Source organism: Prunus dulcis, chromosome 6 (genome assembly GCF_902201215.1).
Source record: "Prunus dulcis chromosome 6, ALMONDv2, whole genome shotgun sequence".
In the NCBI taxonomy this organism is placed as follows: Eukaryota; Viridiplantae; Streptophyta; class Magnoliopsida; order Rosales; family Rosaceae; genus Prunus; species Prunus dulcis.
This window is the reverse complement of record NC_047655.1, coordinates 4,953,502-5,058,221: the sequence shown is the minus strand read 5'-3', so window position 1 is coordinate 5,058,221 and position 104,720 is coordinate 4,953,502. Positions and strand designations below refer to the sequence as shown.

Below are 104,720 nucleotides of genomic sequence, written 5' to 3'. Positions count from 1 at the left end.
ACAAATTAACAAATAACAATAAAACTTGGATTTGGAGCATCTTTTCTTTAACTTGAAACTTCCAATTGTAAAGAACAAGAACATTTTCCAAGTTTTTTGTTGAATCAAATAATAAAGAAAAAAAGAAGTTAATAAAGATGTGTATAATGTATTATAAAATTTATACATCTATATCTATCTATAAAAAAGGAAGAACCTTGAAAGATCTGATAAATAAATAAAACCTTGAAAGAAAGGCATTGGTTTGGTCTTGTGGAGGATTTTTTTCCAACCCAGTGTTGGATGTTAGAGCAGAAATTCTTACAATAAAAATGTCTTCCACTGGTTCTTGGCTTTACTCCGCACACGAGACAAATAAATCTCCAAGCGACGCTTCTCCCAAATTAGATGAGAGAGGGATGGGTACCTGCAAAAGATACTTCGATGCTCAAGTCAATTTCTGTGTGTATTTGAGTGCACCAATTAATCTGAAATCGCGTCCCTTTCTCTGGTCGTGGAACTTAGCATTTATACCTGGTGACAGGCTTGGGATGCAAGCCTCACTTTGCACGTCTTATGTTCACTTCCACCACTTTCGGTTAATGTAAGTTGTGCGTTGTCGACTCTCAACCGTGTTCATGTTGTTTCTTGATTCATGCGGATTGGGGAGTGCGGACGTTTGAATATACCCACGAACCCATGTCGGGCCACTTGTACATGAGTCAACATAGGGTAATGCACCTGTGAACCCACGTTGAGTGGTGCATATCTGAACCCGTGTTGGGAGGTGCGCATCCGGAATCACTTTGGGTTTAAGTGCATGCGAACCTGTATTGGGCCAATGTCAATACGAACTCACGTTGGGCTTATGCGTATATCAACCCATATTGGATCGACCCCAATTTGAGCTCGTGTTAGGCTTTCCCGCAAGAGAACCTACATTGGGCCAACGCCCATATAAACCTATGTCGAGTTGTGCCTAAATCTGATCCCGTGATGTGGCGGATCAGTAGCGAATTATTTTGCTCCCACATTGGAGAAGAAGTGAATCACAAAAAATCAAAATCAAAATTTGCTTGCATTTGAGAGCCTTTTTGCTTTTTGATTAAAAAAGAAGAAGGCGGCATGTTGGTTTATCTTTGTTTAATTTCCCAATATTTTGTTTTTCTTTTATTATATTATATAATATATAATATATATTTGACTTTGTTTTCCAAGCAAGGAAGTTTCCTTGAGAATATCAAAAAATGTCTCCTTCTAGTTTTGAAGGTTTGGTTCCTTGTTTTTTTTTTTCTTTTAATATAACTGGAACAATGTGTAGCAGGAGAGCGTGTAATTTACTTAACCAAAAAAAAAAAAAAACTTTTACAACAAACGTGCATTTTAAGGTATTCTTACTCTTTTTTTTTTTCCTCTTAAGAAAATGGAGATTTCATTTATAAATTTAAGCCACAAAAGACAGTGGAAAAAAAAAACTTTATTGTAACGAGGATAGTACTTTGTTATCCTCGACTAATAACACAATGACACTTGAAAAAGTTATCTCACATTTCATTGTGTTATTTGAGTCATTTTTTCTGATTCCTCCCGATTTCTTCCTTGTGTTATTGGAGTCATTTTTCCCTATGCCACCCTGTTTCTTCCTTGTTTTTATGACACCTATCCACTCACTTACCATTAACCTAACTTATCATTGAATTAAAAAAATATTGAAACTAAAAAAGCGAAAACCCAGCAGCCGCCGAGAAACCACCCACCCAACTCCAACAGCCGACCACCACAACCATCCCACGTTCTCCACCCAAACTCAGTCCATTCATCTTCTTCGCTATGCAAAACGCAACCCCTGCATCTATTTCGCTCATTGGCTGCTGGTTCGTCAAGTAAGCCAGGCTCTGCTTCATAATTTTTTTTTTCCTTTTTAGTTGTTGGTGTTGGAGTCATCGCACAAGAAGCTTTTAAATGATTAATTTGTGACAATCATAATTCATTTGATTTCAATTTTTTTTTGGGGAAAAAGAGAAGGAAAAACGTTGATTTACTAGTATAATTTTAAGATTTGCGTCCCATTGCTGAGATGACAATCCCTGCCATGCGGTGATTTGCGTCTGGCATCTGACCACCAAGGCTCAGGTCTGGTTGGGTCAAATGTTGGCTGAAGCATACCTCCAACATTTTGGTTTATCAAAAGTTAATTTCCTTATATTTAATATCAGTAAAGAAAACCAAAACACGCAAATTATCTGAAAAATTGTTAAAAGAAAAATCAATAATTAGTTGTTACTGTAGATGAAAACAAAAAGGGAAAAAAATTGAAACGAAATGAATTTGATTCAAATGAATTGCATAGTGGGTATATGATTGTCACAAATGAATTGCAAATGTGTGTTATAATATATTATAATTCTATTAATTAAAAAAAGAGCTAACATAGTTAAATTCATGTGTGCCATATGTTACAAAACTAAGGATAAAACAAGGGGCACAAGGAAATTGGTAAAATGAAAATTGGACTATGTGTTATTGGCTGAATATAACACTTTTTGCTATCTTCGTTGCATGAGAGTTTCTCTCTCCTATCAATTTAGTTACTTTGTTTTAATTCATTAACAACTATGGTGTTTTCGTCTAATAGACTTTTTTTTTAGTCAAACATAAATTTCAACAATACAATCAAAGACATCAACATGACATCTAATAACTGTTAACGTGCTCCAAGGAACCTCAACATTTGCTACAAGGGCACATTAACACTCAATTAGATGAGAAAATCTAAATTATTAACAAATCAAAATACAATAACTAAATTGACCAAATAGAAAACCTACAATCAAAAAATGAAATCCGAACAAAATTCAAAAAACAAAAATGTCTAAATAATATTCCATTTTAGACCATATGGTAATGATATACATAGCAAAATGAACCAAAAGAAAAAGTTCTAAATAGCTCATAATTCATATGGCACACATTTTAAACACTCTAACATGCATTGGCACATAAAAAGTTTTAAAAGGATGATAAAGAGAACAACATCTCGTTATTCTCTCTTTCTTCACACTTATCCGTACATACATGGCAATTTACATGATTCTCATTCTCTCCCACTTGTTATTTTTCTATAAAATGCCCAAATAACACCGTTCACATAATCAGGCAGTTTGCCCATAAGACATGACTGAGGGACTACAGTTATATGGTAAAGATAAATAACCGGATTCTTTTTTCAAATGGTGGTGGCAAATTGGTTTTGGTAGGAGATCCTACACTTAAATTTCTAACTTATGAGACATGGGTGTCAAATGAAAAATAATATAAACACTTACGTGGAGCTGTCACATAGCGATGCTGAGTAATGGAATAATCCAGTTAAAAGATGACATGTATTTAAATTTGAATTTTATTTATTTATTTATTTTTTTTGGGTTGAGAAATTTTATGATTACATTCATAATTTAGCCAAAAAAACCACTAGCCACAAAGGGTAACTCAGGCATAGGCATTCAAACTATGATTGCAAATTCATAATAATAAAAAAGAGATAAAACTTGAAAAAATCAAGTCATAACAATACAAATAAAACTCTCACAAGAGAGAGACGAAAAGCTCTCACAAAGGAGGGATGAAAAGCTCTCACAAAGGAGAGGTGAAAACTCTCACAAAATGAGAGGTGAAAACTCTCACAAAATGAGAGGTGAAAACTACACAAAGAACCCAAAGAGTCTCTGTGACTTATTCCAAACATAAAGAAACTGCAAAAAAGATGGTGGTGGAGATCCGACGCCGAAACGCAAGTGGAGATCTGACGCCAAGGCGTAGCTGCCTGTGATGGTTGGAGGAAAATCATAACAAAACGAAGACAAATAGGGAACACCTTTTGTCTATGAAAATGAGAGGAGAAGAGAAGGAGGAAGAGAATAGAGGAAAGGGGAGGAAGAATAGTGAGGGGCTAGGGTTTAGAAATTTCTAGCTTAAAAACAATATTTCTCGTAAATGCTCTAGGTATGAATCGAATCTTATTAAGTACCTGAAAAACAAATGATATGACCAAAACCAAGACAAAAACAGTGAAAATATATATGTAATCTCCATATCCAAAGAGAAATAGGATTTCTCATTGCAGAAGCTACATCTTATTCTTTATAATGCTGTACTTGGTATATGCTTCAATGTGACATTGACATGCAAGCACATAGAGCAGTGCAGTGCCTTGCACAAGAATGATAATTGTTGGGTTTTTCGTACGGGAATATATTCCAGGTCTACAACTCTAGATAATCTTCTGTTCAACTTTCAATCATTATGGTTTTTATTTCTTAAACATATGACATCTTTTAACTAGATTGTTCTATCACTCAATACTGTCGCGTGACAAGAACATCCTCGCATAAGTTTTCTTGTGAGAAATGTCACATAACTGAGTAGTTTATAATTAATTAAACGGATTAAGTTAAGATTGATTCATCCTTAACACGAATTTGACACGGGCATAATATAGCCCGATCATTATCCCTACGTTTATCTCCTTTGGTTAATTTGCTCAACCAAGTTTGGCGCACAAAGGCAGCGTTGTTCAACATTATTTGAGCAAATGACCGTTATTCAAACTGTCGTTTAACGTAAATTTCGTTTTCTAACCATTCATCTCTATAACCGAAACCCTTATTTTTAGCCAAGAAGGAAAAAGTCATAATTAAGCACCATTTGCTATCTATATCCTTTGCTTCATTTGCAAACCCTTTTTAAATCTCCACATACAATAAGCCAAATCCTAAGTGTGTGTGTGTGTGTGAGAGAGACAGAGCTAAGACTTTTGTACGTGACTACTTTTTCATAGCATCAATCATTCAAATCAAACAATGGAGATTTGCAATACTTACAACAACGTCACAGGTAGAGGCGAAGGCAGAGGGAAGGCCCCGACGAGGCTACAACAGCATGCCCCGGCATGTCTTCAGCTTGATCAAACGGCAGGCACAGCCTCCACCAACCCTTTATTGGACGACGCTTCAATGGCAATCCCATTACTATCACCAGTCCTCATTCCAGAACCAATGCCAGAGTCGAGCGAAAAAGGCAGTGATCAGAACGTAAGAAGTATTACCCCGCCTTTTTCGGCTGCAGGCGGGTGGCAACACCCGGCTGTGGCACCTTTTACGGATCCCTCATCGCTGTTTGCCGTCTTTCAATCCCAGTGCATGATTGCGAACCAAGCGCAATGACATTTGAGATTCAGCTTCTCTTCTGTGCCGTATGAAATGGCTAGGCCTGGTTTTTTGATAAAGGGCTTTGCCTGCTGCTGCCTTATGTAGAACACATTTCAAATCAAACATTAACCTGCCACGGTTTCTGACGTCTATTTTTTCATTTCTGCTAAATCATTATCGTGGTAGAATTGTTGGTTACAATGGCAATGCCTTCAACAAATTAGAGGCCTTTTTCTCAGCCTCACGGCCACCTTCCAGATGAGAGGTTGTCTTCCATTTTTGTGTAACAGTGTCAGAATTATTATTTTTTCCAAGTTCTCTCTTCTTGGTCAAGATATTCTTACAACAAAATTACCTAAAACATGGGAAATAAAAGCATAAAAACTCCAAAGCAGGTTTCTTGTTCATAAACAAAAAGGGGCAGAAGGTGGAAAGGCGGGTTTGCTGATTGTTTTCTTCAAAAGATCTACATTATTTGATCTATGAAGAGCAAACCATGCCAAGAAAGTCACTATGGTGCACGGTTTAGAGAAGGAATAGATTTCAGTTCATATTAAGTTCACTTCATTGAAAAAAAAAAACATTACTAAAGAACCATCTGCTTTCAGTTGACAAAACCACTTTCATTGTACAAGGAAAATAAGTGATGTTTTAAAATGTACGGGATGTACCAAATGAAACAATTAACTGTCGGTAAATCTAACTTATTCAAAAACAGTGTTCCCCACATTTAACAGTCTAAAAAATATAAAGTATCATAACCGGGTAGAGTTTTTCCGAAAGGGACGGAATCAGGCGCCAAATTGGAAAGATAATAAACAATGCAATTCGTAAATTAACGAATAAATTCCAGTATACAGAGTTAATGGAATTGCATTCCATCACAGAAATAGTAAAACTTCGGAAACGCCTCAGTAGCCATCCCATTTTAAAGGCCAAAAAAGCTATCATCCTTTATGTACAAATAGGCCAACATCCATGATCCATCCCAATCTTTAAAAAGTATCTAGCATGGTCTTTCTCTTCCCTCAAGCTCTCTCTTAATAATAATTCATAAAGAAAAATTACGAAACACCCACTGATACCTCTGGACTTGCCCTGCTAAGGCAACTGCCGCTAATTGCCAAAATAGGCAGCTCTCAAGCAAAATCAGAAGTCAAATTCTCCAGTCGCCTGCATAAAATAGGCCGTATTCCAAAGAAAGCTCATGAGAGGACAAGAACAGACAGCACAAAAATATTAATTCTTCAAAGTAAACTTCACCTTATTGAAGAGAATATCCTTATTGTTTATGCGCATAATCCCATCCTTCAATGTGCACTTCCACCTGCTCTTGGTGCGTGTCACCTACGCAACCAAATACATGAGAAGACAATTGTTAATCCTATATATTTCAGAGAAAAATAAGTATATAAAGCCTAAAAAGTATAGCCATAACACTGCATGGTAGAGAGGGAGAGAGAGAGAGATATATATATATATACCTTGTCAAACTGAGCCAAAACCAAATGGTGTGTGTTTACCTCCTCCCCTTGGTCCACATCGTCCAAATCATCATCATCATTTTCATTCAATGGGGGCTCGTCGTCGTCGTCATCTCCAACATCATTTTGAACAACAGGAGCTGGAGTGCTGACTGGTAGATCTGGAGGATACAAAATTATGAGAGAAGGAAGCTTTGACAACACAGAGATGGATTTATGACATTAAATTTATCCATTCCTAAGGTAATCACAGTGTTCACAAGTTTATCACGAGATTACCATTGGGTGTAGGTGTATTGGCAACGTTGTAGTCTTCGTTGAAAGTTCCTTGATAATTATATATCTGTAGGGTAAGGGGAGGAAGAAGCAACAGTCAGCAAGTGAAAAAATATTAACAAGTGTGAGAGGGGAGGGACAGACAGAGAGGAAAGTTGAACATAATGGTTCATAAAGTTGAAAGCATGTAGGCATGGTAACACAACACATTCGATAAAGAAAAGATAAGTTTCCAAAATTTATAATTCAAAAGATTTTAGACCATCAAGTCAATGGTTAAAAGATACTTGCTACCAGGACCCATCCCCGACCACCCCCCCCCCCCACCCCCCCCCCCCCCCCCCAAAAAAAACCCCAAAAATAAGAATAATATATATATTTTTTTTTAAAGATACTGGCTACAGGCTAAACTGGCCAGAACTCAAAATCTGAACAACCCACTAGAATCCATTGACCTAATCCAAACAGGTGAAAAGAAAAAAAATCCAAGTTCCTAGTACGGTATCCAAAGAACACTGTCCATTGACCATTCATATCACAGTTGACACATTTCAGGCTACTGGATGAAATTTCTAAAACAAAACCATAAACCACACTTTATTGCTATACAATATTTGTAATTAGGGTGCGCCAGGTCCGTGCTAGAGTGCACAGCATGGGTGAAGCTTGCAAGCCCATCAGCAAGCTACTGTGTTGGGTCTTCCCCGAAAAGTTAATTTAATATGGTGTGGACCATTGGCCCGCATATCAGATATTAAACTGATAAGATGATACTACACTTATCTTATCCAAAAGGCCGAGAAAGGTATTCTTGCTATAAAATTGAAATGGCCTCCAACGAAAAATAAAGCTCTACAAAGATGAACATTCAACTTCTCAGTAACCCAACACAGCAATGACACGCAGATAAATGGTGACACTTATCCGTGTAACTTTCACATCATTAACAAGCACAGGGCTCACCGCCTGTCAGATCAAGGCAGTGCACAATTTCATGTGTATACAGTCTTAATACAATGCAAAACATAGCCATGAAGACACAAAGCAGTTAGTCAATCACACGTCCTAGGAAACAAATCATAAGAACCTAATATAGAGCAGGGAATATCAGAAAGCAAAAGTGACGATTATACCAACCCAACCGATGAGTTAATGAGTTAATGTGCATATCTATTATAAAAGGGCCATACACAATAAAAATAAAATTTCCAGCTACATGCAAAATTACATTAAAAGTACTTACATTGGGAGTAGAAAGCGCGTCATCATAGGGATCAGGAATTGGCCCATCAAGTTGAGGAATCTTGGGAGTTGACCTCATTGCACAAGTTACCATCTCGCTACATGCACGCCCACCAATAGAAGTGCTCCCTCCACTGACCTGAAAGGTTACCAACATTAAGGGTCTAAAGATTGCATAAACCCAAAAAAGATAATGTGTGTTACACATGAATCATGCTGGTTTAGAAATGTTCTTCCATGCTCTAAGTAAACTTGACTTCATAAAGATAAAGCTATAACCAATTATAGTGTAATGCTCCAAAGATAATCACATATGTTTTCACATTCCACTATGAAGTGTAGAAAACAGTTTGATCTGAAAATGTAGTAGGAACAAGATATAGGAACAAGATATGACGCCCTGCCTGGAATATTTGCAGCCTAATTGCTTGCTAAGTTGCAATTATCAACTCGAATTTTAATTAATTGATATACGGCCTAAGGCCTGCCCATGTTTCACCGCAGTACTTTACTATACTAGGCAAAGCCCAGAATAATAGGATAAACAAAAAATTACCCCAACCAAGTCACCCACATACATAAATAACTATATTTCATATGACTTTGAATGACACCTTAAACGTAGCTTCCTGAAAAACTATTAGACCCTAAAGAAGATATGACTTGCAAAAATAAATAAATAAAGCACTAGCAGTGATCTTCAGATAAGAGCCCCAAGCACAAGGTCCTCAGTTCCATGAAACCAACTGAGAGAGAGAGAGAGGTGATCAATGTTCACATACAACTGAACATGGTAGTTGTTCATCAGACTATGTCCCACCAAAAAGTACAACTCGCCTAATGGTTTGAGATAAGTTTCAACTTAACTTAATTTGTAATTCATTGAATAGATTATCTCAGGCCGTTTTTTCTTAATAATTTGGACATTAAAGGAAACTAGTCTTAGAATTTACCAAGGATAAATACCCATCCAGAGATTCAAATAAATAAAAAAATTTCACTGATACAATAGATGAATCCAAAAGAAAAAGTTAAAAAGAAGTTTGTGCAGCAAACTTGTCAGAAATTATTAAAAAATGAAACAGGAAGAAAAAAAACCTCAATCTCAAAAACCTCAGGTGCAGCATCTCCAGCTCCATCTTGTTGGGGTATAAATCCACCAGCTGGATACTGTGAAGCAAGATCTTCACGTTTTCGCTTTCCAGAATTCATCTGGAAAAAGTCCTGAAATTTTCTCCAATAGTGAGATAATGATTAACTATAATTGTAAAAGAATGATGCATCTTAAGATAGATTGTATATCCTTGACAAGAAGTGAAAAAATAAAAAGCAACGAAAAGGAGGCATACACACCAAAGCCATTCACAACTCTCTAATCATGAGTTTTCTTCATACCCAGAAACCCAGTCATTTTTCTGCAATTTGAATTTGTAATTAATAGCAGGCATTACCTGTGTCGGGGGTTGATGAGAGGTCCCTCTGTCCACCTCATCCCGCCCTTCCACGTAAGCTACACCAATAAAATGGAGATCACTACACAACTATCGAGAGTAAATATATATACAACCACACCATCCAACTTACCAATATTAACATCTAGAGGGGGTCGGTGGTTCATCCAAGGAGAAGGAGGTTGCTGCAAACAGAACAAAGAAGATTTAGGTTCTCTTACACTATTACCCGAAGGATTATCACCCCCAAATGTTAGTGTAGAAAGAAAAAGAGTAAAAATTAGAAGATTGTGGAAAGTTATGTAATTACATTACTATCCTTACCTTTTTAATTTATTATTAACAACCTTTTAACTAAACAAGGTATGTTTGATATTTCATATTTCTTAATTAACAAAGAGAGTTAATCGTATATATTAGACAAAGAAAGAGCTAAGTTCAATTAAAATCAAATTTAGCTACTTTATAATGACCAATGAGAGAGTTTCGTATTCCCACTATGCAATTTGAAACATAATAACTGGAAACACCTCATACGATCCAAATATTAAGTGTTTACCATGTAGGGGCTAGGTCTTCCAGCTTTCAGCTCTGTATTGCTGCCACCATTGCTGCTACCAGACTCGTTTGCAGATGCAGAAAAGTCACTACCTCCGGTAGGAATGTTATATAAGTTGTCCCCAGTTCCGGGTAGAGGCGTCTGAATTGGGGTTTGCAACGGGGTCTAACATTCCAAAGAACCCACATCAACCATGTGATGCAACACTCGGGCTCAATTCAACAAATAGCAAGCAGAGATTTTGATTACAAACACAGAAAAACACAGCAAAAACTCACTGGAGGGAAGAGTATCTCAGCAGTGGGTGTCTCGTACTCCTCGGTCCCTTCATAAGGTACATTGAGATCGTGAACTGGAGTAATAGCACTACCAGGCGTTGGCTTTGACGCCACAGCTCTCTCTATAGGAGTATTTACTACACCGGCTTGCATCATCTTCGCCTCCCAAGTCTGAAATTTGACCCAACTTTAAAAAATCAGCTATACCGTAGCTCACAGCGACTTTCCAAGAAAGCAATGAATCCCCTTAAACTCAAAACCCTAGAAATTGATTAGATCGAACTCTAGAACCAGTCCGCCAGAAAACCCTAAATCTACCAACCCAATTTAAAATTTCAATTATCAATAAAGATGGCGAACTTGAAAAATAAAAAAATGAAAATGAAAGCTGGAAGATTGAAATCGGAATTGAAATTACTCCTTGGAGCTCCTTGAGAACGTCTTCTCCGGGGCCGCTGTTCATGAACTCTTCGCGAACCTTGTTGATGACGTCCTCAATAACACTGACGTAGACACTGCTCGTGGAGGTCGCCATTTTTAAAATCTCAGCTCCGCCGACCTCCGATTCTCGTCCAGCAAAACACAAAATCGAATCGAAGATTGCCTAGGAGAATTGGGACAGAGCAAATTTCAGCGCAGATAATCGATGACAGTCAGATGACCAAACATGGAATTAGGGTTTGGGTTTGGGATGTATTGAGTGTGAGAGAAGAGAGAGAGAGAGACAACGGCGAAGGATAGAGAGCGAGAGAAAGAGAGAGAAGGGCGGACGAGAACTGGAGAATAAAGAGTGGAATATAAATAGGTTTGCATCCGATTACATTCGAGTATCCACGTGGCGAAATCTGCACGATCCTGATATTTTGGGCGTGAGAGACTAAGCGTGAAGCTTCTCTTCTCTATAGGCTATGTAACTGGATTGTGTACAAGGTTTAAGTTTTATGTATCTTCATTATTATTTGGACAAAGAGAGGACAACCGTTGCCTTATCTGATGGGTCCCAGCTTTGTTGACGGTTCAGATTGTTCCAACAAAATTTTATATTTAGAATAAAATGCACACGACCAAATAGTCTTGATTAGATTTTTGTGGTTATTATTCAACATTACTACATAAAAAACTTAAGTTATAATCAGCATAACTATTGTATCGGACAAAGTGTGACGGAATATATACAAAGTATTATCTTTCGAATATGATGTATTTTAATTAGGCATGTTTGAGCTTGATTGTTTTTATTTATCACGATACTAATCAATCTTACCAACTAAATTGTGAATTAGGTTAAACGTTTCGTGTTGGTTGGAATAAAACAATTAATAGGATAAAATTGTGCACACTACCACCCAAATATATATATATATATATATAGTGTGAATAGGAGTGGGCATCAATCTGACCGATTCGATTATACCGGTCGAACCGATTATATTGGTTCGGTTTAGTTTGATTTTGACAAAAGAAAAAGTCAACAGTTTGAAAAACTGATCCGAACAGAGTTGGTTTGGTTCAGCTGCAGTTTGAGCTTTTTTGAAACTGTCCTAAACCAAACCGAACCGATATAACTCTATCTAATATTAATTTTATTTAATGTACATGTGTCAAACAACAATTGGTTAGTAGAATGACATATTATGTACCCTTTTCACACTTAATTGGACCCCAAAACAAAACAAAACCAAAAAAACCCTCCACTACACTCACATTCGAGGCCTCTCTCTTATCTACAACTCAAACTCAAACCTCATCTGAAAAAAAAAAAGAAAAAAAAAAGAAAAAAAAAAAAAACCCCCAAGCGAAGCCTCTCTTTTCCTTCGTCGAAAACCCAGTTGTGCCTCTTGTATCTTCCTCTTTTTCGCAGCTGCAAAACCATGTCTGAGATACTTAGTGGGGCTTGGAGAAAATAGCTCATACCACTTCAATCCCACCCTCTTAGAACTAAGGTTTGTTTCAATTCTTGAATCATACCCAGTTTTTGTTTTGTTTTGTTGTCTTACTCTGCTTTGTAAGATGTCAATTAATCAATTGGGTTTTGAAATTTCTAATTTGATTTGTATTAATCAATTATTTGTATTTATGAAAATAGGGATTGGGTCTGTCAATGTGTGGGAAGAGCTGAGAGAATTGGGTTATGGAAGAATAAATGATTTGTCTTTTCATTGCACTAGTTTCCAAAAGCTTTTAATTTTTTATTAATACCTCACTTGCATGGTCCCTATGTTGTAGATTTTGTGTTCGATCAGATCATCAGAGAGATGATTTCTGGAACGAGGCCATTAAACTTGCTGATTTGCACCACCTCAATGTGGTAGCTTCTATGGTGTTGTACTTGATGGGCCGGGAGGTTATGTGTCAACAGTGACAGAGTATATGGTTAATGGCTCTCTTTGAAATGCCTTGTAGAAGAATAAGAAGTAATGTGTTTGTTTGGCTTTTTGTTCTTTGCATTAATTTGATAAAATCAGAATGAATGTCGTAGTTGATTAGTTGGTATGTAATTTCCAATTGTATTAATCAATTGGGTATTGAAATTTGTTTGTGTTTGTATGAAAATATGGGATTGTATGTTGAAGTTTGTTGCTAGAAGTTTGGATGAACTTTGATGAAAATGTTTATGTTTGTTAGGAGCAAGTTCAGTTTTAGGTTTATTTGATGGAATAAAGATGTTAACAAGTTTTGTGTTATTGTAAGCATATTTTCTTTTATGCCTAAACCGGTCGAATCAAACTGCACCAAATCGGATATGAATGGTTTGGTTTGGTTTGGTTTTCATTTTGATTTTAGTTCAAACCGAATCACATCGGACCGTAAAAATTTAATTGGTTCAGCTGTGGTTTGAGAGTAAAACCGGACCAAACTGGACCGTGCCTACCCCTAGGTGTGAAGCACCATTCATTTTGAAGAATGAGACTGTGTTTAGACAAAAAGAGCTAGTGTGTTAAAGCATAGAGTTTTTAATAAGAGACATCTCTGAATAAAAAGAGAGTATAGAGGATGCCAAATGTTTACCTTAATTAACCAATACTTGCCTTTCTTTTCTTTTTGGTAGTGTACAAAAGGTAAATTCACATTAAATATGAACAAATTCAGCGGTTCATGATAAACATAAAATCTATTGGGAAAATGTAAAATAGTTAGTCCAATGACTATACAAGTGTTTGTAATTCATTGCACATTCACATTGTATAAATTTCCCATATACTATTTGGATTTAAAACAAGGGACTTCGACAATATGCTAACTAATCGAAACCAAAGACCTTTGTTGTTTTACTGGTAATAAGCATTTACACCCACTTTGAACACCAAAGTTTTTAAAAAAAACATTTCCTATTGAAAGGAGCAATAATATGCTAAACTCACACAATACTACACGAATGCTAGAACTCGAACCCAACACTATTGCTAAACTACTATATTTCTAGGTCCTTTGTTGAACACCAAAGTTTAAATTAAAGCAATTCTCACTTGATGATAAATTCTTTGGTTCGGCAATTGGACCACGTAAGTTGTTTGTCCCACTCTCACAACCAAACATGCCATCCCTATATTGGTTTCCCACTTAGGTGAGATTACATGAGTAGGGTGGAAGCCCAATAGAGGAGGCCCCCTTTTCTTGTGAGGCATACAGACGACTAATGTAGTTCGGTAGTTGGATCAAATAATTTCTCCCTACCTTTCTCATTTACTTGTGTTTTTTTTTTTTAAAATCATAAAAATAAAAGATTTATTGCAGGCGTGCTCATATTGTATAAAGATGAAACTCATTGAATTAGATTCACCGTTGGGTAGGCAAAGGTCTTTGTTAGTATTTTCCTCGTAAAAAGAAGGGTGAAAGATTTTTGTTGTTCTCGTGTGCTTTACTTCGATTCCAAATTTGGCTTCTATGTATCATTGTGTTTTAATATTAACAATCACAACATTTTCATCTAATTGGGCATTAACATGTCAAACGAGTAAATTATATGAGTAACGCTACGGGCACCAACTTGTTTACCAACTTTTGGATACCAACACATGTGGCACATGACATGGCAACCTATGTCATCTGCAACCTCATTTATTTTAATTACATAATTTATTATATAAATAAAAGAATTTTTTTCTTTTTCTTTTTTCTTTTTTCTTTTTTCGGTGTGAAATTCTTTTATTTATATAACAAATTATGTAATTAAAATAAATGAGGTGGCAGATGACATGGGTTGCCATGTCATGTGCCACATGTGTTGGTATTCAAAAGTTGGTAAATAAGTTGGTGCCCGTAGCGTTATTGAAATTATATAGATACTCTGCATTGCCCACATTAATGCAGATTAAAAATAAAAGATCAAGATTATTAAGAGGTTTCAATTACAAAGACTATGACCAAATTAAGAACACAATCATCAAAATTGAAACTAGAACAACTAAACACACTAACATCTAACCAAAAATCAAAATTGTAATAACCCAAAACAAAATATCTAAAAAGAAATAAAATATCTAAAAAGTAAGGATTAATATCTTCTAGCGAAAAGACAAGTTTGCCCTCGCATTATTTAATGGGGGAAAATTTGACTTTTTAATTGAGAAAGTATTTGGGAATTCCGCTTGGGCCGTTGCGTAGAGCACGGTGAAAGGAGTCTGTAGACACGGAGTAGACCCGAATCGGAGTAGTAACGAAGAAGATACGATCAAAATACCGCGAATGGTAAAATGGTAATTTGGTCAAAAAGTCAGATTTTTATCCCTTCTCTCTCCTCTCCCCCGTCAGTTTCTCTCTCTCCCGTCGCACCCCAGCCGTGCGACTCTTCACCTTCTCGGCGACGGCTCGGCCACCACAGGCCGAGCTGATCTCCGCCGTGGGTACCGACGGCTCCACCTCCCTCTCGCCTTCAAGACCTGACCGACCTCCACCCTTGGGCCGCCCGGAGCTGGTCGGAAAACCATGATTTCCGACGGATGTTCACCCGAGTTTCACCGATCTTCCAGCTCGAATTTCTCCTTCGTTTCTCCACCAAATCAATCGAGTAAGGTATGGTTTCTCAGCTATGGTTTCTCAGCTATTTTTCGTGTTCTAGCTGATGGATGTATGGGTTTCGATCGATTTTAGCTCTAAAACGATCAATTTTCGACTTGAATTCTGGCCGAAACTTCGACCGTCGAAAACTACTGTTTCTGGTCACTTTTTGGGGTATGTCCAAGAACAAAAGTGACTCCAAATGGGGTGTTTTACCTAGGATAGGAGTTTGGAGTCTTGGTTCTGAGATTTTTCAGCCACCCGGTATCGCTTTAGACACCCAAATCTGCCCGCCCGTGCTGGGGTGCGTGGCCGATGGTGGTGAAGTAATTCTGTGCAGTTTTGTGATCCTCGTGTCGTCACGAGTGCGTAGGATTTCGTGGATCTCGATTCGGAGTCCGTTTGAGCCCTGAACGGATTTTCCATATCGCGCGATCCGTGGGTGCAGTGTTGTTAAATCGTCGGATCGCGCTGAATTTCGGATATGTCGGTCTACATGATTTCAGGATCGTGTAGGATTTGACGGATTGCAAATCGGAGTCCCGGATACTCCGAAATCGCGAACCCTGGGGCTAGGGTTTGGAGTTTAAGCGATAATGCGATTTTGGCCAATCCGACCGTCCGTTTCGGACCAAATTCGCGGAACATGGTTCCTTCTCTGTAAGGAACCTTCAGAGAAGCCCAGATTGGCCATCGGAGACCGTGGACCCACGGGGTCCCGGATCGGCCGATCTGGCATCTTATCGCTTAGTGAGGCTTCGGGCCTCTTAAGACCGTTCTAACTATCTAAAACGCTATTGTGAGCATAGGAGTAACTTAAAAATTGAGCGCACGTATTTCTAGGAGCCAGGGGTAGGGTGTTTAATTTAAATTCTTTTTATTCAGCAGTTTATTGATTTATTATTCATGGATAATCAGGCACCAGAGGTCCAGTCGACCCGCAGGAGGGACCTTCGAAGGGTCCAATTAGCTCGGACCATCAGTGAGTAGACTTTCTTTCATAAACGGTTTTATATGCATGAGTTATATAAATGATTTATATAAATAAGGCTTTGAAATGATTTTATAATGGTTTTCTACAAATAAGCTTTTATAAGTCAGTTCATATGAGTTAATTTCATTATTTGATCTTGAAAACGTTTTATGAACTATTTATTTCGAACGTGATTTGAGCAGTACAATGCCTTGATTTACGTGTTGTCTAGTTATTGAAGCTCAGCAATATAAAAAGCAAAGTTTGAGAACTCTATCAGAGGAGATAGCAGCAATATTTCAGTTTCACAGAAAGGCAGTGAGTTATTAGATTTTTCTAAAAATAGTTTATTTTAGAACCACCATGTACCCACCCTTTACTTGGTGATTACCCAGAGTTGGACCGATGTCTACGGACATCCAGTCCGATTTCAGTTTATGTCAGAGCACTTGACTTTGCCTCACGAGTTTCGGGGACGCTCGGACCGTGAGTGCCAGAATTTGCGGCTCGGCAGACTTGGTGTCCCGAGACCTGCCAGGATTTGCGGCTCGGCTGACTTTGTGTCCCCGAGACCTGCCAGGATTGCGGATCAGGCTGACTACGGTCCCCTGCATCCTGCCAGAGCGACTCGAGCTGACTTGGTGTCATCGAGGAATCTGCCGGCGGGACAAGCTGATCATAGTCCCCTGATTTTGCCAGTTTGCGGCTCGGGTAGACTGCGTGGCGCCCGAGACCTGCTAGGGAATTGACGGATATGACAGGGGTACAAATAGGTGGTATTTTCAAAGGATTTTGAGTTTTCTTTTATTTAATTATGACTTTCAGTTATTTTATATCAGTTTCTTGATATTCGCACAATTATATCTTTACATATTTGTTCAGTTATACGAGCACATTCATTAGTAGGTCTTTACATGCTCATTTGAATACCTTGCATTGAAATATAGACAAACCCTCGATTTAGATCCTTACTTAATCTTAAATGGGGGTTATTATGTTTATAAAATTGTTTTCAAGAACATTATTTTTGTCCACTCACATTTTCAACCTGTTTTTCGCCCCCAGATCGTAGAAGTGCGCAGGATCCACCACCGGGCCATTCCAAGCTTCCGCGCCACCAAGTAAGGTAGAGTTATGTAAAAAAATCCCTGAAACCCCATGAACTTTAGAAATTGCTTTGATATCTAGTTTTAGTGGAAAAATTGAAGCTGGCAAATATTTGTCTATCCTATTCTGGCAGTTGGTGTGAATTTATTGAGTGTTTAACAGGTGGAAAATTTTGGGATTGGTCAAAATACAGGGGAGACTCTGCCGAATTTTCGGCAGAAGTCTAAAGGAATTCTAAAAAGATTCGGAAACGAGTAGGGTAAAAAGGTCCTGATGGGTAAAATTGTAATGACAATGCTTTCTGAATTAGGGCAAGGGCCGTTGGCCCAATAAAAAGGCCTACAGAGGGCACCCCGAAAATTCACAGGCTTTGAGTTAGCAGGCAGATAAATCATCATCGTCACACAAGTTGGGTTTTTGGCTTCAAAAGACCACCATTGAACTACAGACCCTAATTCAATTCAAAGCCTTCATGACTTGAGAGAATAAGTTCCCCTAATGCCCACACACATGGCGTAAGCTGAAAGTACACCGCTCGCTCTGGCTCTGCTTCCATATCTCTCTTTCTCTCTCCTCAATCATCACAACACATAAGCCTTCTTATTCTACCGCCGAAAATCCCTTCAGCTTTCATCGCAAACCCTAGAAGATGTCGGGCGGGTTCTTCAGGGTGAGTTAATTGATTAGTTTGATAATTCTTGTTGTTAATTAGTTTTTTATATGTTGGATTTAAACTCAATTGCCTATCTTTTGTAACTCAGATCTTCTCGTTCTTAAACTCTTAATTACTGAATAAATTCCTTTGCAGACATTGATAGTTGCAATATGTCTGTGATTATGTTTATTCAGGGTACGTCCGCTGATCAGGACACAAGGTTTTCCAATAAGCAAGCTAAGCTGTTGAAATCTCAGAAGTTTGCACCTGAATTGGAGCATTTGGTTAGGCCCTTTTCCCTGGTTTTTTTTCTTCTAATTTAATTGATATTTTTATATCACATATATATATTTTATAATTGGCAAAAATTGGATGCGCCTGTATTATGTGTTGTAGGTGGATATATCGAAGGTGAATATGGAGGTTATGCACCCGTGGATTGCTAAACGGGTAACAGACCTTCTCGGTTTCGAAGACGAAGTTCTTATCAACTTTATTTATGGTCTTTTGGAAGGAAAGGTAATGTCATGCACTATATGATTTGTTCTTTAGTTCATGGAGTGAGAGTAGCTGCTAGTTCTTTAGTTCATGTTGTTAATAATGGTGGTGAACGGTATGACTTCCCATGAAATTAAATGTTGACATGGCCAAAATTCACCCAGACGTCAACTGATGGCTAAGGCGTGTTACTCTAGTTTGATGATTTGTTGTTAAGACTTGTTGGTACGAGAGCCCTAGGTTTGTGCATTTGTGGTTGATAGTAATGTTGTTTGAACTGCATATGTGTGCTACAATTTGCAGGTAGTGAATGGGAAGGAAGTTCAAATTTCGCTTACTGGATTTATGGAGAAAAACACTGTGAAGTTTATGAAAGAGCTTTGGACGCTTCTTATCAGTGCACAAAACAATGCTAGTGGTGTCCCTCAACAGTTCTTGGATGCCAAACAAGAAGAAGCACGGACAAAGAAGGTTAATATATATATATATATATGTATATATATATAGTGTCAAATCGTGTTCTGAATCGGTTGAGATGATACAGCTTTATTAACGAAGCTCTGGCATGGATTGTTACAGGATGAGGCAGACAGGTTTGCAAATGAAATTCAGAGAAAGAAAGATAAGGAGAGGATGGATCAACAAGAGATATTGAAGAAGATGGTAAGAATATTCATTCATGCTGGAGTTGCATTCTCTAGAGATGGGTTGTTTGGTTTTAACTTCCGTTCATGTTTTCATGCATTCAGCTAGCTTCTGCAATTATTTGGGTTCATACCTTTACCTCAAACTACTGTAGGAAGGAGGGGTTGATAAGAAATCAAGCAATATTGCGTTGGAGCCAAACTCAAAACATATGTCACCAAGGACTTCAAATGATCGTTCTGAGGATGAAAGAGGAAATGAAAAGCGCAATGGTGTGAAGGCAAGGAACAAGTAAGGGATTGGGATTCATTTTACCTTTAGTAGAGTTGTAAGATCTGTAGTCTACCTATGTTTACATTCATGAATATAAATTTTTTGTGTAGGATTTGCCATTCGTATATAAAAATCCAAGCATTTTTTTTACAGTTCTTCCAATTTTATTAACCATTTGATCTGAGTATGCTATGCGTTCTTACTCTTCCAATATATGGAATATTTTATCCATAAGGATTGATTCTGTACACCATTAGATGCAAAAGTTCCCTTACCTTTTTTTTTTTTCTTTCGTTAATTTTCCTGTGAAAAATAAAAATAAAATTGTTCTGAAAATTATTTGCGCAATCGCCTGCAGGGTTTCAAGATCTCCAAATTCAGGAAATTCATCTGTGTCTCCTAGGTAATTATCTTGACCATCATTTTCTGTCATTAATTTTAAATATACTGTTTGATTGCAATAGAGCACATCAATTTTCATTTCCATCATTTTAAACAAAGGTCTGCCTCCTAGGTCAATCAGCAGGTCATATTCTAATACCAAAAGTTATGCTGAGAATGTTTTGTTATTACAAAAGAACATATCATTCATTCTGTTTTGGTTCTAAGGTTTTCCTATTTCGGGTTCGATTTATTTAACTAAGGATTAAATTTTTTGAGATATTGCATTTATGAAGAATTTCTAATGTAACGTTGATAACTTGATATTGGATTTCCTGAAATTTTGGATCTCACTGTAATTATGACTGTCTAGTGAAAGACGTCGGTCAAAAAGTGTTTCCAAGTCACCAAAAGCACGGAGACGGTCCATTTCTTCGGAAAGAGGTTACCGCTCTCCACCAAGACGGCCTATTACAACTCTTCGGAGGCATTCACCCGAGGGATCACTCTCGCCGAGAGGAAGATCACCTTATTCGAGGCGAAGATCTAGATCATATTCCCCACAAAGATCACCCTCTCCTTATCGGCGTAGATTACGTTCTCCCTATCGGCATAGATCACCTTCTCCTGGTCGTCGTCGAACGCCTCCACCTATTAGACGTCGCAGATCACCCTCACCTGTCCGACGTCGCAGATCACCCTCACCTATCCGACGTCGCAGATCACCCTCACCTGTCCGACGTCGCAGATCACCCTCACCTGTCCGACGTCGCAGATCACCCTCACCTGTGCGGCGTCGCAGGTCACCCTCTCCTTTGCGACGTCGCATGTCACCTTCTCCTGTAAGACGTCGCAGATCCCGCTCACCTGTGCATCGCAGATCTCCCTCACCTGCACGGCGGTGGTATCGAAGATCTCCATTGACTTCACGCAACAGGTATGCATCTCCAGTGCAACGTAGGTCACCGGTTCGTGGTGGTAGGAGATCACCAACTCCTCGGAATAGGTCTCCTTCGCCTTATGTCCGAAGTTCTGCATCTCCTATTCAGAATGGTTCCCCTTCGCCAATCAGGGGGACAAAGTATCAGAGATCTCCATCACAATCTCCTCAAGAAAGAACCAGGTTTATACCCCTTGATTTTGTTACAATTCTGTTTGTTTTTCTGTCGCATATGCTTTAGTTTGTTGCATTGCATGCCAGGTTGTAGGACATTATGCAAGTGGTGTGTAGTTGTAGTTATTTTATGAAATTAATTTATGACAAGGTCTCCTCGTAGCGGCTTCTGTTGCATTTTCAGTTAGGTCTAGCAACCTATTTATATTATAAGTCATGTTGGGCAAATTTTGATCATTTTATAAATTACAAAATGTTACAGATCCCAATTTTCTCCTGTGCCACGTCAGTCCTCTAGCTCTCCCGGATCACTGCAGAGGGAGTCAAAGAAAGAGAAAGATTCTCGTAAAAGAGCACCAGATTTGTCGCCATCACCAGAGAAGTCTCGCATACTGCCAGAATCTCCACCAGGTGTAAGGAGTGCTAGTGAAGAAAGGAGGTATTCATCTTGGTTGCATAACCGATTCATATGATCTTATGATGTTAGTTTTGATTATCTGGTTATTTTTTGGTGCTTACTTTTTTTTGCTGCCTTCAAAGATCCTCTAGTCCTTATGAGAGTCCGGTGCGACGACCAAGGGAGCAAATGACTCGTAATGTTAGCTCAAGTCCTCCAAGGAAACCAAGAGAACAAAAGCTTCGTCGTGGAAGTCCAGAAATAAGCGAAGAGTAAGAAATCAACTATACTAGGTCACATTTGAAATTGAAAGTTTATTGGAATATTCTGGATACTCTTTGTTATCAATTATCATCACAGCGTTAGAAATTCTCATTTTTTCCAATTCTTCTGAGTGATTCTAGATTTTTGGTTGTAGGGAGGATGGTGATTATAGACCTAAGTCCACAGAGAGAAGATCAAAAAATACATCAGTGATCAGTAAGCCGATAGTTTCTCCTGCTAAGGTTCATAACAAGGAAGACTACTCTCCTGAAAGAGTAGCATCTGGTCATAGATATACTGAATCTCGGAGTCGTCTGGATAATATGGAATTCAGAAACAAAGAGCAGGAGATGAGGAGGTAAATATGGCCTCTGACACATCTTATAATGCATGTATGATTACTTGGATGTACTTAGTTTTCAGGCCTGATATTATTACATTCCTGACAGTGGGAAATCTTCTGGGAGGGGTGCCCCTGGAACTCCTGAGCAACAAAAAGCAGCAACCATGTCAAAGGACTCTCTGCCTGGTGAGACTCAACAAGCATCATATCCTAATGAAGGTAGAAGGACTGATGATAAGAACCGCTCTCATTCAAAGAATTCCAAGGACAGTGAGCGGCATCACAAACCTGGATCTGTACACTCTTCAGTTGAAAAGGTTGATCATATTAATCAAAGTGGCACTTTTGATTCTGGTTCTGAGGAAAGTGACAAATGCAGAGGTGGGGATAAGGAAAAAAGAAAGAATAAGAGATCAGAGAGGCAAGCAGTGACTTCAGATGATGATTACAGTAATGATTCTGAAATAGAAGACAGGAAGGGTTCTAAAAGGAGGAGGAAAGAGGAAAAGAGATTGCGGAAGGAGAAGAAGCGCCGAAGACGTGAGGAGCGACGCCGCAGAAAAGAAGAACGTCGTGCAGAGAAGCTGAAAGGAAAGAATTACAGTGATGCTTCTGCTTCAGGTGGTGAACATGTAGGCATGAGGGAGCTTCATTCAAGTGACAATGAAGAGGCAGAGGCTATTCAGAAGAAACTTGAGATTGAGTTACGCAAGAAGGCTCTCGAATCACTTAAAGCAAAGAAGGGCATCAATCACTAAATTTGTTACTATGTTCAGACATTGTGATGTTATTTAATCTTTTCAATCCTTTTAAGCAGTAACATTTCAGATTTGCTAGGAATTTGAATGAGAGTATTTCTATGTTTTGTTTACTGTTTAATGTAGTCTGTGTTTACTGCTGGCAGCTTAAGTGGATAAATGAGGATTTCCTGAGCTATTCTCTTGAGTTCAACTTTATGCAGACCTTGCTGCTAGATTTTCTGGTAATAATTGTCTTTGTGAATATGATTTCTTGTTTTATGGGATATCATCATCACATGGATGCGAAGCTCTGAGATTGCCTTTATATCTGTTGTCTGATTTTTTGATTCTTGAATTGGGTGTCAGTTTTTTTTTTTTTTTTCAACTTTTAATTTAATTTTTGTTTTTATTTGACATTGCTAGCTTGTTTGATGTGCAAATTTGGTTACAATTTCAGGTAGTTTTTGTTCTGGTCTGTATGATTGGCTGATCTTATTTCTTTCTTACGACAAAGAGAACCTGAAGGTCTTATCTGTTTCATTCATGAGGATTTACTAAAATTAGCTTTCTGGTTAATTGGTAGATGAAATTTATGTCAACTAGGTGTCACCTACTTGAGCAGATCATGCGGAGATCCACATTTTGACCATTGGTTCAGGTAAAGTTTTCTATTCCTTTACGGGCTCTTTTAGAGGAACAACTCAGTGTCTTTTGGTGAATCCTCTCTCTCTCTCTCTCTCTCTCTCTCTCTCTCTCTCTCTCTCTCTCTTAGCATGTATATCGTTGTTGCTTTCTTACTTTGATTTTGTTTAAATTTTAAGGATGGAAGCTTGAGAGTTGTTCCTGGGACTTAATTTTTGTAAAATTCTCCATGGTGCTGTGGTCTTGGATTTGTCTGGTCCTCGTGTTGATACCGACTGTAAGGTTGATATAGATGGTATACCATTTATGTATATGAAATGATTAATATTATATGAGAACGGAGGTGTTAATATTCACCTTAATGTTCTTTTCTAACTGTGTTTCACATCTGGGGTAAAGCATTTAATTTTGATAGGAAAAGTTTGTTGATTGGATAATTTATGACCCTAATATACGTTTCCGTCCTCTGGCAGTACTGATGAATGTCGCAATTTCGATATGAATCTTTGGATGCAGTTTTTACTTTCTGTTTTTTTTTTCAAAACCCTTTTAATGGTTGGTTATGAAGTATTTGCTGCAACTAGCTTGGCATGGATTTATGTTAATTTTCTAACTAAATGGCACATCTTGAGGTACCGCCATTTGTAAAAGGATCTTTTAGGCTATATCATTAGCTCTTTAAGGTTAGTAGATGGTGTTTTGTGTTACTATTCTTGATAATTTGTTACTCTAAATGGTAGTGGCGTATGCTTAAAGCATTTGCATGTTGGAAATGCGAAGCATGGATGAGTATACTTAATATGTTGTCTAACTTAAGCACAAGTATGGAATGAGGCTTACTGACATTGGTGCTGGTACCTTGGTTGGCTCAACGAAGGAGAAGTGGGGTTAGAAATAGGAGTACAATAAGCATCATCTTCATATTTTGGTTTGTATGAGAACTGATCTATTGCGTAGTTAAGATCTCGGCGAGCATTGAGAAATCAACACTGATGTTAATTCTTGATAGTATACTAGTATTATCTTGCTTGCCATATTTGTGGGGCTTAGATTGGTGTCCTTTTAGATTTCCCACCCCCGCCTTTACCGGCCTTCGTCTTCCTTGGATGTTTCCTAGCAAAACTTTCCATTCAATGGGTTGTAAAATGTGGCATTTCAGGTCATTCCATGTTCCCCATCTGATTTAGTTAATAGTTATCTGTTTGAACGCTAATGCTGCCAATTTGAATCTGTGTCTTGTTAATAGTTATTGCCAATATGGTAATGGTAATAGCTTGGTTATTCTTGTTAGCTTGGAATGTTTGTTTAACTTTCTTGATTTGACCATAGTTGTGCTCTTTGAGGCTTGCCGGTGAATATTGAGTTCACTATTTACTTTTGAGTTTGAGGTTGTTTTAACTTTTACCATTACACATCAACATACTTCCCGTGGTACTTCAATGAAAATGACAAAATTATTGACATGGACGTTAGATAATTTGGACGATATTATATGTCGGTGGGCCCATGCCTATCGCATTATTTCTGTGGTGGCATCAAGCATTGAGTGGATAAAATCCTTTCCTGGTGTCCAAATTTCCTTCAGTAGATAGAGCATGCCACGTGGCATCATTTTATTTGCCTGCTCCCATACACTCCCCATCCAGATAATATTTCGGACCAAATGCAATTCAGCTGCCACAGGCTTGTGGTGTGCTGGGGACCAGTCAAGACAAGAAATTAGCCATGGGTGTGCAAAAAAACTGAATTGTGAGGGAAGAGGAGCCACTCTTTGCATCAATGGCTGCGACTCTCACTTCCAATTCATTTCTTCTAACCTCCACACCCAATTCAAGAGCAACCACCACCCTCAAGAACCCAAGGCTCTCTGTCTTGGCCAAGAGGGCTGGCCCCTTATCTGCATTTCGGTTTGGCAAGTCCGGGGGCGATGGTTCGTCTTCGGATGAAGGCCAAGCTGATGATTCCACCAATTCCAGCTCTTTCCGGTTTGATTTCGGCAAAATTCCGGATGTGAAATCTTTGATCCCTGTTGTGAGTCGGCCTTCTTTAGGCCTGTCATTTGGGAACCCCAGAACTAAGGACCCTAGAACTGTGTTTGTTGCTGGCGCAACGGGTCAGGCTGGGGTTCGCATTGCACAGACTCTTTTGCGTGAAGGTTTCAGTGTGAGGGCTGGCGTGCCTGAACTTGGTGCTGCCCAAGAATTGGCTCGTGTTGCTTCTAAATACAAGGTTAGCTTTCTCAAACCAATCGAATGAACAATGTGAATTACACAATTTCCTACTAAACTTTAGAATGGCCCCTTTGGCTATGGAACTAATAGACAAGCAAAAGATATGCTATCTTCTGTTTGTAACTTTAGTGGTAGAATACTTATTATCGAAGAAGTTAAAAGAGAGTTTAAATGATTATACAGAGTTGCGTTTTGATCAATTTTTATTTTGTTGTCAATATTTTGTCAATAACAAAATGTATCGACATGTTATCGATACATCATTATTAACACATATTATCAACATTATCAATGCAAAAATCTATCATTTAACAAAGGACGGACGCCTTGTTGAATTTCTGTTGCAAAAAATTGTTATGTAAAATGGATAAACTATGCCCTGAGCATTTGATAGCATTGGTCCTAACATTTTTGCTCCAACTTTCATCAACATCGTAGATCATATCAAACGAAGAATCAAAACGCCTCAACGCGGTTGAATCCGTCTTCCAAGATGCCGAGGCCATTGCCAAAGCCATCGGAAACGCCAGCAAAGTTGTCGTCACAATCGGCCCCGCCGAGAACGGTCCAACGGCCGAAGTTACCCCATTTGACGCCTTACTAGTAATACAAGCTGCCCAGCTGGCCGGCGTTGGCCATGTGGCAATAATCTACGACAGGAACACATCGGGTGTATCAACTTACAATGTACTAGATGGCCTCTCTTCATTCTTTAACAACCTCTTCTCGGGATCTCAGCCGTTGACTGTAGCTGAATTTTTGCAAAAAGTCATCGAAACGGGTGTCAGCTACACGTTTATAAAAACAAGTTTGACTGAAGATTTTTCGCCTGAGAGCTCATACAACGTTGTCGTTTCAGCTGAAGGAAGCGGAGGTGCAAACGACTACAAAGTAATGTAATGTATGCAATAATAGTGAATGCTTTCATTTGATTTTTTATTTTATTTTGTGTTGACATTACCTTTCCTGATAATATTGAACATTGCACACACTAGGTAGCCAAGGCTCAGATTGCAAACCTGGTGGCCGATGTTTTCTTAAACACTTCTGTGGCGGAAAATAAGGTACCTTGTCTACTTGAAAGTAAATTTGGTTCGGTACTTTTGTACCACATTTTCGAATCACATTGTTGATTACATCTCTCGTAGAGACGAAATTCAATTGAAATTCATCTATTTCAGCAGGTTTCAGCCTTACGAGAGATGTGATCAAAGAACATTAATCTTTGTGGTTTTCTATATTATATTTTATGGGTATGTAACAACTCGTATAAATACATTAATTGGTTACTTATCTAATTGATTAAATATTTATTTCTGATGCTGGGAAAGGTTGTGGAAGTATATACTGATCCATCAGCACCCTCCAAGCCTGTGGATCAGCTTTTCAGGTACCATGGAGCACAAGTTTTTGCCGTTATCTAATGCAAAGAGAAATATCCAAGTCTTTATTGTACAATGCAATTTGATTTACACAAATGTTCTGTTTTCATTAACTTTCAATCCGGTTAATTTGCTATTTTCTCCATTAGTCTCTATATATTTCTCATGTTTCTTGAAGACTAATGCTGAATTTCATCAAGTTGTGATGGTAACTAAATCAAATTCATAAGTTGCGCAAGAATGATCTGCTTTTGATGGAAAATTGTCTGACTTTGTGTGTGTTTTTATTGCCTCTAGTACCATCCCTGAGGATGGAAGAAGGAAAGCTTATGCAGAATCAATTGCAAAGGCAAAAGCAGAGGAAGCGGCAATAACAGCTGCTGAGAGAGCTCGCGAAGCAGCTGAAGCGACGAAGAAACTTGAAGAAGAGGTAAAAAAGCTGACTGAGCAAGAAGCTCGAGCAACTACTTTAGCTGAAGATGCTCAAGTGAAGGCTGAGGCTGCAGGGGGCACAATAGACAGCCTCTTCAACAAGGCAAAAGATATTGGCTCAGGGCTGTCCTGGGACAAGTTTAGCTCACAACTTGCAGACACAGTTCAAAAGTCTATAGAGACACCAAAAGTGCAGATTGCCACTGTCCGAGGACAGGCAAAGGCTCGGACTTTACCTCGGCAGAAAGCGGTTGCCAAGCAAGTTCCAACTCCAAAACTGGCTTCTTTGAAACCGAAGGAGCAGCCAAAGCCTAAGGCCAAGCAAACGGATGCGAACAAGGAAGTGAGGAAGGTGTTTGGTGGCTTGTTTACGCAAGAAACTGTGTATGTCGACGATGACTGAGGCGAAAACTGGCCATGTACCAGGGTTTAGTAGTATTTATATGTCTTTGTTGTTATTGAAATTTGAAAGATGGTTTTATATATGAGTTCCAGCAAGTAATACCTGTACTCGTTAAGTCTTTTCTCAACGAATAAGGAATTAATCTCTTTCATATTCTTGTTAATACTCAAATCAACCCCTGCTTAATGCATTCAAAAACACAGTACGAATAAACTAATTGCAGAATAAACTAAATTTACGTCGCGGTGACGTATTATGATCACAGTTTCCGGTCTTCTGTTGCTGGGTGCCAAATGAACTCGATAAAAAAGGTTTTACTAGTCAAGATTTGCAAAAATGTTATGTCACGATCGAAATGGTGCTTGTTTTATATGTTGTCTTCATCACCATGTATTTAGGTAACTTTCTAGGAATAATGTTGTAGTTGCCTAGCACTGTCTTCAAAAAGAGTTATTTTAGTATTCTATTGTCCCTTCCTTATGCGAACAAGAAGTGTAGCTTGCTGAACAAGCTTTTAATTTGTACTAATTAATTCGACACTAGTATTTTAAAGTTTTTCCTGGGTCAACTTGAAAGAGAAAGATAACAACAGCAACGATGAGGACAACTATGAGAGACAATTAGCAAACGACAAATTGCCCTGGTTGTGAAAATTTGGCAAATTAATCATTGATTTGCTAATTGTGTCTTAAGTTGGTTGACACACACACGCCCACCGACATATGCAGTCTTTGGCAATATTTCTTGCGTACATATTGTTCAACGCGGCAATGACATATATAGAGAGATTCTATTGGCTAAAGCACACCCAGTTATTAATCCTTAATTATCTTTGATCGCTACATCAATCAAGAAATAATAATACTAGAGTCACCAAATAAAGTTTTAAAGTGAACCAAATAGAAACAAATGAAACACGACCACATCAGTTAGAATATTATGTTAGTGCCTCTAGTATCGCACATCTCTAATAAAATTTCAAAAGATAAGTCATGACATTGAAGCTTAGGTTCCAAGGGATTTTTGTTTTTTTGCTATGAATTCGTAGAGATATTACCAAAAAAAGTGACCTCATTGGTTAATTTGATTGTCAAGTGGGTTATCGCATTCATCTGACTTCATCTCTCCAAAATTTGGATCCTTACCAAGTTACCATTAAAATGATTTGTTTTTATTGTTGTCGTTTTTACTTCTTCTTACTCTTGGAACTCTTCTAAAGACTGAACTGAACATTTTTAAAACTAATTATTTAGTTATAATTAATTATATATCTTGAGCATTTGTCTATATTTCTCAACCATTACCTCATCATGTTTTAACTCTGGAATATATAATAGGATGCCCTTTGCCTTGGATTGAAAATTTTCTTTCTTAATCTCGATAACCGTGCACTTTTTCTCTCTCAGGCTCACAGAGGTGAAGTTTAGGGCTTGCATGAAATTTGAAAACAGTGCATGGTGTAATCGTAATGAAGATAAGTATTTTTGTTTTGTTCAAATTAGGGCTAATATTTGGCAAGTGCTCTGCTATCTAGTATGAGATGCATAGAAAATTATCCAATAAGTATTTTATGTTAAGAGTTGGTTATATATTTCTAATCTCGACCGTTGGATTGCATGTATGTTACATATATTAAATCTACCAACACATCTAATGAATGCAATTCAATAGCCGATGAGATTAGAAATATGTAAAAAAATCCTTAACTTAAATACTTATTAGAGAATTCCCCAATGTTTGAATATTCGTTTTTGATAGATTTTCCTAAATATTACCTTCTCCATGTGTCAATATATCTAATTTGTCACTTGTAGACAAAATCAAAATTTTGTTGTTGATATTATCTCTAAGTTAGATTACTTTTGCTATATGCTGGCATTGCTGCATAGTTTTTGACTCTTGCCTTCTATTATCAGCTCATAACCTTAGACTCATAATCTTAGACATTAACGGAATTATTAGTTGAGGTGACACACCAAGCTGTCACACACACATAATACTAAGGGGGTATCAAAGATCGCAAAGATTTTTCTTCCTTAAGTTGTTCGGGGAAAGATCAAAGAAATATAAAAACCTTGTGGTGCATGCATCGCAGAAAAAAAGAAGAGTAATGCTAGAGATATCCAAAATAAATATTAACGTTTAGATATAATTGTTCATATTTGATTTCCCTTATTTAAATATTTTAGATACGAACCATGTACATGTACATTTTTGGGAATAAATGTTATCATATATACATTTAAGTCCTATTAAAATAATAGTTAACTAGCTAAGACCAGGAGTGATAACTGTTTTATTTTTCTTTTAGGATCTTTCCTCATAGAGAGGGGCGATAACATACTAAACTCACACACATGAATTGGGGAGAGCATTTGCTCCAAACCACTATACTAGTGGGTCCTTTGTAGAAGAGTTGAGCAAGAAAAGAAAAATTGGAAAAAAAAATATATAGTATAGGATTTATTGACATCTTCCTTTCAAGTGATATATAACTGAATTACATGAACTCATCAAATCAATTTATAACACTAAAGAAATAGAACATGAATGCTCGCCACAATCGCCAAACATGCATGGAAACTAGGATGATGAGCCAATTCAATGTACTAAATGCAAAAACACTGTGAAATATGTCTAAATCCAGTAATTAACTACGTACCAGCAATATTATTTTCGGGTCCAATTAAGCATATATACTATAATTAATGAAAAAAAAAAAGGAGTTATGTTGGCGAAAAGATGCATGTATAGTATAGATATTTTCAGGTGTTTGACAAAAACAAAAAATAAATTTCCTTTCAGGTTCAATGGAACCTTTGCTTCTATAAAGACATAAAAAGAAAAAGAAAGGACAGAGCTGTAGTCCCTTGTAAGAGTTAAATAAAATACCAAACGAATTCAAAAGATCTTTACTTGTATAGTAACATTCCTATTCTACTGGACAATTCATCCACTGCATAAATCATGCAACTAATTGCTAATTATCTTCCCGATTCACATAATTAATCATCAAGAATTAACACTGATAAGTAATTAGGAAAGAGAGAAAAAAGGGTTTGCAGAAATATGATAAGTATTTTAATTAGACACATATAATCACTATCAACACTTATTTGCACAATGCATGCAGTACTGATAGAAGCAGTGCAATAAGAAAGCAAATTGACTACATTAAGCATCTGGCTGTAATTTTTTTTAACACCTAAAAGCACCAACTCAATCTTTCTGTAAAATCGGCATCGTTTTTGCTTAATTATATATACATATATCCTCACTCCCATTCGAAAGAAAGGAAAAAAAAAAGAAAATTTGGGTAGCAGGGACCAGACTTCTAAAGTAAGAAGGTAGAATATATTTGTGAGGCAATCATTAAGTTTATAAGCCATGGCTTCACGTGCATCTAAGGTTTATGTCAAACGTCTTCAGCAACTAAACCCTAATTCTATCGACACAGCAAAGCCACAGTGTTTCAATTTCTCATATATCCTCATTTCCGTGCATATACTGATTCAATGTATTTATAATTGAAATCAATCACTGAAATGGATCGAGTTTCCCTTCACTTATCACTAGTTTCAGTTTTCTGGATGGATTGTTAAGGCCAAATTTGTAATAAATCAGTGAAGGTACGACATGTGGTTCAACTTAAAACAAGATATAAAATCTGCCAAAAAAATCAGATTTCTTTTAGTTGAAGATATGAACAAGTAATAACTGGACCTTTCCCAATTTCACACGAAAAATTCTATGCACAATACCGATAAATCAATTAAGAATCTACAACATAAATAATAAATATAATTAAAATGTATATATATATATATTTATATATAAATGAGAGAAATTAGCGATACCGGGATTGCAATAGAGTAAAATTAAATTCAAAAGAACTTTCTTGTAGTGTTTGCCTTTGATGATGAATCTTGACGCTCAGGCCCTAGCCTAAGCTCAAGGTCTAACTCCGAAGCCGATGGCTGCAAACCTTGATCCCCATGAACTTGTCGTAAACCTGGATTTTCGTGAACTCTGGCCTGTGATGTTGCTTGAGAAAATAGTGGGAGTTGTTGTTGGACTTGGGAAAGATGGTTTGGATCAATATTATGCCTCATGGTGGCATCACCTTCTTTGTTGAGAAACCAAGGCCATGTCGATGTGTTTCTTTCAGCATCACGACTAGGCTTAAGCTTATTGTGTTCTGAAGAATTGATGGTGGGAACTATTGGAGAAGAATACGAGGAGGGCATCTTTGGGATGTCCAAAAGTCTTTGTTGTTGTTGTTGTTGGTGTTGTTTAGTTTCAATAGTATTCGATGAGGAGACTTGCTTGAGCTTGGCTTTGTCTTTTCGGTGAATGTTCATGTGCCCTCCTAAAGCTTGCGCATTAGAAAACCCTCTTTTACAAAAAGTGCACTCATATGACTTTGCTGCTTGACTTGCACCTTGCTTATCATCCGAGACCTGCTCTGAGTTTTCTTGAATTGCCTGATCAGACTCCATTTCTGAGAGAGAGAGAGAGAGAGAGAGAGAGAGAGAGAGAGAGAGAGAGAGAGAGCGAGCGAGGGAGAGAGATAGGGAGAGGGAGAGGGAGAGATGGGTCAACTGGCTGCTAGTGAAGAAGTATATTTATTTAGGGAGAGAAGGAAGGCCTGCATTCTAGATATTAGTGACCTGTTAATTACCCAGCATTCTCTCTAAATAATTTAATTATGTTTTAATAGCTAGCATGCTATATATGCAATTTAAATTGTACCAAAGGACAAAATAATTACAAAACCTAGTCATGTTAAACTAGACTGGTTACTCTCTAATTATATATTAATGATATATATATATATATTTGTCTTAATATTTTATATTTATTACTTGTTTTGGTTTTTGGTGCATTATGGTGGGATGATATATGTTTGGATACGTGTAAAAGAAACAAACTAAAGAACAAAATTATTTTGTATCTTTTCTTTTATATTTATTTCAAACTTGTTTTTCTTTTTGGTGTTTCATGGTGGAATTAATCACATTTGTACACTATATATACAGAATCTAAATCACATATTTTAAATAATAATAAAAAAATGGTACTACTACAGAATCTAGTGTTTTTTTTTTTCACATTTTTTTCTTCTTTCCATTTTTGGGGTGAAGTGATAACAACTGTTAGACAACCGACGACACGTATTGATAAATAATTCACAGAAGATAATTTGTTTCAGCTTGACATGATGACTTCAGTCTGTTTCTTTGTTACATAAAGGCAGGAAGTTGAAGTGATTTACTATTAGTTCCATTGTTTTTGGGGGGTGATTAATAGTTGATGGTTCATATTATATATGCTCTTGCTCTTGCTTTTTGAGATTATTAAGAGGACAAGGGGTTTTGGAGTTAACTCACGGACCAAATAATCCCGTGTGTGTAATATATTAACCACAATCGTGACATGATAATTTTCATGAATATTTTACTAATACGTTTTGGTCTAGTGATATTCGTCTCGTTAACGATATTAGAAACTTAGAATGGTTTATCAAATCCTCCTCTCCTTAACATGCAGGTTTGCCAGAGTCATACAGAATATCCATGGCCATATTATATGTACATGATGTACAAACTATAAAATATATATATATATATATATATTTATGGAAGTGTGTAGTTAGATAAATAAAGCTCACCAAATGGCAGAAGCTTTCATGTTGATATATTTGGTACCAACCTAGAGCTGCATGCACAATGGCACATATATATATATATATTATTTATTTATGTTTCAAATATGTATTTAAATTCTCAGCTGTGATTTTGATGACAAACTTGTCTCAAATATCATCATAATGTTTGATTTATTCCAACATTTCCAGTCCAACGTTTGTTTGTTTAATAGTGCTGGGGTTCTTTGGCCGACCTTAATTAGTGTTATTTTATTGCCAATTGACAGCCAAAACCTTGGTAAGCCTTTGATTTATGAGCAAGTCCGCCAAAATCCCACAAGCTGGTAACTTATGTTATAAATTTATAATGTTATTAGCAGCAGCTGCCACAGAAATATGAGAAATTAGAATCTGGCAATTTATCTTCCTGTAAGATCCAACTGGCACCTTCTCAGCCCTAGATCTTTGCCACGTGGAAGCATACAATATAATATTTTAGGCAGTATGAGAGCCATTCTATAGTGAGGGCCTTATATACAGCCCTTAGGTGTGGGCCTATCTCTTAAGAGATAAGACTCTTACTTAAGAGCTGATAACAATAGAGAAGATTGAAGAAGAAAGCAGAGAAAACTCAGAAAATTTTGTATTGATTTTGCTTAATGAATCCATTATGTGGTGAATTTTAGACAACCTGAAAAATGGAGATTATAAAGATTAGTCTAAACACAAAATATACTCGCAAGTGCACAAGGTCAATCGTAATTTAGTATGGCAAATACGAGGTCATTTCCATGAGGATTGAGTTCAACTTCCAACTAGTCTAACCTAATTTACTTCACAAAATACTTTAACTACTCTAATTATATAAACAAGAAATTAAACACGTAGCATACTCACGTAAACACAAAAGGGGTTTTTGAAAGAATGATTTAATTAACAACGAAATTAAAAGACAAAACATGTAGAAAGTCACGAAACACAAGGATGAGAAATTCAAATTGATAAAAAGCACTAGGACAATGAATTCACCACTAATTATCCGATCTAGCCTCTTATTCACCTACCTATTAACTAATCATTCGATGTTGCCGCTTAGTTTTTCTTTTTCATGAATTACCTATGGTATTTAGGTTAACTTGTATATTCCTACATGCAATTTGCCTATGGTATTTAGATCAAATATCAACACATAGAAACAACATCAGTGAAAACCTCCAACAAGCATGTAAACCCTAGGAGTATGATATTTACCCTAGACAAATTACAAATCCTAATCACAAGAAGCGAGCCTCAAATTAAGTATGATATTTACTCTAATTTGCATATGATTAACTCAATTAAAAGTCTAGATGGTGATCAAGCATCAAGATAATCCACCAAGTTATTAAGCACAATGATTAAGAATTCAACATCAAACAGCAATCAATAGATAGATTGTGGGTAGGCCTGAGCAATGTTTGGGTCGGGTCAAATTTTGGCCGACTCGAAGGGTGGAACCGATGAGGAGCTCAGTTCTCAGGTTGGGTTGGGTCCAAGTTAAAACCCGAAATTGGGCCACACCGAAAATAGGCTCGGTTCTCAGGTCGGTTCTGCATTGTTATCGGTTTGGGCTTAAGCCCAATTTTACCATTTTCAAAAGCCCAAATCAAATTTATTTTCAACCAAAAAAAGCCCAAATCAAATTTACTTTTAGCCAAAAACCTTTTTTTTGTTGTCAAATTGCCAAAACCTAATAAGTTCTTATTAACAAGCCCAAATCAGTTTTTACTTCTCTTTCAAATCCTGAAATTATGCAAATTCAACCGATAAAATCCATCATTCCAATCTAAGTTTCTAAACAACTAAATGAATCTCACATTCACACAATCAACCAACCAACCAAGGAAATATAATGTCTTACAAACCATTAACAAAAAACACACACACAAATAAAGCAAGCAATCCAAATTAAACTTATAAAATGAAATATTACAACCCATCACAAAAATACACATAAAGATAACATCCTTGCAAAACATCTGCTGCATCCATTCTTCCAAAATCCTTAACAAAGTAACCTACATAACAATTAAAAGAATTAACAAAAAATTTCACCATCAATAAATCATAATTAAAATAAGATGCAAGAAAAATACCTTCCAACACAATATTTCATAAAGGGTTAAAATAAGATGCAAGAAAAATACCTTCCAAACAAAGTTTTACTATCCATAAACATATTAAAACATATATCCTATATAAAAAATAAAAAAAAAACACATTTAAACTGTCAAAACAGATTTTCCTATGCATACAACTCCCTAAACATATATCCTATCCAAAAACAAGATTCAGACACAGTAAAAACATATTTTTCCTATCCAAAGATGCAAGAAACAGAGTCAAAACATATTTAAATCACATACAAATTACATATTACATGTTTAAATCAACTACCCTACAATCTCCATGTGGCCTTCTTCATTCCATAGTGCTAACTGCTGGTGGAGGGTGGAAGGAATACAAAGGCTCTGGTGAATCCAATCCCTGCCAAGTAGTGCATTGTAAGTGGTGGAAGTAGTGTCTATCACAAAGAATGCTATTTTCAATTCTTTGCTTCCGACTATGACATCTACGTCTAAGATGCCGTGAATTTTTGTGATGCCTTCAGCGAAGTTGGTGACGGTCAGACGTGTTGGAATCAAATCCTTCTATGTTCTGCCCATCTTGATCAGCATTCTGTGGGGCAATAGATTAATGGCTGCACCTCCATCTATCATGATCTTGGAAATAGGAATACCTCCGAGGTTTGCCGTTATAAACAAAGGCCTGAGGTGATTTGCCATTTCTCTGGTTGGTTTGGAGAAACAAAGTTGCTCTGTAGATGGGTTATTGGCTGTTCCGCCTGTTCTGGGGTTGTCCGCCTGTTGTTCTGGTGGCTTCTTTGTTTCTGCCAATCTACATTCAAAGCTTTCCTGAGAGAAAACATCTCCTTCCAAAGTGCTTTCCTGTCCCTCGGCGGCTCTGAATTTTTCTGGTAGGATGAATACCATGTTAATTCCCAGATCACCTTGTAGCAGGTCCTCCAACTCTGCGCCAAAAGCTTCTGTTTATGCATCCAATTCTTCGTCAAATTCCATCAGTTCTTCCCCGTAACCTTCCGTCCAGTCATCCTGTTCTTCAGTTCCGAGGGGTTCATTCTGATCATCTGCAAATGTTCCGTAGTCCAATTGTTCCTCTTCATATTCCTCCGTGTAGTCGTCTTCTCCTTGTAGCGGGGTAGACTCGAATTTCTCTTGTACCTGTATGATGTTGGGATGATTGCCGGATGATGAGGCTGGATGGATAGGAGATCTGGCTGAAGGTTCTGTTTTCAGTAGTTCCTTTGACTGACAAGCTTTCTGTTCTGTCTGGGGAAGTGCTTCAAGATTTTTTCCTTGCCTGGCAGAATTGGTCTCTGGATGTACCTGCGTATTATTCTGGCTCTTAAGATATGTGCAGTATTGCCTTTGGATTCTTCTTTTATGAGTTCTGGTTAACTCCAGAGTTGGTCTACCGCTTTTTCCTACGGAGTACCATCTGCCCTCTATGATCGTTGCCAAGGGCTTTTCATTTCCGGGTGTCTTGATTGGTATTTCCTTCCTGGGCTGCTCTGTCCTCCTTTCGCTGCATTGTGTAGGCCTAAGACAATTCTTCTGTCTTGTTTTGTCCCGGGATGAGGTTCCAATCCTGTCGAAGACACTAGGTGTGGGTTGATTTTGTCTGTCTAGAACCACTTCTAGCTTTGTTTCACATTTGCACCTGCTGCAGAGCACTACCCCAGCCGATATGGTGGCTCTTGGTCTCTGACTGGTTTCCCTTATGATTCTTCTGCTTCTTCTGCAACTAGCATCTGTCATTGGCTGAGTTTCCCTCTGTTCTGGCCAATTCAAGTTGACCATATTGACTTGTGGTTGAGGGAAAGGATCTGTCGTGACCGATGGAGGTTTTTCTGCCAGTTTCAACCTTCCTGCCGTTATCCCTTCTTGTATTACGTCCTTGAAAACAACACAACTATTGGTAGAATGGTTCCAAGAGTTGTGCCACCTGCAGTACTGTCTGCCCTTGAGTTCTTCCGGCTTGGGCATTCTGTGGGGCGTTTCTATTGCCTTCTGTAGCAGCATTTCATCGAACAAAGCATCAACCTTGGTCAAATCAAAAGAGTAAACCTTGCTTTGTATTGGCTTGTTGGGAACGAATCCTCCCGTGAATGGTGGGGGGTTTTGGTCTTTAGGTGGCTTTGTAAGGGCTTTGCAACTAATGGGATGTTTTAGTTTTGCCATTTCTGCCACTGAAACCTCTCTCTCTTCTGATTCTTCTGTATCTTCCTGTGATTCCACCCCAATCAGGTGGACTGAAGAAGAAGGGGTTTTGTAATAAGTACCTTTGGAGGAGTTCCTTCTTTACTGTTCTTCCCTGAGTAACTCCTCATATTTGGATGCTTTATCAGCCAGTTCTGCCAGGTCCCCGAACAACATTCCGTCGAACCTCTTCTTGAGAGAGATTTTGAGGGCAGCTTAGGCCATCTGGATGAAATGTCTTTCTTCCATGGGGATTTGGCACTTCATTTTGAGCTTTCTGAACTTGGTTATGAAATCTTGAGCCGGTTCATCTTCGCTTTGCTTGAGGGCAGCTAGATCACTGATGGTGACTTCTGGCTGGATCCTGTAATAATAGTCATGGAAGACATTTTCCATCTGCTCCCAAGTTTGCACAGAATTGGCTGGTAGGCTGGTATACCAGGTGAAAGCCTGTCCAGAGAGAGAATTGCCGAAAAGTCTTAATTTCAACAGAGGGTTGTTCTCGATAGCTATGCATTGGACGGAGAACCTGCCTATATGTTCAACTGAGGAAGCATGGGGGTCCTCCCCGTTGAACAAGGTGAAGTTTGGTACTTTGAAACCTGGAGGCAACGGTATTTGATCGATGTAGGCTGGGTATGGTTTTCTGTAAGTAGGCCTTTCCCCTCTCCTAGCCTCGGGTTCCATGATTTCTCTGATCATTCTTTGCAATGCCCCTATGTCATTCAAAGCATTGACGGGGGGAAGATTTTGTCCCTGTTCTGGCTGGACGTAATCGATCCTGGGCTCCGCTCTGTATGGTCTGGGTGGAGGTTCCTCTCTGTGCCCTTCCTGCTCTTCGATGTCTAGGTGATTTCTCCAGTTTGCCCCCAGCCTATTCCTGTCATGATTAGCAAAAAGGTTATTTCCCCCTCTGCCTCTTCTCCCTCTTGCGGGTGGAGGGAATGGATTAGGGTCCATCCTTCTGGGTCTATATGGCAATACTGCTGGTGGTCCAGGCTGAAGTGCCAAAGGTTGATCATGCTGGGCCACCAAGGGTGGAATGGGCTGAGGTTCTGGCTGGTTCTGCTGAACTAGTGCAAGGTCATCTGGCCGGGCTGGGGCTTCGTGTTCTTGATTAGGAAGGACTCCTTCCCTTGGACCAGCCTGGATTTCTCTGTGATCTGGTAATCCAACGACCTGTGCAACTAAGGGATTTTCCTGGTATGGCCATGCTAGTCCTGGCGGAGGGCCGTAAGGGAGACCTAACTGCTGGACTACAGCATCAGGGTTTGGGATTCTGGCCATGGCGGTTTCTCGGTCTTTCCGGAACTGCCTGTTAACCTGCCACTGCATCATTGCTGTCATATTATTGAGAGTGTCTTGGTTCCTTTGCACCGTGACTTCTTGTCGGAGTATTGACTCCTGTATTTGATTCATCTTTCTGGAGCTAGTCCTAGAACGTCTACTTCCTGTACTGCCGCGAGCTGAATGTCTAGCATCGCTTTCTTCTGACTCGGGACCTTCCCTGCGAGCCATTTGGTTTGTCTCCATATCTGGTGTGGATTCTGGCTAGAGCTTCCTGTATTTGTAAATCTGTGAACGGCTCTGTCAGAGTATGTATACTGAGAAGTCCCACTGGGCGTGCCAAATTGTTCACCCGTTTTTGCGTTTGGCTCCTGTGATGGAAGGGCGAAGTTCCCCACTGGCTTGGAGACCATGTGTTGGTCAACAAGTCAGCTTTCTTTGGTGTGCGAGCGTGCCACTGCTAGCAATGTAAATCCTAGTAGACTTCTTTTAGAATAGATAACTTGCGCCCCAAGTTACTGATTTCTAAAACAAACGATTGTGAATTTGGGTGAGGAATATCTCCCAAGTAAGTTCTTTTCTTGCCTCAGACTGGTAAGGACTTTCATAATTTATCTCAGTATCAAACGGCTGTTCTGGCCAGAAATATTTGATAGAAGTTGAGCTGTTTCAGGCAGAACTGCCTTTTACAAAACAATAAATATGCATATCGACTCTAGGAAGGTTAAAAGATGGCCGGAACTTCGTTTCTGCTTGGATGGGAGGTTCCAGTTTGGGCTGGACTGGACGCGCCTGGGCCGGTCCGTACTGCTTCGTGACTTCAGACGCTAGGCTGACCTATGAATCGATACCAAAGTTTGATTTTGGCAGAGCTTTATGTTTACTTCACGCTTCGTGAGGCCTTTGAGTGGGCAGAACTGCAGCTTCTTCAGCTTGGAGGGGGCAGAAGTGGCTGTTCTTGAGGGTTTGATGAGCTAGGGATTGCACTACGAGCGTTGTTCTGCTTGGGCAGGACTCTTCATGAGTTCGCTGAGGTCTCCACGTCTGTGAAAACTCAAACTCTGCTTGTCTTGGCTTTTGCTGAACCAAATTTGTAACGAGGGATCTCGTTTTAGAAGACTTATTTTCTAAGTCTGGACTTTGGAATTCTGATCTAAAGCTGGTTTCTCTTGGAATCCAAGTGAGCTTTTGGTTGTTTTCTTGTTTGTTGTTTTTTTTGATTGATTGATGAATTGAGTGTCCTTTTCTTTCTTGCCTACTTCTGTTTTTATAAGAGACCTTCTTGGGGAGGTGGTTTTAATTTTAATAATGGGCGGCAAAAAGATCTCCTAAAATGTAAAGTAGAAAGGATTTTTTATCAATCATGGTAGATAGGCTCTCAGCAGTCACCTCCTAAAGCAATCCCTTCCCTGGTTTCCTGGGTGGCAGCTTTTTATTTCAAACGCCATCGTCTGTGTGGGCTGATTTCATGGCGGTTTGGTTTTTCTTTTGTATTTTCTGAACAACTCCCTGTTTCTTGCTTTTGAAAGCGTGACTCATAAATTCCTTGGAAGATGGTGTATTGCTTTGGAGCAAAATCTCTGAATACAGATGGGGTTTTGATCTTCTGTTGGCAGTGTTTCAGAGACGTCTCTTCTCATATAAAAATTTTAGTTGGAATTGCTGACTTTTCAAAGCTGAGGTAGCCACGTGGGTGTGTTTTTAATCTCTTGGGTTTGAGCCCAATCAAAAATTATGTGCTGATCCTTAAAGCCTTTAATGACAGTTTCCATGATTGGTCTTTCTTGGGCTGAGCAAGTATCTTCACCATGAGCCTATTTTTTGCACTTTTTTGGCGTGCCAAATTTAGGCCCAAACAAGAGAGGATTAAAGTATAGACGGTCGAGAGAGAGAGAGAGGCGCCGCAGCCTCTTAGGTAATAAACAAAAAGAAAAATCAAAATAGAAGAGAGGAGAAGACTGAGTGAAAGAGAAGAGAGAGAGTTGCGTGAGAGGGTTACGGGAAAAAATAAAAAATTTGTGAAGGATCTGCTGCAAGCAGTCTCACATGAATACTTTTTTGGCCAATCATACAACGCCACGTGTAACATATATATATATATATATATATATATTGACCAGTTTGGTTCAGGTTCATCTGTTCTGAAAAAATTAGAATCGAAGGCCGAACCGTGAACCTTCTGTTCGGTTCAGGTCCGTGGTTGACTTTTTTGGTTTGGTAAAAAAAACACTCTTTTTTGGTTTGGTTTGGTTCGGTCTATTTGATTGGTTTATCGATTTTTATGCCCACCCCTTGTTGTGGGTGCGATTTTAGTCCCACAAGATTATTCGCCTAACATTTCTTCGTCTTCTTCCCTTCTCTTTCTCCCTACAAAACAAATCAGAATGAGAGGACCATACCCAGGGTGTGTTGGCTAAAGGCCCTCTGATGCCTAAGTTAGGTCGAGTGCTTGTAGGAAAACAATAGCTAACAATAGGATGGAGATCTCTCTAGGGTGAGAGCCGGGTGGCCGGAGCCTTGTGTGAGAGAGAGAAAGAGTATGGCGGCTAGGGTTTATGAGAGACAATTTCTGTAGAGTTTTAGATAGGAATTTAGACGTACCTCAACCCTTATGTGTAACCATCTATTTATAGGGCCTAAGAGGTTAGGGTTTCAGAAGAATAATTCTGTAGATGGAAATGAATTATTCTTCCTGATTTGGTCAGATTGGCTTAATTAGGGAATTGATTTAAATCAAATTCCTAATTAAGGAAGGAATCAAATCAATCCCAATTAAATAAGGTAACTCCCAATTAAATTGAGTAACTCCCAATTAGGTCAAATAATCCCCAAATTGAAGGAAATATTTGACCTAGGGTTTGGCTAGAATTTGGTTCCCACAAAGGTAAAATAAGAAAACCAGATTATCATACTGGGGCTACATCATGCCCTAGCAAAAGAAAATTAAGTACACATAATCATAGAATTTGATATAAGCAAAAACATAAGGAAGAAACAATAAAACTTAGCCAATTGCAGTACTCTTCCAGTGTCTCCAATTTTCTCCTAGTCTTTGTGTGACCCCAAAGGAGTTGTTTCTCATGCTTAAATAAAACACCACACGTCTATTCCTACCCTAGCTAGGCTTTTACAGCAGCCTAAAAATAAAGAAAAACCTAATTAAAACATAAATCCAAAATGGGTAAGTAATTGACTCATCTTCCTACTTGGACTGGGATAACACGTCAGTTACTTTGCACGCACGTTTAGGGTTGTTACTCCTCTAAGAAAATTGGGAAAAAAAAAATGTAAATTGTAGGTCTTTGTCTTATCTTTCCAGCCATATATCGCATGCCTTGAGAAAAGATCAGGAAAATCTTCGAATAATCATTCTTCCACAACAGCATAGTTTGATAGGATTGCACCTTATGCCGACTTAACTTCAAAGACTACTCTCATTGGCTGCTCCGAAAATTCTAGAAAAATTCAACAATCATCTTCAAGATCTTAGCTTTTATCTCCAATCGGTCTTGTACTAAAAATCCATCAAAAAGTCATATTTCCGTTGAAAACAAATTACTTGCTCTAGAAAGCTAAAAATTGAGAAAAAAAAAGTAAGTATAAAGAGTACATAAATGTGTAAGTTTATGGACTTATCATATTTCAATGTAAAGCTCAGCTTATATACCTAATAACAATCTTAACAAACTAACAAATTCTATAACAATACTAACAAGAACATGTGACCTCCATGTGCTAATCTAACAACCTTGAGCTGACCTGGACAATACAGTCATCATTCCTCCTCAAACCCACTAACAAATTCTATAGCAATACTAACACGAACACGTGACCTCCATGTGCTATTCTAACAACCTTGAGCTGACCTGGACAATACAATCATCATTCCTCCTCAAACCCAACTGGGCTTCTAAGCTGTAAATTTTTACAATGTCCTAGAAACATAGGACCATGCAATCCCTTTGTAAAGATGTATGCCACTCGTTCTTCAGTAGGAATATACTGCATATTCAAAGTCCTTTTTCTGTACTCTTTCTCTCACAAAATGAAAGTCAATATCTAAATGTTTGATCCTAGAATGGTATACAGGATTGGAACTTAAGGCAAGGGCTTCCATATGCCTAAAAGGAAGCTCATCAATTATTATCATCTTCATACAAGCAAGTCTACTTCTCTCTTTGCTATATGTATGTGAAAGTAAGCCTCCTTTATCAAATGAAAGAACATTTTGTTTGTTGTCCTCTTTCAATGGAGAACCCCAGTGCATTGAAATTTCAAATGTTGCAACAATGTAGATGTGCCATTTCTTACCAGATCACATGCATAAGATTGATGGCAATAATTGCAAGAAGCTCTAGGTCCTATATCACCCCTCGGTTCAACCGTGTTCTTAGTAAAATGCTTCCAAACCTCCGATGCTTTCTTAACAGGTACTCTCTTCTTAGGAATTAGGAGAAGTGTAGATGTTCCCCCTTGAACTAGTCGCTCAGTGGTATCAAGGGTAGGTATAGGACTAGGACTTTCATTTGGGTTGGTAAGAGATGTGTTAATGGTAGGAGTTTGAGAATTTCCTTCCATACTTTGTTTTTTTTAAGCCTATAGACAGATTTGCATAATGAAAAGATTCATAAACACAAGATAAATACATACACATGTTTTCATTTTTTCCTACAGATATTGAAAACAAAGAAAATAATGAAGAGAATAGTAGAGAAAGCAAGAGGAAAATAATATCAATCTTTGGAGCACATTTACAATAACCCAAATTTTACTTATCAATCAATATCAACTAAAAAGGTGAAGTAATCATTCAATATCAATATCAACTTTGGTACACATTAATTAAATTAATATGTATTTAGCCCATGTTGCTTTATGAAAGGAAAACTAAGGTTCTCCAAGAAAACATATTGGTTTAAGACTTTAATTTTTCTTGCTAAACACATGTATCACGAGTCGACCTACTTTCTTTCTTTCTTCTTCTTCCTCTCTTTTCTATTTTATATTAATTAAATAGTAGGTTGGCTCTCTTTTCCTACAGTATTTTAGCAAAAGAAGAGAACTTAAAAGAGGTTGTGGTTTCCTAATACACGCCCACAAATATGCAGAGAAGACTGTAAATAAATAAAGGGAGTTTATTTTCCCACTCTCCTTTTCTCCACTTTCACTCCCTTTTGTTTTTTTAAATACTTTTTAATTAATATTGTTCTTTTTTGTTCACTCTCTCTTTCCTATTCTACCCCTATCCTACATTAATTTCTTTTTACTTCACTTTTATATTATTTCTTTTTCGTTATACTTAATTTTCCAACTTGCATTCCATTTTCTTTTTCTTTATACTTTTATATTATTTCTTTTTTCTTTATGCCGTTAAATAAACATGATAATATTTTTATTTTATTTTTAAAAGACCTATAATGCTTAATGAAGTTAATAAAAAGTTGAATTAAGCATTAGAAAAAAGAAAAGAAGGGCATAGTCAGGGAGGGGAGGAGCTGCACATCGATTGTAGAAGTGGGAGCAACCCAACAACTATGTCAATCTCCATCCTCAACCATTTTCTCCACCGACACCCAAAGGCCCCAACTCTCCAAGCCACACTTACCTCCCAACTCCAATGCACCCACCTCTAATATATATATATACTAAAAACTCATGCAGCCTTAGCACTCCGCAATGGTCCTTCCCACTTCTCCACCCGCTAAGCAGTTTCTCCCCTTCCTGACTAGACTACACCCTTTTTTTCTTTCTCTTTTCAAGTTTTTTTATATTTTTTCTAATGATATATTTTAGTTTAATTGAACTTTTAATGTATTTTAAAATTAATACAACTTTTTATTAACTTCAAAAAGTTTTATAGGTTTTCAAAATAAAATGAAAAAAGATTATCATGTTCATTATCGGCAACTTTAACGGAACATGCCAAATTGATTATGATCTTAAACACATAGATCAAATTGGCCAAATTAAAAACACATGGACTAAATTGGCCAAGGTGATAAAACACATGGACCATTTTGACATTAAAGCTAAATAAATAATATAAAAGTGAAGTAAAAAGAAATTAATGTATGACAATAGTAGAATAAGAAAGAAAAAGAATAAAAAAGAAAAAAATTAATTAAAATTATTAAAAAGCAAAAAAAAGAATTATTAAAAAGCAAAAAAAGTATAAGTGGAAAAAAAAAGTGAGAAAATCAGCTCCCTAAATAAATTACCTCTTTTGAATAAAATGCAGTTGGTGTTGGTGAGTGAGATCGGTGAGAGTCTGATTCGATGAGAAACACGTTGCTGCACCATCAGCTGCTACGTACACCACTTGTCGGCCACCTAATACTATAAAAGCCCACTAATAGATGTGTGTGTGTGTGTGTGAGAGAGAGGGAGAGAGAGAGAGAGAGTGAGAGAGAGAGCGATCAGAGAGAGAAATCAAATATGAGTAGCAGAGAGAAAAGATGGTCTCTTGAGGAATTGACTGCTCTTGTTACTGGTGGAACCAAAGGGATTGGGTTAGTTTAGTTAGCTTTCTCTTCTTCCTTATTATTTGCTTGTTATGTTTTCAATTATGATTAGACCCTTGATTAATCTTTTCAATTGTCATATCCATGCAAATTTTCTTTATTTCTCCAAATTCTCCCCTGTTTTTCTTCTTTTTATTTTTATTTATAAATAAAAAATAAATTATGGGTACCAATTAGTTTTAATACTTTATGTTAAATTGTTAATGTAATTAGGTATGCTATAGTGGAAGAATTGGCAGGGCTAGGTGCAACTATTCATACTTGTGCTCGGAATGAAGTTGACCTCAACGACTGCTTGAATCAATGGGGGAAGAAGGGTTTCAAGGTCACTGGTTCAGTCTGTGATGTGGTGTCAAAAAGCCAAAGAGAGGAGCTTATATACAAAGTCTCATCATTGTTTGATGGAAAACTTAACATCCTTGTAAGTATAAGACCATAAATTCTAAGTACCAAGGATCACTTTTTGTTTTCTTGTTCTTTTATTAAGGATTTTTGGTCATAGTGAAAATAGAATCGGTATCAGCTTTTGTAGCAGACAAGATGGCATAGATGCTCTAGTTCGAATGAACATTGTGTTTCACTAGATCAAGATCCCCCATGGCACTGCAGTGTGTGTGAGAAACCCCATCTCCATGTAGTTTAGATTATCGCTTATATGAAAAAGAAAAGTCTCATTTTCTTTTTAGAGTCACTTCACTGTATATTTGCTGAGCTTTGAATTAATTAAGGCATGCAAATTTTATGTGTGGTGCAGATAAACAATGTGGGAACTAACATACCAAAACCGACAACGGAGTACACAGCTGAAGATTACACATTTCTTATGAGTACCAATCTTGAATCTGCTTATCACTTGTGCCAACTTGCACATCCTTTGCTCAAAGCTTCAGGAGCCGGTAACATTGTTTTTCTGTCTTCTGTTGCTGGTGTGGTTTCACTGGAGATTGGAACTATATATTCTGCCACTAAAGGTGCCTTGATTTCCCTACACACACATATATATAATATAAGGTTTAGGACTTGGAAAAAAAACCCTAAAAAATTTGTGTTCTGCAATTGAAGAATTGACCTTATATGTTGACGTACGCTTTTCTGTTTTGTGTTTCAGGAGCAATGAATCAATTAGCCAAAAACTTGGCATGTGAGTGGGCAAAAGATAACATAAGGACTAATAGTGTTGCACCATGGTTCATCAAAACTCTCCTCGGTGATCATGTAAGATGATAATATCTAGATCATGTGCTTGTTTTTATGTATAGGTAGGATTAATGGGTTTTTTACCCCATGTCATGATCACTTCACACATGCGAATTAAGTATGCTCTAATTGGGATCAAATGTATAAAAGAAAAGAAAAGGCATTGCACGATTAGGCCTAAAAGTACCAGCTATTATCTTAACATTTTTTATCTTAACTTGATGTGAGAATGTTTCATTTATTTATATCTGAGCTCATTGTAGATTGTATTTATTTGCACCAAGTAGAAAATTCAAATGTATTTATAATTGGTATATGTAGTCTTATTTGCTGAAGAGCTTGACAGATTATGAAAATTATGTTTATACCTAATAAACTTGGAAGTTAGCAGCTACTAAATATGTGTCTTATCTGTTTCTGTTTTCTATACATGTAGTTTCTCGGTCACGAAAAAACTTTGAAGATCATCAACTCTCGAACACCGTTAGGACGCCCTGGAGAGCCAGAAGAGGTGTCAGCCTTGGTGGCATTTCTATGCCTACCGGCAGCCTCTTACATAACTGGCCAAACTATTTGCGTTGACGGAGGGGTGACTGTGAATGGCGTCCTCTTCCAAGGAGCATGACTTGGAAATGGTTCTCTTTATGCATACATATCTGCTAGTAGGCAGACACTTGAGGTCAGATAAAAACCAAACTGATCCATCTAATAAAGTGAGTGTGTTGTAGTTTTATGTAAAATGAGGAGGCATCAATGTTTTAATAAATGTGATGATAAGATGATGAATGATCACTTGGTCCAGTGGGAGGAACGCAATTTTTATTTTTTTGTACGTTTTTGTACTGCACCATCATCTACATTTGCTAGGCCAGCTCAAACAGACATAACGTTTTTGTATGTATTTAAATTCTCAGCTGTGATTTTGATGACAAACTTGTCTAAACATCATCACCTTAATGTTTGATTGATTCCTTGGGTATGTATAGTGTTATTTATATATAGATATTATGAGCAAGTCCGCCAAAGTCCTACAAGCTGGTAACTTGTGTTATAAATTTATAATCCCATATGAGCAGCAGCAGCCGCAGCCACAGAAATATGAGAAAATAGAAGCTGGTAATGATATGAAATATGAAATCTTCCACGGTAGCTGGTGTGGGCCACCGTGTAACCAAAAGTGGGAAGATGTCTAGCCCAGCTCAACTTTGATGAACCGTATATGGGATCTCTGGTTTTTTTGTCTAACCCCACCAGTTTCTTTTTGTCCCATTCACCAATCAATGATGGCATGTTTACATAACCGGAATGGAAATTGGCAGTCATTCTCATTCCGTATAACTCCTTTGTTTACTTATATTGGTGGAATGAACAATAATGTGGGACCCACAACAAATCTAATTCCTGATTCCTGCTATTGAAGAGATTTGATTCTTGAGAGAGGAGGTTGGATTGGAGAAGGGTGAAAGGAATCAATTTTTTCATGCCAAAAATACCCCTCACAAATATAACGCAGCACATCACCACTCGCTTCTTCTACCAAACGGTCCCAACCACCTCCCCACCCTCAGACCCTCTCATCTTCTTCCAGCAAAAGAAAGAAATAGAGAGATAGAGAATGAGAAAAAAAGAGGAAGAAAAATCGGAGAGAGGAAGAAAAGAGAGAGAATTGGAGACAGGAAGAAGAAGAGAGATAAAAAACAAAAAAAGAGAAAAAGACTTCTCCTAAAAAAAGAAGAGAGAGGCGTGTGTGAACTGCCATCTCCATTTTTCTTTATTATAAATATATGGAATATGAATAACCACTGATAAGTTCATAAATATACTAATTTATTCACCCTTTTTATTTAGGAGAATTTGCTTTAAAGAAGACTTACTTTACTGTCTTCATTTTCAGCTTTCCGGAACGCTTAATTTCGGTTTTCAATGAAATTACAACTTTTTGGTGAAATTCATGTGCAAGGCCAATTGAAGAGTGAAGTTAAGAGCTTGAAGATGTCTATGTAATTTTTCTAGAATTTTTAGAGCAGCCAATCAAAGTAGTATTTCAAGACAAGGCAACTTAAGGTGAAATTTGAAGCATCTGTATTACTGTGCCAACACTGATATTTGAAGGTCTTTCTGATTTTGTCTTAAGATGGGCTAGTTGGAAAGATAAGACAAAGTGCTTCAAGGTCCATATTTGCCCATAATTTTATGAATGGAGGTACTAGTCCAATTCATGCCTATAAGCAGACTACAGTGCATTCACTGTCAAACCGAGCCAGCAACTGTGAATATTAATATTTTTGATAGCTTTCATTGAGAATTGGTGACAAGCCCTTAGTCCATTGGAAAGATCTTTTTATGGGCTTCACTTTAGTATGGTCAAAGTCTTCATTTGGAGTTGCAAAGCCCAAGTTGTGATGCTCATAAGGTTGCTTGGTCACAGTGGCGGACCTGTGCAGGTGCAAGGACGTGCACTTGCACCTTCGGTTGTCGGAAAACTCCATAAAAGCTGCTGAAGTTGCACCTTTGCTTATGCACAGAAGCTGTTTGATGAAATGCGCAAGTGAATTGCGCTAATGTGCGATGCTTTTGAATGAAATGATGGAGGATGGGATGGATCCCAACGCATTTACTTACTCATTCGCTTTGAAAGCATGCGCCTAGATGGAAACCGTTTTGCACTGGAACTTGATTCACTCCTTTGCAAATAAAAGTCCTGCCATGTCTAATGTTTTTGACAGCATGCCAGAACGGAATTTGGTTTCTTGGAAGGCTATGATAGTGGGTTATGCAAAGAATGGTCCCTGCCAGGAGGCTATGAAGCTCATGTATCAGATGCGAACAGAGGGTTTTGAGGTGGATGATTACATCCTTGCTACTGTTCTTACTGCATGTGGAGACCTCCTTATTATTATTATTATTATTATTTTAAAAGATAAAAAAAAGGGGAACTGCTGCGCCATTCGTGGGCTTCTAAAGGGCTTATGTAATTCTTACCTAATTATGTTTTAATTAGAACTTCTCTTTATTCGATTGGGTTTTGGAAATTCCTTATTTAAGTGGGATATTTAACATCTCTCTAGAGCTCATCTCCCTCAAATTCCAAACCTCCGATGCTTTCTTAACAGGTACTCTCTTCTTAGGAATTAGGAGAAGTGTAGATGTTCCCCCTTGAACTAATCGCTCAGTGGTAGCAAGGGTAGGTATAGGACTAGGACTTTCATTTGGGTTGGTAAGAGATGTGTTAATGGTAGGAGTTTGAGAATTTCCTTCCATACTTTGTTTTTTTTAAGCCTATAGACAGATTTGCATAATGAAAAGATTCATAAACACAAGATAAATACATACACATGTTTTCATTTTTTCCTACAGATATTGAAAACAAAGAAAATAATGAAGAGAATAGTAGAGAAAGCAAGAGGAAAATAATATCAATCTTTGGAGCACATTTACAATAACCCAAATTTTACTTATCAATCAATATCAACTAAAAAGGTGAAGTAATCATTCAATATCAATATCAACTTTGGTACACATTAATTAAATTAATATGTATTTAGCCCATGTTGCTTTATGAAAGGAAAACTAAGGTTCTCCAAGAAAACATATTGGTTTAAGACTTTAATTTTTCTTGCTAAACACATGTATCACGAGTCGACCTACTTTCTTTCTTTCTTCTTCTTCCTCTCTTTTCTATTTTATATTAATTAAATAGTAGGTTGGCTCTCTTTTCCTACAGTATTTTAGCAAAAGAAGAGAACTTAAAAGAGGTTGTGGTTTCCTAATACACGCCCACAAATATGCAGAGAAGACTGTAAATAAATAAAGGGAGTTTATTTTCCCACTCCTCTTTTCGGATACGAACAGAGGGTTTTGAGGTGGATGATTACATCCTTGCTACTGTTCTTACTGCATGTGGAGACCTCCTTATTATTATTATTATTATTATTTTAAAAGATAAAAAAAAAGGGAACTGCTGGCCCATTCGTGGGCTTCTAAAGGGCTTATGTAATTCTTACCTAATTATGTTTTAACAGTCCCAATCTCTTGGACCACAGGAGTCCAAGAGATTGTGGTCACCCACCGTTGGATATTAATCAAATGGTTCAAAATGATATATATAAATGCAATATGACATAAATGATTATTACCCGATTCAAGTCAACCGTTGAATTTACATCCAACGGTGAGTGACCATAAATCTCTTGGACTACAGGGGTCCAAGAGATCAGGACTGTATGTTTTAATTAGAACTTCTCTTTATTTGATTGGGTTTTGGAAATTCCTTATTTAAGTGGGATATTTAACATCTCTCTAAAGCTCATCTCCCTCAAATTCCAAACCTCCGATGCTTTCTTAACAGGTACTCTCTTCTTAGGAATTAGGAGAAGTGTAGATGTTCCCCCTTGAACTAATCGCTCAGTGGTAGCAAGGGTAGGTATAGGACTAGGACTTTCATTTGGGTTGGTAAGAGATGTGTTAATGGTAGGAGTTTGAGAATTTCCTTCCATACTTTGTTTTTTTTAAGCCTATAGACAGATTTGCATAATGAAAAGATTCATAAACACAAGATAAATACATACACATGTTTTCATTTTTTCCTACAGATATTGAAAACAAAGAAAATAATGAAGAGAATAGTAGAGAAAGCAAGAGGAAAAGAATATCAATCTTTGGAGCACATTTACAATAACCCAAATTTTACTTATCAATCAATATCAACTAAAAAGGTGAAGTAATCATTCAATATCAATATCAACTTTGGTACACATTAATTAAAATAATATGTATTTAGCCCATGTTGCTTTATGAAAGGAAAACTAAGGTTCTCCAAGAAAACATATTGGTTTAAGACTTTAATTTTTCTTGCTAAACACATGTATCACGAGTCGACCTACTTTCTTTCTTTCTTTCTTCTTCCTCTCTTTTCTATTTTATATTAATTAAATAGTAGGTTGGCTCTCTTTTCCTACAGTATTTTAGCAAAAGAAGAGAACTTAAAAGAGGTTGTGGTTTCCTAATACACGCCCACAAATATGCAGAGAAGACTGTAAATAAATAAAGGGAGTTTATTTTCCCACTTCTCTTTTCGGATGCGAACAGAGGGTTTTGAGGTGGATGATTACATCCTTGCTACTGTTCTTACTGCATGTGGAGACCTCCTTATTATTATTATTATTATTATTTTAAAAGATAAAAAAAAGGGGAACTGCTGGGCCATTCGTGGGCTTCTAAAGGGCTTATGTAATTCTTACCTAATTATGTTTTAATTAGAACTTCTCTTTATTCAATTGGGTTTTGGAAATTCCTTATTTAAGTGGGATATTTAACATCTCTCTAGAGCTCATGTCCCTCAAATTCTCTTAGTTCTACTTTTAGTTCTCAATTGTTTGTAATAACTAGATTTTCCTTCATGTATTTTCTTAGCTTTATAACATTTTACTTTTATTTATTTAAATAAAACTCTTTAGTTAGGGCATGATGTAGTCCTAGTGTGATAATCTAGTTTTCTTGTTTTTCTATCTAGTGATTACCTTTTGATATTGGATTCTTAATCATCATGTTTAATAACTTGATTGATTTTCTTGATGCCTGATCACCATTTAGATTGTCAGTTAAGTTTATCGAATGCAAATTAGAGTAAATACCATACTTAATTTGAAGCTTACTTCTTATAATTAATATTTGTAATTCTTCTAGGATAAATATGTTGTGGTGTTTTAAACAACTTGCAAAACAAAGATTATTTCAAACACACATTATACTCGCACTTGGCTCCTTCACCTAACCCATATTAAAGGAAATAATCTTATTTGAATATATCCACACTTATCACTTGGCTCCTTCACCTGACCCACAATTCCATTTGATATAATTTTGTTCTCTTTTGGCTTTGGTGGTGTGGCACTTTCGTATTCTTTGGATTGTTTATGTCTTCTTTGCATCCACTTCTTCTTCTCATCGAGTGATAGGGTTGCAAGTGCCATTTCATGATAACAATGCAGCTATCCTAACTTTTCCATTAACAACAATAATGCATGCATACGTCATGAATGATCAAGCAACCTTGCATTCCAACTCCAAATGAAGACTTTGACCACACTAAATTGAAGCCTAGAAAATGATCTTTCTAATGGACTAAGGCTTTGTCGATAATTCTCAATCAAAGCTATTGAAATTTGAAAGTATTAATATTCTATAACTACACAACTGTTGGCTCGGTTTGACTGCAGTGCAGTGCATTCATTATCAAATCGGGCGAACAGCTGTGCAGTCAAGGTTGTTGGGCAATAGTCATGAAAACTATAAAACTCCCACGTGCATAGACCCTTTCCACAAACCTACACATTATTGCGGGTCGGGCTTGGATTTCATTGCCTCGCCAGGACTAGGACATTCGGGTTCAAACGGGCCATGTGTAGATTGCAAACTATTAGCCTAAGCCCTACCTAACAAAAAAATGGGTCGGACTTATCAAACTTTAGCTATGGATTTGTTCGGGCTTTGGCCCATGTCTGCACAAACCCATTTCGGTCGACGAGTTGCATTAATTAGTTCATGAGAAATTAAAAGATTTAAAAGGTATGCAGATTCGTTGTCTCTTTCCAAAACCTCTGTGCTATCAAATATTTGTACTTGCACCAAAAAATGTAAAAAACTCATGTACAAGTAGTTCCATATATGCAGAGCTTGTTTTTGGGCGAATCATTTAATCATAGTTATACATGTCACTCCACTAGAAATACCAGCATTTCAGACCAACAAAAGAAGCAAGTTGCTGCACCATCAGCTGCCACGTAGTACACCGCTTGTCCTGGCCACCCAATACTGATAATAGAACTATAAAAAAACCCATTAATAGAGATGTGAGAGAGAGAGAGAGAGAGAGAGAGAGAGAGAGAGAGAGAGAGATCAGATATGAGTAGCAGAGAGAGAAGATGGTCTCTTGAGGGATTGACTGCTCTTGTTACTGGTGGAACCAGAGGGATTGGGTTAGTTTACTTAGCTTTCTCTTCTTCCTGAATAATTTCTTATTAAGTTATTATGCTTTCCATTTGGAAAAAGAACATTAATTAATCTTTTCAATTTTCATATGCTGCAACATTTTCTTTACTTCTCCAAATTCTCCCCTGTTTTTCTTCTTCCTTTTTTTGTTTATAATATATATAAATAAAAATAAATTATTGGTACCACTTAGTTTTAATACTTTATGTTAAATTGTTAATGTAATTAGGTATGCTATAGTGGAAGAATTGGCAGGGTTTGGTGCAACTATTCACACTTGTGCTCGGAATGAAGTTGACCTCAATGACTGCTTGAGTCAATGGGAGAAGAAGGGTTTCAAGGTCACTGGTTCAGTGTGTGATGTGGTATCAAAATCCCAAAGAGAGGACCTTATAAACAAGCTTTCATCCCTGTTTGATGGGAAACTCAACATCCTTGTAAGTACAGGACAATGTTGTGAAATTCCAAGTACAAAAAATCATACTTATTGTTTTATTAAGGATTTTTTGTCACAGAGAAAATTGAACTGGTATTAGCTTTTTTAGCAGACAAGATGTCACAGAATAGATTTTCTAGTTCGAGTAGAATTAACTTGGAAAATTTGAGGATAGTTAAAATCGAAAACGGTTATCTTCTCGTCCATTAAATTTGATTTCAAGACCCCTTTCAACAAAGTGAAGACTGTGTAGATAGATCAAAATGTTATTAGCTAAAAGTTTAATTTGGGCTCGTTTGGTAAGTGTTTTCGTTTTCACGGTTTTAGTTAAAAATATGCATGGGAGAAATGAGGTAGAATGCAAGGACCAATGAGAGGAGCTAATAAACAAGGCCTCCCTGTGTTCAAGTCCTTCTAAGCCCCATTTTCTTTTAATTTAGAGTCACTTCACTGCATATTTGCTGCATATTTGTAGATAAACAATGTGGGAACAAACATAACAAAACCAACGACGGAGTTCACAGCTGAAGATTACACATTTCTTATGAGTACCAATCTTGAATCTGCTTATCATTTGTGCCAACTTGCACATCCTCTGCTCAAAGCTTCAGGAGCCGGCAGCATTGTTTTTCTGTCTTCTGTTGCTGGTGTGATTTCATTGGAAGTTGGATCTATATATTCTGCCGCTAAAGGTGCCTTAATTTCCTTACACAGATATATAATATATAGGGTTTAGGACTTAGAAAGGAAAAAAAAAAACAAAAGAAACTTTGTGTTCTGCGATTAAAGCGTTTATGTTTTGTGTTTCAGGAGCAATAAATCAATTAGCCAAAAACTTGGCATGCGAGTGGGCAAAAGATAACATAAGAACTAACAGTATTGCGCCTTGGTTCATCACAACTCCCCTCGGTGACCATGTAAGATGATCGTATCCAGATCATGTGCTTGTTTTTATGTATTTCTAACTAGTTAGCATTGTGATGGGTTTTTTTAATTTTTTTAATTTTTTATATCATGATCAGTTTCATGTTAATAAAGTGGGGATCACCAAATTAAGCATGCTCTAAGTGGGATCAAAAGTAAATAGAAGGAAAGAAAGGGCACTGCAACATTGCCAATTCATGCTTAGGCCCCGAAGGCACGACTAGGAACAAAAGTACCAATTATTATTCCAATTAATTTGACAGTATTTATTTACCTATATGTGAGCTCGTTGTACGTGTCACACATGAGTTGGTACTCAAAAGTTGGGATAATAATTGGTACCTCGAGTCTTTTTGTTGGAGAGCTTGACCAATTACGAAAACTATGTTTATACTTTACAAGCTTGGATTTAGCAGCTACTAATATATGTGTCGTATCTGTTCTGTTTTCTAAACATGTAGTTTCTTGGCAACGAAAAATCTTTGAAGATCATCAAGTCTCGAACCCCATTAAGACGTCCAGGAGAGCCAGAAGAGGTGTCTTCCTTGGTAGCATTTCTGTGCCTACCGGCCGCCTCTTACATAACTGGCCAAACTATTTCTGTCGATGGAGGGGTGACTGTCAATGGCCTCCTCTTCCAAGGAGCATGACTTGGAAATGGTTCTGTGTATGCATATATATATATATATATATATATATATATATATATATACAACTGATTCATCTAATAAAGTGTGTGCATGCTGTAATTTTATGTAAAAAAAATAAGGTGGCATTAATGTATTAATAAACGACTAAATGGTAAGATTAATGATCATTTGGTCTAATAGTATGGTATCTAAATTTTAATTTTCGTACGTTTTTGTACAATTATTGTACCATCATCAACATTGGCCAGGCCAGCATAACACGTTCATATGGGCATTGACTGCTCTTGTTACTGGTGGAACCAAAGGGATTGGGTTAGTTTAGTTAGCTTCTTCTTCCTCATATGCGTGCAAAATTTTCTTTATTTCTCCAAATTCTCCCCTGTTTTTCTTCTTTCCTTTTTTTTTTTTTTTTTTTTTTTTTGGGGGATCCGTTAGATATAGGCCCTTGTAATTCTTATATCCTAAACATATACCCATTCATATATAAATTTCTGTCTAATACCTAATTTTAAAATATTTTGCCATGTAATATAGATATGTCATAGTTTTATTAACTAAATTACAATAGATGCCATTGTAATTTATTTTCAAGCATGTCATTAACTCCCTAATTTTTAATTAATAATCCCTTATTTCTAGCATATTAAGATCCCGTTTTGTTTTTTTTGGTTGGGCATTCCCCCTCATATCAGGCTTTTAATCCCTAAATTATTTTATAACAGATTACCCCTACCCCAAAATAATAATAATAATAATAAAGTTGACTAAATTTTGTTTCCTCAATTTTAGGGTTATATTTATGTTCCCATGATACAACTACAACAAAAACGTAATTTACAAAAAAATATATACACTATTTTTTAAAAGGTACATCATTTATTTTGAAAATAGGTATATTATTTTTACCAATCATAATAGGTACCTAATATACAATGTACCTACATGTAAATAATGTACCTAATATACAATGTTCCATTCATAATAGGTATGTTAGTTTGTAGTAGATATGTTATTTACAAAAAAATCCTAGGTACATTAAAAAATTGGTATATTATTTTCCATAACATATATATATTATATTTATTTATAAGATAATAAGTAATTTTTCGTTCATAAAAAAATAAATAATTAGGTATATTATATTGTCAAATCCATTAGTGTGTTTAATCATAAAAGGTAAGTAGGAAATTTTCTTCAATAGCTGACATTGTTTTAATTAAAGAAAACAAGTATTTTTGGAATCTAAAAAGTAAAATAAACCAGATTTTGAGCTTGATTAGGTAACCTACTGAGTTGGATCATAGGCATGAGTTTTTAACTATAAAAATTGGGTTTTATTTATAGATAAAGAAAGTGGGCAAGGTCCTGAATTCGAGTTCTAGCATCTGTGTAGTGTGTGTGAGAGAAAATTAATTTGAAGGGGTTAAACCAGGTTTACTATTTGAAGGGGTGGATTAGATGTAAGAGAAAATTAATTTGAAGGGGTTAAACCAGATTTACTATCTTTTTTTTATAAATAAAAATAAGTTATCAGGTACCAATTAGTTTTTAATACTTTATGTTAAATTGTTATGCACTTAGGCACGCTATAGTGGAAGAATTGGCAGGCTAGGTGCAACTATTCATATTGTGCTCGGAATGAAGTTGATCTCAATGATTGCTTGAGCCAATGAGAGAAGAAGGGTTTTCAAGTCACTAGTTCAGTGTGTGATGTGTGTCAAGAACCCAAAGACAGAAGCTTGTAAACAAAGTCTCATCATTGTTTGATGGAAAACTTAACATCATTGTTTGATGGAAAACTAATAAACGAATTATTTTTGGATGAACAACGAAAAGGAATTTTGTGAAAGCAAATTGAAATCTCAGGGAGCGTTCATATAATTTCTGAAACCTTAAGAGGTTTAGTGAAAATGTCGAAAACCTAAACGGGTGTTATTGTAAATAACGCCTAAGTTCTACTTGAAATAAAAACATATTTTAAATGAGGATGTAACGTTTCCTTAAATTATTCCCATGTTTTCCTCTGTTTTAGAACTCTAGGTACATATTTAATTTCACCACTTTATGCTAAATTGTTAAGAATATAGTGGAAGAACGGGTTGGGAGGGCTAGGCGGAACTATACATATTTCTTGAAGTTAATGACTGTTTTAGCCAATGGGAGGTCTAGAGAAGTTGTTTCAAATCACTGGTTCAATTTGTGTGTTGTTCTAATGGGCCAATAGGAGTCTATTACTTATCCAAATCATGCACTAATATTGTACACATCTTAACCATCTAAGAGGGAGAAGGCTCAATAGATCTCTAAGTGTGAGATTTTATCATAAAAGACCTCAATGCAATTGGGAGTGGACCACTATATATTTGAACGGTATATTATTGTTTTATTCTTCGATGTGGGACTTACACATCATGGCTTATATTAAGCCACTTACTTTTTTATTTTTTATTTATACGGAAAAGAGATTACAAAACAAAGCCCCTAGGGCAAGAATGCCCAAAGATGTCGAAATAAAAGGGGGAGCAAACTGATAGCGGAAGACCAAGCGACCAACAAACTTGTGCTGATAACCCATGGTCCAGCTTAGCAACCACATTAGCCTTGAAGTTTGCCTCCCTGAACACATGCTGAAAACGGATAGAGGCGACATAAGAAGTAAGGGACCAAATATCCTGAATAATATGTTGGATGCTCCAAGGGGGGCTTGCTTTTTTTTAGGATACTATCAATAACGAGTTTAGAATCACCTTCAACCATGATTTGATCCCAATCCCTCTCAATAGCAGCAACAAGACCATCCCGAAGAGCAACGCTTTCAACCGCATTTATGGAATTCTCGCCAATGTTATTAGAGCCGGCTAGAAGGACGTTACCATCGCAGTTCAGGATGACAAAGCCTGTGGAAGCTTGAGAGTTCATGAGAGACCCGTCAAAGTTAACTTTAATCCAACCAGTGGAAGGGGGATGCCATTTAATCACCATGGGAATATCTTTTTCCTTCTGGACCGATGAATTAAGCTGCCAATAATTCAAACCCACAGTTGCAACAACATGGATACAACAAGCCGGGTGCAACTTAGAACCTTGGAACAACATGTTATTTCTTGCCTCCCAGATTTGCCAGCAGATAAGGAGGGCTTTGGAAAGGAGGTCCAGGTCAAACTTAGGAGTAGAGCAACCCAGCGATGAAAGCCATCTATACAGATCACCAGTATGTGAAGTAAGAGGCCGGATATCAGATGAGCATCCCCAAACCTCCTTAGCAAAGTTGCAGCCCATAAAAATGTGTTGAATTGTCTCAGGCTAGTTCTGACAGATAGGGCAAGCAGGACTAATATGAGGCATGAATCTGTGCAGTCTGGCTTTCACTTGTAGTCTTTTTCGAATGAGCATCGAGACAAAAATCTTCACTTTTGGAGGAATATTGAGCTTCCACATTTTCTTAAGCAGACCAGCTTGAGGGTAGGATGGTCGCTCCTGGATCTGAATATTGTAGGCACTTTTGATGGTGAAGGATCCCTTAGAGTTAGGACCCCAGACCATTTTATCCTACATATTAGATCTAGGCAGAGGAATAGTTAAGATTTTGTCAATCAGATCATCGTCTAAAACATAAGACAGTTTATTTTTGTCCCAGTTGTTGTTTGTGATAAAGTCCGATACTTTTTGATCAAGATTCAAAGGGCCTCTTTTGTGCTCAGGAATGAGGTCCAGGAGAGGAGGTACAGAAAGGAAGAGAACCACCATTTCCCACCACCCACCTCAGACTTTTTTAGCAAAACCTATCTAGCATCCAAAATAGACTTCCAGGCAACATAATGATTAGATTTTTTTTTCAGAGTAAAAAAGTTATCATGTCTTAAATACTTTTGAGTAACAATCTTGACCCATCAATTTGATTGGTCGGTAAAGTATTTCCACCCCAGCTTTGCTAGAGTAGCAAGGTTAAATTGATTAGCCAGCCTGACTCCTAAGCCACCAAGATCTTTGGGCATGCAAACATCCCTCTAATCACCTGTGGAAGGCACTTAAAACAAGACATCACATGATTAGGCATACTAGAAACATTGGACTTAATGAGGGTCAGTTTTCTAGCTTCAGAGAGGGTGTTTGCTTATCACCTAGCAAACTTTGAACGAATTCTATCAATTAACTCTCTAGCATTTTGCAGGTCTTTCCAAAAAACAATATTGTGGATACCTAAGCATTTACCAATTGTGGTAAAATAGTACTAATATTGTTTTTGACATTTGTATGGACTCTGGGGGAAAAAGTAATTGTGGATTTATGAAAGTTTATACGTTAGCCTGAGGCTTTAGAGAAAGCCACAAGAATTGTGAGAACTTTTCTAGCAGTCACTGGCGTGGCTTTGGCGAAAATTAAGCAGTCATCAGCAAAGACTAAATTAGAAATTCTATGACCATAAGGGGAAGACAGTAAGCCGACTTGAGTCCGAGTGGACACGGCTAACTTATTGAGATACCCGATAAAGGGCTCCATGCAGATAATAAAGAGATAAGGAGATAAGGGATCCCCCTGTGTAATACCTCTGGATGGGACAAAAAAAAACCCTTTGGGTTGCCATTAAGAAGAATCAAGAAACAGGTTGTGGAAATACAATTCATAATTATATCGCACCAATTTGCACTGAAACCAAATTTGATTAAGCAAGTTCTTATATAGTTCAAATCGAGAAGGTTGTAGGCTTTCTTAAGGTCTAATTTGAGTGCCATTGCACCACAAGAGCCTTTTTTCCTCTTAAAGTCACTAAATAATTCATGAGCAATTAAGATGTTATTAAAAATAGATCTCCCAAGGGCAATGGCACCTTGATTAGGAGATATACATTTAGTTAGGATAGGCCTCAGTCTAGTAATAATGATTTTAGTAATGATCTTGTAAACTACATTACAAAGACTAATAGGCCTAAAGTGATCAAAAACCTCCGAGTTGTCAATCTTGGGAATAAGAGCAGTAGTAGTGTGGTTAATAGGGTTAAGAGGAAGGTTGTTCAAAAAGAAATCCTTGACAAGATGAATAAGAAGATGCTTAGTCTCAGCCCAAAATTGATGAAAAAAATTGCATGTAAACCATCAGGGATCGGGGTTTTGAGAGCACCAATACTTTTAATGGCTTCAAACACTTCCATTTCAGAGACATCATCCATTAGTTTAGGTTGTCCTCACTATAGCTACAGGGGTCAATAATGCTAATGAAGTCCTGGATATTGGAGGTAGCAATGGATTCAGACTGTGTAAAACGTTTCCTAAAAGTTTCAACAAAGACATTGCCCATAAGAGTTGCTTCAATCCAGACACCTCCAGACACCACTATTGTCTTTAATTTTACTAACATGGTTTCGTTTCCTATGGATGGTGGCAAAAGTTTGGAAATTTTTTGTGTTTTTATCTCCAAGCTGGAGACAGTTTCCCTAGCTTTTTGGGCATAGAATAATTCTTCTTTCTCAAGAAGGGTCCTTAAGTTAAGATTGAGCTCATTATTCTTACTTATAAGGAATGAGGATGTAGGAGAATTAGCTAGTTGGTTATGTATGATATTTAAGTGTTCTTGGGTCTCTTTAAGTTTTTGGAATAAATTCCCAAAGATCTCGGAATTCCATCTTCTTAATTGAGTTTTGAAAACACTGCAGCAAGTGGAGATTTGTTGAGCTGGGTTTCCTACATAGGCATAGGACCACGATTGGTTCACGACATGAGGGAAGTCAACATGTGAAAGCCACGTGGCTTCCAACCTAAAGACTTTTCTAGTTCCAGTTCTAGGATTAGATCTAGTTAATATAATGGGACCATGGTCAAATTTGCAGATAGGTAAGTTTAGTAACACATAGTTGGGGAACAAATTTAGCCAATTCGGGTTGGCTAAGACTCTTCCATCTTTCAAAGATAATGGAATCATCCTGGTGCCCATTGGACCAAGTGAACGGCACACCCTCAGCAAGGAGAGAGACTGTATCACAATCATTAACAAAGGCATTAAAAGTAGAAATGTCTCTATGGAAAGCATTATTAGAACTAGGTTCATTTTTTCGTGAGGAGAGAAAATATTGTTGAAATCCCCCAGCAGAGCCCACGACATCCGCATAAGGGGTTTAAGATTCATAATCAGATTCCACAAGTCTTTTTGTTTCTCTTTTTGTGGGTAGGCTTAAATGAAAGTTGCCAACCAAGACTTGTTGGCTAAAATATCATGAAGCAAACAATGCATAAAACGATCATGGGAATTCAAAATAGTGCAATTAACATAGATAGGATTCCAGCACAAAACAATCCCTCCATACTGCCCTCTTGCAGGGACACAGAATACACCATCAAAATGAAGTTTTTTTTTGGCAATGGCCTCAGCCCTTTGCAAGGTGGCTCTGGGATCTAGAATACAAACTACATCTAAATTGAAAGACTTAATATAAAACAACATTTGGAAAATAAAGCCCTGCCAGGAACTGCCCCGACTGTTCCTGTAAGATCCCACATCAACCAACATAGAGGGGGCAATGTACCTTATATGTGCACACCCGCATCAATCTAGCACTAGGCCTTTTGGGAGCTCACTGGCTTCGGAGTCGTGGGAACTCCGAAGTTAAGCGAGTTGGGAGCTAGAGCAATCCCAGGATGGGTGACCCACTGGGAAGTTGCTCGTGAGCTCACAGAAACAAAATCTTGTGGGTAGAGAGGGGGGCCCAAAGCGGACAATATCGTGCTACGGCGGAGCCGATTCCGGGGTGTGACAATTTGGTATCAGAGCCACTCTGCCTGTGGTGTGAGTGTGCCGACGAAGACGTAGGGCCCTTAAGGGGGTGGATTGTAAGATCCCATATCAACCAACGGAGAGGGGGCGATGTGCCTTATATGTGCACATCCGCATCCATCTAGCACGAGGCCTTTTGGGAGTTCACTGGTTTCGGAGTGGTCGGAACTCTGAAGTTAAGCGAGTAGAGGGCCAGAGCAATCTCAGGACGGGTGACTTACTGGAAAGTTGCTCGTGAGCTCCCAGAGACAAAACCGTGTGGGCAGAGAGGGAGGCCCAAAGCGAACAATATAGTGCTACGGTGGAGCCGATCTCGGGATGTGATAGTTTCAGATGAACGTCTTCATAGATTATGGGGTAATGGTGTTGGACATTGGGTCAAACACCCCAATGACCTCCAAGCTAGCCTCCGAACTAGCCTCCCTCTTTTCCAATTCTTCTCCAATTCTCTTCTTGGAGCTCTTGAAAGCCACATGTTGATCTCCCCCACCTTTTGGACTCAGATTAGGAGGAGAAACTTGACCTTTCCCTTTCACACTTGGTTCACCGACTTCTAAATTTTTCTTCCACCACGAGCAACAGAGGAGGTATCACCATCTCTAAATTTGACTCCTTTCGCAATTCTCCCATCCTTAACACTCAATTTAGCTTTCCCATTGCAGTTAGCCATCATAGTCCACACCGGATCATTATCTTCATCAGGCTAATAATTATCAACATTTCTTTCTCCAGTAAACTTAGCTCCCGTGTGAGAGCTTGCAACGGAGGGTTGAGGAAAAACAAGGATCACTCCCTCAGAAAGCTGATGTTGCAGCACCTCATCAAGCACCATATTAGTAAGGTACACAGTAGGTTCATTGTCAAGCCTTTCAACTTGGATAAAATTCATGTTCAGAATTTTCAAAGGATAGTCGTGCATATCCTCCTTTTTCTGACCACAATAAAAACAGATTTCCCAAAGAGCCTCATAACTAATAAAGCACTTGATTTCTTGCCCAACTTCACCTAAGACTAGACATCTCTTTAAAGGTTTGGTAACATCTAACTCCACACAGGTTCGCACAAACATTCCTTGCCTCCCAACCAGAGACTGTTCATCCACTTGATTTGGAGGATACTAAGTCCCTTAGAACATCTTCATCTCGATAGTGTAAAGGAAGGAACAAAATTCTGACCCAGCTCACGATGGAGTCCACTGTGGTATGGAAAAAGGAGAACTTCGGAGACCACATTTTGAAAGCAAAGATCTGTCCTTGGACAAACCAAGATCTGTTCTCCAACACATACCTAATGTCTTCCTCATAGAAAAACTCTACTTTATACCACTCCCTCCCAATATGGTCGATGGAGACATCCCCCTAAAGGCACTTCCAGTCATTTTTAAGGCGATGCATAATGACTCTCCTAAGCACAGACTTCCCAAAAATTTTGCCAACTAGATAGTAGTTTTCAAAGTGGTTTTGAACACTGGAGGCCAAGGCAAAAGTGAACCTAGTTTCATTATTATCAACACGAAAGGTGAATATGCCATTATTCACCACAACAGGGTTCGTGTTGTTGTTGTGACAAGCACTGGCATTAAGTTGGGCACTCATGGTGTAAACGCACAGAGATTGTAAGCACAGGAAAACACAAACAAACGCAGAGCACAATGCTGAATCTATAAGGGTCATCCTATAAATAGTAAATAGAGACTTGAGCGATTGGATAAACAAACCCCAACACCTTGGGGCCCAGGACTCGTGGGAAGATATTTTTAAGTGCCTACAGAACCTAACTACTAGAACAACAGGGTACTGCTTAGGGAAAGATAGAATCAAGATCAAAAAACCCAAACATGGAAAATCAGCAATTAATAAGCAAGACAATCGAGGTTTCAGATAGCAATAAAAGCACACAACAGAACAAAAACTTGATAAAGAAACCAGCATACTCCCCTTGGACGAAGAAACCTAGCCAAGCTCAACCGTCTTGTGGTTTCTTCTCATGCGTGCTCGAAAAAGGCAATGGCCAATCCACACGGGGATACGAATCATTAACCTTTTTGGTAGAGCTTTAGCAAATGATTATCAACCATTGCCCACACCTCGATTCTCAGATAGGTTTGAGCAGAGTAAGAAAAGTATCCTTGCAATCGACGCTTCGAAGTTTCAACCCCTACACCTCCTATCTTCCAGATGAGGACATTAATTTTTTTTTTTTTTTTTCCTCTTCCAATTCGAAGATCCAAATTTGAGAAACCCTAATTTTGCATGTTTTCCTTTTTCCCCCTTTGCACTCTTCGTGTTTCCCATTTTTCACTGCCCAACCACAACTACTTGCCTTTCCTAATTAGCAATTAGCATTCATGGCTTCCTCTTCCAAAGAGCATGACTTGGAAATAGTTGTATTTATTTGTTTGCTAATAGGAGAGCCACGCTTGAGTTCTTTTTTCTTTGTTCTTCTATTCTTTTTTTAGGGCAAATAAAGACCATTCTGATCCATCTGAATGATCTAATACCCGAGTGCTTGTGCTTTAATTTTATGTGAAAATAAGGTGACATGACATCAGTGGATTAATAAAGTTCCCAATTGTCTTTTGAAATGTCTTATGCTCCAAAAGTTGTCTTTCAGAATGTCTTAATTATGGTTATTTCTGTCAATTAGCAATGTAAAAGCTGCACTCAAAATAAACAAGTTACTGCACCATCAGCTGACACGTACACCTCACCACGTGTCCGCCACCCAATACTGATGATAAAACTATAAAAGCCCATTAATAGATGAGAGAGAGAGAGAGAGAGAGAGAGAGAGAGAGATCCAGAACCAGATATGAGTAGCAGAGACAGAGAGAGAAGATGGTCTCTTCGGGGATTGACTGCTCTTGTTGCTGGAGGAACCAAAGGGATTGGGTTAGTTTAGTTAGCTCCTTCTTCTTCATATGCATGCAAAATTTTCTTTGTTTCTCCAAATTCTCCCCTGTTTATCTTCTACCTTTTTTATTATAAATAAAAATAAATTATCAGGTACCAATTAGTTTTTAATACTTTATGTTAAATTGTTTATGCAATTAGGCACGCTATAGTGGAAGAATTGGCAGGGCTAGGTGCAACTATCCATACTTGTGCTCGGAATGAAGTTGATCTCAATGACTGCTTGAGCCAATGGGAGAAGAAGGGTTTTCAAGTCACTGGTTCAGTGTGTGGTGTGGTGTCAAGAACCCAAAGAGAGGAGCTTATAAACAAACTGATCCATTTAATAAAGTGGGTGTGTTGTAATTTTAGGTGGCATCAATGTTGTAATAAATGATAAGATGATAAATGATCATTTGGCATCAATTTTATGTAATTTATTTTTTGTCCGTTTTTGAACAATTAATGTGCTAAATGTACCATCATCTACATTGGCCAGGCCAGCTCAAACATTGGGTGAACATAACACGTTCATCTAATAAAACTCAAAACGGGGCCAAAGATCTTTCCCTAACTTTATTTATAATAAATAAATAAATAAACACAAACAAACAAGTCTAGTAAAATTCTTCATCATATTTTTCAGAAACAGAAAAGAAATCTAATAATTAATTTCAATACTCTCAATCCGGATGAACCCATTAAACCAACTTATTCAAAATGTGATTATCAATTTGGCCTGGTTTTGACCAAAAAAAAAAAGTTAAAGACCGAACTGGACTGTTAATAATTTAGTTTGATTTGGTTTTGAGCTTTTGCAAACTGGCCTAAACTGAATTGAAGCATCTACTTGTATATTTATTTATTATTTTATTATACGCTTGTAGTCTTCTCATTGGATTTTAACTAGATATGAATGTTGAATTTGAAGTTTAATGGAACTTTGAAATTATATATTGATATTTGAATTTTAGCTATATTAGTTATTGAACTTTGAAGTTTTATGACACATTGAGTTTTAGGATGGTTTCATGTGCTAGAAAATGAGAAGAAAAAAAAAGGGAATTTTATTGTTGTAATTGAGCGATCAATCTTAAAAAAATGTAAAAGGAGAAAGAATTGGGCTTAGGCACAAACCAGGTGAACCAAATTGAAACAAAATGTCTTAAATTAGGTTGGTTCGGTTTCCTCTGTGATTTTTGTGAAACTCTACTCAAATCAAACCGTTATTCGGCCATGATTTTGATGAAAATCAATCAAATCCAGACCATGCTCACCCCACTCTCTCAACCATCAACCACACCCAAAAAAAAAAAGAAAAATGTATATATATATATATATATATAGTCTTGATCTCGGACCACATGAGTCCAAAAGATTGTGGTTACCCGCCGTTGAATATTAATTTGATGGTTCAAAAAAGTTTCTTAAAATGAGTGCAAGATTGAGTGAATCGTTCAACAGTGAATAATCACAAATCTCTTAACTCCTGTAGTCCAAGAGATCGGTACATTTGTTCTGTTTTGCTGCATCATCCGGTGCTGCCACACAGCTTGTTCCTGGGCCCACAAATACAACCCCAATAATTGACATGATTAAATCATTGAGCAAAAGTGCTAGTATATAGAGACAGAGAGAGATGAGATGTGAATGGCAGAGACACAGAGAAGATATGGTCTCTTCTTGTTCAGGGGATTGACTGATCTTGACACCGGTGGAACCAAAGGCACTGGGTTAGCTTTCATTTCTTTTAACTACATACATTGAAGTTTAGTTGCCTTGCCACCAGTTTGAGTTTGCAATTTATTAAATAATTATGATAATTAGAAGGATGGTGCAAATTATTCCAGAGAGTGTGGGAAAACTACGGAGCGAATGGAACGTTAGGGTCATGGTTGTAAGCAGCCTATGCTTACAAATCCTGCTAATACTCTTTGGAAATCGACGCAAGTACATTGCAAAACCCTGGATCAGAATTGTCACTTGGACAGCATACTTATCAGCAGATTGGGTTGCAACTGTTGCCCTCGGCATGATATCCAGCTTTCAAGGAGAAAATAATGATCCAGAAAGTTCCACAAATTCAAACAGCAGCCAAATCCTGATGGTTTTGTGGGTACCCTTTCTTCTGCTTCACCTTGGCGGCCCGGACACCATCACTGCTTACTCATTGGAGGACAATGAGCTCTGGCTGAGGCACCTCTTGGGCTTACTTGTGCAGGCTGTAGCCGCTTTATACATCTTTTTGCAGTCATGGAGAGCAAGCCAGTACCAGCTCCCCTCACTAGCAATACCGATTTTTTTTTCAGGAATTATCAAGTATGGGGAGAGGACTTGGGTCCTGCGTTCTGCAAGCAGTGAGAGATTTAGGGAGCTGTTGCTCCCACCCCCTAACCAAAGTGATTATGCTGAGTTTGCCACTGAAGTTTATTCCAAAGAAATTCGGGGAGAGCCTGCAGCTTTCTCTATGATCCCTGAAGCTCCATTTGTACCTGGAGTTCATCCCACTATTGCTGAAGCCAAACCAATCCATGAAGCCTATCAATTATTCAAAATCTTGAAGCATCTCTATGCGGATTTGATCCTTGATCATTATGATGAACGATGGTGCCATTACATGATCGGCGACCATCCATTCGATTACGTCTTCAAACTACTGGAGATTGAGCTTGGCTTTATGTATGATGTGCTGTACACAAAGGCAAACGTGGTGTATTCTCTCACAGGTATCATTTTTTGCTCCATCAGCCTTGTTTGCTGCATTTCCACATTTTTCGTCTTTTGTCTCGTCATTGATAAGCATCGTTATTCAACCATTGATGTGGCTATCACTTACTTGTTGTCTGTTGGAGCCATTGCCCTTGAGCTATATGCTATCGCTGCACTAGTTCTCACAGATTGGACACAATATTGGTTAAGCAAGTATAAACATTGGTTAAGCCAGCCTAAATATTGGTTAATCAAGCGTCTACATACGCTTGCTCCACCTATCTATCGAGCAATCTCTTACTTCCGGTTGAAATTGAGCTATGAAAAAGGGTGGTCTGGAACCATGACACAATTCAATCTCATTGATTTTTGTGTAAAAGAGAAGCCCATAAAGTTTGGTGGAATTCAAAAGTTCATTGGCACCTATGACATTTGGGAGAAGTACTGCTATTCAACTTTAGAGGATGTCCCTATTAAAATGAAACAGTTTATCTTTGAGCAACTCAAAGTTGCTCGAAGCGAAAGTCATGTTAGCCAAGTGTTGAGTTGGAGAGGTGATCAAGTGCTAGAGAAGACAAATTGTGATGAAAAATTGAGTTGGAGCTTGGTTGAAGTACCTTTCGACCAGAGCATTCTTCTGTGGCACATAGCAAAGGATTTGTGCTACTATACTGACCTAGAAAAATATCAGGAGATCCCTACTCCCAATTCGAAACACAATTTCAGCAAGTTGGTCTCGAATTACCTGATGCACATTCTCGTGACGCGCCCTTTCATGTTGCCAAAGGGAATTGGGAAAATTAGGTTCCGGGATACTTGTGCTGACGCCACAAATTTTTTTGAGAAGAGAAGAAGTATCATAAGTGGTAGTAATGGAAAAGGCCGTGCCCGTCAAGTGTTGCTTGAGTTGAACACAGACGTGGATCCAGAGAGTGTGATTGGGGATAGAAGCAAGACAGTAGTGTTTACCGGGTGTAGGCTTGCAAAACAGTTACAATCACTTGAAACAGAGGAAGAATGGGGAAATGAAGAGAAATGGGAAATGATAGCTAAGGTGTGGATAGAGATGTTGTGCTATGCAGCAAGCCAATGTGGATGGAATGAGCACGCCCAACATCTTAGAAAGGGGGGAGAGCTTCTTACTCATGTTTGTCTTCTCATGGCAAATTTTGGTTTGAGTGAACAATTTCAGATAAGAGTAGGGGCGCCAAGAATATCTATCGAAACCAGGGGGTGACTGAGAGTGAGGCTATCTCTGCGTCTGAGCAGATCTGTTTGTACTTGAATTTATTTTGATTTGCAAACTAGAGTTCGAATATTTAAGACATGCCTTGCATTTCATGCTAGCTACAACACTAGTACAGTATCTCTTGGATAATGGAGTCATGTGTTCTTCAGCCAAAATAAATCAATTTTTTGATATATATGTATCCGAAAATAAACTATAATATCTAAGTTCTACTCCAAATAATTGTTTGCGAGTACTTACTTAGTGTGGATTTTGATTCCTTACTTATCTGAATAAAAAAAATGATATATGAGCAGATCTGAGAATTCCCATACACTTTGTTTGACAATAACAACACATTTTCAATGAGGATGTATGACAGATGAAATTACATACTTCACTCTCTCGTCCATTCCAATGAGGATGTATTACAGATGAACTTGGAGATGAACTAGAACAGGAATTGATTAAAACGATTAAATCAATTCATGGATGGCAATATGGGAAACTGAGGGTAGAACGGAACTAGAGACAAGGATTGATGGTTGATGGCCACCATCTCCTATAGGGTGGTGGGGGTAAAATGACATAATTAAATTAAGGAGAAAGAATGAATTAAGAGTTATTACGAGTTAGTTGATTAAATGAATTGACTTAGATGCCTTTGAAAACATTGAAAGTTAGATTCTCATCTAGTAAAATTTTATATGGTTTAGATTTGTTAGAGTAGGTAACATGTGCTGCATTATACTCATGCCTTAGTTGATTAAATGAATTGACTTAGATGCCTTTGAAAACATTGAAAGTTAGATTCTCGTCTAGTAAAATTTTATATGGTTTAGATTTGTTAGAGTAGGTAACATGTGCTGCATTATACGCATGCCTTAGTTGATTAAATGAATTGACTTAGATGCCTTTGAAAACATTGAAAGTTAGATTCTCATCTAGTAAAATTTTATATGGTTTAGATTTGTTAGAATAGGTAACATGTGCTGCATTATACGCATGCCCACCGTGAAGGACATGAAAAACATGATTTCTCGGAGAAAAAGAGGCATAATTCACAAGAAAATAGGGGTAAACATGGAGAAAAGATGTTTTGATGGGAATGATCTAATTGTTGGCATTAGTAGATTAAAGAATAATCTCTTTAATTAGGCTTTCCAAGTAGATGTCTAAAATCCAAGTTGAACGTATAGGATCAAGGCTTTCATATATCTAACGTCAAAGGAGGGAGGAGGTCAATGTTACGTAAAGATTAGGTAACGAAAATGTCAATTTGGGAATAATAAGGCAATGGGGAGTAGGTAGGGAAATATGTTTGGCGATGACAATAGCACCATTTGTTTATTATTATGAGATTGAAATTGCAATCCTGAATTGACTGTTTCGACTTTCTTCAATGTTAAATACCTTTCTCTTCAGTATCTAATACAAAAGTTCGGCAAACATTTTTTAGCGTAGGCCATTACAAGTGGTTTGTTGGAGAGGCGTGCAATTTGTTATTTAATGAAATGGCGCATGCAATTTAGGATTGGGCCAGTTTTTTCAATCTTGGACAAGACCATTAATCTTTTCAATTTTCATATGCATGAAATGAAATGCAACGTTTCCTTAAATTATTCCCTTGTTTTCTTCTGTTTTAGAACTCTGGGTACATATTTAATTCCACCAATTTATGAAAAATTTTAAGAATATTAGTGGAAGAATTGGGAGGGCTAGGCGGAACTATACATACTTCTTGAACTTAATCACTGCTTTAGCCAATGGGAGAGAAGGGGTTTCAAATCACTGGTTCAATTTGTGTGTTGTAGCAACGGGCCTAGTAGGAGTCCATTATCTGTTCAAATCATGCATCGATATTGCTCCTCCCCACCTTAACTATCTAGGAGGGAGAATGCTTAATGGACCTCTAGGTGTGATGTTTTATTACAAAAGACATCGGTACAATTAGGAGTGGACCAGCTATATATTTGAACGATATATTATTGTTTTATTCTTTGATGTGGGACTTACACATCATGGCTTGTATTGAGCCACTTACACTAACATTGTGATGTGGTGTTTTATCACTAATTAGTAATTAGCATTCATAGATTCCTCTTCCAAAGAGCATGACTTGGAAATAGTTGTATTATTTGTTTGCTAATAGGAGAGCCACGCTTGAGTTCTTTTTTCTTTGTTCTTCTATTCTTCTTTGAGGTCAAAGAAATACCATCTGATTCTGATCTATCTGAAGGATCTAATACACGAGCGCTTGTGCTTGAATTTTATGTGAAAATAAGGTGACATGACATCAATGGATTAATGAAGTGCCCAATTGTCTTTTGAAATGTCTTAATTATGTCCCAATTGTCTTTTGAAATGTCTTATTTCTGTCAATTAGCAATGAAAAAGCAGCACTCAAAATAAACAAGTTGTCGCACCATCAGCTGACACGTACACCTCACCACTTGTCCCCACCCAATATTGATAATAAAACTATAAAAGCCCATTAATAGATGAGAGAGAGAGAGAGAGAGAGAGAGAGAGAGAGAGATCAGAATCAGATATGAGTAGCAGAGACGCACAGAGAAGATGGTCTCTTCAGGGATTGACTGCTCTTATTACTGGAGGAACCAAAGGGATTGGGTTAGTTTAGTTAGCTTCTTCTTCCTCATATGCATGCAAAATTTTCTTTGTTTCTCCAAATTCTCCCCTGTTTATCTTCTACCTTTTTTTTATTATAAATAAAAATAAATTATCAGGTACCAATTAGTTTTTAATACTTTATGTTAAATTGTTTATGCAATTAGGCACGCTATAGTGGAAGAATTGGCAGGGCTAGGTGCAACTATCCATACTTGTGCTCGGAATGAAGTTGATCTCAATGTCTGCTTGAGCCAATGGGAGAAGAAGGGTTTTCAAGTCACTGGTTCAGTGTGTGATGTGGTGTCAAGAACCCAAAGAGAGGAGCTTATAAACAAAGTCTCGTCATTGTTTGATGGAAAACTTAACATCTTTGTAAGTATAAGACCATAAATTCTAAGTACCAAGGATCACTTTTTGCTTTCTTGTTCTTTTATATAAAATATAAAAAAAAGTAAACGCTGAAAACCAAAAACAAAATGGACGCAATTTCTTTTGTAGAGTCACTTCACTGTATATTTGCTGCACTTTGAGTTAATTAAGGCATGCAAATTTAATGTGTGGGTGTAGATAAACAATGTGGGAACAAGCATACTAAAACCAACGACGGAGTTCACAGCTGAAGATTATACATTTCTTATGAGTACCAATCTTGAATCTGCTTATCACTTCTGCCAACTCGCACATCCTCTGCTCAAAGCTTCAGGAGCCGGTAACATTGTTTTTCTGTCTTCTGTTGCTGGTGTGGTTTCGGTGGAAGTTGGATCTGCATATTCTGCCACTAAAGGTGCCTTGATTTCCTTACACACACGCATATATGTATATATATAATTATAATATAGGGTTTAGTACTTGGAAAAAAACCAAGAAACTTTGTGTTCTGCAATTGAAGAATTGACCTCAAATGTTGAAGCTTTTCTGTTTTGTTTTTCAGGAGCAATGAATCAATTAGCCAAAAACTTGGCATGTGAGTGGGCAAAAGATAACATAAGGACTAATAGTGTTGCACCTTGGTTCATCAAAACTCCCCTCGCTGAACATGTAAGATGATCATATCCAGATCATGTGCGTGTTTTTGTAGGTTTTCGCTAATAACCAATTAGAAAATAACAAGTGACTAATTTTGGATTTTTCACTCCAAATAGGCTCTATATGAGTTTTTGTATAATATGTCATGCTAAAATGAGTTTTTGAATAAATATCTCTTGTTTTTTTTTTTTTTTATGTATAGCTAGATGGGGTTTTTTTTTGCCCCATGTTATGATAACTTCACACATCCAAATTAAGCACGTGCTCTAATTGGGATCAAAAGTGTAAAAGAAAAGAAAAGGCAATGCACGACTAGGCCTTAAAGTACTAGCTATTATCTTAACATCTTCTATCTTAGCTTGAGGCGGCATTATTTCATTTATTCATATCTGAGCTCATTTTATGTTCTCATTTATTTGAAACAAGTAGAAAATTCAACTGTACTCAGAAGTTGCGATAATATATAATTGGTATATGTAGTCTTATTTTGCTGAAGAGCTTGACAGATTATGAAAATTATGTTTATGCCTAACAAGCTTGGAAGTTAGCACTACTAAATATGTTTCCTATCGTTTCTATTTTCAATACATGCAGTTTCTCAGCAACGAAATTTTTTTGAAGATCATCAACTCTCGAACGCCGTTAGGACGTCCTGGGGAGCCAGAAGAGGTGTCAGCCTTGGTGGCATTTCTATGCCTACCTGCGGCCTCTTACATAACTGGCCAAACTATTTGCGTTGACGGAGGAATGACAGTCAATGGCCTCCTCTTCCAAGGAGCATGACTTGGAAATGGTTTTCTTTACGTGTTGGTATATATATATATATATGTCTACTAGTATGCAGACACTTGAGGTCAGATAAAAACCAACTGATCCATCTAATAAAGTGGGTGTGTTGTAATTTTAGGTGGCATCAATGTTTTAATAAATGATAAGATGATGAATGATCTTTTTTTTATTTTATAAATTTATAAAGAAACTAATATTATTATAAACGAGTGCTGACCTTGGCATCAGCAGCCAGGATATTAAACAACCATTCAGGAGGAACAAAATCCCAGAGGTGAATACCACCGTTTATGCTTAGAAAAGATGCAACCTCATGAGCAGCTTGATTACAGCTGCGAGGTTTTTTTTAAAAATTTATAAAGAAACTAATATTATTATAAACGAATGCTGACCTTGGCATCAGCAGCCAAGGTATTAAACAACCATTCAGGAGGAACAAAATCCCAGTGGTGAATACCACCGTTTCTGCTTACAAAATATGCAATCTCATGAGCAGCTTGATTACAGCTGCGAGGTGTTAATCAATATCAAATGAAGAACTATGAAGAACAATTTCTAGAGAGAGAGAATGAGATATCAGGGATAGAGAGAGAGAGAGAGAGAGCAGAGAAAATGAACTTTCTTTCTTAATGAACAGGTAATGCAGAATACACTACTATTTATACACAACCATCTTAACTAACTAACCATCACAACCTCTAATCTTATGCCAAGTGTCACAACCCTACTCTAACATCCCCCCTCAATCTCTTGCGGTGATAAACCAAGCATGAGATTGTGACAATGAGTATGGAATAGAGGAGCACTTAAGCCTTTGGTTAATATATCTGCAAACTGTTCTCTGGAAGACACAAACTGCACAAATAGTTGTTGTTTTGCCACTCGTTCTCGAACAAAATGAACATCGATGTCAATATGTTTGGTCCTCTGATGCTGAACGGGATTGAAGGATAAAGCAATTGCGGACAGGTTATCACAAAAAAGCACCGGTTGCTGAGCAATGGGAACTTGCATAAACACCAGTAATTGCTTGATCCAGTCAAGTTCAGCAGAAGTAGTTGACAAAGCACGATATTCGGCTTCAGTGGAAGATCGGGAAACAGTTTGTTGTTTCTTAGAGGACCAAGACACAGGATTGGAACCAAGAAACACAACCAAACCGGTAGTGGACCGCCGATCATTTGGATCTCCTGCCCAGTCAGCATCACTAAAAGCTGTTAAATGCAAGCTTCCCCGAGTATAGCGAATGCCGAAGTGCATTGTACCCTTCAAGTACCGAAGAATCCTCTTGACGGCTGTGAAATGTGTCACCATTGGAGTTTGCATAAATTGACAAACCTAATGCACAGAAAATGCAATATCAGGTCGGGTGAAAGTCAAATATTGCAAATCTCCTACAATACTTCGATACATGGTGGGGTTCCCATAAGGATGACCATCATCCTTAAGCAATCTGTGATAAGGAAGGCAAGGAGTATCACACGCTTTGGCCTCAGTCATTTCGGTTTTGACAAGTAGATCTTGGACATACTTAGATTGTGACAAAAACAAACCAGTGTTGGTATGAGAAATTTGAAGGCCCAGAAAATAATGCAAATCTCCTAAGTCTTTGATCTCAAACTCAACTGTGAGAGATTGAATAACCTTGTGAATTTCACTGACAGCACTGCCAGTAATGATGATATCATCAACATATACCAATAAGATGACAATGCCAGAATCCACTTGTTTCACAAATAGAGAGGAGTCGGAGTATGTATGTTGAAACCCCAATGTAGGTAAAAAAGAAGTGAACCTGTCATTCCAGGCTCGGGGAGCTTGTTTTAACCCATATAAAGATTTAAGAAGTTTGCAAACCAAAGTTGGATGATGAGAATCTTCAAATCCAGGAGGTTGAGCCATGTACACCTCTTCTTGGAGAATTCCATGCAAAAAAAGCATTCTTGACATCTAGTTGGCGTAACTGCCAACCAAAATGTGCAGCAAGAGCTAAGACAATCCGCACTGTAGTAGGTTTAACGACAGGACTGAAAGTTTCCCCATAATCTTGACCTGGTTCTTGACTGAACCCTTTAGCAACTAATCGCGCCTTATGTCGGGCAATAGACCCATCTGCATGCTTTTTAATCTTAAAAATCCACTTACATCCTACCAGATTCTTGTTATGAGGTAATGGCACCAAACTCCAAGTCCCTTGAGAATGAAGAGCATCGACTTCCTCTTTCATAGCAGTCAACCAAACGGGCACTTTTAAAGCCGTCTTATAAGTGGCAGGCTCAACTAAGGATAAATCAACACCCCCAGACTCCTGTAGAGTTGTTAGAAAAACCTTCTTCTTCACAATGCCACTCTTACTTCGAGTTTGCATGGGATGCAGATTCATAGGAGGAACCTCAAGAACTACTGGCATGGAATCAGGTTGAAAAGAGGCAACCAGTGGTAAAGGGCCAGTTGACAGGGCTTCAGCATTGGACTCAGGTACCACAGGGATTGATGAGAAAGATGGAGATGCACCAGTAATGAACAGAGGTGATGATGAAGAGGATGAAGCAGGAGTATTGCTAGGTGAAATGAATGTATCTGAAAAGGTAGTGGCAGGAGATGTAGGCAATACAACAATATTGTTATTGGTGACAACAGGGGAAGGAGAAGATGCACTTGGCAAAGTAGGAGATGGAATGAATACCTTTGAATGTGTCACTAAGTCTGCATATGGAAAGGCATGTTCATCAAAAATAACATGTCTAGATATATATGTACGTTTCCCAGACACATCATAACATATATATCCTTTATACTGAGAAGAATATCCCAAAAAGACACACTTAATGGTTTTTGGTTGAAGTTTGTTGGTAAGATAAGGTTTTAACAAGGGATAACAAGCACAACCAAATATTCGTAGATGAGAAATGGCTGGAATATCTCCAAACAAAACTTCAAAGGGGGATTTATCAAGTAAGATGGATGTAGGCATTCTATTAATCAAGTAGGACGCAGTTTGTACAGCATAAGTCCAGAAAGAAGATGGGAGGTTGGCATGTTGTAATAAGATGATGGTAGTTTCGATAAGATGTCGATGTTTTCGTTCAGCAAGCCCATTTTGTTCAGGTGTGTATGGACATGACTTTTGATGAATGATACCCTTATCAGCAAGAAAAGTTTGAAACTGTTTGCTAACATACTCTCCCCCCCCCATCACTCTGAAGAATCTGAATGGATGCTGAAAACTGAGTTTGAACATATTTGTAGAAGGTAACAAAGACAGAATACAAGTCACTTTTATTGATTAGGGGAAAAAGCCAACAATGCCGTGTACAATCATCCACAAAAATCACATAATACCTGTATCCATCAACGGAAACACAAGGAGAGGGACCCCAAAGGTCACTATGGATGATATGAAAAGGTGTGACAGACCTGTGGACACTGTGGGAAAAGGGAAGTTTGCAAAACTTGCCCTGAAGACAACTATGACACATGACAGCTGAAGAAGCGGGGTTACATTGTACATATGCTTTTTGTAACATCAATGTAACAAGTTTATTTGTAGGATGACCTAGTCTATGATGCCAAGTAGAAGAGAAGACAAGCTGACCAAGATATGCTCGAGGTTGAGGTTTAGTGGTTGGGAGAACAGAATGAGAAGATGCAAGAGGAATGGGGTATAGTCCATTACTGCACAGCCCTTTGTAAAGAATCCTCCCTGTGGCTTTGTCCTGAATCCAAAAACAAAAGGCATCAAAAATTAACCAACAGTTGTTGTCCAAACAAAGCCGATGCACTGACAACAAATTTTGAGTCAACTTTGGTACATATAGAATTGAATTTAAGTGGATTGGCTTTACTCGGGTAGGAATAACAGAGTTACCAACATATGATACTGACAAACCTTCACCATTAGCAGTTTGAACTGTTTCATTTGTGGGATAAGGTGTAGCCAAAGATAAAGTGGATAAGTCTGCAGTCATGTGATTGGTTGCCCCAGAATCAGTAAGCCATACTTGAGGTAGACTCTGAGAGGAGGATGGCGGAGATGGTTGCATAACAGTATGCATAGCTTGCATTGGGGATTGTTGAGAGTGATGAGACTGAGCTGAAGAATATCCAAGGGATGAAGAAAACAACTGAGGAACCTGGGAACAACTTCCAGCACCAATAAAGTTCGGACATTATAAAAGCAGTACCATGTGGTGTGATTTGTTTTACCACAAATATGACACTTAGGCCTCTCAGGAGGATTAGATCCACAGAATGGAGCAGTGTGACCTTCACTGTTGCATAATTGACAAGTAGGAACAAGTGGAACTGATGGAGATGGAAACTGAGAAGGGGGAAATTAACCAAGAACACCTGGAGTTGGTGTGGGCAACACATGGGTTTGAGTATAAAACTGTGGTCTTGGATTAAACGGTCGCTGACCTTGATTAAACCTGCCCTTTCCCTTGTTTCTATGGAAAGTTTTATAGCCGACAGGAACATACGAGGACTGTCCATGAGCACCATGAGACTGCTGAAAAGGTGGCGCAGATGAGACAGGAGGTCTAGAAGTTGCAGCCATAGCAGTAAGATATGAAGGGGCAACAGTGAGGTTCTCCACAATACGCTCTTTCAGAGTAATAACACTTTCTCTACCCCGAACCACACATCAAAAAGTATTATAGTCAGGAGGGAGGCCATTCAAAGCTAGAATCACAATATCTTCATCAGCAAAATATACCCCCGCAGCTGCCAAATAATCTCTAGCCTCTTTTATTTTGAGAAGATATTGACTTATAGCATCAGATCCTTTTCGGATATTCTGCAAATTAGACATCATTTGGAAAATGCTTGTCCTTGACACAGTGGAAAAGTGTTCGTTTAAACGAATCCAAAGATCTCTAGAACTAGTACTACCAATCGCACAAGACATAGCCACCAGAGACAAGGTGGCAGTAAGAAGTTGCATAACAGCCCTATCATGCATTTTCCATATCAACACAGTATCACAATCAGCAGCAGAGGATGAGTCAGAAGAATTTATACCAGAGTCACCAGAGGCAATAGTAGGAGGGCAAGGATGAGATCCATCAACAAATCCGATGATTCCATTGCTCTCCAGCAACAATTGCATCTGAAAATGCCAATTTAGGTAGTTTGAGTCGTCCAATTTCACGTTCATAGACGTCGAAATCGTAGAAATAAGAGCCGTGATCGGAGATTGCAAAATCTGAAGTTGTGCAGCAGTCACCATTGTTGCAGTACAGAACTAAGCAATTCACTGAGAACTGAGCACAAACACCGGAGCGGCACAATGCCAAGAGAAGAGAAGAAGAAACAATCACACTTCGAGATCGAATCAACAAACCCTAGAAATTATGAATAGGCGAGAAGACACAGAAATCGGGAAGAAGCAAGAAACAGAGAGATCAGAGGGAGTCGAAGATCAAATCGAAGACAGAGATAGCGGAAGCAAGAAGCCGGATCGAAGAATCTGCGTGAGCGGTAATGGCGATGATACCATGTTAATCAATATCAAATGAAGAACTATGAAGAACAATTTCTAGAGAGAGAGAATGAGATATCAGGGATAGAGAGAGAGAGAGAGAGAGAGCAGAGAAAATGAACTTTCTTTCTTAATGAACAGGTAATGCAGAATACACTACTATTTATACACAACCATCTTAACTAACTAACCATCACAACCTCTAATCTTATGCCAAGTGTCACAACCCTACTCTAACACGAGGGGCATGAATAAAAATCACTTATTGGAATTCTCTAGTCATGGCCTGGATGTCGAAAGTCAGACAATCGATCTCCGCATCCACTAGTCTTTCTCCTTTCACCATCTGGATGGCAATTAGGGAATCAGATTCCACCATGACAAGAGCAAAACCTCCTTGCTGGCAAGCAATCAACACTGCACAGATAGCATCTACTTCAGCTGCAAGAGCAGACCCATACCGCATATCTCATTAACCTCCTGCTTGCGTCATCCAACCTACGAAATCTCGAATCACCCACCCAAAACCCCCCGTATTTGTTTGCACCAACCAAGCCCCATCACAATTTGCTTTCACAAAACCATGTCGGGGTTTTTCCCATACCGCCTGGACCAGTTTAGCTTGGTCAGGGGGTCTAGGTAGCTCTGTAACTAGCGGAGCCTTGGGTGTAACAGCTTCCTTGTATTCCCCCACCTGCACTTAACATTATACCTGATGCATCACTCGGATGTATTTGTAATCCTTGGAAAACCATAGGGTTACGACATTTCCAAATTCTCCAAAACCCATAAGCGAGTAGTTGCAAAAGATCCTCAGACTTTTCATAACCTGCATATTTCCGCTTGAGCAAAGTCCAACAAGCTGCAAAATTATTACCCTCAACAACAGTAGCAGTATCCAATTGGAAAGGACAAGCGAACCAAAATGCTCGGGCAAATTCACACTGGAAAAATAAATGCATCTGAGTCTCACCTTCTTGTTCGCAAAGCCCACATTTATTCTCCACATCCATATGACGTCCCCTCAAATTATCCCGCACTACTAGAGAGTTTAAACAGCCCCACCACATAAAAGATCTAATTTTTGAACTTACCTTTAAACTCCAAATGCCTTTCCAGAAGGATTTTTGCACCTTTTGATTACTACACTCCCCTTCACCCTTTCGGTTTAGCTCCCCATTCCTGTGCAAACTCTCAACAAGTTCGTAACCTAATTTTACTGTATAATTGCCATGCTTTGTGAAATGCCGTAGTAGTTTATCAGGACATCCCAAGTGGCTAATAGGCATATTGAGTATAAGCTTTGCTTCAGCCTCAGAGAACCACCGTATCACATCATCCCGTTTCCAAGCTTTGGTGACAGGATCCATCAAATCTTTAACCCAGACAGGCAACTAAGGATGAGGGGACTGGACCTTAAAGTTATAAGGTTGAGGCATCCAGTGGTCTACACGAATTTGAATACTCTCCCCATTGCCAACTCTCCATCTCACACCAGCCTCAAGGATACGTCGCCCTTGTATAAGCCCTTTCGTCCGTTTTCGAACAATTAATGTACCATCATCTACATTGGCCAGGCCAGCTCAAACATTAGGTGAACATAACATGTTCATCTAATAAAACTCAAAACGGGGCCAAAGATCTTTCTCTAACTTTATTATTAAAAAAAACAAACAAACAAACAAATCTAGTAAAATTCTTCATCATATTTCTCAGAAACAGAAAGAAATCCAATAATTAATTAATTTCAATCCTCTCAAATAGGGGTGGCCATCAATCCGGATGAACCCATTAAACCAACTGATTCAAAATGTGATTATTGATTTGGTCTGGTTTTGACCAAAAAAATAAGTTAAAGACCGAACTAGACCGTTAATAATTTGGTTTGATTTGGGTTTGAGATTTTGCAAACTGGCCTAAACTGAATTGGAGCGTCTACTTGCATATTTATTTATTTATTATTTTACTATACGCTTGTAGTCTTCTCATTGGCGCATGCAATTTGGGATTGGGCCAGTTTTTTCAATCTTGGACAAGACCATTAATCTTTTCAATTTTCATCTGCATGAAATGAAATGCAACGTTTCCTTAAATTATTCCCCTGTTTTAGAACTCTGGATAGATATTTAATTTCACCAATTTATGCTAAATTCTTCAGAATATTAGTGGAAGAATTGGGAGGGCTAGGCGGAACTATACATACATCTTGAACTTAATCACTGCTTTAGCCAATGGGAGAGAAGGGGTTTCAAACCACTGGTTCAATTTGTGTGTTGTAGCAACGGGCCTAATAGGAGTCCATTATATGTTCAAATCATGCATCAATATTGTCCCTCTCCCTATCTTAACTATCTAGGAGGGAGAAGGCTTAATGGATCTCTAGGTGCGAGGTTTTATCACAAAAGACATCGGTGAAATTAGGAGTGGACCACCTATATATTTGAACGATATATTATTGTTTTATTCTCCTATGTGGGACTTATACATCATGGCTTGTATCGAGCCACTTACACCAACATTGTGATGTGGTGTTTTATCACTAATTAGTAATTAGCATTCATGGATTCCTCTTCCAAAGAGCATGACTTGGAAATAGTTGTATTATTTGTTTGCTAATAGGAGAGCCACGCTTGAGTTCTTTTTTCTTTGTTCTTCTATTCTTCTTTGAGGTCAAAGAAATACCATCTGATTCTGATCTATCTAAATGATCTAATACCCTAGTGCTAGTGCTTTAATTTTATGTAAAAATAAGGTGACATGACATCAATGGATTAATAAAGTTCCCAATTGTCTTTTGAAATGTCTTATATGGTCCAAAGTTGTCTTTTGAAATGTCTTAATTATGGTCCGAATTGTCTTTTGAAATGTCTTATTTCTGTCTACTACCCATGCAGAAGCAAACTGGGAATTTGCCACATAAAAGCAGTCAGTATTGACATTGCCTTTGTTTCTTGTATAAGAAGTGAATGGATGGGCGGATGAATTGAAGAGAGAGAGAGAGAGAGACATGATGGCTAAGGCAGATACCAATGGCAAAGATCGTAGATGGTCTCTTCATGGAATGACTGCTCTTGTTACTGGAGGAACGAAAGGGCTCGGGTTAGCCTTCTCTTTCAATTTCCTAGCTTATTTTTTCAATCTGATCGTTAGTGTTTTCTTCTCAAAAAGACAAACTTGTAACATGCATGATGCATGTAATGCATATCGAAAATACCTCTAGGACATTTAGAGACATCTAACGTTATCAGACAGTATACTAAGTGAACATTAATTTCTCTCTTTCCCACCTTTTTTTTTATGTATGGATCATGATTGCATAATATATATAGGCATGCTATTGCGGAGGAATTGGCAGGGCTAGGAGCAATTGTGCATACTTGTTCTCGAAATGAAGACCAGCTCGATGACTGCTTGAATCAATGGAAGATGAAGAGTTTTCATCAAATCACTGGTTCAGTATGTGATCTGGTGTCAAGAGCCCAACGCAGGAGCTAATAAACGAAGTTTCTGTTGGTTTTGTGATGGAATATGAGGTGCTGGAAATATGAGTTGCTTCAGCAGAGCTCTTTGTATTCTAATTCACTTAGCTTATGTTTTCAATGATAAGCTCAAAGGCTTTTTTAAAAGAGAACAAATATTCTAGAGAATACTTCCTAGAGAACCTAAAAGACATTGCATAGGAACTCTACCAAATTAATTAAGGACAGCTACAGCTGCTGCAATAAATAGAGATATTCTAGAAAATGAAGGAAGTGCATTAATTCCAACACTCCCCCTTAATGGACTTTCTTCACAACTCCAATGAGCTCTCTTAAATAGCAAAACTTCTCTTGTGGAAGTGCCTTGGTGAGTATGTCTGCCAACTGCTCCTCTGTCCTGCAGTATTCAAGTGCAACTTCACCTTTCTCAATTGACTCTCGAATGAAATGGTACTTGATGGCAATGTGCTTTGTACGATCATGACTCACTGGATTTTTCCCAATGGCAATGGCAGATTTGTTGTCACAATATAATTTGGTGCCACCTTCTTGCTTTTCGCCAATGTCTTCAAGTATCCTTCTAAGCCATACAGCTTGTGATGCTGCCTTAGCTGCTGCAATGTACTCTGCTTCAGCAGTAGATTGTGCCACCACATTTTGCTTCTTTGATGCCCATGAACATATGCCGGAACCAAGTGAAAAAACATAGGCCGACGTGCTCTTCATATCGTCAAGACATCCTGCCCAATCACTGTCTGTGTAACCAATAAGCCTTGATTTTTCTACTGCTGTCAACAAAATTCCATAATCAAGTGTGCCTTGCAAGTATCTCAACACCCTTTTTGCAGCTCTAAAATGAATCTGACTTGGCTCTTGCATATAACGTGAAAGTAAACTTGCAGCAAACATAATATCTGGTCTAGTTGCCGTAAGATACAAAAAACTACCGACCAAACTTCTGTACTTCTTAGCATCTGCCTTCTTTGCACCATCAAACTTCCTCATTTTCTCATTTGCTATCAAAGGAGTAGCCACTGATTTGCAGCCCAGCAAATTGAACTTCTTGAGAATATTTTCAGCATATTTCTTTTGAGAAATGAAGATCCCATTTTCAGTTTGAGAAACTTCAATTCCCAAAAAATAATGAAGTAATCCCAGATCACTCATCTCATAGGTGCTCATCATATCCTTCTTGAACTGTTGGATCAAGTGTTCATCATTGCCCGTAAAGATCAAATCATCAACATACAATGAAACAATAAGAATAGAAGCTCCCTTCTTTAGGATGTAAAGTGTGGGCTCACTTTGGCTCTTTTGAAAACCACTATGTGAAAAATACTTATCAATTTCAGCATACCAAGTTCGGGGCGCCTGCTTTAGCCCATAAAGAGCCTTTTTCAACTTGTAAACTTTGTCTTCTCCCCCCTCAACAAGAAAACCTTGGGGTTGCTCAACATAAACCTCTTCTTTGAGCACTCCATTCAAGAATGCTGACTTCACATCAAGCTGATAAATCAACCAATTCTTTTGGGCAGCAAGAGCAATCAAAGTTCTAATTGTTTCAAGTCTTGCGACAGGAGCAAAAATTTCAAAAAAATCAATACCTGGCTTTTGAGTAAAACCTCTAGCCACGAGCCTTGCTTTGTGCTTTTGAATGCCTCCATCTTGATTAAACTTTGTCTTGAAAATCCATTTGACTCCAATCACATCTCTGTCTTTTGGAAGATCCACAAGCTCCCAAGTTTGATTTTTCTCGATCATTCTTATCTCATCCTTCATTGCTTTCACCCATACTTCATGCTTCTGGGCTTCTTCAAAGCTCTCTGGTTCTATACCAGAAAAGTTGCAAGTCTCATAAATATCATTCAAGCTTCTGGTTCTTAGTGGAGGACTTTCTGATGAAGAATAATTTGGGGAAACAGGTTCAGCGTTTGAATTGTTTCCGGCAGCTGCTGGTGTTTGAGGAGTGGCTTCTTCTTCTTGATGCTCTCCTAGAATCTCCCTTTGCTCTTGCACTAAAGCATATGGCATTTCCTGCACTTTATTTTCATTCCAATCCCATCTTGCTTTTTCATTAAAAACAACATCTCTACTCACAATTAACTTCTTAGTTTCAACATTATAAAGTCTGTAGCCTTTGGTGCTGGAACTGTATCCAACAAAGATGCATTTTTGGCTTTTATCATCAAATTTAGTTCTCTTTTCAGCAGGAATATGAGCATAACAGATACATCCAAAAATTTTGAGATGTCTTACCGAAGGCTTGAAACCACTCCAAGCTTCAAATGGAGTCTTGTTCTTGACAACTTTAGTTGGACTTCTGTTGAGAATATACACTGCTGTAAATACAGCTTCTGCCCAAAAACGTTTGGGTAGTCCTTTCTCATTCATCATTGAAGTAGCCATCTCAACAATTGTTCAATTTTTTCTCTCTGCGATCCCATTTTGTTGGGGACTATAGCTTGCTGTCAATTGCTTCCAAATTCCTTCATCTTTGCAATAATCTTCAAATTCTTGAGAGGTATACTCACCTCCTCTGTCACTTCGCATAACTTTAATGGTGCTGCCACTTTGCTTCTCCACTAATGCTTTGAATCTTTTGAACACAACAAAAGTTTCTGATTTTTCCTTCAAAAAATAAACCCAAGTCATCCTCGAAAAGTCGTCAATAAAGGTGAGAAAATACCTGTATTGACTTAAAGATGGAGTTTGCATTTTGCCACAGATATCAGTGTGTATAAGTTCCAGTGGTGCTTTTGCTCGCCACGTGCTTTGTCGAGGAAAAGAATTACGGTGTTGCTTGCCCATAATGCACCCTTCACATACATCGGTTGTTTCTTTAATTTCCGGCAGCCCGTTCACCATACTATTCTTCTGGAGTAGCTTCAGCCCCTGGAAGTTTAGATGACAAAATCTCTTGTGCCATAACCAAGAGTCCTGCACAACATCAGCTTTCATGGCAGCAACTTCAGCATATTGAAATTCAATGGGGAAATTTCTATTCCTCTCCATTTTCACCTTTGCAATCACCATCTCAACTGCATTTTTATCATAAATGATGCATGCACCATCTTGAAAAACAAGACGATAGCCATTCTCCACAAGTTGTCCAACACTAAGCAAATTTTGACTTAGTTTTGGAACAAGCAAGACATCATGAATCTGCTTCATCCCCTTCTTAGTTTTGACAGCAATTCTTCCTTTTCCTTTTGCCTCCACAATAGCACCATTACCCATTTTGATATTTGGAGTAGCTGAAGTATCCACATCAAGAAAAATATTTTCATTTCCTGACATGTGGTTGCTGCATCCACTGTCAAGATACCAGATGCTTTCTTTTTCCTCAAGGGCAGATAAACAAGTAGAGAACAAGTTTTCATTTCCATCATCATCATTCTTACTTTCAGAAAAATTTGCTTGGTTTGCTTTCTTGAATCTGCAGTTCTTCTCAACGTGCCCAAATTTGTTGCAATGATGGCACTTTGGCTTTCCATGGTTCCAACAATTTGATGTATCATGATTTGTTTTGTTACAAATCCTGCAGGAAGGCTGATTATCTTCAGAATTCGTACTTTTCCCATTCTTGGATTCATCTCTTTTGCTGGATTCTCCTTTCTTCCACCTTCTTTGCTCCCCCGTTCGCTGGTCATCTCTAGAATTGCCTTTCTTGGAGGACTTTTGAGATTTGAAACTTAGTTTTGATTGGAAAGCACTCTCAACAGATTGATCATTTCGTGTCAACCTTCTCTGCTCGTGAGACTTTAAAGAACCCATCAATTGTTCAATTGATAAGGTGGTGATGTCCTTGCACTCTTCAATAGCAGCAACAATGGGATCATATTTTTCAGGCAAGCTGATCAATATTTTTTCAACAACCCTCTGGTCAGATATCTCCTCACCAAGTGTTCTCATTTGATTCACAACTTCAGCTAGTCTGGAGGCATAATCTTGGATGCATTCAGATTCTTTCATCTTCATATTATAGAACTCCCTGCGCAAAGTCTGTAGCTTGATTGTTATGGCCTTGCTGTCACCTTGAAACTCCTTTTCTAATGTATCCCAGGCTTCTTTTGCTGTTTTAGCTCTTGTAATTCTTGGAAAAATGTCTGAAGTGACTCCGTTCTGAATCTTGGAGAGAGCCTTGGCATCTTTCATGACTTCTGCTTCGAACTTCTCTATTTCTGCTGCTGGAAGCTGACTTAGATCCTCTGGTTCTTGAAGCCCTCTTTCAACGAAGCTCCAAAGACCTTCTGACAACAGTATAGTTCTCATCTTCACCTTCCAGAAATTATAATTTCCACCTCCAAAGATTGGGAGAATAGAGTAGGAAACTAATGGACCTTCTTTGGCTCCTGATGACATCTTCTAGAATTGATTTCAACGCCCAGATATGATCGAACGCTGCTCTGATACCAGTTGTTGGTTTTGTGATGGAATATGAGGTGCTGGAAATATGAGTTGCTTCAGCAGAGCTCTTTGTATTCTGATTCACTTAGCTTGTCTTTTCAATGATAAGCTCAAAGGCTTTTTTAAAAGAGAACAAATATTCTAGAGAATACTTCCTAGAGAACCTAAAAGACATTGCATAGGAACTCTACCAAATTAATTAAGGACAGCTACAGCTGCTGCAATAAATAGAGATATTCTAGAAAATGAAGGAAGTGCATTAATTCCAACAATTCCACAGATCGACCCAAGAGACCAGATTCTCAACGCCAATACTGTAACTAACCACATTCAAATAGTAGACACTACAAAGAAACAAAGACATGGACTGCAAAATGGAAATGAACTCCAGCCTCTTTCTTTATTCAGCAACGCAGCTCCCTTATTTTCTCTCTTGTTTATTTTTACCAACACTTATACCATGGCTTCTTGCTCGTTCCTTCTTCTTCGCTCGAGCTTCTTGCTTCTTCTTTCCTCGAGTTGTAGTACTTGTTGCCAAATTTTCCGATCCCAACAGACTGCCCCTTTTTTGAACGAATCTTTTTGCCCTTAAAGTTGTAGTCAGTGTTGTTTTGAACCTTCCTTCCTGGATGACGATCAACAGCACCATCTTCATAATATTCGTTGTTGAAGTCAAAAATCCCAATTTCTTTGCCATCTTCTGTTTCAATATTATTCTCATGAATGTTATAGTTCTGGCCGCTATTTTCTGCCTCACTAGTTCTGTTTTGCTGGAGCTCTGATTCAGTTTCTTTTTGTGGGGGCACTGTTTCAGTTTCTTTTCGTAGGAGCTCTGTTTGAGTTTCAGAAAGTTTTCTAGAGGAACCAGTAAAGGGTTTTGTTGCCATCTCCTTGTGCAGGTGAGCTTCATTTGGAGACCCATCTTTTGTAAGAACCCAAAACAAAATATCTAAAAAGAAAGAAAATATCTAAAAAGTAAGGAAAATATCTTCTTGCAAAAAGACAATTTTGCCCTCGCATATTTTAATGGGGGAAAATTTCTCGCTTCTTAGGGATTTCTCCCTCAGATTTTATACCCCCTCTCTCTCTTCTCCCCGTCACTTTCTCTCTCCTCCCTCTCTCTCTCGCTCGCGTCGCCCAGCAGTGTGACCGTTCACCTTCCAAGCGACGCCTCGGCCACCACAGGCCGAGCCGATCTCCGCCCTGGGTACCTACGGGTCCGCCTTCGTGTCGCCGTCACAACCTGACCGAACTCCACCCAGGGCCGCCCTGAGCGGGCCGAAAAATCGTGTTTTCCGACGGAAGTTCGTCCGAAGCTACCCAAACTTCCAGCTCGAAATTCTCCTTCGTTTCTCCACCAAATCGATCGAGTAAGGTATGGTTTCTCAGCTATTTTTCGTGTTCTAGCTGATGGGTATATGGGCTTCGATCAATTTTAGCTCTAAAGGGTTCGATTTTCGACTTGAAGTTTGGCCGAAACTTCGGCCGTTCGAAACTACTATTTCTGGTCACTTTTTGGGGGTTGTCCAAGAACAAAAGTGACTCCAAATGGGGTGTTTTACCTAGGGTAGGAGTTTGGAGTCTTGGTTTCGAGATTTTTCGGCCACCCGAAATCGCTTTGGACACCCAAAGCTGCCCGCGCGCGCTGGAGCACGGGCGAGGGTAGTGATGTAATTATGTGCAGTTTTGTGACCCTCGTGTCGTCACGAGCGTGTAGGATTTTACGGATCTCGATTCGGAGTCCGTTTGAGCCTCGAACGGATTTTCCATATCGCGATCCGTGGGTGCAGTGTCGTTAAATAATCGGATCACGCTGAATTTCGGATATGTGGGTCTACACGATGTCATGATCGTGTAGAATTCGACGGATTGCGAATCGGAGTCCCGGATACTCCGGAATCGCGAACCCTGGGGCTAGGGTTTGGATTTTAAGCGATAACGTAATTTTAGCTAATCCGACCGTCCATTTCAGACCCAATTCGCAGAACACGGTTTCCTCGCTGTAAGGAACCTTCAGGGAAGCCCAGATTGGCCATCAGAGATCGTGGACCCACGGGGTCCCGGGTCGGCCGATCGGGCAGTGTATCGCTTAGCTGAGCATCGGACCTTTTAAAACTGGTCCAATTGTCTAAAAAGGCTAATGTGGGCTCAGGAGTAACTTGGATTTGAACGCACGTATTTCTAGGAGCCGGGGGCAGGGTGTTTAATTTAATTCTTTTTTTCAGCGGTTTATTGATTTATTGTTCATGGATAATCAGGCATCAGAGGTCCAGCCGATCAGCAGGAGGAACCTTCAAAAGGGCCAAATTAGCTCGGACCATTTGTGAGTGGACTTTCTTTCATGGATTATCTTATATAAATGAGTTATATAGAGGTTTCCATAAATAAGATTTTATAAGTGACTTTATACAAGGATTTTATCTCGATTTTATATAAATAAGTTTTTATAAATAAGTTATTATAAGCGAATCTTATTATTTGATCTTGAATAAGTATTTTGCAAATCTTTGAGCATGTTTTATACTGTTAAATATTTTGAGTTACATATATGATGAAAGTTATGTTTAGTAGCATACCTCGAGTTTTATATAACAGAATAGCAACAGCATCGAGACTACAGTCAATTTATCAGATTTTAGAAAGTTACCAGATTTTTAATTAGACCACCATGTACCCGTTTCTTTATGGTGATTACCCAGAGTCGGACCGATGTCTACGGACATCCAGTCTGATTATAGTTCAGTCAGTGCACTTGACTTGCCTCACGAGTTCCGGGGACGCTCGAACCGTGAGTGCCAGGATTTGCGGCTCGGCAGACTTGGTGTCCCGAGACCTGCCAGGATTGCGGCTCGGCTGACTCTCTGTCCCCGAGACCTGCCAGGATTGCGGATCAGGCTGACTACGGTCTCCTGCATCCTGCCAGAGCGACTCGAGCTGACTTGGTGTCATCGAGGAATCTGCCGGCGGGACAGGCTGATCATAGTCCCTTGATTTCGCCAGTTTGCGGCTCGGGTGGACTGTGTGGCGCCCGAGACCTGCCAGGGAATTGACGGATATGACAGGGGTACAAATAGGTGGTATTTTCAAAGGATTTTGAGTTTTCTTTTATTCAAGGATGACTTTCAGTGATTTTATATCGGCTTTTTAGTATTTGCACAATTATATCTCTATATCTTTATTCTGTTATACCAGTTCTTGATTCCTCCAGGCAGTGATATCTTTGTATATTTGATCGATTATGTAAGTTTATTCATCAGCATATTGATTCATGCTTATAGAATCTTTTATATTGAGATATAGTTAAATTTTCGATATATAAATATATATCCCTAGTTATTTCAAAACGGGGGTATTATATTCTGGATTGTTTTTAAGAATTTCACTTTTTGTCCACTCACAGTTTAAAACTTGTTTTTCGCCCCCAGGTCGTAGAAGTGCACAGGATCCACCACTGGGCCACTCTTAGCCTCCGCGCTTCAAAGTCAGGTAGGGTTTGTAGAAAAATCCTTGAAAGCCCGTGAACTTTGGAAAATTGCTCTGATATCGAGCTTTAGTGGAAAAACTGAAACTGGCAAATATTGGTTTATCCTATTCTGGCTGTTTGTGTGGATTTGTTGAATATTTAACAGGTGAAAATTTTGGGATTGGTCAAAATACAGGGGAGACTCTGCCGAATTTTCGGCAGAAGTCTAAGGGAATTTTAAAGATAAATTGAAGTAAGAAGGGAAAAAAGGTCATTTTTGCCCGACATTTGCCAGGTGTCGGACACGCACAGGACTTGGCTCGAATTCCAAAGTGGAAATTGGGTCGGGTCCTGTCATCTTTTATAGAGCTAAGCTTTCTGGAGGAACCAGTAAAGGGTTTTGTTGCCATCTCCTTGTGCAAGTGAGCTTCATTTGGAGACCCATCTTTTATAGAGCTAAGTGTGAGAATGTGAAGGTAAAAAGTCTCATATTGGAAAGTTAAGAAACCTAGCAAGGGCTTATAAGTATAGTCAAGACTCAAAATGTATTTTATGTGGGTGGAAAATTTTCGTTTTTCCTATTGGTGTTCATGTTTCTTTCACATGATGGGACATAAAGAATTTTGTAGATCCAAATTGAAATGGTGAAGGCTGCTACTAATAGTAAATAAATTATCATCAGAAAAAGGTAATCGCATGATGACAAATGCTAATTAATTACGTAAACTTTATTAATCATAAACAATTAAAAATACTAACCCCATCAAATTTCTATGTTATCATGAAGCGCAATTGTTAAACAGGTTCACACCCAGATGAGCAAAAGTCTTTTACTCACTTCTATTCTTTATTCAACTTACCAATGGGGTGTAAACTGGTGTTGAAAGAGTAGTAGTGTGAATATTTGGAGAGCTTGGAGGAAAAGAGAAGAAACAATCATGGGTTAGACTGAAATTGGTTCGTTTTAGGGTTTGATGTTGATAAGCCATGAATCCATTAATTCATTTCAAACAATTAAGCCTTCATACACTGTGTTTTTAAGATTCAAAAAGACTTAAAAAGGAACTCGTACGTAATGCCAAGATTCAAAAAGACTCGCTGGTTCACGGGCAGGTTTTCAAACCCGACCATATAGGTATTTGAATACGTGAAGTGTGAACAAAACTCTTGTTCAAAGTTTTTTTTTTATTTTGGTCTGAATCCTTTTCAAACATTCATGGTGAAATTATCACAATTTGAAAACCAAGAGCAGTATATGCACATGGTAGGACCACCACTAACCTAACTTAAACCCAAACACAAGCAAGTAGCACTACTAAATTCTACAATTTGCGCGACGAAGAGAATTTTGTCGCGCAAAGTAGATTTTAGTGGCACAAATTACAGCGCGACAGAAACTTTGTCGCGCAAAGATCGTGAAGAAAGACTTCGTGCGACGAAAAGTATTGGTCGCGCAAAGTTTTGTACGACCAAAAACAAAAAAAATTTAAATTTTTTTAATTAAAATAAACTAATTTAATAGTTTGTGCGACGAAATATTTTGTCGCGCAAGGTTTTTGACTTTTTGTTTTATTATTTCTTTTATATTAATTTAATTATATTAATTTTTTCAAATTTTTACTTTTTAAATTTAATTTAATTGTATATTTTTTTAATTACTTTAATTTTAATTGATTTTAATTTAATTTTTTCAAATTTAATTCAATTGTATGATTTTTTTTAATTACTTTGGCATATTCAAAAGAAAATTACATATGAAAAATAATGATCAAATTATCCAATAAATATATATATATATAATATTCAAAATGTACACATAAATTGACAAAGTACAATAATAAAATCCTAATACAAGCCTCTTGTAGTGGTAGTGGCGGAGGATATGTTTCGATAGCGTCCTAATCCTCAACTTTAGCCGTCAAAGTCTCAATGATTCACTACAAAAAAAAAAAACAAATATGGTCAAATAACAAAAAAGAAAAAAATATTGGCATAATCTCCCCTAAAATTGTTATACCACAAATCCAACCCAAACTCCAATCCTATACTCAACCCCAAACCCCACACACAAAACTAACTCCAAAAACACATATTAATGAAAAAAAAAATTAAAATTTGGAGAGAATATACCTTTTGCCAAGATTGAGAGTGAGTGAGAATGAGAGGGAGAAGTGAGTGTGAGAGAATTAGAGAAGATAGTGAGAGAGTGAGTGAGAGTGAGAGATAGTGAAAAGAGAGACAAGAGAGTGAGTGAGAGTGAGAGACAGTGAAGAGATAGATGAGAGATTAAGTGAGAGGAGTGAGTGTGAGAGAAAGGGTGGGATTTGCGGAGAGGGAAAGAGAGAGGAGAGGTAAGAGTAGAGAAAGACATTGAGAAAATGCTGGAGGAGTTATTTTGGTTTTAAAAATCATATCACTTAGCGCGACGAAAAATATTGGTCACGCAAAATCTAAAAAACAATTTTTTTTCTAAAATTCCAGCATCCCATTTTTGGTACCCGCCCAAATTTTTAAAGTTTTGCACAATGAAAAATATTGGAATATTGGTCGCACAAGGTCTAAAAAAATTATAATAAAAAAATTTCTTGCGTCCCATTTTTGTTACCCGCCCAAATTTTTAAAGTTTTGCGCAACTAAAAATATTCGAATATATGTCGCGCAAAGTTTTGCGCAACGAATAATATTGGTCGCCCAAAGTCTAAAAAATTATAATAATAAAAATTCCCGCATCCCATTTTTGGCACCTGCCCAAATTTTTAAAGTTTTGCGCGACGAAAAATATTGGTAGCGCAAAGTCTAAAAAAAAATTCCCACGTCCCATTTTTGGTACCTGCCCAAATTTTTAGAGTTTTGGGCGATTGGTCGCGCAAACATTTGAGAGACGAAAAAATTGGTTCGTAGCGCAATATTTATAAAAATAATTGTTATAAATAATAAATATATTTATTTATTTTATTTTACGATTTAAAATATAAATAAGGTTAAAGCTACTTAATAAATATATATACTATTCAATTTCTTAAGTGTTATACGTACAAAATAAATAAATATATATATATATACACACCATTCAACGATCCAACCGTGAAACTTGTTTTCATATACTTCAAGATCGTATACCCCAAAAATCACAAAAAACAAACATCAGAGATCTAGTTACGGGACAAAACTTTTCGATGGTTATAAATGAAAAATCATGATTTAACAGTTACTTTAACTCCAATTTTGATGATTTTTTACAGCTACACTCCCTGACCCTATATGAATACAATGATTGAATTTGATCTTCAGTTTAAAATATTTACACTAGTGGATACCACAAAATCTTATGTTATATTTAACGAAAGTATAAATAAACTCTTAATTGTTAGTGAATATATTGTTTTGACGGCATACTCATTCTACGAAACTAGTTTCAACGATCCAACCGTCAAACCTGTTTGTTTATACTTCAAGATCATATACGCCAAAAATCGGAAAAAATAAACATTCAGAGATCAAGTAACTGAACAAAACTTTTCGACGGTTATAAATGAAAAATCACGATTTAACGGTTATTTTAACTCCGATTTTGGTGATTTTTTATAGCTACACTCCTTGAACCTATATGAATACAATGACTGAATTTGAAGATTTTTCGAAGGCCTCCTCTTACCACAAGTTCACCGCACCTCATAAAGTGTGCTCATGTCCTCTTAAAAAGCCACGTGTAAACCACCTAAATTACCACCTGACCATATGGGACTACTGCCCCGTGTCACAGGCTACTCTGCCCACACTCGCCCCCTAGTAAAATCGTGAAGTCATCATCAGAAGAGGACGTGGGTGAACCCTGACCATCTGCCACCTGACAAATTTGTGTGACATGGACGGCTCGACTCCAAGCCGAGGTGACTGACTCGTAAATTATCTTGTTTAATCTTCCTATAAATAGAACATGTGATGCTTGTAGAAAGGGATCTTTTTTCTCTGTTCTGGGAAATGTTGGAAGAAGAATAAAATACCAAGAATGCACAAAGAAGGCCTTGTCCCTTATCCTTGTCTTTGTCCCAAAGTAAACTAGAGTTTTGTATTTTCATACGTTAGCCATAGGAATATCTGTGGGTATAACATCTGGCTCCGTCTATGGGAAACCACACTCAAATGTTACGTGTTACCTACTCCACTACCAACATGTTGGGTCGAAAGATGAAAGGGATCTCTATCCCCAGCACTCCCGATCAAAGAAGCACAAAATGCCGAAGGGAGGAGAAACAAAGGATAAGCCATCTCGAAGCCAAAGTTGAACTACTCCTTAAGGGGGCCGACACCATGCAGGATCTAAACAAAACTCTTCAAGACCACAATGAGCGCCTACAAGCGCAGCAGATCGGCCTCCAGGCAAACCTACGCAGAGCCCAGAAGAAGGCCATCAGGGATTCAAGCCATACCAGGCAGGTGGAAAGATGCCTGTTTGGCAATGAGTCGACGTCCGCTTCCATGCCTTAACTTGGTAACGTCGTCCCAAACTCCAACCCCGAAAGTACCGATTCTAAGGAAATCATCCCCGCCGGTCACAGCTCGCACAAAAGAAAAGATCACTTCACTGAAACCATTGGCCAAACGACGAACTAACCCATCATTCTCGCCTACGAGCTCAACCTGAGAGCGGCAATAAAAGCTATGATCAAGGGAGAGATAGGAAGCATATGAGATAGGCTTAGCGAGGTCTAAAGGACCCACAGCCCACTTGCCTCCTCATTTTTCGGAGATGAAATCCCTCTCCCTTATATCAAGGCACTCCTCGAAGCGACTATTGTCAGGAACATGAAGGCCCCAAAAATTGCACCCAACGACAAACTCACCGACCCGTATAACCACCTCGATAGTTTTTGCTATGCCATGGAGGGCCGAGGGGTGAACAAGGCGACCAAATGCAGACTCTTCCTGACCACCTTGAAAGGAGCAACCCTGAACTGGTTCAAAAGGCTAAATCCCGAATCCATCGGCTCCTTTGCCCAGCTGCGTCGGGCATTCCTGGACAGGTACATGATCATATCAGGTCGGTTATATACCGCCAACGATCTATCAGATGTACGACAGAGAAAGGACGAATCCCTATGCGATTATGTCACCCACTTTAACAACGAATATGCTCGCTGTGACGAGGCGACAGCTCATAACGCCCTCATGGGAGGCTTCCAGGGTTGGGACTTTTCTTCCAACTCACCAGAAATCCCCTTGAACCTTATAAAGACCTCCTTCGAGAGGCCGGCATCTCAAACAAGCAAATCGCAGGCACAGAACCTTCTCGGCATATTCCAGATTCACGCCAAGGGAATTCCCAAAAGACAGAGCACTGACAGCAAAAAAACACGAACCGACGAAACAATGCCCTGGAGCCCTACATAAGTTACACACCTCGGAATACCAGTAAGGGGGCCATCTTGGCAATCGTCGGGAAAGAATTGCCCACTTCGCGTCATGGCCGGAATAAATAACTGGGGAAACGAGATGAGGCTCGGTATTGCAAGTACCATTGCACGTACGGACACTCATCAGAAGACTACTATCAACCAAAAAACGAGATCGAGGAGCTAGTTAGGAGGGGAATACTCCGAGAGTATGTGGCCCATCCTGACACCGCCACCAACGCTTCAGGGGGATCAACCCAGGTCTCGGTCTCCCGCAGACTGATAGCCACAATCAGAGAGGGCCCTTGGTTACGCAGCGACAATAATAGGTCCAGGAAACGATACGCTCAATCGCTCGACCATGCATCTAGCCACGCAATCTCCATCGGTGATACTGCCCAACCCTGCAAATGAGCTTGAGAGACAATGAGCCCGTCATTTTTAGCCCAGATGACGACATACCTTACACCGACCCTCTAGTTATGTCAGTCGATACCCCAAATTATGACATAAACTGGGTCCTCATTGACGGAGGAAGTTCTTCCAATATCATCTTCGCACCCGTATTCAACCAGCTCGGGATAAACTGAGCACTCCTCGACAAAAGGACACCCCCGCTTTACGCTTTCGGAGGTACTCGAGTGCAGCCCTTTGGCAATATCCACCTCGCCCTGACCATAGGACAATGTCTGTGCCAAACGACCACAATCGCCAACTTTGTCGTTATGGATTGTCTGACAGCTTATAATGTAATTTTGGGAAGACCCGTGCTCACAGAGCTCGATATCACCCTTAATTACTGCACCCTCATGCTAAAGTTCAGAATGCCCCATGGGATAGGGACTATCCAAGGGGACCATGTCTAGGGATAGAATTGCTACGTCATGGCCATGAGGCTGAAAACCACTCTAAGCGATACCTTCGTTACCAGTGCCAGTTGCCCAGTAGCCAGGTTTTGCTGTCTTCAAGTTGATAACCAGCCGCACATCTGCATTCGGCCTTTCACAATCACCTCCAGCATAGAACGACATAACACACCCCATGCCCTCCTTGAGAAAGATAGCTCAGTTGATATCCTTTTCTCCCCAGCGATCTCTTGCCTCGGCCTAGAAGCTAGAGCACTCGCCCCCTTACCACCATGAATGATGTGCTTTCGACAGCATGATAGTGCGTACCCTTGGCAGTATTGACCTCAATATCTATATAGGGTTCTTCCCAGCACAGGCCAGAGTACTAACACACTTGGTGGTGGTCAATCACCCGAGCCCGTACTTCTCCATTTTTGGCCTACCCCTCTTAAATAACATTGCACTATTGCCCGTTGACATTGGGCCTTCCGACCTCCCAAAGGGCAATGACAATCTTTGGCGGCCGAATTGAAAGTGACACCTACGAAGTCTATGCCCTCTCTCCCGAGCGCCAGGGGACTGACCCTATAGACGACCCTCAGGATGAATATCCTCGTCCCCAACCCTTGGAAGACCTAAAGTCGATGGTGTTTTCTGACAGGCATCCAGACCAACGGATCTGGATAGGGATGAACCTGGAGCCAGCTAAAAGAATAAGCCTCATCATCTTCCTACGTAACAACACGAACTGCTTTACTTCGTCTCATGCGGACGTGCCCAACATCGACCCCCGGGTTATAACCTATCACTTAGGGATTAGCATCGAGGCTCCTCTATCCGATAGAAGCGTCGACCCTAGGATAACGCTCAGTACTCTGCCATGAAGGAAAAAGTCCAAAAGCACAGGGAGGTCGACTTCATCCGAGAAATGGATTACCCTAAATGGGTGTCAAACGTAGTCATGGTCAAGAAGACACCTAAGAAATGGAGGATGTGCATGGACCGATGCCTGCCGTTCTTCAATCAACTGGAAAGAAGAATGCGACAATGCCTTTTGAAGCCTAAAATCGCACATGGGGGCTGCTCTTATCCTTTCTAAACCAAAGCCTGGTGAGAGCATGTGCGTTTATCTATCTGTCTTCGTCCCCGCCGTCAGCTCAGTTCTTAATAGAGAAATCGAAGCTATACAGCGGCCGTGTATTATGTGAGTAGAGCACTTACGGTGGCCGAGACACCTACTCTCTAATCGAGAAACTCCCACTTCTCCAGGAGTGGTGCTAGGATCGTGCTCAATTCTCCGGACGATACCGAAGTGGAGTACGCCCTCCGTTTTCAATTTAAGGCCATTAACAATGAGGCCGAGTACAAGGCCCTACTCGCTGTGCTCCGCCTCGCCCCTAACCTCAGAGCCAACTCGCATAGCAACTCGATACTCATCGTGAACCTGATCAATAACACCTATGAGGTCAAAGGCAAAATCATGGGGATCTACTTGCAGGAAGCACAATGTCTCGAGTCCCTTTTTACAAACTTTACCACCTCGCAGATTCCCTAGAGCCAAACAGTAGAGCAATGCCTTGGCCAAACTGGCCTCAGCCCTCGACGGGGGAATCAAATAGTTGATCCCAATTGAATACCTCGCCAATCCCACCGTCACTAGTGATCGAAGCGAGGCCATGTCCGTTGACATTTCTCCCAACTGGATGACCCTTATCTACGACTACTGGGTAGACAAGATTTCTCCTTCTGACACTGAGGCATCCCGCTGGTTGCAGAATCAAGCGCTTGTATAAGCGAGGATTCTTCTTACCCTATCTACAGTGCGTATCACTCGATGAGGTATACGAGATTCTCCACGAGATCCACGAGGGCGTTTGTGGGGACCATTTTGCATCCAAAATCATGGCCATTAAAGCCATTCACTGAGGCTATTTATGGCCCTTCTTGAAAGCCAATATCCAACTCCTAGCCCAGAAGTGCTGACTGTGTCATCTTTTTTCTAACCTTATACACCAACCATCATAGCCGCTCACTACTATGGCTAGCCCGTGGCCCTTCGCCCAATAAGGGCTAAACCTAATCAGACCCGTGCTCGAAGAGAAAGGTTAGACGAAATTTTCCATAGTCGTGGACGACTATTTTACCAAATGGGTAGAGGCCGAGCCCTTGCCACCATCACCGAGGCAAGCATTCATAGTTTTGCATGGAAGAATATCGTCTGCTGGCTCAGACTACCCTATGTTCTTATCACCGACAATAGCCGACAATTCGATAACGCTCGGTTCCGAGAATTCAGTTCAAATTTTAACATCTCTCTGCTTCTCATCACCGGCGCATCCCCAAGCCAATGGCTAAGTCCAGGCCATCAACAAGATTATTAAGCACACACTCAAAAAGAAGCTAGAAGTCAAGAAAGGGGACTGGGCTGAACTCTTGCCCAAAGTCTTATAGGCCTATCACATCACACAACGTGCCTCAACAGGCGAAACCCCTTTCTCCCTGGCCTTAGGATCTGAAGCTGTAATACCGGTAGAGGTTGGTCTACCAACCTATCTCGTCGAGCACTATGACCCCCAGTAGAGCATAAAGCAATGCACTCTCGACCTTAACCTAATAGAAGAAAAATGGGCTCCAGTCGAGATGACTCTCGCCACATACCAGCAAAGCACCGCACGCTACCTTGTTCTATGCACAATACTGCTTGCTACCAAGGACCACTCAGCCGCCCTCATAAAAGTACAGATGTATAGGCACCCTATGCCTATACGAGCATGACAGCTCCCCTGATCCCCTCATAGTGCTCACCTCAAATGGCACTTCATCCAAGTCCACCCTAGGCCGATCAGGGTCCTCGGCATCCCTATCTCCAGATACCTCTGCCTCGACATCAAGATGATCCTCAAGATTCTCTTCGACATCTAAAGACGCCTCCCACACTCGTTCTACCACGACCTCCCTCTCCTCCGGCACTTGTTCTATCTCCGAATTGTCTGATGAGCTTGGAACTTCCACCACAGAGGGACTCGCCCCAGCACCTGACCCTTAAGCCTACTAGCGGCCTATCCCCCAACCGATGACAGGCCTCATCTAAAACCCTAAAGTTCACACTACCCCTACTGGACCCACTGTCCCCCTTCTTTCCCATAGCCACTCTCATTATCTCTTCTCCCTCTCACCATAAAAACAAAAAGAGAAACGAGCGAAAGACTCTCATCTAGCTACCACAACATCCTAGCTGCCACAAACCACGATCACCCTTCCTTCTCGCACTCGGGAACAAAAAACCAAAAACTTTTGAAAACTCGAAAGTGGCGGAAATGGAAATTCTCTCCAAATCGATCCCGACTGATAATCATGCGATCCCCTTTTCGATCACAACGCGTGGCACTTTCTTCGATTCCATCAATCGATACGAAACCAGCAATCCCATCCACTTTGTCTTCCTAGACGCCTAATCATCACACCCCCAATCAATTGCACAATACCTAAGCAAACAACACCTGTCAAATCATTTCACCTGCCTGATCCAAAAACAACTCGTCAAGGTTGTCAAGGCCGACCAATTGGACCGCTCGTCAAGGCCAACTGATTAGACTGCTCGTCAAGGCGACCGATCGGACCGTTTGGAACATATTCCTATTGGGTAGACAGAGACAATGGCAACTCCCCACCCAAGGAGACTTGCCTAGAGAGTTTGGGGACCTTGAGTGGACCTTGCATACCACATCGGGAGATAACCAAACTGCCATCTATCTCGGTCTCAGAGCTATCTTAGGGAAATTCGAAGGGATGCAAATCAACCACGTCGACGACAAGACCTCCTCTGACCACAAGTTCCCTGCAACTCATAAAGTGTGCCCATGTCCTCTCAATGGCCAAGTGTAAACCACCTAAATCACCACTTAACTAGATGGGACTACTGTCGTGTGTGACAGGCTACTCTGCCCACACTCGCCCCTTAGTAAAAGGATAAATTCATCATGAGAAGAGGACGATGTTGAACCCTGACCGTCTGCCACCTGACAAATTGGTGTGACATGGATGGCTCGGCTATGAGACGAGGTGACTGACTCGTAAATTATCTTGTTTAATCTTCCTATAAATAGTACCTGTGATGCTTGCAGAAAAGGATCTTTTTTCTCTCTTTTGGGAAATCTTGGAAGAATAATAAAATACCAAGAATGCACCAAAAAGGCCTTGTCCCTTATCCTTGTCTTTGTCCCAAAGTAAACTAGAGTTTTGCATTTTCATACGTTATCCACAGGAATATCTATGGGTATAACAATATTCATCCAACATTTTGTAGTTCTTGATATTTTATAGCATTTCACTTCTTTTTGCGTTTTTATAGGTTTTACTCTAATTGGAATGAATTTGGACTAAAAATGCATTATTGAATTTAAACTATGTTTTGCTCATTTTCGTAGGTCAACTTCTTCACCTTGTTTCATCATGTCCCAGTGCTCAGATGAGGTGGAGCTCTACATGGAACTTGTTCCAATGGGTGTCGACTGCAGCATATCAGAAATTGAGCTCCATTGGAAGATCACAACTCTCCCAACCGATCTAGAATTGACCCTAACACAGGGGAGGAGACTTAGAAACTGCACAAGGGAATTACTTGCATGAATGCAAGGGATTACTTGCATATAATGCATGAGGAATACTTCCACGTAATGCTGAGGAAAATATCTAGGTTCTCTCCATTAAATTCCATTCACATAGAGGGTTAAGCTATCAAGCAATATCAAGGAAAATCTATGCACAATTAGAGGGAGAAGCTCTTAAGAAGAAGAAGAAGTTTTTCCACCATTGAATGCCTTTAGCTTTCCCCCTTCGTCCAAAATCTGTAAACTGTATCTAAGTTTATTTTAAGTTGTTTTTGTAATGAATATGAGGGACTAAACCTCATAACTAGGGCTTGGGTTGAAGTCCTAAACATGATTACTCTATTGTTTTGATGCTTTAAGTTTATGGATTTCTAGATTTTGTTCATGAATTCTCTTTAACTAAACTAATCATATATTATGTGTTTGCTTCCTTTGATTGATCACCTTAGGTTGTATGCATCTACTTATAGTTGAGAAGTTAGAACACAGAGATTTAATCTTTTCTAAGTGAGCTTCATGTGAATTGGTTTCTTGAATGCCTAAAGTAAACACCATACTAATTAAATCGAAGTATTAAGCACACCTAGATTTATTGTATCGGAAGCAAGAGTATTGTAGCACTAAACACACACCTTACTTATTTTAGAGAGAATCATGCGTCTTGAGCCACTAAACCCGGTCTTGATTGCGAACATTTTCATCAATATATCTAGAATTCATAACTTGAGTATCCATGGACATGAGTAGGATTACTTAGGGTGGATTCCGAATGCTCTAGTGTTTGTCACCATTCAATTACACTTTGATAATCACATTTGTTAATCTTGTTAAAATTAGAGTTCTATTACATTCTAAGCATTAGAATTAGGTAACTTGAATCACAAACCCCTCCCCTTTTGTGTTTATTGTTTGAAACTTTGAGTGTTCTTTTTACTGAATCCTACTCACTTCTATAGCTTATTTCGACATTTGGTCTATGCGGGGTTCTTCATTTGTTCGTACTGAATCCAACCATATAAAGAAAATAAAATGTGGCCTAATGATTGGAAAGTTACAGGTCAAAAAAGGAACATAGGTCGAAGCTGGAAATTTGAGGAAATTAGCCTCTGTGTAAAATGACCGGTCACTTTGATAGCAACGATCTGTCAATTTTTTTCTCTCTCGAGACATTTCGTCTCTGTACAAAACGACCGGTCGCTTTTCCCCTATTTTTCCTTTCACTTTTCTTGTTTTCATCTCTTGTGATTGTGTTTAAATTAAGTATTCTTAACATACTCAAACTAGATTTGTTTATAAACTATCAAGTCCTCTTGGGAACGATCTCATATTTACAAATCTATACTCCAATATATTCGTACATTTGTGAGTATTTTTAATTGGATAGTTAGCGTATTAATTTTACGCCAGTTACAATGCAACACTATACGTGTGTGAAGTGAAGCCCCAAAATTCTTATATTCCCCCATTTGGGCAAACACACGTACGCCTTGCCTTGTGTCAATCTTCCAATAGCTTATTCTCAATTTCTACTAGTACTTGGCATGTGCGCGATTACTATATGAACTTTTAATTTTTACTACTGCTTGATAAAGAGTTACAATTTACCACCCAATATATATTTCGTCCACTTTTCGTCAAAATATATCACATGCCCTCATTTGAATGAATATTTTTGTCCATCGACATTTAGACTTCAATGATGATTGCATTATATAATTATTTAGGATTTAGTATGGAGAGAAATTGATTTTCAAGGGAATTGGGTTATTGTTAGGCTCCAATTTTGGCATTATAATGGCTGATTAGGTTTGGGTAGGGAGGGAATGACAGGACCCGAATCAAATTCCGCTTTGGAATTCGAGTCGAACCCTGTGCGTGTCCGACACGTGGCAAATGTCGGGCACAAAAGACCTATTTGCCCTTTTTCATAAAATTTTGACTTTGACTTCTACCGAAATTTCGGCAAAGTCTCCCCTATTTTTCGTTCAATCCAAAACTTACACCTGTCATAACGAGCATAATTGTCCAAACAACCAACAGCTAGCACTTCAATAAACATGCCAAAAGTTCCATTCTCACTCTAGGGCAATATATCGGAGCAATTTTGATAGTTTACGGATCACTTAACGGGTTTACATACCATCACTTTTAATCCAGAAGGCGCAGAAGTCAAGATGGCCCGGTGGTGGATGTCTTGTGCACGCTACAGCCTGGGGGCGCAAAACAGTTGAAAGTGTGAGTGGACAAAATTGGGTTCCAAAAAATCATTTGCGAACACAATAACCCCCACTGTAAAATAATAGTAATAAAAGCTGGTTATGTAAAGTGCGCTTGAAATATGCTAAATGTAAGCATTCACACATATATAGATAAATATAAAACATGTTCAATATCGAGAAAACTTGCATAAAATCACCGTAATTAATCCTTCCATAAAAGCACTGAAATCCAAAATTTGCATGAAGTACTAAAAGCAATGTACTCAAAACTTTAATCAAAGCACTACAATCAATCAAAACTACCACTCGGATGTACCCCTGTAATTCCGTCAATTCCCCTGTCAGGTCTCGGCGACACGCAGTCTGTCCGAGCCGCAAATCCTGGCAGGATACAGGGGACTATAGTCAGCCTGATCCGCTGGCAGGTCTCGGTGACACAAAGTCGACTCGAGCCGCTCTAGCAGGATTCAGGGGACCGTAGTCAGCCTGATCTGCAATCCTGGCAGGTCTCGGGGACACAAAGTCAGCCGAGCCGCAAATCCTGGCAGGTCTCGGGACACCAAGTCAGCCGAGCCGCAAATCCTGGCACTCACGGTCCGAGCGTCCCCGAAACTCGTGAGGCAATGTCAAGTGCACTGACAGAACTGTAAATAGACTGGATGTCCGTAGACATCGGTCCAACTGAGGGTAATCACCATAACTGGGTACATGGTGGTTTAAAATAAACTATTTTTAGAAAAGTCTGATAATTAACTGTAGTTTGATAAATCTGAGCTAGGCTGCTATTTCTGTATCATAAATCTCAAAGTCTGCTGTCTATATAACTTTAGCATGTTCAACTAAGCAGTATAGAAA

At 38.6% G+C, this 104,720-nt stretch overlaps 9 protein-coding genes, 1 long non-coding RNA gene and 1 other non-coding gene across 19 annotated transcripts in view; 8 read left to right on the top strand and 3 right to left on the bottom strand.

Moving 5' to 3' along the window:
- Positions 1 to 5,989: 5,989 nt before the first annotated feature.
- On the bottom strand, positions 5,990 to 11,376 carry LOC117632238 (transcription initiation factor IIA large subunit-like). Its single transcript, XM_034365675.1, has 11 exons — positions 10,895 to 11,376; positions 10,477 to 10,647; positions 10,199 to 10,363; positions 9,773 to 9,824; positions 9,640 to 9,698; positions 9,287 to 9,412; positions 8,190 to 8,327; positions 6,950 to 7,013; positions 6,671 to 6,831; positions 6,450 to 6,533; positions 5,990 to 6,359 (listed from the first exon to the last, which is right to left on the bottom strand). Exons 1-11 carry the CDS (start codon positions 11,009 to 11,011, stop codon positions 6,336 to 6,338), a joined length of 1,161 nt encoding a protein of 386 aa, XP_034221566.1. The 5' UTR covers positions 11,012 to 11,376; the 3' UTR covers positions 5,990 to 6,335.
- LOC117633323 lies at positions 7,567 to 7,755 on the bottom strand. The gene has a single exon (XR_004586634.1). It is a non-coding gene; the product is annotated as a U2 spliceosomal RNA (small nuclear RNA).
- A 6,503-nt stretch (positions 11,377 to 17,879) lies between the features above and the next one.
- LOC117632808 (serine/arginine repetitive matrix protein 1) lies at positions 17,880 to 23,978 on the top strand. 8 transcript variants are annotated; one of them, XM_034366394.1, is made up of 15 exons: positions 17,972 to 18,224; positions 18,316 to 18,493; positions 18,606 to 18,728; positions 19,011 to 19,178; positions 19,287 to 19,370; positions 19,507 to 19,643; positions 19,984 to 20,028; positions 20,380 to 21,129; positions 21,383 to 21,559; positions 21,661 to 21,789; positions 21,936 to 22,139; positions 22,231 to 23,106; positions 23,288 to 23,321; positions 23,448 to 23,522; positions 23,686 to 23,978. In XM_034366394.1, exons 2-12 carry the CDS (start codon positions 18,380 to 18,382, stop codon positions 22,880 to 22,882), a joined length of 2,583 nt encoding a protein of 860 aa, XP_034222285.1. In that variant the 5' UTR covers positions 17,972 to 18,224; positions 18,316 to 18,379; the 3' UTR covers positions 22,883 to 23,106; positions 23,288 to 23,321; positions 23,448 to 23,522; positions 23,686 to 23,978. The 8 variants fall into 8 exon arrangements, with proteins under 8 accessions (XP_034222287.1, XP_034222285.1, XP_034222286.1 ...); XM_034366396.1 differs by lacking the exon at positions 23,288 to 23,321 and having other exon boundaries at positions 17,880 to 18,224; positions 18,404 to 18,493; positions 23,322 to 23,522; XM_034366395.1 differs by lacking the exon at positions 23,288 to 23,321 and having other exon boundaries at positions 23,468 to 23,522.
- A 112-nt stretch (positions 23,979 to 24,090) lies between these two features.
- On the top strand, positions 24,091 to 28,107 carry LOC117632809 (protein PLASTID TRANSCRIPTIONALLY ACTIVE 16, chloroplastic). The gene is made up of 5 exons (XM_034366399.1): positions 24,091 to 25,735; positions 26,176 to 26,628; positions 26,733 to 26,801; positions 27,069 to 27,127; positions 27,417 to 28,107. Exons 1-5 carry the CDS (start codon positions 25,286 to 25,288, stop codon positions 27,952 to 27,954), a joined length of 1,569 nt encoding a protein of 522 aa, XP_034222290.1. The 5' UTR covers positions 24,091 to 25,285; the 3' UTR covers positions 27,955 to 28,107.
- A 3,731-nt stretch (positions 28,108 to 31,838) lies between these two features.
- LOC117632929 (probable transcriptional regulator RABBIT EARS) lies at positions 31,839 to 32,453 on the bottom strand. Its single transcript, XM_034366569.1, has one exon. It carries the CDS (start codon positions 32,451 to 32,453, stop codon positions 31,839 to 31,841), a length of 615 nt encoding a protein of 204 aa, XP_034222460.1.
- A 13,144-nt stretch (positions 32,454 to 45,597) lies between these two features.
- Positions 45,598 to 47,893, top strand: LOC117630017 (tropinone reductase homolog At5g06060-like). The gene is made up of 5 exons (XM_034362719.1): positions 45,598 to 45,716; positions 45,942 to 46,149; positions 46,483 to 46,699; positions 46,837 to 46,943; positions 47,362 to 47,893. The coding sequence occupies exons 1-5, from the start codon at positions 45,643 to 45,645 to the stop codon at positions 47,548 to 47,550; spliced, it is 795 nt and encodes a 264-aa protein (XP_034218610.1). The 5' UTR covers positions 45,598 to 45,642; the 3' UTR covers positions 47,551 to 47,893.
- A 5,913-nt stretch (positions 47,894 to 53,806) lies between these two features.
- LOC117630018 (tropinone reductase homolog At5g06060-like) lies at positions 53,807 to 56,130 on the top strand. Its single transcript, XM_034362720.1, has 5 exons — positions 53,807 to 53,902; positions 54,145 to 54,352; positions 54,827 to 55,043; positions 55,162 to 55,268; positions 55,737 to 56,130. Exons 1-5 carry the CDS (start codon positions 53,829 to 53,831, stop codon positions 55,923 to 55,925), a joined length of 795 nt encoding a protein of 264 aa, XP_034218611.1. The 5' UTR covers positions 53,807 to 53,828; the 3' UTR covers positions 55,926 to 56,130.
- Positions 56,131 to 65,489: 9,359 nt separating this feature from the next.
- LOC117630022 lies at positions 65,490 to 66,026 on the top strand. Its single transcript, XR_004586186.1, has 2 exons — positions 65,490 to 65,581; positions 65,744 to 66,026. It is a non-coding gene; the product is annotated as an uncharacterized LOC117630022 (long non-coding RNA).
- A 1,187-nt stretch (positions 66,027 to 67,213) lies between these two features.
- LOC117630015 lies at positions 67,214 to 69,636 on the top strand. 2 transcript variants are annotated; one of them, XM_034362717.1, is made up of 2 exons: positions 67,214 to 67,314; positions 67,432 to 69,636. In XM_034362717.1, the coding sequence occupies exon 2, from the start codon at positions 67,473 to 67,475 to the stop codon at positions 69,525 to 69,527; it is 2,055 nt and encodes a 684-aa protein (XP_034218608.1). In that variant the 5' UTR covers positions 67,214 to 67,314; positions 67,432 to 67,472; the 3' UTR covers positions 69,528 to 69,636. The 2 variants fall into 2 exon arrangements, with proteins under 2 accessions (XP_034218608.1, XP_034218607.1); XM_034362716.1 differs by having other exon boundaries at positions 67,257 to 67,314; positions 67,409 to 69,636.
- Positions 69,637 to 72,062: 2,426 nt separating this feature from the next.
- Positions 72,063 to 74,132, top strand: LOC117630016 (tropinone reductase homolog At1g07440-like). The gene is made up of 5 exons (XM_034362718.1): positions 72,063 to 72,149; positions 72,314 to 72,521; positions 72,717 to 72,933; positions 73,081 to 73,187; positions 73,770 to 74,132. Exons 1-5 carry the CDS (start codon positions 72,070 to 72,072, stop codon positions 73,956 to 73,958), a joined length of 801 nt encoding a protein of 266 aa, XP_034218609.1. The 5' UTR covers positions 72,063 to 72,069; the 3' UTR covers positions 73,959 to 74,132.
- An 8,324-nt stretch (positions 74,133 to 82,456) lies between these two features.
- The window catches only part of LOC117630020 (tropinone reductase homolog At2g29330-like), a 59,043-nt gene continuing 36,779 nt past the window's right edge, over positions 82,457 to 104,720 (top strand). The window contains exon 1 of the mRNA XM_034362721.1: positions 82,457 to 82,545. Within this exon, the coding sequence (XP_034218612.1) occupies positions 82,457 to 82,545 (89 nt within the window). The remainder of the gene's footprint in view (positions 82,546 to 104,720) is intronic.

Excerpts from the sequence above, each read along its gene's own strand:
- LOC117632929 (XM_034366569.1), bottom strand. The coding sequence starts at position 32,453 with ATGGAGTCTGATCAGGCAATTCAAGAAAACTCAGAGCAGGTCTCGGAT.
- LOC117630016 (XM_034362718.1), top strand. The coding sequence starts at position 72,070 with ATGAGTAGCAGAGACGCACAGAGAAGATGGTCTCTTCAGGGATTGACT. Across the intron at positions 72,150-72,313 it reads GGAGGAACCAAAGGGATTGG|GCACGCTATAGTGGAAGAAT; the intron begins GTTAGTTTAGTT and ends TTATGCAATTAG. Across the intron at positions 72,522-72,716 it reads ATGGAAAACTTAACATCTTT|ATAAACAATGTGGGAACAAG; the intron begins GTAAGTATAAGA and ends GTGTGGGTGTAG.
- LOC117630018 (XM_034362720.1), top strand. The coding sequence starts at position 53,829 with ATGAGTAGCAGAGAGAGAAGATGGTCTCTTGAGGGATTGACTGCTCTT. Across the intron at positions 54,353-54,826 it reads ATGGGAAACTCAACATCCTT|ATAAACAATGTGGGAACAAA; the intron begins GTAAGTACAGGA and ends GCATATTTGTAG. Across the intron at positions 55,269-55,736 it reads CAACTCCCCTCGGTGACCAT|TTTCTTGGCAACGAAAAATC; the intron begins GTAAGATGATCG and ends CTAAACATGTAG.
- LOC117630015 (XM_034362716.1), top strand. The coding sequence starts at position 67,413 with ATGGTGCAAATTATTCCAGAGAGTGTGGGAAAACTACGGAGCGAATGG.
- LOC117630017 (XM_034362719.1), top strand. The coding sequence starts at position 45,643 with ATGAGTAGCAGAGAGAAAAGATGGTCTCTTGAGGAATTGACTGCTCTT. Across the intron at positions 46,150-46,482 it reads ATGGAAAACTTAACATCCTT|ATAAACAATGTGGGAACTAA; the intron begins GTAAGTATAAGA and ends TGTGTGGTGCAG. Across the intron at positions 46,944-47,361 it reads AAACTCTCCTCGGTGATCAT|TTTCTCGGTCACGAAAAAAC; the intron begins GTAAGATGATAA and ends CTATACATGTAG.
- LOC117632238 (XM_034365675.1), bottom strand. The coding sequence starts at position 11,011 with ATGGCGACCTCCACGAGCAGTGTCTACGTCAGTGTTATTGAGGACGTC. Across the intron at positions 9,825-10,198 it reads GAAGACCTAGCCCCTACATG|CAACCTCCTTCTCCTTGGAT; the intron begins GTAAACACTTAA and ends TTCTGTTTGCAG. Across the intron at positions 7,014-8,189 it reads ACGCGCTTTCTACTCCCAAT|ATATATAATTATCAAGGAAC; the intron begins GTAAGTACTTTT and ends CTTACCCTACAG.
- LOC117632809 (XM_034366399.1), top strand. The coding sequence starts at position 25,286 with ATGGCTGCGACTCTCACTTCCAATTCATTTCTTCTAACCTCCACACCC. Across the intron at positions 25,736-26,175 it reads GTGTTGCTTCTAAATACAAG|ATCATATCAAACGAAGAATC; the intron begins GTTAGCTTTCTC and ends TCAACATCGTAG. Across the intron at positions 26,629-26,732 it reads GAGGTGCAAACGACTACAAA|GTAGCCAAGGCTCAGATTGC; the intron begins GTAATGTAATGT and ends TGCACACACTAG.
- LOC117632808 (XM_034366395.1), top strand. The coding sequence starts at position 18,380 with ATGTCTGTGATTATGTTTATTCAGGGTACGTCCGCTGATCAGGACACA. Across the intron at positions 19,179-19,286 it reads AAGAAGCACGGACAAAGAAG|GATGAGGCAGACAGGTTTGC; the intron begins GTTAATATATAT and ends GGATTGTTACAG. Across the intron at positions 22,140-22,230 it reads AAAGAGCAGGAGATGAGGAG|TGGGAAATCTTCTGGGAGGG; the intron begins GTAAATATGGCC and ends CATTCCTGACAG.